The 110,968-nt window shown below is 46.9% G+C and overlaps 4 protein-coding genes across 13 annotated transcripts; 2 read left to right on the top strand and 2 right to left on the bottom strand.

Moving 5' to 3' along the window:
* The first annotated feature begins 892 nt into the window (after window positions 1-892).
* Window positions 893-28,088, top strand: Cdip1 (cell death inducing p53 target 1). Of its 6 annotated transcripts, none has more exons than XM_045130193.1 (7): window positions 893-1,001; window positions 23,700-23,743; window positions 24,960-25,008; window positions 25,470-25,574; window positions 25,705-25,860; window positions 26,449-26,722; window positions 26,809-28,088. In XM_045130193.1, the coding sequence occupies exons 4-7, from the start codon at window positions 25,490-25,492 to the stop codon at window positions 26,918-26,920; spliced, it is 627 nt and encodes a 208-aa protein (XP_044986128.1). In that variant the 5' UTR covers window positions 893-1,001; window positions 23,700-23,743; window positions 24,960-25,008; window positions 25,470-25,489; the 3' UTR covers window positions 26,921-28,088. The 6 variants fall into 6 exon arrangements, with proteins under 6 accessions (XP_044986128.1, XP_044986129.1, XP_004652285.1 ...); XM_045130190.1 differs by lacking the exon at window positions 893-1,001 and adding an exon at window positions 1,228-1,333; XM_045130194.1 differs by lacking the exon at window positions 23,700-23,743 and having other exon boundaries at window positions 896-1,001.
* A 1,408-nt stretch (window positions 28,089-29,496) lies between these two features.
* Window positions 29,497-65,775, bottom strand: Hmox2 (heme oxygenase 2). 3 transcript variants are annotated; one of them, XM_004652227.3, is made up of 6 exons: window positions 65,677-65,775; window positions 33,436-33,557; window positions 31,842-31,959; window positions 30,532-31,023; window positions 29,852-29,978; window positions 29,497-29,769 (listed from the first exon to the last, which is right to left on the bottom strand). In XM_004652227.3, exons 2-6 carry the CDS (start codon window positions 33,519-33,521, stop codon window positions 29,642-29,644), a joined length of 951 nt encoding a protein of 316 aa, XP_004652284.1. In that variant the 5' UTR covers window positions 33,522-33,557; window positions 65,677-65,775; the 3' UTR covers window positions 29,497-29,641. The 3 variants fall into 3 exon arrangements, with proteins under 3 accessions (XP_004652284.1, XP_045017608.1, XP_045017609.1); XM_045161673.1 differs by lacking the exon at window positions 65,677-65,775 and adding an exon at window positions 51,701-51,826; XM_045161674.1 differs by lacking the exon at window positions 65,677-65,775 and adding an exon at window positions 34,237-34,290.
* A 6,842-nt stretch (window positions 65,776-72,617) lies between these two features.
* Window positions 72,618-83,729, top strand: Nmral1 (NmrA like redox sensor 1). 2 transcript variants are annotated; one of them, XM_004652226.2, is made up of 5 exons: window positions 72,626-72,931; window positions 73,976-74,214; window positions 78,500-78,749; window positions 80,423-80,613; window positions 83,446-83,729. In XM_004652226.2, the coding sequence occupies exons 1-5, from the start codon at window positions 72,892-72,894 to the stop codon at window positions 83,623-83,625; spliced, it is 900 nt and encodes a 299-aa protein (XP_004652283.1). In that variant the 5' UTR covers window positions 72,626-72,891; the 3' UTR covers window positions 83,626-83,729. The 2 variants fall into 2 exon arrangements, with proteins under 2 accessions (XP_045017676.1, XP_004652283.1); XM_045161741.1 differs by lacking the exon at window positions 80,423-80,613 and having other exon boundaries at window positions 72,618-72,931; window positions 83,446-83,588.
* Window positions 83,730-85,744: 2,015 nt separating this feature from the next.
* Dnaja3 (DnaJ heat shock protein family (Hsp40) member A3) lies at window positions 85,745-110,759 on the bottom strand. 2 transcript variants are annotated; one of them, XM_004652223.2, is made up of 12 exons: window positions 110,544-110,759; window positions 106,119-106,252; window positions 104,767-104,850; window positions 103,756-103,956; window positions 102,040-102,192; window positions 98,190-98,337; window positions 97,430-97,494; window positions 95,302-95,430; window positions 92,504-92,619; window positions 92,069-92,166; window positions 87,461-87,582; window positions 85,745-86,887 (listed from the first exon to the last, which is right to left on the bottom strand). In XM_004652223.2, exons 1-11 carry the CDS (start codon window positions 110,755-110,757, stop codon window positions 87,479-87,481), a joined length of 1,446 nt encoding a protein of 481 aa, XP_004652280.1. In that variant the 5' UTR covers window positions 110,758-110,759; the 3' UTR covers window positions 85,745-86,887; window positions 87,461-87,478. The 2 variants fall into 2 exon arrangements, with proteins under 2 accessions (XP_004652280.1, XP_004652281.1); XM_004652224.2 differs by lacking the exon at window positions 87,461-87,582.
* Window positions 110,760-110,968: the final 209 nt, after the last annotated feature.

Here is a 110,968-nt window from a genome sequence, read left to right on the forward strand (position 1 = left end):
AAAAACCAAAAAAAAAAAAAAAAAAAAAAAAAACCATTATGGGCAGAGGACGTTGCTTGTGTAGCATACACAAAGCCCTGGGTTTAATCCCTAGCATTGAATAAACCGGGCGTAGCGGTGGTGGTACATGCCTGTGAATAATAAAGATTACTTGTAATTCTAATCTTTGCTTGTTTTCGAGGTAGGGGTCTCCCTCTGGCCCAGGCTGACCCGGAATTCACTCGGTAGTCTCAGGGTGGCCTTGAACTCACGTGATTGTAAGGCTTAAGTGTTCAAGATATGGTGGTCCACTCACTGCCAGTAGTGCCAGCGGTTGGGAAGCTGAGGTAGGAGGATGGGCAAAAGTTTGAAGGCAGTGTGAATTCCTTGGCTGTATACTGAGACCCTGTCTCAACAGTCCCCCCAAAGAAAAGAAAAACCCCACAGTCTTCAAGGGCTTTATTACACCTTTATAAATTCGAAACTCTTTCAGTGGCTCAGTGACTCGGATCCGGCCAACGTGCCAGCAATCCTCACCTTGCTGACCACTGGTTTCCAGTCCTTTCTCACCAAGACGATCCCTTTCTTTCTACTTCTGGTCTCCGTGCCACTAGCATCCAATGTCCCCGTTCCGCGGCCCCGGGCACAGCTCTCGGTTGGGACGCCCTGCCTCGTGGCCTCGGGCGTGCCGGGTCTTTCTGGTTAGACGCTCGGTCAGAAACGAAGCTGTCTGAATGAAGGGACACGTCCGCAGCTGGACCGGGCAAGGACGGTCACTCGCGCGGGGCTCGGCGGGGGCGCGCCCACGACGCCCACAGGCCCCGTCCCCTCGCGCGCCCGCGCCCGCTGACGTCAACCGGGCTCGTTACGCGTCGCGCGAGGCCCCGCCCCTCGCCGCGACGCCGGCAGCCTGGGCTTTCCTGCGGGGCCTGCCGCGTTTCTTCCTGACGGGGCGCGACGGCCAGCTGCCGAAGCCGCGGTCCCTGCTACTGCGCCCGTACCGCTGAGAGGCAGCGGGGACGGTGAGTCACCTCGGCGCTTTCGAGGGTGGGTTTCGGCCGAACACCCCTTTTCCCCGCCGACGCGGGGGCTGGGCTTCGCCAACCTCGGGTCCGTGTGACCTCGGCCGCGGAGCCCCGCCCTCGCCCCAGGCGCCGCGCGGTCCTTGTCGGGATCCGTAGGCCCCCTACCTTAGGGAGCGTTGCAGGCGCGCAGACGGACTACAACTCCCAGGAGCCTTTGGGCGCGGGGGCGGTGTGCGGGCCGAGCCGGAGTGTCGGGGGCTCAGCCAAGCGCCGGACTAGACCCTCGGCTCTCTCCCTATACTGCCGACCTCGGACACCAGGATTGGGAGGTAATGGGGATCAAGAGTAGCGTGATGGGGTCCGTCCCCCCACTTTAAGACGTTGTCGAGAACCGGGGAGCCTGAGGGATTCGGTGGTGGTTGCAGCCTTGGAAATGCGGTGGGCAGCTTTTCGGGGCCGTAAGCGGCTGGGCCCAGTCCCGGAGGTTATCAACCCGGAGGGCCTGGCCGCTAGCAGGGTCCCTCTCACCACCCCTGCCTACGGTTTCCGTAAGGGAACGCTGTGCCGCTTCTTCCCAGGAGATGGGGAGGGAGGAGCGGGGCTTCTGTCGCGAGAAAACTCTACCGGCAGACTAGCCCACTGAGACCCGCAGAGTGACCTTGGCGGTCCGGGAGGAAGCCGCCGCGTTCTCCCTCCCCCACCCGGCTTGCCAGCGCGTGCCGATCGGGACGTGGCTACCTCTGCGTGGCGCTCCCGCAGGGCGCTGGGAAAGGCTGCGGGCTGGTCAAACTCCACGCCGTTCAGAACCTTGGTGGATTTGGCTTCCCTGGGGCCTCAACAGGTGTCCGGGGAGATGGAATAAATGGCCTAGATCCATTGCCTGCGAGTGACCTGGCGTTTCCTCAGCGCCCCCCCCCCCAAGTTTCTGATTGAGTAGTTAAGGGGTGCATCCCAGAAATCTGTATTTTATGAGCTCCCCAGATAATTCTCATGCACATGGGACTGAGGCCTTTAGTGTCAGCGTGATGATCAAGGGTCCTGTGCAAGCAACATCCTGTAGCTTTTACGTCAGCATTGTATTTTACTCTGGGCAGCGCCCTGCCTGGATATGCAAGATCGCTCTCCTTGCTACTATGCTCATTCTTTTGGGGTTGACAGATGGGTGGGAAGAGGCGTGCCAGCTCTGCTTGCCCTCTGCTTATAACAGAAAAGATATTCTCAGTCACCCACTGTCTCAAAAGAACCTTCTGTCCCAACTGAGAAAGTTGAATTTCACAGTGCATACCCATGAACCACCACCCAGAATTACAGTTGACATTGTGCCTCATCACTCGCACACACTCATTTGTGTATGTATGTCAGATACGTTGAAGATGAGCCGGGCATGGTGGCGCACAACTTTAATCCCAGCACTCAAGAGGCAGAGGTAGGAGGATCTCCGTGAATTATAGGCCAGTCTTGAGACAACATACTTAATTCCAGGTCAGCCTGAGCTGCAGCAAGACCCTACTTCAAAAAGAAAAAAAAATGTTGAAGATAGCAGTATATTTCCTTTCCAAATGGTTAAGCGTGCACATCATTAAGTCTTAGGATTTGTGGTTTTTTGTTTTTTTTTTTTTGACAGTGTCTCCCTCTAGTCCAAGCTGACCTGGAATTCACTTGTAGTTTCAGGGTGGCCTCAAACTCTCGGTGATCCTCCTTTGTATGTCTCCCAAGTGCTGGGATCAAAGGCGTGCTCACCATGTCCAGCTGATTTTTTTTTTTTTTTTTTTTTTTTGAGGTAAGCCCAACAGAACTCACAGTGATCCTCCTACCTCTGCCTCCCAAGTGCTGGGGTTAAAGGCATGTGCCACCATGCCTGACTAGCTTTTTTTTGTTGCTGTTGTTATTGTTTTGTTTTTCAAGGTAGGGTCTCACTCTAGCCCAGGCTGACCTGGAATTCATTCTGTAGTCTCAGGCTGGCCTTGAACTCAACAGCCATTCCAACCACTGCCTTCCAAGTGCTGGGCTTAAAAGCATGTGCCACCATACCTAGCTTGATTTTTTTTTTTTTTTTTAAATCAACACAGACCCTGGATATGTGGAAGCCTGTCTTGTGCCTCCCAGTACTGAAAGTCCAGAAGAAAATTAGAGTTGTTTTTTTTTTTTTTTTTTTTTTCATAGGATGGGGTTTCTGGAACCAGTGAAGACCTTTATAAGGATTTTTTTCTTTCATTTGTTCATTCATTCTTTCTTTTGTTGTTGTTGTTGTTGTTTAGTTTTGTTTTTGTTTTTTCGAGGTAGGGTCTCACTGTAGGTCAGGCTGGAATTCACTCTGTATTCTTGGGGTGGCCTCAAACTCACAGTGATTCTCCTACTTCTGTCTCCTGAGTGCTGGGATTAAAGGAGTGTGCCACCACAGCCAGCTCATGTTCCCTATTTCTGCTCTTAGAAAGATTCTAGAACCACAGCTATTTTCAAATTTTATATAAAGCCCCTATAGTCAGGCATGGTGGCTTTTTAATCCTACATAATTAATTCCAGGTCAGCCTGGACCAGAGTGAGACCCTACCTCAAAACCAAGAAACAAAAACAAAAACAAAAAAATTAGGGAATATGTAATGAGTACTTCAGGGAACAAAAACTGTTTGTGAGGAAAGAATGGAATGTGTCCCAGAGGCCAGGTTGTCCCAGTAGATTATGCTGCCAATAATTAAAGTGAATTGTCTGCTTGCTCAGCCCCTGGCCTTGTACTCTTGGCTCATTTTGTACATTATATATTTGCCCAGTTGGAACTTGCTGATTTAGTGGGTGTTTTCTAAGCTCTAGGGGAACAGAATTGGTATGTGCATTTGACAATCTCTTGGTGCTTATGAATTAGGGGTCACCCTTAGGCCCCCGTGCTTGGTTCCGTAGCCACAAACACTAAACTGTCATGTACTGTGGCCATTTGAGATGGTGAGAAGGACATCCTGTGAAAATTCATCTGTTTTCAGAAACACTGTTCAAGAGTCAAGGCATAGTTTTTACTCCAAAGAGCACACAAAGTTCAGTTCAAGTCTTGGCATTCTGTCTTCGTCCTGTAAGTGGAGGATGTGCTGGTGAGGAGGCAGTGTGCTGCTGGAGCTCTGCAAAGGGCATTGGCCTTTACTGGGATGACAGGAGGAGAGCCTGGCTGGCGGTGATGACGGTAGGCTTCTTGTCTCATGAAAGAATTGAAAGTACATTGCACAAAATTTTTAGAGCCACACAAAAGTTTGTTTTATCCATCTCCATCCAGGATTCTCCCAAACACTTTTCTTTTTCAAATATTTTATTATTTGAAAGAGAGAGAGAGAGGGAGGGAGAGGGAGAGAGGAAAGAAAGAGGCAGAAATAGAGAATAGGCTGGGCGTGGTGGCGCACGCCTTTAATCCCAGCACTAGGCAGGCAGAGGTAGGAGGATTGCATTGAGTTCGAGGCCACCCTGAAATGACATAGTGAATTCCAGGTCAGCTTGGGCTAGAGCAAGACCTTACCTTGAAAACAAAACAAAACAAAACACAAAGAACCCAAACAGAAACAGAGAATAGGTGCACCAGGGCCTGAACCACTACAAACAGATTCCAGATGCATGTACCACCTTGTGCATCTGTTGATACTGGGCAATCAAACCTAGGTCCTTTGGCTTTGCAGTCAAGTGCCTTAACTGCTAATCCATCCCTCCAGCCCTCAAACACTTTATTTCTTTGTTGGGTGGCGTGTGGGAAAGCTGCATGTGATGGAGTGCTGTAAAGGGGAGTGTGAGCAAAGCCTTGGGCCTGCCAGAGTCCGCAGCTCCTCCAGACGCTGAGCCTGTGGCCAGCTGGGTCTGCCAGGTGCCTCTTAAGTCAGCAGGCAGTGCTCTGGTGATCATGATGGGATCCTGGGACCAGCATGACCTAGACTTGGAGACAGTAGACCACATTGAAGGCTTCTGACCGTGAAGCTGTGTGACAGGCCATTTCCTTTCCCAGAAGCTTTATTTGCTACATTTAGGTCAGGACCAACACAAAGGCCAGATGCAGGAGACCTGTGTCTACTGCAAGTGCTAAAAATAAATAAATAAATAAATAAATAAACTGGATTCCATCATGTCAGACAAAAGAACGACAACATGAGGCTTTATATATAATGTCAAGATGTCCGACATATGGCTACACTCGTGCTCGCCTTGTAGTCCCAGCTACTCTGGGGGCTAAGGTGTAAGGACCGTTTGAGTCCAGTAGTTTGAGTCAAACCTGAGAAACATAGCAAGCCTCTGCTTCCAGAGGGGGAAGGGAAGTCCAACCTTCTTGCCCAGAAACCAGGTGTTATGCATTGATGCATTTTTGTAACATTGGGTCTTCCTTCCTTCCGTCTGTCCATCCATCTGTCCTTCCTTCCTTAGGTAGAGTCCTGCTTTAGCCCAGGCTGACCTGGAATTCATTTATGTAGTCTCAGGGTGGCCTTGAAGTCATGGCGATCCTCCTACCTGTACCGCCTGAGTGCTTAGACTAAAGGTGTGCACCACCATGTCGCTGGGTCTTTTTTTTTTATTGACAACTTCCATAATTATAGACAATAAACCATGGCAATTCCCTCTCCCCCCACTTTCCCCTTTGTACCTGCACTCTCCATTGTTCCCCTTCCCCCTAGCTGGGTCTTTTTTAAAGATTTTTTTTATTTATTTATTTGATTATTTGAGAGTGACAGAGAGAGAAAGAGGCAGATAGAGAGTGAGAGAGAGAATGGGCGCGCCAGGGCTTCCAGCCACTGCAAACGAACTCCAGACGCGTGCGCCCCCTTGTGCATCTGGCTAACGTGGGACCTGGGGAACCGAGCCTCGAACCGGGGTCCTTAGGCTTCACAGGCAAGCGCTTAACCGCTATGCCATCTCTCCAGCCCTGGGTCTTTTTTAAATGTTTAATTTTTGTTTGTTTCCCTTTCCCCTTCTTTTTCTTTCACCTTTAGCCCTCCTTCCTTATGCCCTCCCCCAACTTAGCTTTTTTTTTCTGCTTTCATTAAGTTAACCAGACTGGTCTTATTTATTTATTTTTGAGAGAGAAGAGAGGGAGAAAATGGGTGCGCCAGGACCTTCAGTTGTTGCGAATAACTCCAGATGTGTACCCCCTTGTGAGCATGTGTGACACTGCGCACTTGTGTCACTGTGTGTCTGGCTTATGTGGGACCTGGAGAATTGGACATGAGTTCTTAGGCTTTGCTGTAAAGTGCCTTAACCACCAAGCCACCTCTCCAGCCTCACATTGGTCTTGAATTTATTCTGTAGGCCATGCAGACCTTGAACATGTAATAAATATTCTTGCCTTAGCCTCCCAGATAGCTAGGATTGCAGGCCTATGTCACCAGGCCTCCTCCTCCCTGTTTTCATTCCTACACATGTTTCCTGTGTCCTCTCCCTCCCTTCCTCTTTCTCTCCCTCTTTTATTTATTTTTTGGTTTTCAAGGTAGGGTCTCACTCTAGCTCAGGCTGACCTGGAATTTACTATGTAGTCTCAAGGTGGCTTTGAACTCAGCGATCCTCCTACCCTTGCCTCCCAAGTTCTGGGATTAAAGGTGTGTACCACCATGCCCGCCTCTTTTTGTTTTTTTGTGGTAGGGTCTAGCTGTAGCCCAGGCTAACTTGGAACTCACTCTGTAGTCCCAGGCCAGCTTAGAACTCACAGGGATCCTCCTACCTCAGCCTCCACCTCATGCACCACCGTGCCCCACCCACGTCCTTTTCTCTCTTTATCACCTTGTGTTCCTCTCTCCTTTACTCTTGTGTGAATCATAGCTCATACTCAGACTTATGTCCCCTTATTTGCATACATACATAACGCAGTGGTACACGTCTTTAATTATAGCACTTGGGAGGCTGAGGTAGGAGAATCGCTGTGAGTTCAAGGCCACCTTGGAACTACAGAGTGAATTCTATCCAGGTTAGCCTGGGCTAGAGTAAGACCCTACTGAACAAAAAAAAGAAAAGTTAGGATCCACATATGAAAGACAACTTGCAGTTTTTGTCTTTCTGGGCTTGGCTTATCTCAATTAGTAAGTTTTTCCAATTCTACTCATTTTCCTGCAGATTTCGTGGCTTCAGTTTTCTGTACAGCTGAGTATAACTCCATTGTATATATGTGCCACATTTTCATTATCAAGCCATCAATTGATGGACACTGAGGTTGATTCCATTTCCTACTGATTGTGAGTAGACCAGCAGTCAACGTGGACGTGCAAGTATCTCTGAAGTAACATTGGATCTTTACAGAAAACATTCCTGTCAGCTTTTCAGTGCTTCTGATTTATGAATGCTGTGAATACCTGAATGGTCTGTTCATTGGGTAAACCAACACTATCAGTTCTTGTACAACCATTATGTAAATCAATATGGAGGTGTCACCTAAGAACACCTGTTCAAATCTTCATAGCTAGACACATGGTGATGTAAGCACATGATGCTGTACATATGCACAAGGGGGCACATGTGTCTGGAATTTTTCACAGGAGCTGAGGCCCTAGTGCGTCCATTCACACACTCTCTCTCTCAAAATAAAAAAAAATAAATGGAATAAAAGAAAAAAAAAAAAGGCTGGGCATGGTGGTGTATGCCTTTAATTCCAGCACTTGGGAGTCAGAGGTAGCAGGATTTCCATGAGTTCAAGGCCAACCTGAGACTACATAGTAAATTCCATGTCAGCCTGGGCTAGAGTGAGACCCTATCTTGAAAAACCAAAACCAAGGAAAAATTTTTTTAAATATATTTTATTTATTTGAGAGAAAGGGGCGGGGGGGGGGAGGGAAGGAGGGAGGGGGAGGGAGAATATGGGCATATCAGGGCCTCCTGCCACTGCAGACAGACTCCAGATGCATGTACCACCTTGTGCATCTGGTTTATGTGGGTCCTGGAGAATTGAACTGGGATCCTTTGGCTTTGCAGGCAAACACCTTAAACACTAAGCCATTTCTCCAGACCCCCCCCCCCAAATTTAAAAAAAAAATTATTTGTAAGGAGAGAGAGACATAGATAGACTCTGAATTTCTTGCGGTTGCAAACAAACTCCAGATGCATGCACTACTTTGTGCATCTGGCTTTATATGGGTACTTAGGAATTGAACCCTGGGCTGGCTGGCTTTGCAGGTAAGCACCTTTAACTCCTAAGCCATCTTCCCAGCCCTCTGGGTTGCATTTGAGAATTCTGTCCCCTTGCTGCTTCATGAGGAGATTTCACAGTTGAATAACATTAAGTACAACTGCCTTAACAAACTGGGGAAGTGTAATGAGATTTGAACGCAGTTTGGGGCTCTTTGTGCACTATTTCTCATTGCTTGTTCTCACATATCATCCTGTGAGAAGTAGCCTGGGCACAACTCTTCCATTTGAGGAGGCAGCTAGTTTCCAAGTGGTAAGAAAGCAGGGCTGGGGAAATGGCTTAGCAGTTAAGGCACTTGCCTGCAAAGCCTAAGGACCCAGGTTTGATTCCTAGGACCCATATAAACCAAATGCACAAGGGGGCGCATGTGTCTGGAATTGGTTTGCAGTGGCTGAAGGCCCTGGTGCATCCATTCTCTTTCTATCTGCCTCTCTCTTTCAAATAAGTAAATTAATAATTAAAAATAATAAGAGCAGGGGTAAACACCCAACTCTCTTGAAACAAGGAAGGACAGGGAAATGTGGATTTTCCTGGCTCCACTGAGTTGTGTTGCAGAGTTGATTATGATTCAAGAAGTGATACTCTTCCTGTTTTGAACTTTGGTCCTAAACAAAGGCGATTTCAGGAGGAAGCCAGCAGAATGTACCCTTCGCTGTGGCTGTGCTCTGGCCCCAGCACTGTAGGCAACGGCCATTTGGATTAGAAATAGCATAGGGTGTCCATTGAGAATGATCTCAAACCTCATGGGCTCATTAACTGCACAAACATGAAAGGTGGTTCAGAGAATGCAGAGCACGTTATGCTGGGGCTGAAATAGACTGATAGGTTTGGAATATGAGGCAGAACCTAGACTTTTCCCCTTGAACCTTGACAATCAGATTAAATAGTGTAGTGATTTTTAAATCATGGAGTTAAAAAAGACGTGTGTTTGTGTGTGTGTGTGTGTGTGTGTGTGTGTGTGTGTGTAGTTTGAATTTTTGGAAACTTAGTTGTGCTCTCAACTTTACCATGTTGAATTGGCATTGTACAGAAATTAATAGCCATATTGACCTAGAAATGTTAAACTCAATTTTTTGTCCATTTGAACAGGGGTAATGCACTGTATTAAATATTTAAGGTCATATCTATGTGGGTTTGATTACAGAAACTCAAGCATTTTTTTTTTTCGAGGTAGGGTCTCACTCTAGCCCAGGCTGACCTGGAATTCACTATGGAGTCTCAGGGTGGCCTCGAACTCATGGCAGTCCTCCTACCTCTGCCTCCCAAGTGCTGGGATTAAAGGTGTGCGCCACCACGCCCGGCTCTGAAATTTAAGCATTTTATAAATTAAAAAAAAAAAAAAAAAAGGCTAGGTCATGCTTAAAGAGAAAAGTATGGAACCCCCTTTAAGCTATCCACATTGGTGACGGAGGTGGGGCAAAATAAATAGGGCCCTTGGGAGTGCCAGCCAGGCTCTGATCCTATGGAGAAGCTGCTCCCTAGCACCATCTATGCCTTCTAGGATCGGCAAGCCTGGCTGGCAGACCAGCCCTTGAGTACAATTTTCAGATTCCCCTGCTGTGAGTGATGCTGCCCTGAGGTTTGAGCTCTCCACCTGCCATCCTGAAGGGTCCCAACCTACAGCACTCTAGAGTGGCTACAGCACTTACTGGGCTTGCTTCTTCTGTGAACTCTTTCTATTTTATTTACTTATTTATTGTTTTGGTTTTTCGACGTAGGGTCTCACTCTAGTTCAGGCTGACCTGAAATTCAGTATGTAGTCTCAGGGTGGCCTCGAACTCACAGCCATCCTCCTACCTCTGCCTCCTGAGTGCTGGGATGGAAGGTGTGAGTGATCACGCCCGGCTTCATGTGGAGTCTTCTCAAGAGGTCACTAGTTTTCCAGGTACATCTGAAGCTCCCTAAGGGCTGGTGCGGTGGTGAGCTGAATGTTCTTGTTAGAGGGTCCAGTGAAATGTTGGCTGAATTAAGGAGTTAAGGGTTTTGATTCTTCAAATACATAGTCAAAGGAAAAGAAACTTGACTAATGATGTCTTTGCTGAATAAAACTGCCTCATACTTGAATTTGAAGAACCCTTCCTTGTTCAGGGGAGAAGGCCTCAAGTGACCACCCCAGCTTGTCACAGTCTTGACGTGCTCCGTATTTGTTGTACAGGCTCCCCATCCATTAAGATAGATAACCCCCAACTTGATTGCATAGGAAAATGCCTGACACATAGTAGGTGTTCAGTTGAATTGGTTGAAGAAAATAAGGTTACTGTCTCTATCTCTGTTGTCTTGTCTTCCTCTTAGCTTTTGAGGTATAGGACCATGGTGTTTGGGCTGTGCCCTTTCCTGAAGTGCTGGTGATACCTTGTTTGGGGGGAGAGTTCAAGGTAGGGTCTCACTCTATCCCAGACTGACCTGTAATTCACTGTGTAGTTTCAAGGTGGCCTCAGACCCAATGGTGATCCTCCTACCACTGCCTCCTGAGTATACCACCATGCCTGGCTTTAGTGATACCTTTTTTTTAAAAAACTTTATTTTTATCTATTTGAGAGTGACAGAGAGAGAAAGAGGGGGAGAGAGAAAAAGAGAGGGAGAAAAGGGGGAGGGAGAATGAATGGGTGCGCCAGTGCCTCTAGCCACTGCAAACGAACTCCAGACACATGTGCCCCCTTGTGCATCTGGCTAGCGTGGGTCCTTGGGAATCAAGCCTCGAACCGGGGTCCTTAGGTTTCACAGGCAAGCACTTAACTACTAAGCCATCTCTCCAGCCCGGTGATACCTTTTTAAATAGAGCTTGAGTTTTCAAGTGTACAGTCATTGCATTAGGTTCAGAAGTCAATGGTAACTGCCTTTACTTGCTTTTTTTTTTTTTTTTTTCTGAGGTAGGGTCTCACTTCTAGCCCAGGCTGACCTGGAATTCACTGTGTAGTCTCATCTTGGCCTCAAACTCACAGCAATCCTCCTACCTCTGCCTCCTGAGCAATGGGATTAAAGGCGTGTGCCACCAAATCTGGCCTTCTTTTGAAATTTTTTTATTTTTATTTTATTTTTAAAGATCTTATTTTTATTTATTTATTTGAAACAGAGAGAAGGAGAGAGAGAGGGAGAGAATGGGCTTGCCAGGGCCTCTAGCCGCTGCAAATGAACTCCAGACACATGCGCCCCCTTGTGCATCTGGCTAACGTGGGACCTGGAGAATTGAACCAGGGTCCTTAGGCTTCACAGGCATGTGCCTTAACCGCTAGGCCATCTCTCCAGCCCTTATTTTATTTTTTTGAGGTAGTGTCTCACTCTGGTCCAGGCTAGACCTGGACCTGGACTTGGATTTCACTATGTAGTCTCAGGCTGGCTTCAAACTCATGGTGATCCTCCTACCTCTGCCTCCTGAGTGCTGGGAATAAAGATGTACGCCACCATGCCCGGCCTCTTTTTAAATTTTTATTTATTTATTTGCAAGCAGAGAGAGAAGAGAGACAAGAGAATTGACACGCCAGGGCCTGTAGACACTGCAAATGAATTCCAGATGCTTGTTCCCCTTGTGCATCTGGCTTACATGGGCCCTGGGGAATCAAACCTGGGTCCTTTAGCTTTTCAGGCAAATGCCTTAACCACTAAGCAATCTCTCCAGCCCGAAACTGCTTTTTAATGTCCTGAAATAGCCTCTGAGCAGCACAGAAGGACCACTGCTCGAGGAAGAGTTTGTTTCATGTCCCATTTTCTTCTTTTTTTAAATTTATTTATTTATTTATTTGAGAGAGAGAATGGGCACACCAGGGCCTCCAGCTACTGCAAACGAACTCTAGATGCATGTGCCACCTTGAACATCTGGTTTATGTGGGTCCTGGGGAATTGAACCAAGGTCCTTTGGCTTTGCAGGCAGGCAGGCACCTTAACCGTTAAGCCATCTCTCCAGCCCCTACTTTCATTATAAAAATATATATTTTTTAAATAAATAAATATGTATATATATTAATTATTCATTTATTAGAGACAGAGGGAGGAAGAGAGAGGTAGACTGAGTACAAGAGAGAATGGGTGTACCAGGGCCCTCAGCCACTGCCAATGAATTCCAGATGTATGTGCCACCTTGTGCATCTGGCTTATGTGGGACCTGGAGAATTGAACCTAGGTCCTTAGGCTTCACAGACAAGCACTTAACCACTAAGCAGTCTCGCTAGTCCACAGTTCCATTATTTTTAAATTTTTTTTGTTTATTTGAGAGTGACAGAGAGAGAAAGAGGGAGAGAGAGAGAGAGAATGGGCGCTCCAGGGCTTCCAGCCATTGCAAACGAACTCCAGATGCGTGCGCCCCCTTGTGCATCTGGCTAACGTGGGTCCTGGGGAATCGAGCCCCGAACCAGGGTCCTTAGGCTTCACAGGCAAGCACTTAACCGCTAAGCCATCTCTCCAGCCCTCATTATTTTTAATTTTCAAATTTTTTTCAAGATAGGGTCTTGCTCTATAGGCTGGCCTGGAATTTACTATGTAGTCTCAGGATGGCCTTGAACTCATGGCAGTCCTCCTCCCTCTGCCTCCCAAGTGTTGGGATTAATGGCGTATTCTCCTGCCTCTGCCTTTATGCGCTGGGGTTATAGGCATGGGCCACCATATCTGGTTTCAGATGTATTGTGAACAACATTTTGGAGATTATGACAGAAGAATTGAGAGTATTGTAGGAGCATTGAGTGTATGTCAGGAGAGCTGAGTCCTGGCTTGGCTCTGGCATCTCTGAGTAGCCAGGATAAATCCACATCACTCCTCAGCCCACTCCCTAGTCTGTTGCTCCTTGTCTTGCCCACTATAATCTCCAGCAGAAAACACAGTGCCTACCTTTGGGTGCTTAGTCAATGTTTGACACCAGTTGGATGTCAGCTGATAGTTTAGATTTAGTTATCTCTGATGGCTTTTCAAGCTAGAAGCGTGGTCTCAAGATGACTAAGTCATAGAGAGGTCTATATATGGCCAAATGTGGCAACCCTAAACACTCCCGTTTTCCCAAAGAGGAAATCCAGAACAGCTCTCCCATTCTAGACAGTGTGAGTGAACCATCCTAGGGCCCCTTGTCAACTTCGAATATTAGGAATTTAGTTACCCTTGTTAAATTTGCTTCCTGCTCCGAGTTCCCAAAGCACTGCTTTTTGTTGTTTGTTTTTGGAGGTATGGTCTCACTCTGTCTCAGGCTGACCAGAGATCCTTCTACCTCTGCCTTCTGAGTGCTGGGATTAAAGGTGTGCGCCACCACACCCAGCTTCCCTTAGCACTTCTTTGCCACACTTCCTGTGTGCGTTTGCAGGCATGGCTGTCTGGATCCATTATGCCACAGAGCAGGCTGTTGGTGAAGGCTGTGCCCCTGGATAGATCAGTGTACCCAGGAGCAGGTGCGTTTTCTTGAGCCCTCTTGGAAAGACTGTTCATGCACATGGAAGAGTGCCATAGTTTTATCATTGCCGTCCATGTCTGCCACTTTTCCCCCTGAGGTAGGCTCTTGCTTTAGCTCAGACTCATCTGGAATTCACTCAATAAGTTGTCTCAGGCTGGCCTCAAACTTTCAAGTGATCCTCTTACCTTGGCCTCCTGAGTGCTGGGATTAAGGGCGTGCACCACCGTGTCTAGCTAGGGCTCTGGTTTGCTGGTTTAGAAGGGATCGTGGTGTTTCTAAAACGAGCTCTCAGCTCCCATGGCTTGCCTGAGGAACAGGTGCTGATGGCTTGTTTATCCGCAGCTGGTTGTCCATCCTCATTTCCTCGCCTTGTGCATTTCCATCGTTTTCTGTGCCTGTAGCAGACACACAGAAACAAGCTCCTGAGCGCCGAGCCACCTGGGTGGCGGGAGGGCCTTGGGTGAGGAAGGAGCCTGGCCTCTATCCCTGGCTCTGCTCCAGCCGTGGCCTTGGGCAGCCCTGATAACCTCCTCATGTGAGTGTATCTGGTGTCCCCTGGGGATCTGCTTACTTGCCCTTCTCTGTCACATCACCTGCTGGCTCTCCAGGCAAAGCCTCCATGGCTAGCTGACTCTGTGGTTAGAGAGAAGTGGGAGGTGAGAGACCCAGTAACGGTCCTTGCCCCCACCCCCATTTGCAGAAGTCAGTGGTCTAAGGTACCTTTCTGTATTGAGGAGGAATAATACAAATTTAATGGTTTTGAACACTTCGAGGAAAGAATCACTTTAAAGGCACTACTCATCATAGAAAAACTAGAAACTACACATCAGTAAAAAGCTTCTAGCCAGGCGTGGTGGCATATGCCTTTAACCCCAGCACTGAGGCAGAGATAGGAGGATTGTTGTGAGTTGAGGCCAGCCTGAGACTGAGAGTGAATTCTAGATCAGCCTGGGCTAGAGCAAGACCCTGTATCAGAAAAGAAAAAAAAAAAATCTACATTTGTATTTACCTATTAGCAAATGGTCCAGAATTTTACTATGTATGGAAAAGAACTAAGGGAGAATTACACTGTTTACACTGTCCCCCCTTTAATATTTATTTATTTGAGAGAGAAAGAGAAAATGGGTGTGTCAGGGCCTTTGGCTGCTGCAAACAAACCCCAGACATGTGCACCCCTTGTACATCTGGCTTACGTGCGTCCTGGCTTATGTGGGTAATTGAACCTGGGTCCTTTGGAATTGCAGGCAAGTGCCTTAACCACTAAGCCATATCTCCAGCCCATTTTTCCCCACCTTATTTGCAAGCAGGGAGAGACAGAGAATGGGTGCATCAGGCCACTGCAAAAACACCAGATGTATGCACCACTTTGTGCATCTGGCTTTACATGGTTACTAGGGAATCAAACTCAGGTCATTAGGGTTTGCAGGCAAGCTAACTCTGAGGTATCTCCAGCTCCCTGGTTACATTTTTTTATTTTGTTTTTTGAAGTAAGGTCTTGCTTTAGCCCAGGCTGACCTGGAGTTCACTATGTAGTCTCAGGGTGGGCTTGAACTCACAACAGTCCTCCTACCTCTGCCTGCCAAGTGCTGGGATTAAAGGCGTGTGCCACCACGCCTCGTCTACTTTGCTTTCTTTTTTACTCTTGTTTGTTCATGTTCATTCCATTTTTCCAGGTCAATGAAAATAGCTGTCAGGCTGGGGAGTCACCCCAGTGGGTAAAGTGCAAGGGCGAGGGCCAGGGAGAGTTTAGATTCCAGCACTATGTAAATGTTGGGAGGAGGGTAGTGGCCCACGTGTAATCCTAGGGTTTGGGAGATGAAGGAAGGATTATTGGAGCAAAGCTTGCTAGCTGGAGGAGCAGAATCAGTGAGAGACCCTGCCTCTCTGTCAGTGAGGTGGAAAATCATTGAGGAAAACACCCACCATCCTCCTCTGGCCTCTACATACAAACACTCATGTGCGCCTGCCTGTACATTGTACCCATATGTTACGAACAGGCACACACAAGAGTCAGTCTGGGGCTAGAGAGATGGCTCAGTGGTTAAGCGCTTGCCTGTGAAGCCTAAGGATCCCGGTTCGAGGCTCGATTCCCCAGGACCCACGTTAGCCAGATGTACAAGGGGGCACACGCGTCTGGAGTTCGTTTGCAGTGGCTGGAGACCCTGGTGCGCCTATTCTCTCTCTCTCTCTCTCTCTCTCTATCTGCCTCTTTCTCTCTCTGTCTGTCACTCTCAAATAAATAAAATAAACAACAAAATTTTTTTTTTTAAAGTCAGTCTGTGTCATTTTCAGGCATGAGTGCAGTTACCCTTTGCAGGGTGGGGTTGCCATCCTTTGGGCTGAACACAACATAGTGATGCATGTAGACTCCTTTGCTTAAGAGTTGCTGCCCATGTGTCCATTATGTCTCTGGGTAAGTACCTTGACATGGAATCCATGGATCCAAAGAACGAGCAGGAAGCACAGCTGTCCTCCAGAGAACTAGAACTGTCCTGTTGCCGTGCTTTGACACTGTGTCGCAGGAAAGGACAGGGTACAGCATGATTGTCAGTTATGGTTGTCATAGTTCCTAGAAGTCTTACTACTATTTAGCATATAACTGCTAATCCTAGCTGCTTTTGATTATGCTTCCCAAAGTGTTTTTTTTTTCCCCCCAACTTCTTTCTTATGCTCTGCGTGTGTCTACATAGATACAAATTACAAGATCGCTTGCATTGTTTTTTGCATACTGAGAGGCAGGCTGTGAACTGTGTGTTCCTCACACATGAACTTTTGTGCCTCAAAACTGGGTCAATAAGAAAACACTCCACTGGGCATGTTGATTGAGGCAGAAGGATTAAGAGTTCAGGGGCAGCCTGGGCAGCATAGTAAAATCCTGTCGCAAAAAAACAAAAGCAAAAGAAGAAAAAAATTAAATGGTTCAGGGTTCAAGTGATGGCATCTGAGAAAAAGCACAGCATGCCCTTCTTAATCTGCCTCCATAGAAACATTGGAAGACGTGTCCCAGACCCGCTCGTGCTAAGGACATGTCTCTGACATGCGTTGAGGGGCTCATTGGTGATCCTTCTTCCTGTTGTAGGAGTCCAGCCTTCACCAGGGCTGCTGAGATGGAGGTGGACCTGTAGAGGATGTGCCGTTTCCTGCCTGGTATTTTGGAAGTAGTGTCTCTCTGGTCAGCCAAAGGGAGTCCTAGCCTGGGCGCCCTAACAGATGCCTAAATTAACTGTAGATCTGTGCAGGACTTGGTGGAGAGCAAGATGGTGAAGGCTCAGGGCACTGGAGCCGTTTCCGCAGCATGTTTATAGGGGAGCTCCTGTGTTGACTTGCAGCACTTTCTGTGTGTCTCCATGAAAGAAGCCTGTCAGGATGGTACATGTTGGTGATTCCTCATAGGGACACAGTAAATGCTCCAAGTGAACACCTCTATTCAGTCAGGCATGGTTGCTGGAGCTACTGTAACCATACTCCATGTTCCAGCCAGCAGGAAAGAGAAAGGGCCAGACTGAGTGGCCTTCCCGGAGCCCAGGCACTATGACCTACAAGTCCTTGGCGAGAGCTTAGTCAGATGGCACAGCGAACTGCAAGAAGGGCTGGAATAGCTAGCTAATTCACTGCTGCCATAGGCTAGAAGTATGGGGAATGGGCTGGAGAGATGGCTTAAAGAACAAAGCACTTGCCACGCAACTCAAGTTCAGATCCCCACCTACCTATGTAAAAAGCCACAAGCTGCTGCAGTCTTCTGTAGTCCCAGCACTTCCATGGTGAGCAGGGAGGTGGAGTAAGGAGGATTTTCCAGAAGCTCTGGGATTCAGCTATCCTTCTGAACACAGTGGTCAACGAGATCCTGCCTCAAATGAGTTGGAAGGTTCAGACTGACCAAAAGTTGTCCTCTGCCACATACATGCTCTATCTCTCTTATACACACATATCAAATTTAAAAGAAATGAGAATCTGGAAGAATGAGGCTGAGTGTTGTTCCTCACGGGTCTTGTGACTGTGCCCTGTGACACAGGATTGCAGCCTCGATTCGAGGCTGCGGAGATGATTCACTGGTTAAAGGCACTTGATTGCAAAGCTTGGCATCCTGAGTTTGATTCCCCAGTGTCACGTAACAATCAGATGCACAAAGTGATGCGTGCACCTGGAGTTTGTTTATAGTGGCAAGTGGCTCTGGGAACCCCTCCCTTGCTGTCTCTGCTTATAAATAAATAATATTTTATTTTTAACTAGGCATGGTGGCACACACCTTTAGTCCCAGCACTCGGGAGACAGAGGTAGGTGGATCACCGGGAGTTCATGGCCACCCTGAGACTACATAATGAATTCCAGGTCAGCCCTGGCTAGAGTGAGACTCTACCTTGAAAAACAAAAACAAACAAAAAAAAAATTTATTTGAGAGAGAAAAGGGGAAAGAACAGATATATAGAGAGAATGGGTACACCAGAGCCTATAGCAGATGCAAACGAACTCCAAACACATGCACCACCTTATGCATCTGGTTTACTTGGGTACTGGGTAATCGAACCTGGGTCCTTTGGCTTTGCAGGCAAGCAAGCACCTTAACTGCTAAGCCATCTCTCCAGCCCATAAATAATATTTTAAAAGTTCCTGGGCTTAGCAGTTAAGGCGCTTGCAAACCTAAGCGCCCACATAGAGCACAAGTGGTGCGTACGTGTGGAATTTGTTTGCAGCAGCAGGAAGCTCTGGCGTGCCCATTCTTTCTTTCTCTCTGCCTCTGTCTTTCAAATAAATGAATAAGAATATTTAAGTGGTCTATTCCATCCCAACCTCACATACTGATCATATTCTAAAAATAAATAAAAAGATTTTTCGTAGATGGCATGGCCTCTGCTGGGCTAGGAACAGACTCCACAGGTCAGAACTGGTGGGGTCATACTGGCTTCAGGACTGAGGCATTGGTGCCAGTTGAAACTCATTCATAATAATGACGACATTAATAACAAAAATGAATAATGATCATGACAGGTTCTGCTTACTCAGTGTTCTTGCGGCCAGGCCCTGTTCTCTTGCAGTAGTCGTTTTGTACATCCTCTATTAAAATTTGCTCCCACTCTGAGAGCAAAGCCAAGAATGAAACAGGCTCTGATGCACAGCTGGGAAATGGTAAAGCTGGATTCAGTGTGGTGGGCGCAGAGCAGCAGGTGCTTCCCTGGGGTGCAGTCTTCCCAGAGGGGACCCAACATCCACAGGCCACATGAGCTCCCTTTGGCAGTGGTGCCTTGATCTTGCCTTCAGACACTAGACACACTCATTCTTTTTTTTTTTCTTCAAGGTAGGGTTTCACTCTAGTCGAGGCTGACCTTGAATTCACTATGTAATCTCAGGGTGGCCTTGAACTCACAGTGATCCTCCTACCTCTGCCTCCCAAGTGCTGGGATTAAAGGCATGAGCCACCATGCCCGGCCACACACACTCATTCTTACTGGCTTCCTCCAGTACAGGGGATTTTGAAATGTGATCCTTAAGGGCTGGGGAGACGGTTCAGTGGTTTGGGGAGATGGTTTAGTGGTTAAAGATGCCTGCTTTTACCAAGCACCCACATAAAGCCAGATGCACAAAGATGTGAGTGTGTCAATTTGTAGAAGCAAGAGGCCCTGGTGTGTGCCTCTCTCCCTCAAGTAAATAACTAAAAAGAAATATGATACACACCTTTAATCCCAGCACTTGGGAAGCTAAAGTAGGAGGATCACTGTGACTTGAGACTACATACTGAATTTCAGATCAGTCTGAAATTTGAGGGAGACCCTACCTCGAAAAACCAAAAGAATAAAAAAGAAATATGATTCTTAGTCTTGTTAGTAGCACAGAGAGTATTAGTTACCTTGCCTTTTTGTATTGTACTGGCATTTGCGGAGGTGGTGCAGAACCAAGCAGGTGTTGGGGCCTAGCCGGTCAAGGCAGAGGTGCAAACCTGTGCTATATACACAGCACACACTAGCAAGGCAGGGGCAGATGAAAAACAGTATTAAAGGTTAGCTGGGCTGTTTGGTTTTTTTTTTTAAGATTTATTTTATTTATTTGAGAGTGACAAGGAGGCAGAGAAAATGGGTACACCAGGGCCTCCAGCCACTGCAAATGAACTTCAGATGCATGCGCCACCTTGTGCATCTGGCTTATGTGAGTCCTGGGGAATTGAGCCTTGAACCCGAGTCCTTAGGCTTCACAGGCAAGCGCTTAACTGGTAAGTCATCTCTCCAGCCCATTTTTTTTTAACCAAAAGTTACTAACAAATTAAAATAATTAGGACCGAGCCTTTTACACTCTTAAGTTTCTCCCAAGAAAATGGCCAGTGCAACAAAACTAAACATAATTGTGTCCTCAAGCCTGTGGCTGTGGCCTAAGAAACATGCATGCCCACCCCCTCCAAGGTCCCTGCAGCCGTGAGCAGGGCTGCCTTCGCTAGCCTGGCTTTGGGTCAGTTGCATTGCTTTCCACAGTGCATACTGAATAGTTGTGAGCTGCCAGGGGTGCCAGGGCACTGAGACCTTGTACTTGGAACTCCTCTAGGGAATAGGAGGCCCAGAGGAGAGCAATTGAACCCAGCACACCCAGGGGTCTCATTCCTTCCCCATCTACCACCCTGGCAAAAGCTGTCCTTCAGTGACTTGTTTAGAATTAGATTCTTTTCAAAGTCTATCATTTTGGCTAAGGCTGGATTGTATACACAACAGGGGTCCCATAAGATTATGTGATATCATAGCCGTCTTAGTTTGCATAAGTATATTCTGTGATGCGTACGTGACAGGAAATCACCTAGCAGCTTTTTTCTTTTTTTTTAATTAAGTTAATTTTTATTACAACTTCCAAGATTGTAAACAATATCCCATGGTAATGCTCTCCCTCCTCCCACTTTCCCCTTTGAAATTCCACTCTCCATCATATCCCCTCCCCCTCCCAATCAGTCTCTCTTTTATTTTGATATCATCATCTTTTCCTCCTCTTATGATGGTCTTGTGTAGGTAGTGTCAGGCATTGTGGGGTCATGGATATCCAGGCCATGTTGTGTCCTAGTAGCTTATTTCTTAGAATGAATCCACATTGTTGTGTAGTTTGGTGATTTCAGTATGTTCACAACGTGCAGCCATCACCCTTGTAATCCTAGACCATCTATGTCCCCTCGATAGGCAGCACACCCCTTCCTCTGGAGGTACCCCTTCCTCCGGAGGCACCTCTTCCTCCGGAGACCGGGCTTGCAGGCCTGGAAGGGGGCAGTCCACGGAGAGAGGGGAAGGTTGCATGATGGGTCCAAGGCCTTGCACTTTGGGCAGGTTTAGTTTTGTGCTGTCCATTCTCACTGTTTGCCTGACTTAAAGCTAACCTTTTCCCCTCTGTGAGTGGAAGAGTTGAGGTTCTGGCGCTCCACTTTACATGACAGTGTTTTCTCCCTGGAGCAGAATCACATTTCACATGGCCTGAGATGGGGGAGGGGGCACTGAGGCAGTTTTGCTGGGTTCAGTGAACCCTGCAAGCATCCCAGGATGTCACTTCCATCCTGGGAAAATCCCCAGCTGGCAGCTCCCAGAGGAGCTAGAGCCTCTGCACAGGCTTTGTAAGCAGGCCAGGCACGCTGCCCAGCCGGGGGCTGGATGGCCGAGCAAGGGAATCAAATGTACGCTCCCTGGAGGGGCTCCACCCCTAGAGGACCCTACATTTGACCCTTGCACTAAGTGGGCCCCAGAGCACCCTTTGCTGCTGAGCAGCCTGAAAGGCGGATGGCAGTTCAGATTCAGACATCCTCAGTCAGTTGGGAATGTGGGATGGCAAGGCTGGGGAGAGGTACCAAAAAGTGGCTCTGTGCCCAAAAGTGGTGGGCAGGCTAGGAAAACTGGGCCTGTCCTGGGAATGAAGCTGTTGGGGTGGGGGATAATAGGCACAGACAGGTAGGGCAGAGTGACCTGCTCTCAGGTGGTTTGAGTAACTTCCCGCAGGACATGGCGATGCTAGGTTGTGCTGGTCATGGGTGGGGGGCCAGTCTGGACTACCTATGCTGGTTTTATCCCATCAGACCAGGAGAAGGTGTCGCCCAGTCTCACTCACTCGGATGCCTCACCCCTTCCTTTCCTGGGACTTAAGTCTGCCCCCCACTCCTGCTAGCCTCGTTTCCCAAGGTTTCCTTGTTGATAGCCTCAGTGATCAGATTTCTGATGAGCAGCTCAGGGAAGGTGTAGGCTCATGCCTGTGTCAGAGCCTCAGTTCCTGCTGTTTCTGCCCCATGCCTTTTCCAGGCTGGAGCCTTGTAATTTGTCAGGACCATTGCTGACTGGCTAGGCCTCCACCTGAAAAAAATGCCGTGGAAGGGACATTGAACTCTTTGGTCAGTATTTGCAAAGCCCTGTAACAGGGACACCTAGTAACCCAGGCTTTCCCTGCACACATTTCTGGATACTGTTCAGTTCCTGTTCCTATGTTGAATTCTGGAAAGTACCCCTGCCCCTTGAGGGCCAATGGGTTCTACATTAGGTGGGTTCTACTGCACAGGCCTGAGTGTGGTACTCTTAACATCCTCAGTGCTGTGGCTACAAATGGGAAAAGGGAATTTAAGGCTCTGAGGAAATCCTTGAAGACCCCTGGCATGTGACTGAAGACTGTAACCCTGGGGACATCACGGCTTGCTTGCCTTCTCTGTACACTACAGACAGGACAGGGCTGTCCTGCAGCGGGGCTGAGGCAGAGGTGAAACTTGGAGCTCCAGGAACGTACCTGACTGAGAATATCAGAGTTGTTTTTGCTTTACTGGGAAAGAGAGCTGTCATGCTTGCGCCGGTACTACGCTGTGCCTCTGACGGTGAGCCTGCAGGCCCCTCCTAGCTGTGTATGAGCACACTGGGCAGCTCCTGGGCTCGAGAGATCTTATGAAAGATGTTCATCCAGGAATGGTGGCCCACAGCTGTAATCCTAGCACTTGGGAGTAAAAGCAGGAAGACTCGGCCATAAGACCTGGTCTCAAAACAAGTAAGCAGTGTTTTAACAGTGAAGGCGCTGGCCTGCAAAGCCTGAGCATCCAGGTCCCAAGTAAGCCAGATGCACATGTGTCTGGAGTTCATTTGCAGTGGCTGGAGGACCTAGCGTGCCCATTCTCTCTCACTCACTCTCTCGCTCTGTTGCTAATAAATAAATAAGAAGAAAAAATAAGGTTGATAATGGACTTATGCCTTTTTTTTTGTTTGTTCATTTTTGTTGTTTCAAGGTAAGGTTTCACTCTAGCTGAGACTGAACCTGAAATTCACTATGTACTCTCAGAGTGGTCTTGGTCCTCCTACCTCTGCCTCCCAAGTGTTGGGATTAAAGGCGTGTGCTACTATGCCCAGCTCTTTAAAAAAAATTTTTTTTTAATATTTATTTGTTTGAGAGAAAAAGAGGCAGATAATACAGAATGGGCATACCAGGGCCTCCAGTCACTATAATTGAACTGCAGACACATGCATCACCTTGTGCATCTGGTTTTATGTGGGTACTAAGGAATTGAACCTGGGTGCTTTGGCTTAGCTGGCAAGTGCCTTAACCACTAAGCCATCCCTCCAGCCCCTTAAATATTTTTTGTTTTATTTTTTTTAAATTTTATTTATTTACTTACTTGACAGAAAGAAAGGGAGGGGGGAGAGAAAGAGAGAGAGAATATGAGCACGTCAGGGCTGCCAACCACTGCAAACTCCAGACACATGCGCCACCTTGTGCATCTGGCTAACTTGGACCCTGGGGAATCAAACCAAGGTCCTTTGGTTTTGCAGGCAAATGCCTTAACCGCTATGATTCCTCCACCCGGTAAGTTTTATTTTTTATTAGAGAAAGAATGGGTGCCCCAGAGCCTTGAGCCACTGCAAATGAACTCATGTGCCACCTTGTGTATCTGCCTTGTATGGGTCCTGAAGAATCAAACCTGAGTTCTTTGGCTTTGCAAGCAAGTGCCTTAAGCACTAAGCAATCTCTCTGGCCCATTATGCTTATTTTTTTTCCAAGAATTTAATCTATGATTCATTTTCTTCCATTTCTCAGAAAGTACCAATAGTTGAACTCAAGGTTTAGAGTTGGCTCCCCTGGCCTTGCCACTGATTTTCCTTTTTTCTGGGGGTGGGGGTTTGAAGTCGGGTCTCACTCTATCTCAGGTTGACCTGGGACTCACTCTGTAGCCCCTGGCTTGCCTTGAACTCACAGTGATCGTTCTACCTCTGCCTCCCAGGTGCTTGGACTAAAGGCCTGCACCACTATGCCTGGCCATTAAGTGTAAGTGATTTTTTTATACTTAATACTTATATTTATGAAGCAAAGTATGATGCTATGTATGCTATGTAATCCCAGCATTTGGGAGGCTAAGGCAGGAGGATGAAGAATTAGATACTATTATATATATAGTGAAACCCTTTCTTCCTAGAAGTGAGGGAAGGACCACCACCACCATCAGACCTTTTAACCCCAGGCTCCCTGGCCCTGGCAGAATTACTTGATGCCCCTGTGGTTGGACTATAAGGACGATAGGCTCTGGGTCAGGCTCTGCTGGGAGAGTCATTTTCACTTTGCACGCACTGTTGCGTTTTGTGTTTCACATTACTGCTTTCAGATAGTAAAAGGTACTACCAATCCAAAATCCTATTAATGGCTACCCTAATATATATATAATTTGTTTGAGAGAGAGGAAGAGAAATAGAGGAAGAGAATAGGAATGCCAGGGTCTCCAGCCACTGCAAAACAAACTCCAGATTCATGTGCACCCTTGTGCATCTGGCTTACATGGGTCCTGGGGAATTGAACCTGGGTCCTTTGGCTTTGCAGGCAAAAAAAACAAACAAACAAAAAAAAAAAAACAAAAAACCTTAGCCACTAAGCAATCTCTCCAGCCCATGGTTACTTTTTTTTTTTTTTTTTTTTTTTTTTGGTTTTCTGAGGTAGGGTCTCACTCTGTCTCAGGCTGACCTGGATTTAACTACGTAGTCTCAGGGTGGCCTCGAACTCACAGCGATCCTCCTACCTCTGCCTCCCGAGTGCTGGGATTAAAGGTGTGCGCCACCACGCCCGGCTTCCATGGTTACTTTTTTTGTTGTTTTTTTTTCCAAGATAGGGTCTCACTCTAGCTCAGGCTGACCTTGAACTCACAGTCACAGAGATCCTCCTACTTCTGCCTCCCAAGTCTGGGATTAAAGGCATGTGCCCTTATGCATGGCTCAATGGTTACTCTTATCTAAGCTTCTCTTGTTCTTCACTAGTACCTAACAGTAAATGTTTGGGAATTTTGTGAGGGAAAAAATGAGGCAAAGGGTTTCACTTGACTGACCACTCCTTCCTGTCCCTGACCCCCAGGCTAGAGTCAACACCAAGGCTCTCTCTGTATTGTGATCTGTGGGGTCTGTTGGAAGGGCGGGTATCCACAGCTGAGGGATGACACCTGAGAGGGCCATGTGGAAGCCTGAAGGCTGAGGGAGCTGCTTTCCTTTTCCTCCCACAGCTCCTCAGAGCCCTGTCCCAGCGAGCAGCTGAAGTGCCAGGAGCCCAAGGTGAGGTCCCCTCTGCCCTGCTGCCTCCCTGCCTCAGAGGTAGAGGAAGTGGCCTGAGTGCCAAACTGGTTCTGGTGAGCTTTGGCCGCGGTTCCCAACTGGGATTGCTGGGACAGTATCTTACATCACTAGGCCTTGTCCTCAGGGTCCTGTCCCTACCGTCCAGCTTGCAAAGAAGTGGCCTATACCCAAGTGTAGGTGGTGATGGTGGTCCTCTGGGGAAGGTGGGGCATCCCCAGTGCCAGCTCAGAGGTCACTGATGCTCCCATGGGAATCAGTCTTGGTCCACCAGCCGTGACCCTCTCCAGGCAAGGAGCTCCTGTGGGAGGATCCACAGGAGGCTTTGTGTGTTTGGGCTCAGTGGGTTCCTGAGGACGGCCACATACCTTGTGTGGTCGTCCTTGCTGTGTCCCGAGCCTGAGTGAAAGCTGAGAGCTGAGTTCAGGTTGTTTTCCCTCCAGGTCCAAGAACAGCTGTGACGATGTCTAATGAACCACCCCCTCCTTACCCTGGGGGCCCCACAGCTCCCCTACTGGAGGAGAAAAGTGGAGCCCCATCTACCCCAGGTAGGTAAGGTCACCCCTTGGGGTCCCTGCTGAGCTCTCCCTCCACTCTCCAGGTAGAACAGTTCCTGCTTCATGATCACCTTGTGTATGGAAAGCAGCTGAGCCTCTCTCTCTCTGCCCCTCTGACCAGGTCGCACCTCCCCAGCGGTGATGCAGCCCCCACCAGGCATGCCACTGCCTCCTGCTGACATTGGCCCCCCACCCTATGAACCACCTGGCCACACAATGCCCCAGCCTGGCTTTGTGCCCCCTCATATGAGTGCAGATGGCACCTACATGCCTCCAGGTGGGTTAGGAAGGGAACTGAAGGCGCCATGGGGCAGCTGTCATCAGCATTTGCTGTGGAAAGTCATCACTCGTGCTGTGTACATAGGAAAGGGTGGCACAGACAGGACTTGTCATGCCAGAGGATGCCCACTCAGGAAAGGGCTCTCAGTTACAGTGGGTGTTGGGGGGCATTTCCCTGGCAAGGACATGACCTCCAGTGGAAGTGGAGGTCTCAGCATCTGCTCGTGAGTGGCCTTTCTGGGGTTACCACTCAGATCCTAGGCCTGTGTTACTGGCTGGGTCAGACTGGGCTGGTCCTCGCTGTATTAGACATGACATGCAAGAGAAATGGAAGGAAGCAAGGGGGAAAGCTGGGCCACTTGGTGTCACGAGGTAGGGATCCAGGACTGGGTCGTTATGAATGGCCAGCTTGAGTGAAGGCCCCCACCAAGGCCTCCTCCCACTGGTGCTCTAGTCCTCACCTGGAGAGGAGCAGGAAGCACCGGGCTGGGCCCTGAGCACTGGGGCCTCAGGTTTTGTGTTCCTCCCTCATGGGGACAAGTGGTCAGCCAGTGATTGCTCTGCTCTGTCTTCTGTGCTGTTCCAGGTTTCTACCCTCCTCCAGGCCCTCACCCACCCATGGGCTACTATCCAGCAGGACCCTACCCGCCAGGGCCCTACCCTGGCCCTGGAGGCCACACAGCAACAGTCTTGGTGCCATCGGGGGCTGCCACCACAGTAACCGTACTGCAGGGAGAGATCTTTGAAGGTGCGCCTGTGCAGACAGTGTGCCCCCACTGCCAGCAGGCCATCACCACCAAGATCTCCTACGAGATAGGCCTGATGAACTTTGTGCTGGGTTTCTTCTGCTGCTTCATGGGGTAGGTGAAGTGTTGGCAGGGTGGGCACTTGTATACACCACCTCTGACCCTTCTCTTCCTTAGCTTGGCCCTCCTGTCTGTTTCAGGTGTGATCTGGGTTGCTGTTTGATCCCCTGCCTCATCAATGACTTCAAGGATGTGACGCACACATGCCCCAGCTGCAAGGCCTACATCTATACGTACAAGCGCTTGTGCTGACGGACCCAGACTCGGACTCCTCCACCTGTCAGTTTGGCCCCCTGTGCTTTGCTCCCCGTGCTCAGTGGTTGCTTCCCCCACACACCCTCCTCCCTCTACTTGGGGCTGGAAGATGTGCCACTGTTCCCTGGAAAGTTCAGTCCTGCCCTCACCTTGCCTTACCCCGAGTATCTGACTCTTCCAGCAAAACTTCTGTTGGATATAAGGCCAAGGACCAGGGGATGGCCCTGAGCTTCTGTTGTGGATTTGCTTGTGTGCAATCCAGAAAATGGAAAGGGTCTTCTATTGGGGTCCTCATTCCTCCATGTCTGTCCAAGGTCCAGGCTCAGCTCAGTTCCTGGCTTTCCCTGGGACCAAAAGCAGCCAAGAGCAGTAACAGTTCCTGGGGGTGGGGGGTGCTGAACCTGAACCAGTTGTTTATGACCTGCTGGGTCAAGCAAGGTGTTGTGCCAGGATCTAAGCAGGACAGGGTCTTAGAGCCTGGGTTTGTTGTGGGGTATGTTGCCTCTGAGGTGCCAAAGGCAGGGCAATACAGAAGTAATGACTGCCAGTCTTGGCCCTCAGAACTCTCAGGTATGGAAACCCAGACTTCTACTCCCTGTCCAGGTACCCAAGAGCTGCCTGGTATAAGATGGACATGCCAGCTCTTACCTAGCTTCCTGTGAGTTTGTGTGCACACCTTTCTGGCCACACCTCTGTGAATCCCTGTTATTTTCTTGGGCCAGAATGAACACCCAATGAGCCTAACCTGTCCTGTCCTACCCCATGTCCTCACTGTGTGAGTGCAACCTCTGGTGGCTTTCTGGATCCCAGATGGCATACTGATGGTTGTAGGTTCACTGGATCTCTAGGGTGCTCTCTCTGTATTGGTCTCTTTGAAGTAAATGCTGGATCCTTTGCCTCAACTGACTTGGCTGCCATGCCCAATTTCACATCGGGGTGTTCCATCAAGGACAGCTGGGGACCAGGAAGAAACCAGGCGGGGACATGAGTCCTTAACAAGAGTGCAAACTCAAACCTATTTGCTGACTGGTTTGTGAACATGCCTGTGTGGACGCTGTATCCTGCTACTGTCCTGGAAACGCACTCCCACTGCATGGCCTCCTGTCACTGTGAACTGTGGCCTGCTCTTGGTTTGTAGTTTCATTAAATTGGCCCTTTCACTCCAGTGCCCTGGGCCTCTGCTATTGCCTGGCGTCCTTCTTTTCTGAGGGACAGGGTGGGGCTACAGATTGTCCACAAGTAGGCAGTGGGCTGAGCCTGGGAACACATTCACGTCAATTATCCTGCCCTGGGGGAACCCAGCTGTGATTGGCCAGGGCTGGTTGCAGCACCCTTTGTTTCCAGCCATCTAAATACTACTCTGGAACCCAGCCTGTCATAGCTGCAAGCTAGAGCCCTATCCCCAGCTTGGGCTTCTTAAGTGAAGAGGGAGCTACTGGGATGAGGCTTATGGAATGAAGGTTAATGATTCAGTCTGAGCATCTGAACTGTGATGGTGGTGGGCTCAGCCTCCAGTTAAGTTTCTTATTTTACCCTTTTTCAAATAAAATTTTTATAGGTAATAGATTCCTACTAATAAAGTACTTCACACTTTTATTTTAGACCCTGAATTGTTTAAATACAAATATGTACTTTATCTTTATTTTTTTTCTTGAGGCAGGGTAGCCCAGGGTGACCTGGAATTCACTATGTAGTACGAAAGTGGCCTTGAACTCATGATGATCCTCCTACCTCTGCCTCCCAAGTGCCACCTACCTGGCCAAATTTTTTTTTCTGATTTATTTATTAGAGACAGAGTGCCGCTGCAAAGGAACTCCAGATGCCTATGCCACCATGTGCATCTGGCTTACATGGGACCTGGAGAATTGAACCTGGGTTCCTTAGGCTTCACAGGAAAGCACCTTAACCGCTAGGCCATCTCTCCAGCTCCAAATATGTACTCTTAAGTAGAAACTTCCAAAGCACTTTTGAGTTGGGAAAACTACAGGGCGAAGTGCACACTGAAGATGTTTGTGATGTGGTCAGTGCAGACAAGGTGCTGGGGGAGGCCAGGAGTGAAGAGTAGCGCAAGAGGGCAGGATGGAGCTGGGGGGCATTATCAAAAGGGACGCCATTGGTATACAAGATGCCCTTGCTCCTGTGACACTCCTTCCCATTGAGATCCAGGTGGTGGCTCAATCCACCCTATGCCAGTAAAGAGGAAATGTGGAGAGTCTACTTTTACACCAGCCAGAGGGGACAGCTGAGCTAACAGACTTCTTGGGGAGTCCTGATGAGAAAGTTCTGAGGACCTCTATGACAGACAGGAAAGCCTGGCTTGGGCCCAGAGAACCCCAAAGAGGCCCAGAAAATTGAGCACCACCTGGCAATGCCCCCTTCCCAGTGTCTGGAGTACTAGCAGCTCACATAAAGGAGGGCAATGACGACCCCAAAGCGAAGAATGGAGGGAAAGCACCTAAAGCTCAGAGGAGCACAAGCCCTGGAAAGGAGCTGGGCCAGAGGCCAAGGGCCACCATGCTACTAGGGTGACTGACTATGTCTGGCCCACAGAGTAAGACACTGTCAGGCAGAGGCACTAGTGTCTAGCTTTTATTGGTTGCTTTTGTCAAACCCAGCATTAAAAAAAGTCACCTGAGGTGGTAGTTTAGTCAGGAGCAGAGATGGAAGAGGAACAGGATCACTTGGGAGTTGGGGAAGATGCACGACATGACAGGTCCTTCACATGTAGTACCAGGCTATGAGTCCAGCAAACAGAGCCACACTTGCGGCCAGAATGAACTGGAGGCTGGGCTTCCTCAGCACAGCCATGGCTGTCCGGAAGGGGCAGCTGCTGCCCTCCAGCGAACCTGTGTGCAGTACAACAGGAGACATGGCATCAGTGGGAGCACTGACAGAGCCCAGAAGCGGAGCTCAGGACTTACAGCCTACCTTTGTCTTGCTGAGCAGCATAAAAGGGGCATTTGCGCACATCTCCCTTCCCGTCATGAATGGGGAGCCCATCCTCCAAGGTTTCTCTGGCCAGCATGGAACCAGCCTGGTCCAGTTCACTGAATATCTGAGGAGCAGAAACGAACTGATCCATCCTTGAGCTCTGCAGTCTGCTTTCAGAACCGATCCTGTCCCCCACTCCCACAGCACTGCTGCTGGTGTGGACCTCCATCTCGGGACAGAAGCAGCCTCTGGCACACTTGGCCCCATCTAAAGGCTACCTGTACAGTTACTCTTTTCACTCCTTGGAACAGTGGCTCTACTGAATTTACCAAGCAGTACTTTTCATGCCAGTCCTTGCTACAAAAGGAGAAAATGACCCATCCACCAATTCCCAACATCCTGTGGAGACAGAGTGAGACAGCTCATCTCTGACTCCTCTGCACGCAGGCCTTTACCCTGCTCCGATCATGCCACATGCCTCAGGCCAGGCTTCCACAGTGGACGCCATCCACTGGCCCAAGCCCTCTGACCAATTGCCTCACCTCTCTCTCTAGGGTGTGCTGTCCTCATGCCAGCAATGCCCTCCCCAAGGAAACTGGATTTGCTCTCACTGCCAAACGTTCCCTGTGCAGCCTAGGTGCCCAGCATAGCTGGGTCCATGGGTCAGTATCAGGTACCTGCATGTTGAATTCAAAGGCCTTATTGGCCTCCTCCACAATCCTCTCTTTGGTCTTCAGGTTCAGATCCAAGGCGTTCATCCTGGCCCGATACAACTGCTTGAACTGCTGGGCATTGTCCACATTTTCAAATAGGTAGAACTGGGTCCCTTCTCCAGTACTGGGGAGTTTCAGTGCCCGCTGGGCTACCTTCTTCAGCACCTGGCCCCCTGAGAGGTCCCCCATGTAGCGAGTGTAAGCATGGGCGACCAGCAGCTCTGGCTCATTCTGCCCTATGTAATGGATCCGTTCCACGTACTTCTGGGCAGCCTCGGAGCACTTCACCTGCTCCTCCCAGTTTTCACCAAAGAAATACTCCATGTCCTTGGTCAGTGCCTCCTTCCGGTGTAGCTCCACAGGGAAGTACAAGGGAGCAAAGGCTGGGTGGTCCTTGTTGCGGTCCATTTCCTCCTCAAGGGCGGAGTATGTGAAGTAAAGTGCAGTAGTGGCCAGCTGTGGGGGTGATGGGAGACTGGGAAACCCACAGGCCAGGCCAACAACTCCAGAAACCACCATATTGGAGCAGCTGGAGACAAAAGCTCAAACCTGTCCAGTCCCAATAACCCAACCTGACACCAATTTTTCTATAGCGAATTACATAACATATATGGGAAACTTCAATACTTTAAAGAAATAACGTGGGGGCTGGAGAGATGGCTTAGCGGTTAAGGTATTTGCCTGCAAAGCCAAAGGATCTCAGTTTGATTCCCTAGGACTCATGTAAGCCAGATGGCACATGCATCTGGAGTTTGCAGTGGTTGGGGGCCCTGGCACACCCATTCTCTCTCTTTCTCTGCCTCTTTCTCAAATAAAATTAAAAAAAAAAAAAAACATCGTAAAATTTTCTGAACAGTAATGTTTTATGTCACTGTTATTTCCTTTAGGCCACAAGAGCCACAGCAAGGGCGGGTGGGGTGAGGAGCCTGTGACTGGATATGGTAGAACACGCCTGTAATCCCAAGCACTCTGGGAGCTAAGGCAAGGATTGGAGGCCAGCTATATAGCCTGGCCCTGTCTCCAAAATGAAAATTGGTACTAGAGGTGGTAGGGCATGCCTTTAGGTTAAGCACTCCTAACACTCGGGAAGCAGAGGTAGGGTTGCTGTGAGTTCAGCACCAGCCTGGGCTAGAGTGAGACCCTATGTTAGAAAAACAAAGGAAAAAAAAACTGGCGAAAGGGCTCAGCTTCTCCACAACTTCTTCAGAGAACTAAGACTGTCCCACCCATATGAAAGTTCTGGAAACCAACCTTATCTGACTGAGGGCACAAACCTTAAATAGCTCCTTCTTAATGTTGCCTTTCAAGAAGTCCTTGACAAACTGAGTATTTTCTGCTCGGTCATGTGCTTCCTTGGTCCCTTCCTTCAGGAGCTCAGAGAGGTCTGCCATTCTGTGGAGATGGGTTTTGTGTGTGAGTTAGTCCTTTCTAGCTCCCCAGAAAGGACTACAGGGCAAAAGACAGTTCTGACTTGCTGGATTGGAGGTAGTGTCTGCTCAAACACTTCAACCTACTGTAACAGCTGGGCCTTCTTAGGGAGCACAGGGCAAGCAGCTATGACCGTCTGCCACAAAGACTCAAGGGACATATGAAGGACTGTGGCTTCTTCAAGAATATCTGAGGGGCTGGAGAGGTGGCTTAGTGGCTAAGCACTTGCCTGTGAAGCCTAAGGACCCTGGTTTGAGGCTCAATTCCCCAGGACCCATGTTAGCCAGATGCACAAGGGGGCGCATGTCTGGAGTTGTTTACAGTGGCTGGAGGCCCTGGCGAGCCCTCTCTCTCTCTCTCTCTCTCTCTCTCTCTGCCTCTTTCTTTGTCGCTCTCAAATAAATAAAAGAGTACAAAATAATAATAATAAAAGTAAAGAGTATCTGAGTACATGTGTCCACATTAGTTGGAAGACACCCAAATAAATGAGGCTTTGCTTCTGTGGCCACCTAGTGGCTAAAGAGACACATCTCTAATCCAACCCAGAGAGGACTGCCTGGATCCCCCTGCTGCCCTGCGCCCACGGTAGCTGTAGTCCAACAGGACCACATGTGGCTGGGCAGGGCGGTGCACGCCAGGGAGCCTGATGAGGTAGGAGGATCATTTTAAAGTTGGGGCCAGCCTGAGACTACACTTACCTCGAGAGGAAAAACAACAAAAACTCTATGTGGCTATGTGTGAGAGGATGAGGAGATAACTTGAGACAGCGACAAGGGTCTTAGTTTTGTACTTCTTAAAACCACACAGGGTAAGATTCACTGATAGATGTACAAGATAGAAAACTAGAATCCTTAGGATGATGGCACTGGGCAGGGCTTGTGTGTGTACATACAGTCAATCTATTAGAAAAATCTAAAGCCAGGTATCATGGTGCACACCTTTAGTCCCAGCATTCAGGAGGCTGAGGTAGGAGGATTTCAGTGACTTCCAAGTCAGCCTGGGCTAGGGTAAAACCCTACCTCAAAAAACAACAAAAAAGATATAAAATAAATTAGCCAATGACAGAGCTCTAATGAGAGGCAAGTAATGTTGAGCAGACCCCAGTCAGTAATTTGAGTCTGGGAAGGGCCTGCTCTAAGGTAAAGCTCAGGTTCCACTTATGGAGGGGAGTACAACACTGGACAGAGCCAGACCAGTGAAAAACCACTTGAAAAGAGCAATGATTACCTTGAAACCAACCCTATCAGCAGCACCTGTCCTGCCTCCTCCCATAAGGGCAGATAATAGTAAACTAAAAGGCAGAGCGCAGCCCAGGAAGCTGGATGGGGCCTGTAGTACCGGAGGCACCACCGGTTTCCAGGCTCATCAGCAGACTAAACCAGCTGCATTGGGCAACTGCTGTGCCTTCCTGAGGAAACACAGCCTGCCCCCATCACTCACTTGGTAAAGTTTTCCTTTTCTAGGACCACGGAGTTCTTTTTCTCTGACTCGTCTACCCCCTCAGAGGTCTCCACTTCTGCTGACATTGTTGCCACGTGGTTCTTGCTGCCCTCACTCTTGTCCTGTGGAGACACAAACAGCTGGAGATTTAGCACCTTTTAGTAGTCACTTACCCAAGTGACTGTCCATTCTGCTCTCCTTTGAGCTGCCCCTGCACTCCAAGTTTGTTCCATCACAATAAATCCACACCCATCTCTGCCCTTACTAGGACCATCCCAGAATATAGGCAAATCTGAATCTAGACATTGATTTTTCTTTTATTTTTATTTATTTATTTAACAGACAAAGAGGGAGAGAGAATGAATGGGCAGGCCAAGGCCTCCAGGCACTGCAAACGAACTCTAGATGGTGCGCCCCCTTGTGCATCTGGCTAGCGTGGATCCTGGGGAATCGAACCTGGGTCCTTTGGCTTTGCAGGCAAATGCCTTAACAGCTAAGCCATCCCTCCAGCCCTGAATCTAGACATTGCGATAACAGTACCACACTGATGTTGAATTTGTTCTTAGGAAACACACTGCAGAAGTAAATGGCTATGCGGCCTGCAACTTCCGGTCAATACTTCAGAAGTATGTGTGGACATGCATCTACATGCAGTGGAAGCAAGACAGCAAATATACAAAAGTTCTTTGTACTATTCTTACAATTATTTTACCATCTGTAATTATACCCAAATAAGCTACCAAAAAAAAAAAAAAAAGGAAAACTATATAAAAAGAAAAAAAGCTGGGTGATGGCTCGCACCTTTAATTCCAGCACTTGGGGAATCAGAGGTAGGAGTTTGAGGCCAGCCCAAGACTACATGATTCAGCCTGGACTAGAGCCAGACCCTACCTGAAAAACAGAAAGCAAACAAAAAAAATCAAAGGACTGGAGAGATGGCTGAGCTTGCTTGCAAAGCCTAATAGCCAGAGTCCAATTCCCCATTACCCACATAAAGCCAGATGCATAAAGTGGTGCATGCATCTGGAGCTCATTTGCAGTGGTTAGAGGCCCTGACAAACCCATTCATATTCTTTCTCTTTTCCTCCCTCTCTTCATAAATAAATAAATCAAAATAAGCCAGGCATGGTGGGCACACACCTTTAATCCCAGCACTTGAGAGGCAGAGGTAGGATGACCACCATAAATTTGAGGCCAGACTAGAACTACAGAGTGAGTTTCAAGTCAGCCTGGGCTAGAGTAAAATCAATCAAAAGCACAGCTTAGTAAGCAACCCAAAGCTTCTATTCACCACATAGGCACTCTACCTCTTGGCACGGAAAGTCTTGTGCAGAAAGAAGAGAAGCCGGGTGTGGTGGCGCACACCTTTAATCTACTCAGGTGGCAGAGGTAGGAGGATCGCTGTGAGTTCGAGGCCACCCTGAGAATAGAGAGTTAATTCCAGGTCAGCCTGAACTAGAGTGAGACCCTACCTTGAAACCCCTCCCCCACAAAAAAAAGGAGAGGAGCACTGCTGGTTGGCATTTAGTTAGGCCAGGCTTTGCCTAGTGGCTCCACTGTACTGCAGAGTAACTCACAAGGAGCCCAACAAGCCTGTGTCAGCTCTAAATGAGTCACCTAGCAAACAAACTGTCCCCAGCCTACTCAAGACACAGCTGGGCTGCCCAAAATAATCCGATAGCCAATCAAGTCCCATCACCTGCTGCAAGGGCTGAGCCTTTGTCAGCCAGGGAAATATAGTCCCACAACACAAGCTCATTCTCTATCCCTGGAGGTATTTGTAAGGGACAGCTTGCTTAGAGAACTTTCCAGAGGAACCAATTTATACAACAGCACCAACCAATAGTGTCACAAGACAGAACTGCTAACGCTGGAGCCAGGCCAGATTGGGCTGAAGAAAGCAGAAACCTTAGCTTTCTCCCTGTCTGCTGAGCCTAGTCTGCATATCCATTCAAAAACAGGCATCAAGGGGAGGAGCTAAAGAAATGGCCCTTGAGCTAGACCTGCACTGTTTCATCCCACGGATTCATGTATGGTACAGCAGCCCCTGGCTTGCGCCTCCAGGGACCTACTACAACCTGTTTATCTTTGGGGCCATGATGGGTGGGTGGGGGTATGTGTGTGCATGCATGTGCACGCATTGTGCTCAGCACAGTAGATCCTTTTGTGTGTGTGTGAGGGGAAACATTTTGGAAACAAGGTCTCATGCTGTAGCCCAAGCTAGCCTCAAACCTGTGGGAATCCTCTTGCCTTTTGGGATTACAGGTGTGCACCATCATACTAGGTCTTGTACTTGCATTTTGACTGTTTAGTGACATCTGACAATGCTCAAAACATAAATAGCAGAGGACAAGACAGAACCTTCTCTCTCTCTTTTTTCACTTTTTAAATGTGCATTTCTTTAATTTTTAAAAATATACACAGGAGAAGTCATGTATTTTACATAAGAACACACACATTAACAAAGCATTTCTTATAGTTGTCCAAAATCCTATTATGTCAGTCCAAAATGTATAAATTAAATATATCAGAACTTTTAAAGTTAAAATGAAGTCCCTGAAACTACTGGATATGCTAGACTTTTTCCAAATTCTAATGAGCAGAGTATGAGAATGATTTAGTAAATACAGTTTACTGTTAGGTTCATTGCCTATAATTCTATAAGATGCAACGTTATTGTGCCTTGCAAACGGGATACATCTCTTAAAAAAGTGATCAAAATTTTCCATACATATAGCTCTATCTGATAGACTACAGTGCAACACTATCATAATTCTAGAAATACTACAGAACCCAAGAGCACGGGGTAAACAGCAAAAGAAGTACAATCCTGAGCTATCTGAATGCGATTTGATGAATCCTTTAGTGTGAGTTTAGAACACGTGGAGGAAAAAAGTGCATGCACACTGCAGTCGTGAATAAACAACATGCAACACCTGTCACTGCTAGATATAAGGGAAGGTGACAGTGAATTTCTGACCCAATATGACACCCACTCACACTTTCATTTCCTTTCCCTGCTTCTCTCCCATCCCCCAAACATTCACTCTGGCCCCTTCCCCAGAGAAAAGCTCAGGCACTGCCTCCTAGAGAACACCCCACCTGTGCGGCTGGGGTTAAGATTTTGAAGAGAAAGAGGTGGTCCTCCTACAGAACATGAAATAAAGCACGTGCCAAGTGTCAATTCCAGCTGCTTCTGCCTCTTTGGAAGCCAATGATGCACATGCTCACTACTTTAAAACTGTCATTTGAAAATGTCTTAAAAACAAAACTTTGTTACACCTGGAAATAAAACCAATGGTGGAAAAATTCACTCTAAAACTAATAGCCTCTTCTGTTATTAAAATACATCTGCCAATCTATTTTTGGTATCTATTCAATAAGAATTTGATATGCAAAGTTCAAGAAGCTTGTACCTACCTATGGTAAACACTATGGGCTGGAGAGATGGCTTAGCGGTTAAGCGCTTGCCTGTGAAGCCTAAGGACCCCGGTTCAAGGCTCGGTTCCCCAGGTCCCACGTTAGCCAGATGCACAAGGGGGCACAAGCGTCTGGAGTTCGTTTGCAGAGGCTGGAAGCCCTGGCGCGCCCATTCTCTCTCTCTCCCTCTATCTGTCTTTCTCCCTGTGTCTGTCGCTCTCAAATAAATAAATAAATAAATGAACAACAAAAAATATTTTAAAAAAAACACTATGACACCTCATATGACCTGCCACAGGCTTATAAACACCAAGCCTCCTTTGTATGTGATCCCTGCTGTGTGTTCCCCAAGACCTCACTCAGCACTCTAGTGTTACCAAAGACGACGTAGGTAGAGTGAAACTGTGAAAAGTATTTGGTTTGTCTTCGCCTTACACATCCTGGTAATGAAATAACCAAATCATGCTGCCACACCTTCCCTGAAGATAACCTGAGTGCTGACTAGGCAGACCGGCCAGCATGGCTGTCAGTCACTTTATCAGAGGTTGAGCTGGAAAACCTGAGGGCCCATGTAGTCTACCAGCAGCCAGAACCTTCTCTTGACTCCAAAGCAGACTTGACTTTTCTTTTTCTTTCTTTCTCTATCATTTCTCTCTCTTCTTTCTTTCTCTTTCTTCTTAAGAAAGTGAGCGAGCGAGTGAGAGAATTTGCACACTAGGGCCTCAGCCAGTGCAATCAAAGTCTAGACTATTGTGCCGCCTACTGGGCATGTGTGACCTTGTGCTTGCCTCACCTTTGTGCACCTCGCTTATGTAGGATCTGGAGAGTGGAACAACCTGGAATTCACTATGTAGTCCCAGGGTGGCCTCAAACTCATGGTGCTCCTCCTACCTCTGCCTCCCAAGTGCTGGGATTAAAGGTGTATGCCACCACACCCAGCTAAAAGCAGGCTTTTCTACACAATGCTAATGAACTATCTGATACACAAGAATAATTCAGAGCAATGTGAAAGCAGTGGTCATCAAGTGGGGAGAATGGAATGCAGATGCTTCCTAGAGAAGGACCCTCAATAACAGAAAGGACTCAGGGTTCAGGGAGAGGGCTTGCAGATCAAAGAAATAATATAGAAGAGACAGGAATGGGAGGTTGCACAGAGCTAATAGGAAGCTGCCTAGAGATGTTTCCTCTCACTAAGGGGCTGAAGCAAGCTTTGCCAGTTGTAGACAAACAACAATGGGACCCTGCCAAAACCTGAAAGTTGTTCTCTGACCTCCATAGGTGTACTATGGCATCTCGTGCAGCTACATTCATATGAATACCCACAAAAATAAAATACATACATTTTAAAAAACAGAGGGGCTGGAGAGATGGCTCAGTGGTTAAGCACTTGCCTGTGAAGTCTAAGGACCCCAGTTCAAGGCTCGATTCCCCAGTACCCACATAAGCCAGCTGCACAAGGTGGCACATGCATCTGGAGTTTGTTTGCAGTGGCTAGAGGCCCTGATGTGCCCATTCTCTCTTTCCTTGTCTGTCTGTGGCTCTCAAATAAATATAAACAAAAAAATTTAAAAAAAAAAAGAGTTCTATAAACATTGTTAAAGAAAGAGTTAAAAAAAGAGAAAGAAACAGAAGATGAGGCAGTGTGAAGAAGTGTAATTTCCAAGGTGAGATATGTGACTACCACAGGCTAGAATGTCCACACTGCAGGTTCCAGTCAATGCTGACTTAGCTAGATGCTGGAGGTGGCAGACAGCTGAATCAGCAATAACCCAGCAAGGCATTTGATAACAGGGGACCCTCAGCACCCCAGAAAACCATATTATCTAGTCAACTAACTTCTGAGTTTCCAGAATAAATGGCCTTTGGTCTCTGAACTCTGGCAGTCAGTCCTCAGAAAATCTTATACACAAGCCTTGCCCCTTTTACCATTCTTATTGCTGTGGAAATCCAATCTCACAGTTCATTCAATGGATGACGTCTACCTCTTGATAACAGCAAGATCAGACAGGAAATCCTGCAAAAATAGTGGCTCCAGGGACAAAAAACACTACTGTCAGATTTCTTAAACAGCCTTATACATCTGAGTAAGAAACAAGAAGGAAAGAGGGCTAGAGGGTAGCCCAGTGGAAAGGCATTTTCTAAGTAAGCATATTTGAGGTTCTAGGACCCACCCCTAGCATTGGGGGTTAAAAAAAACAATGAGGTAACCCAGGGGCCAGAAAGCCAAAGGTTGCATAGTCTCTCTCATATGTGGATCCTAAACTTCTGTGTGAGCAGGAATAAAACTCAGTAGCAGAGGCCAGTAAGCTAGAAAAGAAATATAAAGGGAATAGAAAGGGAGGGTGTGATTTAATAGGATGGTATTGTATATATTAAGTAGAAGAACAGATTAACGGGGGTGAAAAGGCCTAAGTAAGGTCAGGGGAAAGAGACTGAGTAAAAGAAAGGTGGAGGGAGGGCTAATCAAAATCTAAGAGGATATATAACTAAGTCATATAGAAACCTATTTTTTTGGACAATGGAACACCCAGAAGCCACAGATTGTTACTAGAAAATTTTCAGTGCTAGGGATGGGATACCTTCCAGTGAGTTGCTGGCCAGGGAGGTCCCTGATGCCATTACTGAGGCCCTTGGTTTCCCACCAGGAATAGATGGTAAGATCCTATTACTGAAGACTCCACATACTTGGGCTGCAAGGTCACTGAGAAATCCTGCTGGAACTGAGCTGAAAACCTCCTCCATGTAGACCAGCTGACACAAAGCTGGGAAAAGCCATGCTGTGTGCAGTTCCATGGGAGAGAGAGAAGTCACCAGTGAAGATACTCAACAGTGGACTCTGCAAGCCTTAAATTTGGCAAGCCAGGCCAAGTGAGCCAACGGGTGCAATAATGGCATGTCTGTTATGGGGGAAAACAACCGCCCTCTAATTTGACTGGAGGCCTGCTCCATGGGAGGGAATACATCCCTGATACTGAAAACCTACAACAGGGGTAGTCATGAGCCCTAGGGGTGTAACATATGCTGCTGTCTGGCTAAAAGTGTATACTATGCTCACCAAACTGCCCAGTAAGCACTTCTCTTAATGTTCATATCCATATATTAATGCTATTCTCTCTTTTGGTTAGAGAACCTTCTTTTCTCAGATGGCAGTGACCTTGGGATGACTCTCAAGAAGGCACCATGGGGGCTGGAGAGATGGCTTAGCAGTTAAGTGCTTGCCTGTGAAGCCTAAGGACCCCGGTTCCCCAGGTCCCATGTTAGCCAGATGCACAAGGGGGCGCACGCGTCTGGAGTTCATTTGCAGTGGCTGGAAGCCCTGGCTCGCCCATTCTCTCTCTCTCCTTCTATCTGTCTTTCTCTCTGTGGCTATCACTCTCAAATAAATAAATAAATAAATAAATAAATAAATAAATAAATAAATAAACAAAAAAAAAAAAAAGAAGGACGGTACCATGGTGCTGAGAAGTGATAGAGGAGTGCTCAGCACTGAAATATCTCTATCACACCTTCCAAGGCTCAGAGTCCATTGTGGAAGAGGTGGTAGAAAGAATGTAAGAGCCAAAGGAAGGGTAGGGCTCTTTACAACGTGCTCCTCCAGACACAAAATGGCCTGGATATCCATGACCTCACAGTGCCTGACACTATCTATAAAAGACCATCATAATAGAAGAAAAAGATCATGTCATCAAAATAAAAGAAAGAGAGCTGGAGAGATGGCTTAGTGGTTGCCTACAAAGCCAAAGGAACCAGGTTCAATTCCCCAGGACCCACGTGAGCCAGATGCACAAGGGGCACATGTGCCTGGAGTTCATATGTAGTGTCTATAGGCCCTGGTGTGCCCATTCTCTCCTGTCTGTCTCTCTTCTCTGTCTCTCCTCTCTCTGCGCTTGCAAATAAATAAAAATTAAAAAAAAAATAAAAGAGGGACTGATTGAGAGGGGGAAGAGATATGATGGAGACTGGAGTTTCAAAGGGGGAAGGTTGGGGGGAAGGAGGGAATTACCATGGGATATTGTTTATAATCATGGAAGTTGTCAAAAAAAAAAAAAAAAAAAACAAACTGTGGTTGTGGTAGGGTATGCCTGTCTTTAGTTTCAGACACAGGAGGCTGAAATGGGAAAATCACAAGTTTAAAGCAGCCCGAGGAACACTGTAAGACCCTGTCTCAAGGAAAAAACAACAACAAAGCAATCTAAAGGCACTAGCCTCTCACTGGTATCAGCTCAGCCAGTCCAGGAATTCTTGTGCAACCAGCCTGTTCTGTGCTCATCTCTAACATGTACAAATACAAATGTGAAAGCAGTCAAAATAGATACCAAGATGGAACCCTGAATAGAGCTAATAGAAGGGTCTGGAATTGATTTAATAGCACAGAGAATGGGTAAAGCTCTGGGGAAGAGGGAGAGGGAGGGAGGGAGGGCTGACAAAGCCTTGCTACAACAAATAAAACCAACAGAAGACTCATCTTCCTTAAAGGGGCTTGCTTGGAAAGCTTGACAACCCAGGTTCAACTCACCAGTACCCACATAAAGCCAGATGCACAAAGTAATACATGTATCTGGAGTGTATTTGCAGTGGCGGGAAGTTCCGGTACCCCCCCTCCCCCACACACATACACACTCTCTCTCTGCTGCTGCTCTCTCTCAAAACAAAACAAAACAAAACAAAACAAAACAAAAGACTCTCCTCCTATTTCTGGACTATCGCTTCACAGTGTATGATATGAACAGGGTCTAGGCTAAAAAGAGAAAGACTGATACCATAAAATACATAGGACATGTGGGTTGTGCCCTGGCTGGATTGTAAAATGATTTGAGCAGGACTACTGTTTTACAGTTGTTTTATTTTGTTTATGAGGTAACGCCTCATTCTAGCACAGGTGGACCTAGAACTCAAATAAGTGGTCCACCTCAATCAACCTCATGAGCGCCTAGATTATATATAGCAAGTACCAACACACCTGGCTTTTTTAACTTTTTAATTCTTTTACATGTGTATGTGCATATATGCATTCATACATGTATGTGCACACATGCACAACCCAGAGGAAAACCATGGGTATCATCCTCAGAAACTTGACCCACCTTTAAAAACTTTTTTTTTTTTTTTTGAGGTAGGGTCTCACTCTGGTCCAGGCTGACCTCGAACACACTGCAATCCTCCTACCTTTGCCTCCCGAGTGCTGGGATTAAAGGAGTGTGCCACCACGCCTGGCCCTAAAAATTGTTTTCTCTCTCTCTCTCTCTCAATCTGTGTGTGTGTGTGTGTGTGTGTATGTGTACGTACAAGCATGTCAGGGCTTCTTCCTACTGCAAAAGAACACCACTTTTTGGGTCTAACTTACATGGGTGTCTTGGGAACTGGCAGTCTTTCCAAACAAGTATTTAACCACTGACAAATCTTCCCAGCCCTGCTCACCATATATATATACATATATATGTATGTATGTATGTGTGTGTATATCTTATATAATATATAAATACATAAATATATAATTATATATATTTATTTAAATGAAGAGACAGAGGGGAGGATGGGCGCACCAGGACCTCTATCCACTGCAAACGAACTCCAGATACTTTGCAGGCAAGCACCTTAACCAATAAGCCATCTCTCCAGCCCCTTGCCCACCTTTTAAAAGAAAGGGTCTCTCTGCACAACGTGATGCATGTACAAGGTCACACATGAGGACAAGATGGTGCATGCATCTGGAGTTCGAATGCAATGGATGGAGGCTTTGACACACCAATTCTCACACTCTCTCATAAGTAAATAAGTAAATATAAAAGACAGGGTCTCATTGGCCTGGAGCTTACCAGTTGGGCTCCACTGGTGGGCTAGTGAGCCCTAGTGATCTACCTACCTGTCTCCTCCTCCCCAGTGTTGGGATGACAAACATACCCAACATTTTTTTTCCCACAGACGGCTTAGTTAATTTGAAGACAATCAAAAGTATACCCAACATTTTATGTGGGTACTGTGGCAAATACTACCGAGTTATATTCATATCTGTTTAATTTTAAGAAGAGCAAAGCTTAGTACTAGCTTTTCTAAAAAGACTGCTTCAAACACTGTAAATGCTGAAGAAACTTTGAATCTTACCTAGATAACCACAAAGTTCTTCCAACTTTACAAAAGCTTGGAATGATTTTCTTACACTCGGACACAAACACAGTCACCTGTAGATTCAGCGTCTCCGGCCAAAGAGATGGCTTAGCGGCTAAGGCACTTGCCTGTGAAGCCTAAGGACCCCAGTTCAAGGCTTGATTCTCCAGGACCCACGTTAGCCATATGCACAAGGAGGCGCACGCATCTGGAGTTCGTTTGCAGTGGCTGGAAGCCCTGGTGCTCTCTCTCTCTCTCTCTGTCTGCCTCTTTCTCTCTCTGTTGCTCTCAAATAAATAAATAAATAAATAAATAAATGAAAAAAAATTAGCAAAAAAAAAAAAAAAGGCACTGAGCCAGGGCATGGTGGCGCATACCTTTAATCCCAGCACTCAGGAGGCAGAGATAGGAGGATCACCATGAGTTCAAGGCCAGCTCAAGACCACATAATTAAATCCAGGTCACCCTGGCCAAGAGTGAGACCCTACTTCAAAACAACAACAAGAAAAAGGATTGTGACTAAGCTCACTCAGAGTGTTGTCAAGATGGAGATAAACCTGAGCCATTCTGAATACAAGGTTTCTTCCTATGTCCCCAATAAATAATCCTCACTGGCTCATGCATGTAAGATTAGTGTGGTATCACCAAAGACATAGAAACTGAGGCTACACTGCATTTATTTCCACAGTGCAACAATTAAACTATGGCATGAGGTTTGTTGTTTCAGTATGAAAAGTAAGCATCACCTTATTACTACTACTTCTTATTATTGTTATTTTTGAATCTAGCACCGGCTGACCTAGAACTCACTCTGTAGTCCCAGAGTGGCCTGGAACTCATAGTGATCCTCCCACCTCTGCTTCCTGAGTGCTGGGATTGAAGTCGTGTCCTACCATGACTGGCTTTACCCTATTAATCTGAGAAACAATGCTTAAGTTTCCACTTAAAGACTCACAGCTGCTGCTGTTCCTAAAGCACTTACCTTGGCTCACTCAGGTTACAGGACAACCGCACATAAATGTTCCTTGGTTACATCTACTTTTTGTTAACTAACAGAGCAGCTCAGGCTGGTCCAAAGGGGATGATGGCACATCACAACACTTGGTACCTGGAGAGCAGTAACCAGACCTAGCAGACCTTGATGGACATGGATGATGAAGGGGCTCAAAGGCATCCCCACACCAAGGGGAGGTCACAATAGGGTGTGCATATCTCTATAGCACCCACTGCCATAGTTACTACAGAGAAATAGAAGATCTGGTTTCAAAAATCAAGTGCATATGGAGTGTTTAAACTGTTATGCCCAGATCACGAAATCCCCAAAGACCACCAGGGAGCTGATCACATATGCAACAGCAAAGAGCGTTTATTTTCCAGCTTAAGCTTGGGCTCCCACACTTTACCAGCACAGTGGATTCGACCCAATACCCCAAATGGCGGCAAGGAGAGGTTTTGATTGAGGTTTGGGTGGCGAGGGGGTGGGGGGATTCCCAAGGTAGCAGTTACATGATTGGCTGGTTTGAACAGTAACTGCATTTTTTTTTGGTTTTTCGAGGTAGGGTCTCATTGTGGCTCAGGCTCACCTGGAATTCACTATGTAGTCTCAGAATGGCCTCGAACTTACAGTGATCCTCCTACCTCTGCCTCCTGAGTGCTGGGATTAAAGGCGTGTGCTACCATGCCCGGCTGTACTTGTATTCTTTTGACTGATTGTTTGGTCCTAAGATGTCAGTGGGCAAAGTGGGTGGCAGAGGCTAAGGGAATTCCAGGTAGATTGGGTAACCTCCATTGTGACTGGCTAAGCAAGCAGCAGTAACATTTGTATGCTTCTGATTGGCTGGGGCAGAAACAGCAGAAGGGACAAGTCTTGGGCAAGTCTCAGGCATGACTTGGGCCCTTGGGCAGGTATCTTTTCTGCACCATAGGTCAGGGCGGTGGCCCTCTGCTTAAGCAGGAACTTGAAACTTAGGCCTAGCCAGGGCAGCACCCTACGAAGCCTGTCATGGCAGTGCTCTGGCTCCCTCTTTCCCCCCTCTGCTTGTGACTAAGACGGACCCAATCATGGGTCCTTAATTTACGGAAGAGGCTCTAAGGGGTGGTATTGGGACCTGAGTACCATGAGTTGGACCGTGTTAATCCGTTCCCTGATAAGTGAGACTAGTCTATTTACAATACAGGGCCCAAGGGTCAAGAATAGTAAAACCAGAATCAGGGTCCAGCCAGCTAGAGCTGAGAGGACAGTGGTTAGCCAAGGGGACCAATTAAGTAAGTTTTCATAACAATTAAGACTGTTCTTGGATTCTCTGTCCTTGATTCTTTTTCTCAATATGGCCATTAGTCACAAATGACTCCTGAGTAGTTAACATAAAAACAACATTCTTCTCTGCAGGCAGCACAGAGGCCACCTTGTTGCATGAAGAGAAGATTTAGATCTCATCTATTCTGTAGGGAGGGCTACCTCAGCCAGTCAGTCTAGGGATCTTTCTAGTTTACCAATTGAGTCCTCAACTCAGGCCGAATCTGAATTAGTTGCTTCCTGTAGGGTTTTATAATTTTTATCTTGGAGAATCAGGGCAGATGTCCCTATACCTGTGTGGCACCAGCAAAGCCCAGCCCAACAAGAGAGTAATATGGTGGCTGCTCCTATGGCCCTTTTCTGTCTAGTTGGAAGAGATAGGGCCAGTTCCATTTGAGTTTCTTCACAGTATCTTATTCTGGGGAAGAGTTGTACCCTAACATAAAACCCTCCTCTTAAATTTAGAACTATACTGTGAACGCATGGGGTCAATCCAGTGCTGCAGGCCCACCATCCAGAAGGGACAGCATAATGGTTATCATTCTGCACAGCGGCCCCCAGTGACCACCAAGGAGAACCACACATGTATGCAAAAGCAAAGAGCTTTATTTTGGGCTTAAGCTCGGTCTCTTGACTTCACCAACACAGTGGAACCCCACAAGACCCCCAAGTAGCAGGAGGGTAAGGTTTTTATAGGGATTTGAACAAAGAAAAAGGGGGTTTCCAGCTGGGCAGTTACATGATTCGTTGGTTTGAACAATAACTATACTTGTATTCTTTTGATTGGCCTTAAAATGTTGGACAGTAGAGGTTAGGGGAATTCCAGGCAGATTAGGTAACCTTCATTGTGATTGGCTAAGCAAGCAACAGTAATATTTGTATGTTTTTTTGTTGTTGTTGTTTTGTTTTTTAGGTAGGGTTTCACTCTAGTTCAGGCTGACCTGGAATTTACTATGTAAACTCAGGGTGGCCTGGAACTCATAGCAATCCTCCTACCTCTGCTTCCCAAGTCCTGGGATTAAAGGTGTGTGCCACCACATTTGTATGCTTTTGATTGGCTGGGGAAGAGAGGCAGAAGGGACAAGTCTTGGGCAAGTCTCTGGCATGTCCTGGACATGTCTAGGGGCTGACTCAGGCCCTTGGGCAGGTATCTTTCCTGACCATATGTCGGGGCAGTTGCCCTCTGCTTAAGCAGGAACTTTAAACTTAGGCCTAGCCAGGACAGTGCACTACTGAAGCCTGTCATGGCGTCACTCTGGTCCTTGGGTCCTTCAATAGCCCGACATGAGTTTGTGCCTCAGGGGCAGTCACACAGTTTCCAGTCCCCTTTATTTGGTGGAGGGACAGTTCACTTAGTTGTCCCCAGGGGCAGGAGTCCTGTGAGACATTGGTTAAAATTCCCATAACAATAGACATTCCAATATAAAAAGGGGCTGAGAATTTAAGCATTCTTTACTCAGGTCAGGTTTACAGGCATTGATTACTTGGAAAGTTTTGAAGACAAGATCCCATATAGGGTGTTGAGAATATGAGAACCCTATGTCTCAGGCAGCTTGAGGGGGTTTAGTTAGTGGGATCCAGCCCTGAGTCCCCAGCATGGTGGATTGAGTCTGGGGACTGGGTACCAACACTGGATTGGGACCTATAACCTATGGCTATAGGTGGGGTCCCAGGTATAAGGGTGGTCTTTTTTAATTGAACTGTAAATAAGCCCCCCGGGTGGTGATTATATGTCCGTAGGCCCCAAGTCTTTCTTACCTCCCAGCTAGAATCTTTTTTCCCTTGCTCTGTAAAGCGGATCAGAAAGGGGTTGCAGCTGTTTCTAGTGTGTCCACGACACACATGTGGCTAACCTTTTGGCCTCGGAATTGGACATCTGGAATATCATTGCAACTGACCTGAATAAGATGTGTCTTGACAGGGATGGTTCAATAGATGTCCCCAGTACTTACACAAGACCAGAACCAGCAAAAGAACTCATTTGACCTCCCCACATTGCTTCCTCCAAGCCTTATCTGTCTGTCTTTCACCTGGGCACACATAGAAATAGCTATGTAGAAATCCCCAGGGACTCTGATCAGGGAGCAGGTCTAACAAATCAAAACCTAAATCAGGGAACCAAGTGTTAGTTGGTGCTATTTTGGATGTCTGAGCCAAGATGTGCCTGGTGGAGACATCTGTGACCACCCAGGTGAGTTTAGATGGCTGATGAGGGCTAGGAGTACATACAGTTAGCAGGGCAGACAAGATTAAGAGCACTTGGGTTTGAGTCTAACAGGGAACTGCGTTCTTGGTCAATTTTCCATTGTGGCTTGTAGTCTTCTGGCTGAGTGTGGGGATCAGTGAGACGAACGTGGGTGTGGTGGATCCACTATGCGATGCCGTTGAACTTAACAGCCGGGGGAGTAGTCAGGATCATGATGTAGGGTCCCTTCTAACTGGGATTGAGGGTCTCATGTCGGAGTCGGCAGTGTCGGTGTGTGAAGGCCCAGTCCCCTGGTTGGTAGCTGTGAGGTGTCAGTGGTGGTGCAGTTTCATATATAGCTCTCAGATGCAGCCAGACATCCCTGTGAGCTTTGGCTAGCATTTCAAGGGAATCAAGCAAATGTTTATTATCAAATTCTGCAATTAGCTCTGTTCTTAAATTAAGCAGTATGGGAGGAGGTCTGCCAAACATTATTTTATAGGGTGTAAGCCCCATAACATAGGGTGAGTTGCACATCCTATAAAGGACGAAGGGGAGGAGAGTCACCCAGTCCATGCCAGTCTCCATGGTTAATCTAGTAAGGGTCTCTTTTAGGGTTCTACCCATTCTTTCTACCTCCCCTGAACTCTGGGGTCTATAGGCACACTGTAATTTCCAATCTGCTCCCAACATCTTGACTATCTCTTGTGTTACCTGTGAAATGAAGGCTGATCCACTGCCTGAACTCAAAAGTGCTGGCATGCCATACCTGGGGAAGATGTCTTCCAGTATCTTGTTAGTCACCACCTGTGCTGTTTCATGCTTGGTTGGGAAGGCCTCAGTCTATCTGAAAAAGTATCTATAAAAACTAAAAGGTTCCTGTATCCATTATTTTCCTGGTATTACCTCAAGTGAAGTCCATTTCCCAGTGGGCCCCCGATTTGGAGCCCCTCAGCTGCATTCCGCGTTCTTTGGGTTTGTGGTCAGCATTGGTGAGTTTACAACTCAGACATTTACTTGCAATTTCCTCAATTTGTGGTCTTAAGTTGAACACTTTAAAGATGGGTGTGTCTGAGCAAATCTTCAGTCTTCCAGACTCCCAGAGTTGACTGGTGGATGTAGCCGAGGAGTTCCTCAGCCAACTGTCCTGGTAAGATTAATCTACAGTCCCCAGTTTCCCATCAGGTTCTTATCTTTTGGGTCATGGGAGTCTATGGATTAACTGTAAATCCTCTTGCGTATAGATGGAGATTCCAGGCAATGTTGAGGGTCCTGTGTCAGGCAGCAGAGCTAGCACCAGTTCAGGCTCCAAGGCAGCCTTTTTGGCAGTCTCATCAGCCCCCTGGTTTCCTCTAGCCACTGGAGTGTCTAGCCTTTGAGAACCAGACAGTGAATTATGGCCAATTTGGAGGGCAGCCACAAGGCAGCCAGGAGGTCCAAGATTTCTTGTTTAATAGTCTTTCCTTCAGCCATAAGGAGGCCTCTTTCTTGGTAGATAGCCCCATGCATGTCAGCAGTGGCAAATGCATAGTGGCTATCTGTATAAACATTCAGTCTTTTCCCTTTGCCCAATTTTAAGGCCGCAGTCAGGGCAATGAGTTCTGCCATCTGGGTTGACGTTTCCTTTGGTGGGGCAGCAGCCCATATGGTCCCAGTCTCAGTCACTACTTCCACCCCCCAAATACCTCTGAATCCCTAATGAAGCTGCTGCCATCCATGTACCATGTGGCTTCAGCATCCGGCAATGATCGGTCATCAGGTCTCCTCTGATGCTGTGGACCGGACTCAGCATCTCAGTACAGTCATGGAGGGGCACCTCTAGGTTCAGGTTGAGCAGCAAGGTGGCCAGTTTTAGGGCCATGCTTGGGAGGAATTGGACTCATGGAGGATTTGAAAGCAAACTTTGATAATGAGTTATGCGGGCATTGCTCATCCATGGGTCAGGAGGTTGTCTGAGGACCCCCTCTATGGCACGGGGAGTAATGACGTGAAGTTCTTGCCCCAGGGTCAATTTATTTGCATCCTTGACTAATTGGGCAGTGGTTGTCACAATCCGGAGATATGGTGGCCAGCCAGCTGCCACTGGGTCTAATTTCTTGGACGAGTAGGCCACTGGCTGGTTCCAAGGTCCCAAGGTCTGAGTCAAAACCCTCTTTGCAACACCCTTTTTCTCATCCACATAAAGGTGGAAGGGCTTGTTAATGTCTGACCGCCCTAAGGTGGGGGCTGTCAGGAGGGCCTATTTAATTTTCTTGAAGGCTTGATCCTGGGCCTGGGATCACTGGAAGGGGTCACCCTCCTTGGTTAGTTCATATAAGGGCCTTGCTAATTCAGCAAATCCTGGGATCCAGAGGTAGCAAATACCTGCCAATCCCAGAAATTCACATACTGCCCTTTGAGTGGTAGGGGTTGGTATACTCAACATAGTTTCTTCCCTAGCTTCTGATAACCATCTCTGTCCATCCTTAAGAACATATCCCAAGTAGGTCACCTCTTTTAGGCATATTTGGGCCTGCATTGCAGAAGCATGGTAGCCTGAATCTCCCAGAGTGGCCAACAGATCTTCTGTTCCAGCATGGCAAGCCGTTGCTGTGTCTGCTGCTATTAAGATGTCATCCACATATTGTAACAGGGTGAGGTGAGGTGAGGATGCGCTTGGTGGTACTCACCCAGGTAGGGCCTTGTCAAACAGCATAGGTAAATTTTTGAATTCCCGGGGCAGCCTCGTCCAGGTAAATTGTCCACTAAATCCTTTTACTGAATCATGCCATTCAAAGGCAAAGAACAGCTAACTTTGGGTAGCCAATGACAGGCTGAAGAAAGCTTTTTTTAATCTAGAACTATACACCATGTTTGAGAGGGGACAGAAAGCTCAAGAGAGTGTATGGGTTAGGCACAGTAGGGTATATGTCCAATACTCATTTGTTGACTTCCCTTAGGTCCTGAACTGACCTGTAGTTGCCTGTGTGAGATTTCTTCATGGGGAGGAGGGGTGTGTTCCAGGGTGAGTGGCAGAAGATTAGTATTTCCAGGTCTTGGAGGCACCTAATATGGGGAGTGATTCCCATATGGGCTTCTTGAAACATAAGGTACTGTTTTACTTGTATGGGGGCTATTCCAGATTTTAGTTCCACCCAGATGGGTGTACTATGTGAGGCCAGTCCCATTCCTCCAGTTTCAGCCCAGGCCATGGGGAACTTTTGTAGCCAGTTGGCAATATCCACCAATGGGCCAGGTTGTTGGTGGAGCCTGTATTCATCTTCCAATTTCACAGCCAAAACCTGTGTAGGTTGTCCCCGCTTGTCAGCAACATGAGGCCCATCAGAGTCAAAGAAAATTGGAGCTCTGATTTTAATGAGCAGGTCTTTGCCTAGCAGGGCACATGGGCACTCTGGTATGACCATGAAGGAGTGGGATACCCAGCCCAAGCCAAGGCCCACTGTTCTTCAGGTAGTTCATGGACATTGGCTCACACCAGTAGCTCTCTGTACCTAAGACCTTTTGTTGGACAATTTACCTTGGGGCTCTGTTAGCACTGAGTGTTGTACACCTGTGTCCACTAGAAAGTTTATTGGTGTCCCCTCCAGACTTAGGGTTACCCTGGGCTCGGGGACGGGGTCCGAACCTGGTCTCCCCTAGTCATTGAGTTCCTCTAGGTCTATGACCCAGACATGCTCCATGTTCCTCTATCTCTGAGGGTTTTTTTCAGGACAGTCCTTAACCCAGTGACCCATCTTTTTGCAATATGCGCATTGGTTACATTGCATTCTAGGCCATTCGTCCTGGGGCCCCTTTTTACTTTGTTTAGTTGTAAGCTTTCTGAGCTGTCTGTTTTGTTCTCCTGAGGACTCAGCTGTTGCAGCTAAAAGGATCTTGGCCAGATTATGAGTATTTTTCTCATTAGCTGAGGCTATGGCATGAGCCTGACGTTCTTCTGGGCTTCCTCCATTATTGTAGACTCGCACCACCAAGGCAACCAGCTCCTTATCAGCTACCCTATCTAATTTTTGTATTTTCCGTCTTATGTCTGGTGCCTCTTGGTTAACAAAGATAAGTATGACTGCAGTTTTATTTTCAGGTCTCTCTGGGTCCATAGGCATATATGTATGACATGCTTCGATGAGCCTCTCTAAGAAGGTGGTGGGCGATTCATCCTTCCTTTGTTGTACATCACTAACTTTGGCCAGATTAGTGGGCCGCCTAGCGGCTGCCTGGAAACCCCCATTAGAGTCTGGCAGTAGACCCTGAGTGTCTCCTACCTTCTTCAGTGTTGAAATCCCAGTCAGGTCCAGCCAATAGGAAGCTTGCATCTATTATAGCCTGGTTGTTGGTCAGGTTACCATCTGTATGCAGAACCAACTTTTGGGTTTCTGTATGGATTCTCTCTTTCCTCTATAGTGAAGAGAATCTGTAAGAGTTGTTGACAGTCATCCCAAGTTGGCAAGTGGGTAAAAATATATAGTCTAATAAGTCTATTAGACCCCTTGGCTTTACAGAGAACTTTGGGGTCTGCATTTTCCAATTATAGAGATCACTTGTGGCAAATAGCCAGTAGTGATGTGGCTGGTTGCCAGGATCACTAGGGGGTCCTGTGACCTTCAGAGGGAGTGCCAGGGAGTCAGCCTGTTAGCTCCACTGAGCCCTTCCTCTGGTATAGGGAGGGCCTGCTACAAAGTTGAATGGAAGAGAAACACAAAACAGACACTTAACCAGCCAGCAGTCTGGATCAATGTGTCAGGGGTCCTAGAGGGTCTTGGGCAATCCCAGACAAGACCCCAAATGTTATGCCCAGATCACAAAATCCCTGAAGACCACCAGGGAGCCGATCACGTATACAACAACACAGAGCATTTATTTTGGGGGCTTAAGCTTGGGCTCCCAAACTTTACCTGCACAGTGGATTCACCCGAAAGCCCCGAATGGCGGCAAGGAGAGGTTTTTATTGAGGTTTGGGCAGGGAAAAAGGGAATTCCTAATGTAGCAGTTACACAATTGGTTGGTTTAAACAGTAACTGTACTTGTATTCTTTTTTTTTTATTAATTTTTTTTGTTCATTATTTATTTATTTATTTGAGAGCGACAGACAGAGAGAGAAAGACAGATGGAGGGAGAGACAGAGAAAGAATGGGCGCGCCAGGGCCTCCAGCCACTGCAAACGAACTCCAGACGCGTGCGGCCCCTTGTGCATCTGGCTAACGTGGGACCTGGGGAACTGAGCCTCGAACCGGGGTCCTTAGGCTTCACAGGCAAGCGCTTAACCGCTAAGCCATCTCTCCAGCCCTGTACTTGTATTCTTTAGATTGGTTGTAAGATGTTGGTGGGCAAAGTTGGTGGCAGAGGCTATGGGAATTCTAGGCAGATTAGGTAACCTCCATTGTGATTGGCTAAGCAAGCAGCAGTAACATTTGTATGCTTCTCATTGGCTGGAGCAGAAAAGGCAGAAGGGACAAGACTTGGGCAAGTCTCAAGCATGTCCTGGGTACAGCTAGGGCCAGGGGCTGACTCATGCGCTTGGGCAGATATCTTTTCTGATCATATGTCGCCCTCTGCTTAAAAGCAGGTGCAATAGTGGCATGTCTGTCATGGTGGAAACCAACTGCCCTCTAATTGGACTAGAGGCCCGCTCCATAGGGGAAAACACATCCCTGATAGTGAAAACTTAAAAACAGGGGTAGTCATGAGCCCTAGGGGTGTAACATCTGCTGCTGTCTGGCTAAATGTATATACTATGATTATCAAACTGCCCAGTAAGCACTTCTCTTAATGTTCATACCCTTATATTAATGCTACTCTCACTTTTGGTAGAGAATCTTCTCCTTTCAGATGGCAGTGTCCTTGGGATGACTCAGAAGGTATCATGGTGCTGGAAAGAAGTGGCCACAGTGCTCAGTACTGCAATATCTCGATCACACCTTCCAAGGCTCAGGATTTAATGTGGAAGAGGTGGCAGAAAGAATGTAAGAGCCAAAGGAAGGGTAGGACTCCTTACAACGTGCTTCCTCCAGACACAAAATGGCCTGAATATCCATGACCTCATAGTGCCTGACATTACCTACACAAAACCATCATAAGAGGAGGAAAAGATCATGGCATCAAAATAAAAGAGAGACTGATTGAGAGGAGGAGGGGATATGATGGAGAATGGAGTTTCAAAGGGGAAAGTGGGAGGAGGGAGGGTATTACCATGGGATATTTTTTATAACCGTGGAAGTTAATAAAAATTTGAAAAAAATTAAATAATAAGAAATCAAAGCCGGGCGTGGTGGCGCATGCCTTTAATCCCAGCACTTGGGAGGCAGAGGTAGGAGGATCGTCGTGAGTTCAAGGCCACCCTGAGAATACAGAGTTAATTCCAGGTCAGCCTGGACCAGAGTGAGACCCTACCTTGAAAAACCAAAAAAAAAAAAAAAAGAAAGAAATCAAACAAGCCAATTAAAAAATGGGCTATGGAACTAAATAGTTCTCAAGAGAAGAAATACAGATGGCATATAAGCATCTAAAAAAATGTTCTACATCCCTAGTCATCAGGGAAATGTAGATTAAAACTACATTGAGATTCCATCTCACTCCTGTCTGATGGCTACCATCATGAAAACAAATGACCACAAATGCTGGTGAAGATGTTGTAAAGAGGAACCCTTCTACACTGTTAGTGGGAATACAAACTGGACCAGCCATTGTGAAAATCAGTGTGGAGGTTCTTAAGACAGCTAAAATTAGATCTACCATATGACTCAGCTATAGCACACTCCTAGGCATATATCCTAAGGACTCATCTCATTACCTTAAAGATACTTGTCAACCATTTTATTGCCACTCAATTCACAATAGCTGGAAAATGAAACCTCAACTGATGAGTGGATAATGAAGAGATGGCTCATTTATACAACTGAGTTCTACTCAGCAGTAACGAAAAATGAAGGTATGAAATTTGCAGGAAAATGGATGGATCTGGAAAGGATTATACTTAGTGAGGTAACCCAGGCCCAGAAAACCAAATGTTGCAAGTTCTCTCTCATATGTGGATCCTAGCTACAGGTGACTAGACTTCTGTGTGAGTAGGAAGAAAACTCAGTAGTAGATTGAGTAAAGGAAAGGTGGAGGGAGGGCTAATCAAAATCTAAGAGGATATAAATAAATCATATGGAGCTGGGCGTGGTGGCGCACACCTTTAATCCCAGCACTCAGGAGGCAGAGGTAGAAGGATCACCGTGAGTTTGAGGCTACCCTGAGACTACATAGTGAATTCCAGCCTCTAGCCGCTGCAAATGAACTCCACATGCATGTACCCCTTTGTGTCTGGCTTTATGTGGATATGGGGGAGTTGATCCCAGGTGGTTAGCTTTGCAGGCAAGCGCCTTAACTGCTGAGCCATCTCCCCAGCCCTCATGCCTCATATTTCTAATAATCCAACAGCTTCCTGAAAGCTTCATAAGACTTTCTGATTTGTCTTCAACTCACTCCATCTTCAACATTTGTACTTAGCACTAACCCTGTGTGATGGACTATAAGGGCCCTGAGGACAGACCTGAGCCTTAAACACCTCCTCCTCATCCAAATTAGCCAAGGAGGTGTTGTGACCTCAGGCAGTGTGCCCTTCTCCTGAGAACCAGATCAGATCACTCTGTAACTGTGGGAACGCAGTGTTCTTTGGAGAAGCACTCAGGCAAGTCTCATGACAGTCCTACGAAAAGCTGTTTGTTTACAAAGGAATGTCCTTGGGTGTGTCTCTTTCACCCAAATACCTCCTCTTCTGAAGATACACTATTGAACACTTCTGAATACTGGGGTGGGGGGATTATTTTCCAACAATCTTCCAACATTTTGGTTGCAAATCCCTTTGAAAATCAAAGGCTTATGATTCTTTCTCTAGGACAATCACACATTTAAAAAAATTGCTGGCCAGTGCGGGGGTGGGAGGTATTACCATGAGATGCTTTTTATAATTATGGAAAATGTTAATAAAAATTGTGAAAATAAATAAAATAAACAGAAAAAAAAAATTTAAGAAGCTGGCCAGATGTGCTGGTGCACACCTTTGATCCCAGCATCCAGCACTTGGAAGGCAGAGGTATGAGGATTGCCCTGAGTTCGAGGCCACCGTGAGACTACATAATGAATTCCAAGTCAGATTGGGCTAAAGTAAAACCCTACAGGGAAAAAAATAATACAAGTAGGGTGACTGATGAGATGACTCAGAGGTTAAAGGCACACGTGTGTGCGTGCCAAGCCTGATGACCCTGGTTTGATTCTCCAGTACCCAGTACATAAAGCCAGATGCACAAAGTGGAGCATGTGTCTGGAGTTCCTGCAGTGGCAGAAGAACTTGGGCCACCCATACTCACTCCCTTTCTGTCTCTCTCTCTCTCTCAAAACAAAAGGGGGGGGGCTGTGCCACCACCCACACATTTAATCCCAGAACTCAGGAGACAGAGATAGTAGGATCACCCTGAGACTACATAGTGAGTTCCAGGTCAGCCTGGAATAGAGTGAAACCGCACCTTGAAAACAAACAAAAAAAAAAGAAAGAAAGAAAGAAAGAAAGGCTGAGTGTGGGGGTGCATGCCTTTAAGTAGGAGGATTGCAGTGAGTTTGAGGCCACCCTGAAACTACATAGTGAATTCCAGGTCAGCCTGGGCTACAGGGGACCATATCTTAAAAAAACACAAATAATTTTTTTAAAAATGCTTAGGGATAGAGTCATTTGCAGTGGGTAGAGGTCCTGGTGCATCCACTCTTTCACTTTCTCTCAAATAAATTAATTAAATTAAAAGATAAAGAAGGTTGAGGAAGGAGAATTACCACAAATTTGAGGCCAGCCTGGACTACACAGTGTTGAGACTAGCTAAGCTTACACAGCAAGACTCCATCTCAAAAAAAAAAAAAAAGTAATTAGATACAAAGTTGGGCTGGAGAGAATTAGTGGCTGTGGAGGTTTGATTCAGGTGTTCCCCATAAACTAAGGTGTTCTAAACAGTGGGTTCCCTAGCTGATAGCAATTTGAAATTAAAGCCTTCTGGAGGTGATGTATTGTTGAAGACGGGCTTATGGGTATTTCAGCCAGTTTCCCCATGCCAGGGTTTGGCACACTCTCCTGTTGCTATACTCTCCTGTTGCTATGGTCCACCTTATGTTGGCCGGGGGTGATGTCCACCCTCCGCTCAAGTCATCATTTTCCCCTGCCACCATGGAGCTTCCACCTTGAGCCTACAAGCCAAAATAAACCTCTTTATTCCCACAAGCTGCTCTTCGTTGGTTGATTTCTACCAGCAATGCGAACCTGACTGCAACAGTGGCTAAGGTGCTTGCCTGCAAAGCCAAAGGACTCAGGTTCAATTCCCCAGGACCCACATAAGCCAGATGCACAAGGTGGTACATGCATCTGGAGTTCATTCATAGCAGCTGGAGGCCCTGGCATGCCCATTTTCTCTCTCTGCCTCTCTCTCTCAAATAAATAAAAATATTCTATTAAAAAAAAAAAAAACAGGGCTGGAGAGATGCTTAGCGGTTAAGCACTTGCCTGTGAAGCCTAAGGACCCCGGTTCGAGGCTCGGTTCCCCAGGTCCCACGTTAGCCAGATGCACAAGGGGGCGCACACGTCTGGAGTTCGTTTGCAGTGGCTGGAAGCCCTGGCGCGCCCATTCTCTCTCTCTCCCTCTATCTGTCTTTCACTCTGTGTCTGTTGCTCTCAAATAAATAAATTAATTAATTAAAAATAAAAAAAAAAACAACAACACAAAATTGGGCTGGAGAAATGGCTTAGTGGTTAAGGCATTTGCCTGCAAAGCCAAAGGTAAATTCCCCATAACCCAAGTTAGCCAGATGCACAAGGAGGCGCAAGTATCTTAAGTTCATCTACAGTGGCTGGAAGCCCTGGCACACCCATTATCTCTCTCTCTCCCTCTTTCTCTGTCAAATAAATAAATAAAATTTTAAAAAAAATATATTTTTAAAACATGGGGCTGAGCCAGGCATAGTGGCGCATGCCTTTAATTCCATCACTCAGGATACAGAGATAAATGGATCACTATAAGTTCAAGGCCACTGGGACCACACAGTGAATTCTAGGACAGCTTGGACTAGAGCAACACACTACCTCAAAAAAAAAAAAAAAGTGGCCTAGGGAGATGGTTCAGTGGTTAAGGCACTTGCCTGCAATGCCTAATGACTAGAGTTTAATTCCCCACGTAAAGCCAGATGCACAAAGTGGTGCATGCATCAGGAGTCCATTTGCAGTAGCTGGAGGCCCTGGCACACCCATTCTCTCTGTCTCTCTTTTTCTGCTTGTAAATAAATAAAAAATATATTTTTTTTAAAAATGTGGATGGCATACTTGGGTTGCAAGGTCACTGAGAAACCCTGCTGGAGTTGAGCTGAAAACCTCCTCCATGTTGACCAGCTGACAGAAAGCTGGAAAAAAAGCCATGGAACACACAGTTAAATGAGAGAGAGAGAAATCACCAATGAAGGTACTCAACAGTGGACACTGCAAGCCTTATATTTGGCCAGTCAGGCAAAATGAGCTAATGGGTGCAATAGTGGCATGTCTGTTATGGGGGAAACCAATAGCCTTCTAATTCAACTGGAGGCCCGCTCAATGGGAGGGAATACATCCCTGATACTGAAAACCTACAACAGGGGTAGTCATGAGCCCTAGGGGTGTAATGTCTGCTACTCTCTGGCTAAAAGTATATACTATGCTCACCAAACTGCCCAGTAAGCACTTCTCTTAATGTTTATACCCATATATTAATGCTACTCTCACTTTTGATTAGAGAAACTTCTCATTTCAGATGGCAGTGACCTTGGGATGACTCAGGAGGCAACATGGTGCTGAGAAGAAGTAACAGAAGAGTGCTCAGCACTGAAATATCTCTTATCACACCTTCCATGGCTCAGGGGTCCATTACAAGAGCCAAAGGAAGGGTAGCACTCCTTACAATGTGCTCCCTCCAGACACAAAATGGCCTGGATATCCATAACCTCATAGTGCCTGACACTACCTACACAAGACCATCATAATAGGAGGAAAAGAGCATGACATAAAAATAAAAGAGAAACTGATTGAGACGGGGAGGGGATATATTGGAGAGTGGAGTTTCAAAGGGGAAAGTGGGGGTAGGGAGGGAATTACCATGGGATATTGTTTATAAGTATAGAAGTTGTCAATAAAAAATTATTAATAAAATAAAATAAAAATAAATGTGGATGACACCCAAGGTTTTCCTCTGGCCTCCACATGCACATGTACACCTTCACACATGTACACACAATGTGCAAATATAAGTATGAACATGCATATAAAAACATGGAAGCTGGCGTGGTGGCACACACCTTTAATCCCAGCACTCAGGAGGCAGAGACAGGAGGATTGCCATGAGTTCAAGGCCACCCTGAGATGACAGAGTTAATTCCAGGTCAGCCTGGACCAGAGTGAGACCCTACCTCAAAAAAACAAAAAACAAAAACAAACAAACAAACAAAAACATGGAAAATAGGAGGTGGAGAGATGGTTTAGTTGTTAAAGTGTTTGCCTGTAAAGCCTAAGGACCCACGTTTGATTCCCCAACACCCAAGTAAGCCAGATGCACAAGGTGTTACATGCATTGAGTTCATTTGCAGTGGCCAGATGCCCTGGTGTGCCCATTCTCCTTCTCTTTCTCTCTCTCTCCTCTAATAAATTAAAACTTAAAAAAAAAAAATGCCAGGTGTGGTGGCACACAGCTTTAATCCTAGCACTTGGGAGGCAGAGGCAGGAGGATCACCGTGAGTTCGAGGCCACCCTGAGACTACATAGAGGATTCCAGGTCAGCCTGAGCTAAAGTGAGATCCTATCTCAAAAAAATAATAAAATAAAATAGATAATAAAAATAAACATGCAAAATAAAACGTTTTCACGCTCTTTCCCAATAAAAATGATCATGTACATAAAAATTTAAGAAAATCTTTGAGAGATCTGAAGACTGTGCAGTGTAGTCCAAAGCACATGTTTGAAAAGGCTGCAGGCCCATGCAACGAGAATCATTAGCATGCCCCTCCCACTACACATACCTGCAAATAAACTCTACATAATTGATAGTGGTACAATTTATTTTATTTTATTTTATTTATTTATTTTTGGTTTTCAAGGTAGGGTCTCACTCTAGCTCAGGCTGACCTGGATTCACTATGTAGTCTCATGACAATCCTCCTACCTCTGCCTCCTGAGTGCTGGGATTAAAGGTGTGCACCCCCCCCCCAACCATAATGGTGCAATTCTCAACAGTACAAAAATAGACTAAAATTACTCAGATCACCACAAAACATGCAAAGCCTTCATCTTTTGTTTGTGGAACATAAGCCTACTAAATTTTTTTGGGGGGGGGGAGGGTTTGGTGGTAGGATCTCACCTGAAATTCACTACGTGTAGTCTCAGGGTGGCCTTGAACTCATAGGAAACCTCCTATTTCTGCTTCCAAAATGCTAGAAATAAAGGTTTGCAATACCATGACCAGATAGATTTTTTAAAAAAATATTTCAGGGATGGAGAGATTGCTTAGTGGTTAGTGTGTTTGACTGTGAAGCCTAAGAACCCAGGTTTGATTCCCCAGGACCCATGTTAGCCAGATGCACAAGGAGGTGCATGCATCTGGAGTTCATTTGCAGTGGCTGGAGGCCCTGATGCACCCATTCTCTCTCTCTCTCCCTTTCTCTCGCTGTCGCTCTCAAATAAATAAATAAACAAACAAACACAGCCAGGCATGGTGACACACACCTTTAATCTCAGCACTCGGGAGGCAGAGGTAGAAGGATCGTTGGGAGTTCGAGGCCACACTGAGACTATATAGTGAATTCCAGGTCAGCCTGGGCTAGAGTGAAATCCTACTTTGAAAAACCAAATCAAAACAAAAAAAAAAAAGAGAGAGACAGAGAGGAGAGAATAGAGAGTGAATAAGCATGCCAGGGCCTCCTGCTACTGTAAACAAACTCCAGACGCATGCACCCCCTTGTGCATCTGGCTTTATGTGGTTACTGGGAAATTGAACCAGGGTCATCAGGCTCTGCAAACAAGTCCAAGTCCCTTTAACTAATAAGCCACCTCTTTAGCCTCAATTAAAATTACTAGATTTAGTAAATTAAATAGCAAACTGTCATGTGACCCAGAACCCATTCCCCTACCTCCAGCACAGACAGGGATGGAACCCAGGGCTCTGGGCATGCTAGGTAAGTATTCTATCACTGCACTACATCCCCAGCCCAGAATTATTATTTTTCTTTTTTTCCTCCTCTCTTCGAATCAGAGTCTCACTATGTAGCTCCGGCTAGCCTCAAATTCACAACCTCCCTGCATCAGCCTCCCAAGTGCTGGGATTACAGGCACACATCAATGTGTTTATGCTTGACTTAACTACGGTCAGTACCTTACAGACAGGTAATTTAGAGCTAGAGAGTTGGCTTAGCAGTTAAGACGCTTGCCTACAAAGCCAAAAGACCAAGGTTCGGCTCTCCACAACCCAAGTAAGCCAGATGCAAAAAGAGGTAATTTATAGTTCAAAGGTTTTTGTGTGTTTGCTTGGTTTTGTTTACAAAGAGTGATAAGCTGAATTCTAAATTTTACATTGAAATATACAATTCCCATTTCTAAAAGATCTATCTCTTGGAAGAGTGATATTCCAGGTTTTGGTTCAATCCTGATGCAAATTCCCGCTGTCCTATAGAGTCATCTAATGTTGGTCAGGGAGACTCATAAGGCCCCCCGAACAATGCAGGCATTTGTCATAACACTTGATTAATTACCTGCCAGAGCTAAAAGGTAAGTTTCTATTGCTGAAGACACCACAGGTTGAGGTCACAGGACACTGAAATGCCACGCTGGAACAGTGAGGAAAATCAATTCTCTCCTGGCCAGCCCTCACAGTGTTGGAAAATGCTAAGGGAGTTGCTAGGGGACAATGGTCGCCAATAGCGTGAATAAGCAGGGGACCCTGCAAAGCTACAAAGTCAACCAGCTGCACAAGAACTACACACCTGTGCAACAGTGGCACACAGCCTTTGTGAGTAACCAAGTGTTCTCTGATTGGACATGAGGTCTGCTCAGAGGGGAGCACTCACATTTGGTACTGGAAACCAAGTCAGAATCCCATGACCAGGAAACTCGTAAGACTCCGGAGAGAAACACAACTGCTTTCTGAGTAAGAGTAGGCTCACACACCAGAAACTCACAAATAAGTATACTCCCTTTCCAGACTGCTCTCACTCTAGGATGGAGATTTTTTTTATTTTACAGATGTCAGAAAAAAAAACTCAGGAGATTCAGGATCCATCAACAAGAAAAGATAGCCAAGTGCCTACCAAAGACATGCCACCTCTACCACATCTACCAGAGCCCAGGAGAAATTGCAGAGGAGGGCTGGAGAGATGGCTTAGTGGTTAAGATGCTTGCCTGCAAAAACCATACATACACACACACACACACACACACACACACACACACCCCAAGAAACAAAAACCAAACAAACATAAAAAAAAAAAAAATGAATCGGAAACCCAGAGGCTACAGAGAAGGCAACACTAAACCAGATTGCTAACAGACCCATCAAGGCTTAGCGACCACTGTGGAAGAGGGGACAGGAAGATTTTAAGAGCTATGGGGTGGGTAGAAATATAATCCCCCCACCTGTTTACCTAACAGTGAACACCAATAACCCTACAGTGGAGAGCCCTCAGGGAAAATGGGAGGGAGGATAAAAGACTACAACCATTGTAAAAAAGGAAAACAGGGCTGGAGAAATGGCTTAGCAGTTAAGGCATTTGCCTACAAAGCCAAACAACCACTGTTAAATTCCCCAGGACCCATGAAAGCCAGATGCACAAGGTGGCACATATGCATCTGGAGTTCATTTGCAGAGGCTGGATGCTCTGGCATGCCCATTTTCTCTCTCTCTCTCAAATAAATAAATAAATAAACATAAAACCAGAAATGTTAAAAAGATGAAAATAGATAAATTTAAAATTAAAAAAGGGGGCTGAAGAGTTGACTTAGCAGTTAAGGCGTTTGCCTGCGAAGCCTAAAGGATCTCAGTTCAACTCCAAGACCCATGTAAGCCAGATGCGCAAGGGGGTGCACACATCTGGAGTTTGTTTGCAGTGGCTGGAGGCCCTGGCGTGTCCATTCTCTCTCCCTCTCAAAAATAAATAAATAAACAAATAAAATATATATATAAATTAATGTCCTGAGATTTGCCCTATCCTTAAAATAAGTAAATTAATTAAATAAATAAGAGTCAGCTGTGCTGGAGAGATGGCTTAGCAGTTAAGGTGCTTGCCTGCAAAGCCTAAGGATTCATGTTCTACTCTCCAGGTCCCACATAAGCCAGGTGCACAAAGTGATGCAAGTGTAAGGTTGCACATGCGCACAAGGGGCACACGTCTGGAGTTCAACTGTAGTGGCATGCCAATTCTCTCTCTCTCACTCTCTTGCATTAAAAAAGAGGGCTGTCCCAGCACTCGGGAGGCAGAGGTAGGAGGATCGCCGTGAGTTCAAGGCCACCCTGAGACTACAGAGTTAATTCCAGGTCAGCCTGGACCAGAGTGAGACCCTACCTCAAAAAACCAAAAAAAAAAGAAAAAAAGAAAAAAGAGGGCTGGAGAGATGGCTTAGCAGTTAAGCGCTCGCCTGTGAAGCCTAAGGATCCCGGTTCGAGGCTCGGTTCCCCAGGTCCTACGTTAGCCAGATGCACAAGGGGGCGCACGCGTCTGGAGTTCGTTTGCAGAGGCTGGAAGCCCTGGCGCACCCATTCTCTTTCTCTCTATCTGTCTTTCTCTCTGTGTCTGTCGCTCTCAAAAAAAAAAAAAAAAAAAAAAAGGAGTCTGTTGGGCTTGCCTCAAAAAAAAAAAAATAAATAAAATGATTCAGCTATTAAAATAGAATTTGGAAAGAAAATAATATTCTGTAAGTTTTCAACAGACTTACTGAGGAATAAGTTGAAGACAACACTTCACTCTCTGTAACTCACTGGCCGTGTCATTCTAGAGTGCTCATTCTTCCTGACTCTGGTCACTCAACAGCATCTCAATTTTTTTTTTTTTTTTTTTTTTTTTGGTTTTTCGAGGTAGGGTCTCACTCTAGCCCAGGCTGACCTGGAATTCACTATGGAGTCTCAGGGTAGCCTTGAACACATGGCAATCCTCCTACCTCTGCCTCCCGAGTGCTGGTATTAAAGGCATGCGCCACCACGCCCGGCTTTCAATATTGTTTTAAATAAAGGAAAGAAGGAAATCAAGTCAGACAATGAAGGAATCACAGGATTTCCTCTTCACATCCCAGTTGGATTAGGTCATTCAATAAGTATGCAACTTTCCAAGACCCACAAATTCCCACACCATCACACCAGTGCTTTGGCTCAGGTACTGAATTTGAAAACAACTTCCAATGTTATCAAGTTAACTTACAAATGTCCTATTAGACCATGAACCACAGTAAGTAAATATTATGCCTTGAGATAAGCCTTTAAAAAAAAAGGTACAATTTCCCCCTTCTCAAAGAAACTGAAAGTTGTTTTAATAAAGTTACTGTAACCAAAACATTGACTAAGCTAGATGTTTGGTAGCTCCCAGCACTTGGGAGGCAGAGGTAGGAGGATCTCAATTTCAAGCCAGCCTGGGCTACACTTAACAGGAAGATCCCTTCTCAACAAAATATTGATTAGGGCCGAGGATTTGGTGGTAAGTGTGTGTTCAACATGCATGAAGCCAGTTCCATCACCACCACCAAGATAGGACATGAACTAAGATAGAATTTTAAAATTTGATTAGTGGGGCTGGAGAGATGGCTTAGCAGTTAAGGCACTTGGCTTGCAAAGTCAAAGGACCCAGGTTCAATCCCCCAGGTCCTACATAAGCCAGATGCACAAGGTGACACATGCATCTGGAGTTCATTTGCAGTGGCTGAAGGTCCTGCTGTATGCATTCTCTTTGTGTCTCTATCTACCAATCTCTCTCAAAATTAATGAATAAATTAAAAAAAAAACTGATAGATGATCTCCATATCAGAAATTCAAAAAAATCACTAAACCATTAAAATCATTTCCTTCCACTTGAATGGACTGTTTAAGGGGGAAAGGGTCTCATGGATCCCCAGGCTGGCCTCAAACTCACTATATAGGATGACCTTGAGTTTCTGATCCTCTTGCCTCCACTTCTGGTATGCTGGGATTACAGGTGTGTACCACCACACCAGGTGTATGGGATCGTGGGGATGGAGCCCACGGCTTTCTACCATCTCAGTTACATCCCAACTCCACATAATCCATTTCCAATCTCTGTAACTTCACTTAAAGAGTACAGGATCTTGAGACAGGCCACTAGATTTAAGATCATCTTCTTGCCTGTGGGATGTAAAACTTCATTTTACAAACGGGAAAACTACCAACTCAGAAGGATCTGGGAAGAGCTTAGAGAAAGTGGACTTCCTCAACTGTGGGGAACAGTATACGATAATTATCCCTGACATTCACACTCCCCCTTCTCTGGTTTATGGCGCCATCAATAATATATAACACAGTAGGGAATGAAAAGCCACAGGCCACAGCTACCTTCCCAACTAACTTAAAAAGCATGACATAGGCAAACCCTTGTGCAAAGACTGTCCAAGGCGGTCCTGGCAGCTTTTACAGGGCAATTAGGAAATCTAGCACACTGTGCTTACGAAGAGACAGGTGGACACTCCGCCCACACCAGGGCTGCGGTACCTCAAGCCGACTCCTCCTAGCTCGGCACCCAGCACCAGAGGTCACACACAGCGATTCCGAGGGATTTCCCCACCGACGTGACCGTCACGAGGGGGGTGGACAGAGCGGCAGGCGACGCTGACCGACAGTGAGGCCACACCACAGCAGGCTGCAATGCCGGGCTGCGGGCGCAGAATGCACCGCGGGTCACCTCGCCGAGGGCATCCCTGACGCGGGGAGGGACCGGGCCCCAGCGGACCCCACCAGGAGCCGCTCAGGCTCCCGGGCCCCGGCGGGAGCGTCCGCTGGACAGCGGCATGCCGGCTCCCGGGCTCACCTGACACCCCCAGAGGCCCGTGGGGCGTCCCGGGTCTCTGGCTCCCCCGGCCTCACCCCACTTCCGGCCGTCCCCCGCCCGGATGTCCCCTCCAGCCGGCCGCGGCCAGGCCTGACAGCCCCATGGCCGCCCACGGCGCGGCCCGAGGACCCCCCCCGGAAGAAGGCCGGGAACCGCGAGGGCCTCTCACCGCAACCGGTCGGGCGGGCAGGTCGGTCCGTCCACGTCCTCCTCAGCGACTCCCCGCGCCCGGCCACAGCCGCGCAGCAGCGAGGAGGCGGGCGCGACGTGCGCACGCAGCGCTGGGCGGGGCCTGCGCGGGACACGCCCCCAGCCGGGAAAGCCGCGGCCGGCACGCGCCTCGTCACGTGGCCGTCAGGTGACGCCCGGCTTCCAGCGCCAGCGGCCTCTTCCGTCGCCTGGCACGGCTGGGGCGCGTCAGACTGAGCGCTAGAATCGTGGGGAGGGAATGGGTGCCGACAACAGAGAACGCAGACTAGACGTGGTATAGCGTGTGCTCGGACTCCCAGCTCTCAGGCACAGGTAAAAGGATTGCCATTAGTTCAAGAACAGCCTGGGGCTGGAGACATGGCGCAGTGGTTAAGGTGCTTGCCTTCAAAGCCTAAGGCCCCGTGTTCTATTCTCCAGATCCCATGTTAGCCAGACACACAAAGGTGATGCAACCTCAAGGTCGCACGTGCCCACCAGGCAGTGCAAGCGTTTGGAGTTCAGTATCAGTGGCTGAGGCCCTAGCATGTTAATTCTCTCTCTGCATCTCTCTCTCTCTAAAATAAGTAAATGTATAAATATAAATAAGTATGTATGTATGTATGTATATATGTATGTGTATATAAATATATATATACACACACACACACACATATATATATATATATATATATATATATTTTTTTTTTAATCCCAGCATGAGCCAAGTATGAGTCAGGCATGGTAGCTCACCCCTTCAATCCCAGCACTCTGGAGCCTGAGGTAAGAGGATCCTTATGAGTTCAAGACCAGCATGGGCTACAAAGTGAGTTCCAGGTCAGCCTGGACTAGAGTGAGACCTTGCCTCAAAATAAATTAATTAATAAAATAAAATAAAGAATAATTTCAAAAAGCCATGTGTGGGTTTCAGGATGTGCCTCAACTGGTAGAGTGCTTCCCTAGCATATGTGAGACCCTAAATCCTGAGTTTGATCCCTAGCTCTACACACACACACACACACACACACACACACACACACGCAGAGCTGGGTTTCATGGCATATGACTATAATTTTAGCACTCAGGAAGGAAACTGGACTGAGACTTTGTCTCAGAAAGGCAAGGTCAGCTAGCCCAGTATGATGGCTCATATCTTTAATCCCAGCACTTGGGAGGCAGAGGTAGGATGGTTACCATAAATTCAAGGTCACCCTGAGACTACATAGTTCCAGGTCAGCCTGGGCCTAGGGTGAGGCCCTAACTGGAAAAAACAACAAAGTCAAGGTCTGAAGATGTATGTATAGGTTGAGTGCTTATCTAACACATGCAAGACCCTGGTTTGATCCCAGTACCACACACACATGAAGTCCATAGCCAGAGAATTAGACCTCACGTTTAAAAGGAGGGTAGGGGGCTGGAGAGGTGTCTTAGCAGTTAAGGCTTGCCTGGGAAGCCTAAGGACCCCGGTTAGAGGCTGGATTCCCCAGGACCCACATTAGCCAGATGCACAAGGGGGGTCATGTGTCTGGAGTTCGTTTGCAGTGGCTGGAGGCCCTGGCTGCCCATTCTCCCCCCCCACCTCTCCCTGTCTCTCTCTCTCTCTCTCTCTCTCTCTCTCTCTCTCTTTCTCTCTCTCTCTCTCTGCCTTGTTCTTTCTCCGTCTGTCACTCTCAAATAAATAAATAAAACAGAAAAAAATTTAAAGAAATAAAAGGAGGGTAGGGAGCTAAAGCGATGGCTTAGCAGTTAAAGCTATTTTCTACAAAACCTAAGGGCCCAGGTTCAATTCCCCAGTACCCATGTAAGACAGATGCACGGTGGTGCATGAGTCTGGAGTTCATTTGCAGTGGCGGGAGACCCTGGCAAGTCCATTCTCATTCTTTTTCTCTGTCTCTCTCTCTCTCTCAAATAAATAAATAAAAATAAAGACACCATCCCCCTGAACAGCTCTAGCCCAGGCTGACTTGGAATTCACTATGTAGTCTCAGGGTGGTCTTGAACTCATGGCATTCCTCTGCCTCTGCTGGGATTAAAGGCACGTGCCACCATACCTGGCTTTTGGGGGCTTGGATTTTTAGTAGGACTGAAGAGGTGTTGCTTGCAAGCTACTACCAGAACTTTCTGGGGGTCTTAGGGAGCAGAGGAGGATAGGATGCAGCCCTGGAGATTCAGCCCAGGGACTCCAGCATGCCAGACAAGGGTTGTACCACCAAATTACACCCCTAGCTTCTCATCAGAGCTTTTCATGGTGAAGACAAATTTCCAGGAACCAGAGTCACCCTCTTTTCTTCCCTAGTTTGTTTATGGCTGGCTCTCTTGTGACAGCAAGTGACTTGTTGCCATGATAATGAAATTCTAATGAGTTTAAGGCCTTCTGGAGTGACAATATGGCTTTTGAACCAGGTAGGGCCAGTGCAGTGTTCTCTTCATTAGGGCACTTGATGGGAACCATCTGGGAGTGAGAGAGATGAAAGGGACCCATCTCTTCTTGGTGCACTGGGCAGGTGTTAAGTAAAGCACTATTGTCGTGTTAATGATATGTTCTCTTTTTTTCCTTTTCTTAATTTTTTTTTTTCTTTCAGGGTAGGGTATTGCTCTCTAGCCCAGGCTGACCTGGAATTCACTAGGTAGTCTCAGAGTGGCCTCAGACTCTTATCAATCTTCCTACTTCTCCTTCCTGAGTGCTGGGATTAAAGTCATGCACAACCACACCCAGCTTTAAACATATATATACACATATATATACATATATTGTCCCTTATAATAGGGCTTAAAAGATATTTTATTCAATGATTGAGATGGGGAGGTAATATGATGGAGAATGGTATTTCAAAGGGGAAAGTGGGGGGGGGAAGGGAGGGAATTACCATGGGGTATTTTTTTATAATCATGGAAAATGCTAATAAAAATTTTTTAAAAAGTTAAAATTTAAAAATAAATAAATAAATAAATAAAGATATTTTATTATTTATTTGACAGAGGAAGAGGAGAAAGAGAGAATGGGCACCCCAGGGCCTTCAGCCACTGCAAACGAACTCCAGTGCACCACTTGTGCATTTGGCTAAAGTGGGTCCTGGGGAATCGAACCTGGGTCTTTTGGCTTTGCAGGCAAATGCCTTATCCACTAAGCCATCCCTCAGAAACTTTAAAAAAAAATCTTATTTTATTTTATTTTTTTCTCAATTTTTAAAAACATTTTCCATGATTATAAAAAATATCCCATGGTAATACCCTCCCTTCCCCCACTTTCCCCTTTGAAATTCCATTCTCCGTCATATCCCCACCCCATCTCAATAAGACTCTTTTATTTTGATGTGATCTTTCCCTCCCCTTATGATGGTCTTGTGTAGGTAGTGTCAGGCACTATGAGGTCATGGATATTGAGGCCATTTTATGTCTGGAGGGAGCACGTTGTAAGGAGTCCAACCCTTCTTTGGCTCTTACATTCCTTCCGCCACCTCTTCCGCCTTAGACCCTGAGCCTTGAAAGGTGTGATGGAGATGTTACTCGGTAGTCTAGTCACTTCTTTCCAACACCATGATACCTTCTGAGTCATCCCCAAGGTCACTGTCATCTGAAAAGAGAAGATTCTCTACCCAAAATGAGAGTAGCATTAATATAAGGGTATGAACATTAAGAGAAGTGCTTACTGGGCAGTTTGATAAGCAAAGTATATACACTTATCCAGACATCAGCAGATGTTACACTCCTAGGGCTCATGACTACCCCTGTTTTAAGTTTTCAGTATCAGGGATGTATTCCCTCCCTTGGAGTGGGCCTCCAGTCCAATTGGAGGGCAGTTGGTTTCCACCATGACAGACATGCCACTATTGCACCGTTTGGCTCATTTGGCCTGGCTGGCCCATTCTAAGTCTTGCAGTGACCACTGTTGAGTATCTTCACTGGTGGTATCTCTTTGTCCCATTGAATGGCATGTAGAATGGCTTCTTGCAGCTTTCTGTCAGCTGGTCTACATGGAGGAGGTTATCAGCTCAGTTCCAGCAGGATTTCTCAGTGGCCTTGCAGCCCAAGTATGTGGAGTCTTCAGTAATAGGGTTTTACCATCGATTCCTGGTGGGAAATTTAGGGCCTTGGCAATCGTCTATAATGTTTTTGGGGGCATCAGGGACCTCCCTGGCCAACAACTCACTGGAAGGTATCCCATCTCTGGTACTGAAAATTTTCTGGCAATGATCTATGGCTCCTGAGTGTTCCATTGTCCAAAATTGGAGAATTCCATATGATTTATTTTTCTTTTTTTATAATTTTTTTACTCATTTTTATTTATTTATTTGAGAGTGACAGAGACAGAAAGAGGCAGAGAGAGAGAGAGAGAGAGAGAGAGAGAAAGAGAGAGAGAGAGAATATGGCTTCCAGCCACTGTAAATGAACTCCAGACATCTGTGCCCCCTTGTGCATCTGGCTAACGTGGGTCCTGGAGAATTGAGCCTCAAACCTGGGTACTTAGGCTTCATAGGCAAGCGCTTAACCGCTAAGCCATCTCTCCAGCCCCTCCATATGATTTATTTATATCCTTTTAGATTTTGATTAGCCTTCCCTCCACCTTTCCTTTACTCAATCTCCTCCCCTGACCTCACTTTGGGCCTTTTTACCCCAATTAATCTATTCTTCTAGTTACTTATATACAATATCAACCTATTAAGTACCCTCCTCCCTTCCTTTCTCTTCCCTTTGTATCTCTTTTTTAGTTTACTGGCCTCTGCTACTGAGATTGTTTTTCTTTCTCACATAGAAGCCCAATCATCTGTAGCTAGGATCCACATATGAGAGAGAACATGTGGCACTTGGCTTTCTGGGCCTGGGTTACCTCACTTAGTATAATCCTTTCCAGATCCATCCATTTTCCTGAAATTTTCATAACTTTATTTTTCTTTATCACTGAGTAGAACTCCATTGTATAAATGTGCCATATCTTTGTTATCCACTCATCAGTTGAGGGACATCTAGGGTGGTTCCATTTCCCAGCTATTATAAATTGAGCAGCAGTAAACATGGTTGAGCACGTACTTCTAAGAAAATGAGATGAGTCCTTAGGATATATGCCTAGGAGTACTATAGCTGAATCCCTCAGAACTTTTAAAAAGCCATTGGCGTTGGATGGGAGTGGGTATCTCATAACCCTGCCTGCAGGTTTCAAACACAGCCAGGGTCCGCCTTTTTCCCCTCCCCAAGGCTTGTGCTAAGCAAAAAGTTTGGTACAAGCTGGGCGTGGTGGTGCGTACCTGTAATCCCAGCACTTGGGATGCAGAGGTAGAACAATTACTGTGAATTCAAGGCCACCCTGAGACTACATAGTGAATTCCATTCCAGGTCAGCCTGGACTAGAGCAAAACCCTACCAAAAAAAAAAAAAAGAAGAAGGAAAAAAAAAAGTTTGTTACAAACTGTTTCACACATCCCTGACTGAGTTTGAGCCTTGAAGAGTCCAATGATCATTGCATAGCTTTCTCAAGGTGTCGGTGGAATGTTCCAGATGGCTGTTGCTGGCACAAGGACAGTCTAGCAGGTTGCTTGACAGTTCTTTTGCCCAAGGCACCCAGGGCCTTAAGGGAGAGTCCAGCATCTGCCAAGTAGGGTGTCACATTGCCCCATCCTCAGTGTCTTTGCTTGTTTACAGATAAATGAACATCATTAAGGAGTTTACAATAAAAAACCTAAAGGAGCCAGGTGTGGTGGCACACACCTTTAATCCCAGCACTCGGGAGGCAGAGGTAGGAGGATTGCTGTGAATTTGAGGCCACCCTGAGACTCCATAGTGAATTCCAGATCAGCCTGGGCTCCAGTGAGACCCTATCCAGAAAAACAAAACAAAACAAAAAGTTAAAAAAATTAAAAAAATAAAAAACTTAAAGGGAGGGCTGGAGAAATGACTTAGCGGTTAAGTGCTTGCCTGTGAAGCGTAAGGACCCCAGTTCGAGGCTTGATTTCCCCAGGACCCAGGTAAGGCAGATGCATAAGGGGAAGCATGCGTCTGGAGTTTCTTTGCAAGCTGGAGGTGAGCCCATTCTCGCGCTCTCTCTCTGCCTCTTTCTTTCTGTTAAAAAAAAAAAAAAAAAGATGGGCTGGAGAGATGGCTTAGCGATTAAACGCTTGCCTGTAAAACCTAAGGACCCCGGTTCAAGGCTCAATTCCCCAGAACCCACGTTAGCCAGATGCACAAGGGGGCGCACGCATCTGGAGTTCATTTGCAGTGTCTGGAAGCCCTGGTGCGCCCATTCTCTCTCTCTCTCTCTCTTTCTTTCCATCCATCCATCCATCTTATCTATCTGTCTGTCTATCTCTCTCTCTCTCTCTCTCTCTCTCTCTCTGCGTCTTTCTCTGTCGCTCTCAAATAAATAAATAAAAATAAAAATAAATGAAAAAAAAAACTTAAAGGGAGCCAAGCGTGTTGGCTCACCCTTCAATCCCAGCACTTGGGAGGCAGAGATGGGAGGATTGTCATGAGATCAAGGCCACCCGCGACTACATAGTGAGTTCCAGGTCAGTCTGGGCTAGAGTGAGACCCCGACCTCCAAAAACAAAAACAAAAAAGGCCAGTCTGTTGGGCTTGCCTTAAAAAAAAAAAAAAAAAAAAGGCGCCGGGGTATAAGATCCATGGGCATTTAATAATAACGGTGTTCATGCGAGTCAAAGACGTTATTCTATTTATTTATTTATTTGCCAGTTTACTTATTTTTTGGCTTCTCGGGGCATCCACCCGGTCCCGTGGCAACAAAGCCAGGAGCACTGAGGCCAAATCCGAAGGGCACTAGGATTGGCGCTTGCAAGGGCGAGCAAATCTGAACCTCGCGTGCCGGGACGAACCATCTAGGGCAGCAAAGGGGGGACGGGCAGCTGAGCGCGGGTCCGGGCTGGGCTCCCCCTGGCACTTGGGAGCGGACCACAGGACCAGCCTCTCGCCCGCGCGGGCGGGCTTTGCGGGCGCGGGCTGGCGCTGCGGCTCCCGCGTTCCGTGGGCTCCTCGACAGGCGAGCGGGCTCGCCCCAAGCCCCCGAGTCTTTCCCTTCCGGGAACAGGGGAGTCCCGCGGCAATTTCGGATCCCCACCCGAGTCGCCGGGAATCCAGGCCCCTGGGCGTGGCGAGATCTGGGCGTGCGCAGGCTCGGGCGGCCCCCCCTGCCCATCCCCAGCCCTGCGACCCGCCGCCTCTCGGACGCGCTCGTTAGGCCGTGGTCCTCATGGCCGACAAGAAGCTCGTGGTGGTTTTTGGAGCCACAGGTGAGCAGTTTGGGCCTGGTGTGGTTCTGCCGTCTGCCCTGGGTCTGCCTGCACCGAGGTCAGTAGGACCCGCCGGGGCGGGTCATGGGCAGGATTCCATGTGAACTCCAGACGCCTGCACTACCTTGTGCATCTGGCTTACACGGGTACTGGGGAATCGAACTTAGGTCCTTAAGCTTCGTAGGCAAGCGCCTTAACAGCTAAGCCCTTTCTTTTTTTCTGCCCCCCCCCCATTCTAGTCCAGGCTAACCTGGAATTCACTATGGAGTCTCAGGGTGGCCTCGAACTCATGGCGATCCTCCTACTTCTACCTCCCGAGTGCTGGGATTAAAGGCATGTACCACCACGTCCGGCTAAATAAATATTTTATTTTATTTTATTTATTTGCTTTTGTTTTTGAGATAGGGTCTCACGGTAGTCCAGGCTGACCTGGAATTCACTCTGTATTCTCAGGATGGCCTCCAACTTATGGCGATCCTCCTACCTCTGCCTCGGCTTAAATAAATAAAATAAGAAAAAAAAAATAGCCTGTTGTGGTGGCACATGCCTTTAATTCCAGCATAGGTAGGATGCTATGAGTCCAAGGCCACCCTGAAACTACAGAGTGAATTCCAGGTCAGCCTGCGCTCAAGCGAGACCCTACCTCAATCCCAACACTTGGCAGGCTGTGAGTTTGAGGCCAGCCTGTGACTAATTCCAGATCAGCCTGGGCTAGAGTGAGACACGATCTTGAAAAATCAATAATAATAATGATAAAATAAAAATAATTTGTTGTGGTGCTATGGATTGAATTTAGAGCCTCATGCATGCTAAGCAAACACTACCACTAAACTATACCCTTTAGGAGGCGGAGGCAGGAGAATCAACAGTTCAAGGCTAGCCTAGGCTACCTAATGAGACCCTGTCTAAAACGAAAACCTAGAGGTGATTTAATGTGAGAATGCATGTTTCCTGGATGTGTTTTGCTTCCATGGAGCAACCCTGTACTCCGCTTTTGCCTGGACTCTAGCAGCTGTGATCACAGAGGTCTTCCTGACTTCACAGGTGCCCAAGGGGGCTCGGTGGCCCGCACACTGCTGGAAGATGGGACGTTCAGGGTTCGAGTGGTGACACGAAACCCTGAGCAGAGGGCAGCAAAGGAGCTGAAGCAGCAAGGAGCTGAGGTAGTGCAAGGAGACCAGAATGACAAGGCGAGCATGGAGCTGGCCCTGACTGGGGCTTACGCCGCCTTCATTGTGACCAACTACTGGGAGAACTGCAGCCAGGAGCAGGAGGTGAAGCAGGTGAGAGCCTTGGGTAGGTGCGAGGAAGCCTGGCTCAGTGCCGTGTGACCAGGTGAGCCCCTGGTGCCCCCGCTGCTTCAGGAAGGCAACTCTGACTTGCCAGGAAAATTCTGAGCACTGCTGTCTTGTCTTTACGCCGAGCTCAGATAGAGGACATGTGGGCATGCTTTTTTTTTTTTTTTTTTTCAAGGTAGGGTCTCACTGTAGTCCAGGCTGACCTGGATTTCACTATGTAGTCTCAGGCTGGCCTCCTGAGAGCTGGGATTAAAGACGTGCAAGGACATACCTTCTAACCCTTGAATCCTTAGGGTTTAAACCGCATCCAAACCATAGCAAACAGTGGACAAATATCTGATTAAAATAGATCTTGGCCAGGTGTGGTGGCACATGCCGTTAATCCCAGCACTTGGGAGACAGAGGTAGGAGGATAACCATGAGTTCGAGGCCACCCTGAGACTATATAGTGAATTCCAGGTCAGCCTGAGCTAGAGTGAGATCGGGAAACAAAACAAAACAAAAAACAAAACAAAACAGATATTGTCTCCCCAATCTTGGCAACCTTGTATGAGCTTCTTTGTTACAGGTAACTGAGTCACACAGAGTTGACACCAGAGCAGAGATAGAGAATCAGAATTTATTCATGTCGACATGGACTCAGGAGAATAACTCCCAAAGCCTGAGTCCTGAGCTCTGATAGCTGGGAGTTTTATAGACAATATGGCAGGCAGCTTGGCATCATCTTGAATTCATTATGCGATTGATGGGTTACAAGTTTCTAAGGTTACATGATTTGGGGGCACCAACAGAAAACTCCTTAGCAGTAAGTCAGTGATAAGAAAGTACAGAGGCAGGACAGAAGGCTGTTTGTTTGGGGGTATTTGTGTCTTTGGCTACACTAGGCAGACAACATACAAGCAGGGTACAGCTGCGTACACAGGGAGGGGACTTGGGTCACTTTGTCTCCCTAGTAAAGCTTTAGAGTATCATCCAGGCCTGGTTTCTTTTGATTTGTTTTGGTTTTGGTTTTCTAGGCAGGGTATCGCTCTAGCATAGGCTGACCTGGAATTCATTGTGTAGTGTCAGGATGGCCTCAAGCTCATGGTGATTCTCCTACCTCTGTTTCCTGAGTGCTGGGATTAAAGGCATGTACCACCCCTTCCCGGGCTTGGGCCTGGTTTCTTTGTTAAATTTCTTCTGTCACATCTTTGGGACTACTGTAACAAAAGACCATTAAATGGTTTAAAACCACAGACATTGGCTGGGGAGATAGCTCAATCGGTAAAGTGCTTGCCACAAAAGCACAAGGACCTGAGTTCAGACCCTTAGCATGCACGTAAAAGCTTAATGTGGTGATGCATGTCTGTAATCCCAGTGCTGGGGAGGCAGAGACAGGAGGATCCCTGGGGTTTGCTGACTAGCTGGTCTAGCTGAATGGATGAGCTATGGGTTCAGCAAGAGATACTCTCAAAGAATAAGGTGAGCCAGGTGTGGTAACACAAGCCTTTAATCCCAGCACTTGGGAGGCAGAGGTAGGAAAATTGCTGAGAGTTCAAAGCCATCCTGAAGACTACATACTGAATTCCAGGTCAGCCTGGGCTAGAGCAATGCTACCTTGGAAAACAAAACAAACAAAAAGGTGGAAAGCAGTGGAGGAATATGGTCAGTTTTTGGCCTCTTGACCCATACATGCATATATGCAACACGTATACCCATGCGTGCACACTATATGCATACATGTGCAAAGAGAGAGCAAGAGATTGATTGATTCACAGTTCTGGAAGCTAGAAGTCTAAAATCAAGGCATCAGCAAGGTCACTGCCTCCTATGACTGTGGACATCTCTGACAGCTGCATGTCAGTCTGTCTTCTCATGGCCTTCTCCTTCTCTTCTGACTTTTCTTTTGCAGGGGAAGAGGGTGGAGGTTGTGGAGAGGAGGTTGAGACTAGGTCTGCCTTTGTAAGTCCAAGTTGGCCTTGCAAGTACCGGGATGAGTGCTAGAATTATAGGCGTATGCTGTCATACTTGGCTTCCTTTTTTTACTACTATGTAGTTAAGGTTGGCCTTCAACTCCCGACCCTCCTGTCCCCACCTTTCAAGTGATGTATTAACAGAGGTGCAGTACTTGTCTGGCTATCTTCTCACCCTCAGGGTGCTTGTCACTGGACTTAGGGTTCACCTGGTTAGTTTAAGACGATCACATCTCAGGACCCTTAATGATACCTGCAAAGACCATGTCCCTGAATAAAGTCACAATCCCAGGTTTCCAGAGGGAAGAGCTTTTTGGGAACTGCCATTTGACCTCCTGAATACAACTTTAACAGCAGGGGTCAACGTTCATCGTTCATCGCAGTTAAGCGATGGAGTCACGTGGTGCACAGTAGAACCGGAGCGGTCCGAGAGGTCTAACCACTGCGATGTAGCCTTCATAGTTTACTCTGAGCTCCACGGGTAGGGTGCGCCCAGCCCAGCAGAGATGGGGTGTGGGAATTGGATGAGCTTCCATGGCCCCCCAGGTTGTAGTTCACTCCCTCACCCCACTTTTTAAAACATATATTTATTAAGCAGGTGTGGTGGTGAGCACACTTTTAATCCCAGCACTCAGGAGGGAGAGGTAGGAGGATTGCTGTGAGTTCGAGACCACCCTGAGAATACAGAGTGAATTCCAGGTCAGCCTGGGCCAGAGTGAGACCCTGCCTCAAAAAAAAACAAAACAAACAAACAAACAAACAAACAAAATATATACGCGCACACACACACACACACACACACACACACACACACATTTATTTATTTATTTATTTATTTATTTATTTATTTATTTATTTATTTAAGATGGAGAGAGGCAGATAGAGATAATGAGCACACCAGGGCCTCTGTCCACTGCAAGTGAACTCCAGAAGCTTTCACGGCCTTGTACATCTGGTATTAGTGGGTACTGAGGAATTGAACTCAGGTCCTTATGCTTTGCAGGCAGTTGCCTTAACTGCTGAGTTAATCTCTCCAGCCTCTTACACATTTTTTGAGACAGTGTGTTAGGCAGGACCATGCTCAGAATAAAGGGCCTAATATGACGGCAGTGCCCTCCAATAACCCCACCACCCACATTCCTGGGCATGATCAGGAGACCAGCAGTTTCAAGACTCCCCTGCCAGCCAAAGGCTGGTCCCTCTCCCTAGTTGGAATCTTATAAGGAGACCTCTATTCCCTCCCATCCTTGAAATAGTTACTTTCCTCAGCCTGCCTCTGGTTCCTAGCTAGCATGTCATCTTCCCCCTGCCCTCCCCTTTTAAAAGACCTCCATCTTAGGTCCCGGATGCAATTTCTCTGTCCTCACATCTTGGGACCAGTGAACCTTGCCCGAGAGCTGTGCCAATAAATCTGCACCAGCTTTACTGATCTGCTTCCTCACGTCAGTCAAGCCTTTCAGGTTGTCATGTAGCCAAGGCTGGCCTTGAATTTCTGGTCCTGCTTCTACCTCTGACCTTACTTTCCCTCAATATGTATAGTGGGCTGTAGTTGAGAACAAACTATGTGCTATTAAAGGAAGGTTGAGGGCCAGAGAAATGACTCAGCACTTAAAGGCTCTTGCTTGCAAAGCCCACAGGTTTGGGTTTGGTGCCCCAGTATTCACCCAAAGCCAGACACACAAAGTGGCGCATGCATCTGGAGTTCATTTGCAGCTGCAAGAGGCCATGGCACTCCACCATTCACTATGCCCATTGTGGTGATTTGATTCAGGTGTCTTCTCCCATAAACTTAGGTGTTCGGAATGCTAGGTTGCCAGCTGATGGAGATTTGGGAATTAACGCCTCCTGGAGGGAGTGTATTCTTGGGGGCAGGCTTATGGGTGTTATAGCCAGCTTCCCCATGCCAGTATTTAGCACACTCCTGTTCCTGATGTCCACCTTATGTTGGCCAGGAGGTGATGTCCACCCTCTGCTCATGCCATCATTTTCCCCTGCTACCGTGGAGCTTCCCCTCGAACCTGTAAACCAAAATAAATCTCTTTTTCCCAGAAGCTGCTCTTGGTTGGGTGATTTTCTACCAGCAATGCGAACCATACTGCAACACCCATTCTCATTCTCTCTCTCAAATAAATGTGGAAGGAAGGCTGAAGGCTTACGGTTCTGCACAGGTGTGGCACCACACACAAGTGTCATGCCGCCTGGCTCTCGACTCCCAGCTGTGGCAGTTACACTGTCAGTTAGAATGCCACAAAGGGGCCGAGATTGGGGACACGCATCCTTCCTCTTTAGCCTCATGATCTCGCCTTTCCTGCACACAGGGCAAGTTGCTGGCAGATCTAGCCAAGCGCCTGGGCCTTCACTACGTGGTCTACAGTGGCCTGGAGAATATCAGGAAGCTGACAGCGGGCAGGTTGGCAGCGGGCCACTTTGATGGCAAAGGGGAGGTGGAGGAGTATTTCCGAGACATTGGCGTTCCCATGACCAGTGTACGGCTGCCCTGCTATTTCGAGAACCTCCTTTCCTACTTCCTGCCTCAGAAAGCTCCAGATGGAAAGAGCTACTTGCTGGGTGAGTGTCCCCACCCCACGCACTGAAGCCGTGTTCTTGCCATGTGACATTTCCTGTGTATCCGAAAAGTGGGGTTATTGTCAGATAATTCTGGACCCAAGCAATGACTCCTTTACATTATGCTGGAGCAAGTCCTCTAACCTTGCTAGTCCCTCGATTTCACATCCTGTGAAATGGGTTTAATATAACAGTCCCTGGTGGCAGTGAGGAAACCTCCCAGAGTGAGAAGAGCAGTTAATACTGGTCTAAAACAAAGAGCAGGGGGTCTGGATGGTGGGGTTCAGTTGTAGATTTCAAGTAGAAAAAAATCTTGCTCTTCTTCACGCTTGCCAGATAGTCTATAAACAGGCTGGAGACACCGGCCTGGCCTGGATGGAGCCTCAGCCAGCCGGAATCCTACCAGTTGGCAATTAGAGGAGGATGAACTGGAGGCAAAGCGAGAGTGGCAAGTGGCTTCTAGCCACTCCTTTGCTCTGTCACCTTTTTTTTTGGGGGGGGGGGGACAGGAGGTTGATGTAAAAGCAGAAAAACTAACAAAAATAGATTATATGGCTGGGCGTGGTGGCGCACGTCTTTAATCCCAGCAGTAGGGAGGTAGAGGTAGGAGGATTGCCGTGAGTTTAAGGCCACCCAGAGACTCCGCAATGAATTCTAGATCAGCCTGGGCCAGAATGAGATCCTACCTTGAAAAACAAAACAAACAAACAAACAAAAAATATATATATAACAAAAAATGGATTTTAGTCACCATCAGAGCTCTAATGAGAAGTTAATTATAGGGTTTGATCATTAGACAGGAGGCCCTGCCTCCCACCCCTTACTTGGGTGCAGCCACGTGGCTCCATGATTGGGCCACTCACCTTTTTGTGAGGATGCAGGTGCTTTCAGGGAGCCCAGGAGCCCGGCCCACTTAGTGAGTGGTATCTGGTACCCATGGCAGCTCAGTGACCTGGCTCTTTATACCTGCAGAGCTGTGGTTAGGAATATCACATCCTGCTCTGAATTGGGTTTCTTCCTCTTGGGTCCTGAGAGGTCTGAATGGGCAGCTAGGTAAGAAAGAGAACAAGCCAGATGTGGTGGCACATGCCTTTAATCCCAGCACTCAGGAGTCAGAGGTAGGAGGGCGGCTGTGAGTTCAAGGCTAGCCTGAGACTCCATAGTGAATTCCAGGTCAGTCTGGGCTAGAGCAAGACCCTATCTGAAAAAAAAGGAAAGGGAATAGGACACAGTACATGCCTGGACAGTAGCCAGGGCTATGATATGTAAGTATTGTCAGTTTGACTGGACCTAGCATCACCTAGGAAACGAGCCCTTGGGCATGCCTGTGAGGGATTATCTTGATTAGGTAAATAGAGGTAGAAGGTCCTGCCTTACCTGGGCAGCTGAGACGAGATAAAACAAGTGTGCTCTCCCTTGCTCTGGTAGACTCCAGCTCCCGCTGCCGTACGTTTCCTGCCTACATGCCTGTGACTGTTCCTGCTCAGCCGACATAAACTGTTCCTGACTCAGGCTGCTTCTTTGTTGGGTACTTGGTACAGAAACTAGAAACTAGGTGATACAAGGGCTGATGTGTGCAGGTGCCCAGAAAACTGGCTGCTGGTAAAACCAGCTGCAATGCTCCTGCCCCCTTGAGAAACTTAGTCCCTGCCAGCATGTTTCTCGGCCCCCCACAGATCTGCCTATGGGTGATGTTCCCATGGACGGCATTGCTGTGAGTGACCTGGGGCCCGTGGTGCTCAGCCTACTGAAGAAACCAGAAGAGTATGTCGGGCAGAACATTGGGCTCAGCACCTGCAGGCACACCGCCGAGGAGTATGCCGCCCTGCTCACCAGGCACACTGGCAAGACTGTGCACCATGCCAAGGTGGGCTTCTCCTTTCCCCCAGGCCGTGAGGTCCCAGCTTCCACCAGGCCCTTCTGAACCCCAATGGGGGCTTGTTTTTATTGAGGTGGGGTCTTGCTGTAGCCCAGGCTGACTTGGAATTCACTATCTATCTACTCTCAGGCTGGCATCAATAAAGCACAGTGTTCCTCCTGCCTCAGCCTCCTGAGTGCAGGGATTAAAGGCATAGCCACCACGCCTGGCCTGAAGGGGCCTTTCTGGCTGTTGGAAAGGAGTATCTAGGGTGTCCTTGACTCAAGTGAAAATCGAAGTTCATTGTCACAGTGATCATTTATGCCATGCTGTTTCTGGGGACTTAGCATGCAAGGTTGAAATTTCTGACTTAGATACGACCAAGGGGACAGAAGTTAGCAGGAAGAGTGGGCAGTAGGCTAGTCAAGGAAGGCTGGAAAAGCGGTCTCTCGGTTTCTGTGCAACACGAGTGCGGAAGGCCGGCCGGACAGGCCTCACCTCTGTGCCTCCGGCCCAGATGGGTCGGCCCGAGACCTCCTGTCCTTTCTCTCAGACGACACTCAGGCTTCCTGTTCAAACCCTTGAGTGCCTTCTTTCTAATATCTATTACTCCCATCAGGAATGTAAATTTGCCCATTTATAGAAAATCTGGGAACCAGTGGGTTAAAAGGCAGAAGTCACCTGTAGAGATCCCACCCAGACCCAAGCAAAGCAGCATGGAGGAGCTTCTGCACTCAGATCTTTTAAAAAAAATTTTTTTTAAATATTTTATTTATATGTAAGAAGAGAGAAATTGCTGGGCGTAGTGGCGCACACCTTTAATCCCAGCACTCAGGAGGCAGAGGTAGGAGAATCACCACCAGCTTGAGGCTACCCTGCGACTACATAGTGAATTCCAGGTCAGCCTGAGCTAGAGTGAAACCCTACCTTGAAAAAAAAAAAGAGAGAGAGAGAGAACAAGAGAGAGACTAAATGAATGGGTGTGCCAGGGCCTCCTGCCACTGCACATGAACTCCAGATGTATGCACCACTTTGCATTTGGCTTTATGGGTCCTGGTGAATGGAACCCCAGCCAGAAGGCTTTGCAGGCAAGAACCTTTAACAGCTGAACCATCTCTGCAGGCCCTGCATTCATATCTTGCTTCCATCCAGTCCTTTAGGTCACCAGCACGTGGCTCTTCTCTTCCTCATCTAACAGTGCATTAATAGTGTCCACCCTCATGCAATTGAAATAACTGGCAGTACAGCTTTCTTAGTGCAATGCCTAGTGCCTACGAAATGCACTAGAGGGCTGGAGAGATGGCTCAGTGGTTAAAATGCTTGCCTGCACCGCCTAAGAACCTGGGTTTGATTCCCTAGTACCCACACAAAACCAGACACACAGTGGAACACACATTTGTAGCTTTTCTGCAGCAGCTGGAGGCCCTGGTATGCCCATTCTCTCTCTCTCTGTGTCTCTGCTTGCAAATAAATAAAATACTTTTTAAAAATGCATTAAGCTGCCAGGCGTGGTGGTGCATGCCTTTAATCCCAGCACTCAGGAGGCAGAGGTAGTAAGATCACCATGAGAATGAGGCCACCCTGAGACTACATAGTGAATTTCAGGTCAGTCTGGGCTAGAGCAATGCACTAAGCAGTCATATCTTATGAATAGGGACATGCCAGGCGTGGTGGTGCATGCCTTCCATCTCAGCACTCAGGAGGCAGAGTAAGAGGATCACTTGAGTTTGAGGCCAGCCAGAGACTACATAGTAAAGTTCAGGTCAGCCTGGACTAGAGCAAGACCCTACCTTGAAAACCAAAATAAATAAATAAATAAGATTCATTTGGGGATAGGGAACGGCTTTAGGGTTTTAAAAATTTTTTTAACATTAAATTAATTAATTTATTTGAGAGAGAGAGGCAGAGATAGAGAAAGAGCGAGGAAGGAAGAGAATAGGCACGTCAGGGCCTCAAACAACTGCAAATGAACTCCAGACGCATGTGCCCCCTTGGGCATCTGGTTTATTTGGGTCCTGAGGAGTCAAACTATGGTCCTTTGGCTTTGCAGGCAGGCACTTTAAGCACTAAACCATCTCTCCAGCCCCAGCTTTTTTTATTTTATTTTATTTTTTTGTTTTTCGACGTAGGGTTTCACTCTAGCCCAGGCTGACCTGGAATTCACTATGGAGTCTCAGGGTGGCCTTGAACTCTCGCTGATCCTCCCACCTCTGCCTCCCAAGTGCTGGGATTAAAGGCGTGTGCTACCACGCCCGGCTTCCTAGCTTTTTTTTTAAAAAAAGTATTTATTTATTTGAAAGAGTGGGCGTGCCAGCGCCTCCCGCCACTGCAAATAAACTCCAGATGCATGCACCCCCTTGTGCATCTGGCTTACATGGTTCCTGGAGAATTGAACTGGGATCCTTTGGCTTTTCAGACAAATACCTTAGTCACTAAGCCATCTCTTCAGCCCCCAGGTTTGGTTTTTGAGCAACAAGGTGATGTTGTAGATATCTGCTTTGGAAGGGACTGAAGGCTTTCATATCATGGTCTTGAAAGAACCTTTAACGAGTGTCAGGTAGCTGTTAAAAGGAGCTATGGTTTCCAAATTTTGGCTTTCTTTTTTTTTCTTTATTTGGTTTTTCAAGGTGGGTCTTACTCTAGTCCAAGATGACCTGAATTCTGTGTAGTCTCAGGCTGGCCTCGAACTCATAGTGATCCTCTTACCTCCTACCATGAGTGCTGGGATTAAAGGTGTGCACCACCATGCCTGGCACTTTTGGCTTTCTAAAAGCCAAACCCACCTGGCTTTCCCATGGTTCTGGAGGTGACAGACATGGGTGCTGGGCTTTCTATTTTCAGACAACTCCTGAGGACTACGAGAAGCATGGCTTCCCTGGGGCCCGTGACCTGGCCAACATGTTTCGTTTCTACGCCCTGAATCCTGAGCGCAACATTGAGCTGACCCTGCGGCTCAACCCCAAGGCCCGGACACTGGATCAGTGGCTGCAGCAACACAAAGGGGAGTTTGCCCAACTGTGACCTCAAAACCCCCAGCTAGAAGTGAGACAGAGACAAAAGCCGTCCTTCCCTGCGTACAAAAAGTATTTTGTTTTGTTTTCAAATAAAGCTGTTATTTTCACAGATGGCTTCTCAAAGAAAAGGACTCGTTTCTGGGATGTGGTTTGGTGTGACACTTGCATGAAAGGCACTGACAGCGTCACACCAGCAGGAGGATCAGCTGGCCTTAACCGATCGTTTGGTTTGGTTTGTTTAGGGTTTGGTTAAATGGATGTAGAGGGTGTAAGAGTGTAGTTCTTTGTTTTTTGGGTTTTCGAGGTAGGGTCTCACTAGCCCAGGCTGTCCTGGAGTTCACTATGTAGTCTCAGGGTGGCTTCGAACTCATGGTGATCCTCCTACCTCTGCCTCCCAAGTGCTGGTATTAAAGGCATGTGCCGCCATGCCTGGCTTTATATGTGTGTGTGTGTGTGTGTGAGAGAGAGAGAGAGAGAGCGAGAGAATATATATGAGAGAGGCACACCAGGGCCTCCAACCATTGTAAATGAACTCTAGATGCATGTGCCACCTTGTGCATCTGGCTTTATGTGAGTACTGGGGAATCGAACTTGGGTCATTTGGCTTTGCTGGCAAGCATCTTAACTGCTAAGCTCTCTCTCCAACCCCCACCTTTTTAAAAAAATGTATTTTATTTATTTGAGAAAGAAAAGAGAATGGGCATGCCAGGGCCTTCCAGTCACTGTATACGAACCCCAGATGTATGTGCATCTGGCTTATGTGGATCCTGGAGAGTCAAACTGGGATCCTTTGGCTTTGCAGGCAAATACCTTAACTGCTAAACCATCTCTCCAGCCTCAAACCTTTTTATTTCATTTTGTTTTTTCTAGGTAGGATCTCCTTCTAGCCCAGGCTGGCCCGAAATTCACTGTGTAGTCTCAGGGTGGCCTCAAACTCACAGCAATCCTCCTACCTCTACGTCCCAAGTACTCAGATTAAAAGTGTGTGCTTGTCATGCCTGTCGTCACCCCCCCCCTTTTGTTTTTTTTTTTTTTCAAGGTAGGGTCTCACTCTTGCTCAGGCTGACCTGGAATTCACTATGTAGTCTCACGGTGGCCTCAAACTCGTGGTGATCCTCCTACCTCTGCCTTTAGAGTGCTGGGATTAAAGGTGTGTGCCACCATACCCGGCTCCCCCCCCCTTTTTTAATGTTTATTTTTTTTATTAGCATTTTCCATGATTATAAGAAAATATCCCATGTTAATCCCCCCACACTCCCCCTCTTTTTTGAATCTTTTTTTTATTTTTTAGTATTTTGAGGTAGAGTCTTGCTCTAGCCAAGGTTGACCTGGAATTCACTACGTAGTGTCAGTGGCCTTGAACTCACGGTAATCCTACCTCTGCCTCCCAAGTGCTGGGATGAAAGGTTTGTTCCACCACACCTGGCTTGAACCTTTTTGTTCAATATTTTTTCTACCCAACCCAGCAAACACTTTCGTGCCCCTCCCTGCTCATCCCAGAAGGCATCAGGGGTCTGCTGGAAATCCCACACTAAAATATAATCAGAAAAACTTTTAATATAGAAATATGCAGCTAGTGATATATCTCAGAAGTAGAACCCTTGCCTAGCATGTGTGAAGCCCCAGTTTGTTCCCCAGAAACACAAAAGAAAAAAATTTTTTTTTGATTGTGGGTTGGGGATGTGGCTCAGTGGTAGAACTCCTGCCTAGGGGTTCAATCCCCAGTAGGAAGGAAGGCAGGGAGGGAGAGAGGGAAGCAAGGAGGGCAGAGAGACAAAGCAGATCTGCAGAGCTGGACATGGTGGTGCACCCTTGTAATCCCAGCACTGGGAGGTGGGGACAGAAGGTCAGGAGTTCAAAGACTAGGCTACATGCAAAATGAAGGCAGAAAATACTGGAGAGAAAACGAAAAATCAACAAAGGATTCAAAGTGAGCATGTGCCCATCTCTCAGCCTGGCACTCGTTCAGCCTGGTTTTGGAGCAGCGGCTCCCACCAGAGCCAGGTGTCCCGGCAGGCGCACTGCTGAGGCGGGCAGCGGGCTCGCACTGTTAGTGGGCACTCCAGCTGGCGCCCTGCTGTGCTCCCTGCAGAAGGTGGTTTGAACTCAAAGAAGAAATGACACAGTTTAAGCTTAAATATCTTTTGTAGCAGATCATCTTATTTACATTGATACAGAATCATTTTACATTCTTAAGTCAGACACTAATAAATGTTTTCCTCTTGTAAATTGTAAAGGAAAAGGAAGAAACTACTGAGAAAGTGTTCTTTAGCCTGTCTTACGCTAGCGAGCTTGAGGACTTGGAACACACGGAAACCGCAACATGCTACCAGCACAGGCTGGGGACAGGGTTTGCTCTGGGGCACAGTGGGGCGCCTTCATCAGCTTAACACTGCTTTCTCCTCATGAACATTTACACAGGAAAAGACAATGATTCTTAGCACTGAGTAATTTAACCACACTTTGGAAAACAGATGCTAATAATGTTGAATGGGGAAAATCAAGCCCTAGCTGGCAAACGTCTGGATTCCCACAGAGGCTAAAATCTGCCCCACATGGCCATGGTGGCTCCAGCTTAGAAGAGGTCAGGACTCTCACCCCCTACACCATAGCCAGCTGTACTTAGCAGTCGGGCAAACAGCCATCTGAGGTGAGGAGAGAAGGACTGTGTTCCACAGGTATGCCGCACTAGGTCTTAGCACCCACTTTCCAGCTGCTCAGTACCTTCAGGAATCCAAACAAACTCCAGAGAAATGACTGTTGCCTCAGCAGAGGCTGTGGGGAAGGCGGTGTTGGTGGGGTGTGTAGTCACTGGCTGCTGGCGGAGACCACCTTAAGAAGGATGTAATGCAGAATCTTTGGGAGATTTTCTGAGAAGGAAATTAATCACTTCACAACCCGATGTGTCTTAAGGCTTCACTTTTAAGCTATAAGCGTGACTTTTAATTCTTTTAAGATCTCCACCATAGTTAATTCCAAATTGCTTTTAGTGCTGCAAGAAGAGTCCGAATTTCTTACCCTGCCTGAGCCAAAAGAGGTGTCTTCTGGTGGTGGACAAGAAATTTCCACCAGTCCTTGGGGGCTACATGTCACTGCCCAGAGGCTGTCCACCATGGCTGTCCCTACAGAGAAGTGTCATTACACGGTTCTGCTGTTGCTAGGCAGTGCAGGGCTCTGCAGGCGGGCTCAGGGCTGCTCCAGGACCCTCCAGCTCTGAGGTCCAAGAGGAGGGCTGCTGTTCCTGGCCTAGTTTCCAGTGGACCGTTTTCCTAAGCCAAGGAGACAAACAGTCACATTCACATGTCAGCAGGAGAGGCTCTATTAACCCCTGGAATATGGCTATGCCAAGAGGGTCCAGAGCCCATGGATAGAGGAAAAGCACAATGTTGCGTCCTGAGACAAGTGCAAGCCCTAGTCAGGCCCCAGGTCTGCACAGCACTGTGCTGCCCCGCCAGACAGGATACTAAAAAACAGGTGGGAGAGGGAGAAGATCTGAGTTCTAGGCCTGGCTCTGCCACAATTTGCCCTCTGTGACTGTGAGCAAGCTGGTCCCACCACTGTGGGCCAGAGCGCCCCTAGGAGCTGACGAAAGAAGAGCTGTGAGGCAACCCCAAACCCAGCCTCCCTGGAAACTAGTCTCAATTGTGCCCTCAGCCCTGAACTGGCTGTGTGCCCCACGCTTGGCTCCCATTGGCTGAGAGGATGCCACATTCACCACACTTCTAGCTGACATCTTTCTCAACTCCTGGGGTAAGGTAGGAAGGGTACCAATGTTGGTTAAAATAAGAAAAACAAGATTATTTCAGAGAGAAATAGGGAAAAAAGCTCACAGGTTTTCCTACCTCAGCTGGGAGGGATTATCAGGAGATAAACATTTTCTTAAGTTTGGAAAGGAATCCCTCCTTCTCCTCCCCAGCCTCACGCCTATCCTTGCTTCCTGTGGAGCTATCCATGGTCCTGCCACCTGGGCACAAACAGCAGAAAGAACCAGGGTCAGGGGCACACACCTCCACGTACCACATCAGCCCCACCTACCCACACCTTAAGGGCCAGTATTCAATGTGTGGCCAAGCACCAACCCAGGAATGCAGGGGCTATTCTCAGGCTGGCAAGGGCTGCCTCAGAGTCTTAGAGAATCCCAACTCCTTTGGAACCACAGGTTCAGAACAGAGCACAGTGACTAGCTCTCTCTAATCTGAACAGGAACAACAAAGACACAAATGCCACAAATCACCCAGGCCAAGCCACATAGCCAACCCACATCAGCCCTTTAGCTTAGGATATCTTACAGGTACATTTCACAATTGTTAAGAAGCAAGGTGGACAGAGTTTAGGACAGGGTCCTAAAGCCAGCCAGCACAAGAAGAACTGAGCTCAACCCAAACAGCCCGAGTCCATGGTCCCAGCTCTCTCTCTTTTCCCCAAGGTAGGGTCTCTCTCTAGCCCAGGATGGTCGAGGCTCTTAACTGCCATGTTATTTGTTATAAAACAGGAATGGTAGCTGGACGTGGTGGTGCACGCCTTTAATCCCAGCACTCGGGAGGCAGAGGTAGGAGGCTTGCTGTGAGTTTGAGGCCACCCTGAGACTACATAGTGAATTCCAGGTCAGCCTGAACTAGAGTGAGACCCTACCTCAAAAAACAAGGACTGGAGAGATGGCTTAGCAGTTAAATGTTTGCCTGTGAAGCCTGAGAACCTCAGTTGGAGGGTCGATTCCCCAGGACCCACGTTAGCCAGATGTACAAGGGGGCGCAAGCATCTGGAGGTCGTTTGCAGTGGCTGGAGGCCCTGGCGCATCCATTCTCTCTCTCTCTCTCTCTGCCTCTTTCTCTCTCTGTTGCTCTCAACTAAATAAATAAAAATGAACAAAAAAATATAAAAAACAAAAAACAGGAATGGGCTCCAACCCCTCCCCCATGTCCAGGTCCTCTGACAAATTCCACACAGGATCCTGTTGAGTGTACCTTGTCTATCACAATGTAAGCGGCACATAACCCTGACTGCATGGTTATTTCACATACGGAAGTGCAGATACTGGTTTTATTATTTTTCTAAGATTTATTTATTTATTAGAGAGCGAGAGAGGGAGAATGGGTATGCCAGGGCCTCTAGCCACTGCAAATGAACTCCATACACGTGTCCCCTTGTACATCTGGCTTATATGGGACCTGGAAAATTGAACCTGGGACCTTAGGCTTCGCAGGCAAGTGCCTTAACCGCTAAGCCATCACTTCCAGACCCCTAGTTTTTGTTTCTTTTGGTCAGGTTTTTTTGTTTATTTTTGAGGTAGGGTCTTGCTCTAGCCCAGGCTGACCTGGAATTCACAGAGATCCTTTTACATTTCCTCCCTAGGTCTGAGATTAAGGCATGTGCTACCAGGCCTGGCCTGCTGCTGGTGTTTTTAAAACACAATAGTTTAGCCAGGCATGGTGGCACACGCATTTAGTCCCAGCACTTGGGAGGCAGAGATAGGATTGCCACCCTGAGACTACAGAGTGATTTCCAGGTCAGCCTGAGCTAGAGTGAAACCCTACCTCGAAAAAGCAAAAACAGACAAAAAAAAAGTAAAACAACAACAAAAAACCCAATAGTTTATTATTTATTTGCAAGCAGAGAGACACAAAGAGAGAGAATGGACACACCACCAGGGCCTCCTGCCACTGAAAACAAACTCCAGATGTATGTGTCACCCTGTGCATCTGGTTTTACAAAGATACTAGGGAATCAAACCCAGGTCTTCAGGCTTTGCAAGCAAGTAAGCACCTTTAACCACTAAATGGTCTCTCCAGCCCCATGCTGTTGGTTTTTAGGCCTAAATCAAGGCTATCTAAGGAACTCTACAGCACAAGATTTGCCAGCCATGAGCAATGGAAGGTCAACCTTTGCTACGAGTTAAGAGTATATACCAACATTTGTTTTCAGGTAAGGTCTCACTTTAGCCCAAACTGACCTGGCATTCACTATGTAGTTTCAAGGTGTCCTTGAACTCATGGCAATCCTCCTACCTCTGCATCCTGAGTGATGGGATTAAAGGTGTGCACCACCATGCCTGGCTATTTATTTATTTAAAATATCTATTTCTAAGGTGAGAGAGATGGTAATGGACATGCCAGGACCTCTTGTTGCTGCAAATAAACTCTAGATGCATGTGCCTCTTTGTGCATCTGGATAATTTACATGGGTATTGGGAAATCAAAACTGTGCCATCAGGCTTTGCAAAGCAATGCCTTCTTTAACTTCTGAACTATCTCTCCAGCCTATGCAGGGCTTTTTGCTTTTTTTTTTTTCTTTCTTTTTTGAGGTAGGGTCTCGCTCTAGTCCAGGATGACCTGAAATTCATTATGTAGTCTGAAGATGGCCTTGAACTTATGGCAATCCTCTTACCTCTGCCTCCCTGGTGCTGGGATTAAAGGCATACAGTGCCATGACCAGCCCAGGGCATTTTTAATTTTCTTATATAAAAGCTTAGGTAACATAAAAGATTCACTCTTCTAATACAACAAACCCATAAATGTTAAGTTTTCCATTCCTCCCAGGCTTCCTAAGAGAGGGAGAACAAACTGGGTGTGGAAGCACATGCCTTTAATCCCAATACTAGGGAGACAGAGGTAGGAGGATCACTGTGAGTTCGAGGCTACCCTGAGACTACATAGTGAAATCTGGGTCAGGCTAGGCTACAGTGAGACCCTGCCTTGAAAAACAAACAAAAAATGAGATATATAGGAAGATCAAGAGTTTTTGAATTTCATTATGTCTTTGGTAAGTAGATGGCAAACTTAATGTGTCACACTGAGCTATTGCTAAGGGTGTGCTAACATGTGCTAGCCAGTTGCACAAGGTGGCACATGTGCCTGGAGTTCATTTGCAGTGGCTAGAGGCCCTGGAATGCCCACTCGATCTGCCTCTCTCTTGAATAAATAAAATGTTTAAAAAAAATTTTTTTAAAAAAGGAAGAGCTAATAAAATGTCTAGTATACAGGAGGCTCCTTATAAATCCTTCTTCTTTGTTGTTTTTTTTTGGGGGTGGGTCAGGGTCTTCTAGCCCAGGTTGACCTGGAATTCACTTTGTAGTAGTACCAGGCTGGCCTTGAACTCACAGCAATCCTTCTACCTCAGCCTCCCAAGTGTTGGGATTAAAGGCATGTGCCACCATGCCCAGCCATAAATCCTTTCTCAATGAGAAAATCAGACACTGGGACAAAGAGCCACAAAAATAACAGTGGTTCCAAGGACACTTGAAAACTGTTATTTTAGTGAGCACCTTAAAACAGCTGTGCTGAAGCCGGATAATCCCAGCACTTGGGAGGCAGAGGTAGGACTGCTTGAGTTTGAGGTCACTTTGAGACCACATAGTGAATTCCAGGTCAGCTTGGGCTAGAATGAGATGCTACCCCAAAAACAAATAAATAGTTTTGTGGAATAACTAGTCTCACTTCTTTTTTTTCTTTAAATTCAAGTAACAATAGGAACAGAGAGAAAAATACATGAAGAACCATTAAAATAAGTGCTACTCAGTGCTCAATCTACAGAGGGATTTGTGACACACGCTTTTTCATAATGGACTCCAGGCCCCTGTCCTCAACAACCACTCGATAAAGTTCCACAAAAGACTGCTGGGCCTTTGGCTCTTTCCTGTCTCCACCTCCACCTCTAGGGACTCCAAGACCAGACCTTTCAATGGGCTGGAAAAATGTGCCTAAAGACCTCCTGTGAATTACCACACACTAATCTGAGAACTCCTTCCAGGTCTGACAAAAACAAAATGATGCAATGAGGTAGAAACATGCAATCTGAGCCATGGATTCCATGGGCACAGCCTGTCTGGACCTGATCAGGGTCCTGAGCAACAGAGGTCAACACTTCCAAGGGAAGGGCAAACACAGCCACAGAGGTCATTGCAAAGCTCCAGCCAGCAGATACCAAATCACCAGTGTTCAAGTACAGTCTTTCCACAGAGCATGACAGCTGAGCTAGAGTAACGACTGTTCACTGAAGGATGAAGTCAAAGCTATCATGTTCAAAGAGGCTAAATTCTCCAGTAGGGTTTTTACACTGTGGCTCCACTGTTCACAAGATGCTCTGAATCCTGGTGAAGTGTTTGGGAACAGAAAGGCACAAATCTGCCCACTCAATCTTCTTAAGCTGTTACAAGGAGCTCTCAGGGAGGGAAGTGCCCTAGTCACAAGGCAAGTGGCAGAACTAAGGCTAGAACTCAGAACGGCAGCACTGAGACGCACAGAGCTGCTGGGGCAAAGAGGTTCTGGCATGTTCCTCAATACATGCACAGTGAAAAGGGGCCACATCTCCACTCCCACAATTCCCCCTCTCCGCCAACATTTTGTAGGTGTTTCATGAACACCAGAGTAGAAACCCAACACGATGCTCTGAATTATTTATAATTCAGGGGCTCAGAGGCTCCCTCATGCCTCCACTTCACCTAGATCCCTTACCAGTGCTTGTATGGGTAACACCGTTCACTGTCCCCTCCATATCTGTCTCATCTTCTGCGTAGCTCAGTATCAAGCTCTGCTGTCGACTGGTTAGTCTCCTGTGGAGGATCACAATTAGTGGCTGAATGCTTCCTCCAGGCAGCTCTTCAAAGGACACACGTGCAGTCAAGCCTCTGACCCAGAGGCAATTCTCTGAGTCAGTGAGGAGTATCTGACGGCCACACCCCAAAGCACCTACAAAACCCTGAGTTGTTTACACAGCCTGTGCTGTGGCTATACAGATACACTGGGGAGGCAAGAAGCTAATCTCACAGGAAAGGAAGTAAGAACTGGATAGCAGATGCCAACATGCTGCCCAAAGCACCACCAAGAGCTCTCCGTGTCATTCATTTTGCTCCCCGTGACTCAGCAAGGCCTTGTCCACATGCGACTTACTTTGGAACTCTAATCTTGATGTGAATGTAGTGATCACCATAGCCGTAGCTATTAATCCGGGGAATTCCTTTTCCAGCCAAGCGGATCTTCTGGTCTGTCTGAATCCCAGCTGGGATCTATGGAGAAAGTAAACCACTTCACAAATATGATCTTGAATCCTAAAAAAAAAAAAGGGGGGGGGAGAGCCAGGTATGGTGGTACCCGCTTTAATCCCAGCACTTGGGAGGCAGAAGTAGGAGGATCACCATTGAATTCAAAGCCACCTTGAGACTACATAATGAATTCTAGGTCAGCCTGAAGACCCTACCCTGACAAACCAAAAAAAGGGGGGGGACAGTGTGGTGGCTCATGCACTGAGAAGCCTGGGGGAGGAAGAAGGGGCTGGGCGGGAAGCTCAGTGGGTACAGCACTTGCTACACAGCATGAGAGCCTGAGTTCCAGCAGCATGCCTACAGCGAGATGGGAGGTGGAGACAGAACAGTCCCTGGCAGGTGCAGTAAGGGTCAAGCATAAGATGTGGGAGCAGAGACAACCGGCACGAGGCTAAGCTTGTCCCATGCCCCCCCAATGAGCTGCACACTGTGGACCCTGGGCAAGCTTTAGATGCCCCCCCCGGTGGAGGTGGCAGTGATTTCTAGGCCCAAATTACCCACACCTAGCGGCTGGAGAAGGCCCCAGGGCAAAAGCCACTGTGGAGACAAGAGGTACCGGTGGGCACAGGAAGCCATCTGCTGCAGCTGTAACTAAAGCCGGAGGTGGCTGAGGGAGCAGCACACAGCTGAGGTGCACATCCATCTTGTGCAGTGACGAACTTGCATGACCAGTTCCCAGGACCCCAGCATGCAGGAAAGCAAGCACAATGCAGGCGCTGCTTTCCATGGGGTCACAGCAAAGGCCAGAGTTGCATTCTTACTAGCTCCTGGTGCCACCTGAACCACCCCTCTTCTCTTAGAAACCCCAACAGGCTGGGGGCCCACAGGTTTTAGGGTCACTTCAACTATTTCTCATTTCAGAAAAGAATGCACGTACTGACGATGGCAACATATATGTGTAATCCCAGCACTTGGGAGGCTGAGGCAGGAAGACCCCAAGTTCAAGACCAGCCTAGAGTATATAACAAGTCCTAGTCTAAGAGCAGAAAACAAAGAACAAAAGCACCAACACAGCTAGGGAGATTGCTCAGTGGTTAGAGGCCTTTACTTGTAAAGCCTGTCACCCTGGGTTCAATTCCCCAGAACACATGTAAAGCCAGATGGAAAATAATATATGTGTATGGAGTTGATTTGCAAAGGACAAGTGACCCTAGCATACAAACACACACATGCACACACATACAGGCAAATAGAATTTAAAAAGAAGCCAGGGGCCAGGCATGGAGGTACATGCCTTTAATCCCAGCACTCAGGAAGCAGAGGTAGAACGAGTTTGAGGCCATCCTGAGACTACACAGTGAATTCTAGGTCAGCCTGAGCTAGAGTGAGACCCTACCTCAAAAAAGCAAAAACCAAGAAAAAGAAGCCAGTGGCTGGAGAGATGGGTTAGTGGTTAACGTGCTTGCCTGTAAAGCCTAAAGACACATGTTCTACTCTCCAGATCCCATGTAAGCCAGATGCACAAAGGTAAGGCAAGCACAAGGTCACACATGCCCACTAGGTGGCACTAAGTATCTGGAGTTCGATGCGGGGTTGAGGCTGGAGTGTACCAATTCTTTGTCTCTCTCTCTTAAAAAAAAAAAAAAGCCAGGCATGATGGAGCATGCCTTTTGTCTCAGTACTCAGAAGACAGAGGTAAGAGGATTGCTGTGAGTTCAAAGCTAGCCTGAGACTACATAGTGAATTCCAAGTCCACCTGAGCTAGAGCAAGACCCTACCTTGAAAAAACTAGGGGAAAAATTATTATTATTTTTTTTAAAAGAACAGGCTGGAGAAATAGCTGAACAGTTAATAAAATTCCCTGTGTAAGCACGAGGGTCTGAAGAGGACTGAGGGATGGCTGAAGTTCAATCTCCAGCACCCATGTGAACACCTGAACACAGCCACACACACCTGTAACCCCATTCCTGTAAGGGAGCAGACATTTGAAAACTGTTGGAGCTTACGAGAAAACCAGTAAGCTCTGGGACCATTAAGACATTGGCTCTAAAAAGAATGGTGTAAAAGGGCTGGAGGGATGGTTTAGTGATTAAGGCATTTGCCTGCAAAGCCAAAGCACCCAGGTTCAATTCCCAGAACCCACGTTAGCCAGATACACAAGGGGGCGCATGCATCTGGAGTTCGTTTGCAGTGCCTGGAGGCCCTGGCACGCCCATTCTCTCCCCCCCCTTTCTGTCAAATAAATAAATAAATAAAAATAAAATATTAAAAACTAATAGAATGGTGTTAGAGGGCTGGAGAGATGGCTTAGTGGTTAGGGTAACTGCTTGAAAAGTCAAAAGGATCCAGGCTCAATTTCACAGTACCCACGTAAAGCCAGGTGCACAAGGGGGTGCATGGGTCTGGAGTTCGCTGTAATGGCTAGAGGCCTTGGTGTGCCCATTCTCTCTGTCGCTTTCTCTCTAATAAATAAAAACATGGGCAGTTGGGAGACAGAGGTAGGAGGGTCACTGTAAATTTGAGGCCACCTGCCTGAGACTACAAAGTGAATTTCAGGTCAACATGGGCTAGAGTGTGATTCTACCTTGGGGAAAAAAAAATAGTAATAGGGCTATAGAGATGGCTCAGCGATTAAAAGCACTTGCAAAACAAGCAAAAGAAAAAAATACCAGGGTGACAAAGATGGCTGTCCTTATGCCCTCTTACCGTCACATTGATCGTCTCATACAGGCCTTGGGCTCTGGCTGTCCCACCAAGAAGAGCCTGTGCTATTGAAATAAAGAGATCAGAGTGGATGTCTGCACCGTCCCTCCGGAACAAAGGGCTTTTCTGCACCTAAGACCAAACAGAGGATGAGAGTGAACACCAGAGGAACTCTGTATGAGGCTAGACGTCAGCCAAGTATCTTTAAAGGCTTGTGATTGAGGCCTGACACTCCGTAACACCTTCTGTGGTTAAAGCATGACACAGAGAAAAAGACCTACCCATCATCAATGACAAGCAGCACCACAGCACCCCATGGCTTATACACCACACAGTGGAAGAATGCCTAGACTTCCTAAGCCTCCAACAAAATCTTTCAATTATGTGTTGGAGAGATGGCATAGTGGTTAAGGTACTTGCCTACAAAGCCTAAGGACCCAGGTTCGATTCTCCAGTTCCCACCAAGCCAGATGCACAAGGTGGTGGATGTGTCTGTAGTTCGTCTACAGTGGCTAGAGGCCCTGATGTACCTATTCTCTCTCAGTCAAAAAAAAAAAAAAAAAATCTTCCAATTGTGAAAGGAAAACGAATGTAAATTTGCTTTTTGAAGCTGGGTGTGGTGGCACACACCTTTAATCATGGTACTCGGGAGGTACAGGTAGGAGAATTGCCATGACTTCAAGTCTGTCCTGAGACAATATAGTGATTTCCAGGTAAGCCTGGATTAGGGGGTGACTCCACCCCCCCCCAAAACCCTCAGGGTCAACTACAGAAGAGGTGGCAGAAAGAATGTTAAGAGTCAAAGGAAGGGGAAGAGGAAGAGTGTTGACAATGCCATCTTCCAGACACAAACTAGTCTTGATATTCATGACCTCAGAGTGGCTGACACTACTTACACAAGGCCTCCATAATAGGACAGCAAACAAAAACAACAATGACATCAAAATAGGAGACAGACTAATTGGAAAGAAGGAATTCAGTGGAGGGGGATATGGAAGTCATGGGATAGGACTATGATCATAGCATACTGCCTATAATTATGGATGTTTTCAATAAAAAGTTGTGCTGGGCCTGGAGGCACGCCACCTATAATCCTACCACTCAGGAGATCAAACAGGCCAAACTGAGCTACACAGTAAGACCCTGTCACAAAACAAAGAAAAAAGTTATAAATACTACTTCCTTTGGGCTTCTCAATCACTACCGTGAACTTGGAATCTATCATTCCTAGAAGCATGTTTTTATTTTGGTTGTGTTATTCCATGTCCCTAATTAACATAAAATCAAATCTCACATGCTGGACAACTTCTGTAGATAGTTTCTTGCGCTCAGCAACCTCTTGTGAATTGCTTTCCTTCTCTTGTGGGTGATAATAAAGTGTCTCATGCTCACACTCGTGCTCCTTTCCCTCAGCTGAACTGGCAGCAGTCTGCTGACTTTCCTTACAGCAGGCTCTCCCCAGTGTCTTGCTTTTATAGATAGGGCTGTCCTACTCAGCCCGGTACCTGCCATATACTAGACTTACCTGGGCTTTTCTCAGACAAAAATCTAAGAGTGGCTGGGCATGGTGGCACACGCCTTTAATCCCACTACTTGGGAAGGACAGGTAGGAGGATCGCCATGAGTTTGAGGCCACCCTGAGACTACACAGTGAAATCCAGGTCAGCCTGAGCTAGAGTGAGACCCTACCTCAGAAAAAAGAAAATAAAAGAAAATGTTGTTCCTATTAACAATTTATACATAAGTAACAAAACAGATGATGTATGATTTTGGTGTCCCATATTTCTAACTTGTCACTATCAATTATGTTTATTTTTTTCAAGGTAGGATCTCACCCTTAACGCAGGCTGACCTGGATGGAATTAACTACGTAGTCCCAGGCTGGTCTTGAATTCACAGCAATCCTTTACCTCTGCCTCCCTAGTGCTGAGATTAAAGGTGTGAGCCACCATGCCCAGCAACTTTATTCTTTTCACACCAAGTAGACCCTCAATTAAAAGAAGAAATCAGAAACCACGACAAGGTCTTTCCTTCCCTTTGCAACACCACTGCTTGTGTCCGTGACCTCCTGTCTGAGCTGCACCTGCACTGAGAGCAAGGATCTGACAGACGCTTACAAGCAAGCACCTACCCTGAACGTGACAAAAATCTCGCGTTTCCCCACAGGCATCCTCACAGTCTGGCCATCCTCAACTCCTAGAAGAACAAAAGTCAAAGAACAGTTACAGAGAACCCTCCCACAGCTCTCTACCCTTAAGACACAGCTAACCAGACTTCCTTGCTCATTCTTTTTTCTTGGATCGCTGTACTTGTTATAGGTCTATTTAAGTGGTTGATCTAAAACATCTTGATTTAATTTTGGTAGGTCATATTTTGTTTGGTTTTTCAAGGTAGGGTCTTACTTTAGCCCAGGCTGATCTGGAACCCACTATATACTCTCAGGCTAGCTTTGAACTCACAACGATCCTACCTCTGCCTCCTAAGTACTAGGTTAAAGGCCTGTGCCTCCACGCTGGGCTCCTTTTTCTTCTTTTCTTTTGAGACATGATCTCACTGTGGAGGCCAGGCTGACCTGACTTCACAGTCCTCCTGCCAAAGCTTCCCCAAAGCTTGAATTAACGGGTGTGTGCTGCCACAACAACCTATTAACGCCACCCTCCCCAGATGAAGACAGAAGAACAGAAGAAAGGAAATCCTGAGACCAAAAACTCTCTAGGCAGGAGCACAGCAGGCACTTTTTAAAGCAACTGGTACAAAGAAAGATTAAGGAAGATTCTAGTTCCTTCTCCAACATGGAGATCCAGGATCTGAAGCTTAACTCTGCAGACTGCCAGACCACACAGGACACAGTAGCGCCAGCCACTTTCCTGGATATGGGCACCAGGACTCACCTGCAGGCACAGGGATCATCACTCGCTTCTTCTGCTTGGCTTGTCCTGCTCCTCTGCAGATCACACAAGGATTTGTGATGATGGAGCCTCGGCCACTACATCGCCGACACGTGGAACGCATCACAAAAGGGCCCGTGTTGATGGTTTCCTAAAGAAAAGAATGGAAAGTACTGAGGTACACTGATGATGCCTTAGAAAAAGGTTGCATTCAAGGCCAGTAATCCAGGTGAGGTGGCACATGTGCAATCCCAGCATTTTATGCAAAAACTCCATTTACCTGGAAGCCTGCTCCGTGGGAAGGAATACATCCCTGATACTGAAAACCTTCAACAGGGGTCATGAGCCCCAGGAGTGTAACGTCTGCTGCTGTCTGGCTAAATGTGCATACATCACACTGCCCAGTAAGCACTTCTCTTAACGTCCATACACACATATTAATGCTACTCACACTTGGTTAGAGAACCTTCTCTTTTCAGATAGCAGTGACCTTGGGATGACTCAGAAGACACTATGGTGCTGAGAAGAAGTGACAGAGGAGTGCTCAGCACTGCAATATCTCTATCACACCTTCCAAGGCTCAGGGTCCACTGCAGAAGAGGTGGCAGAAAAAATCTAAGAGCCAAAGGAAGGGTAGGACTCCTTACAACGTGCTCCCCCCAGACACAAAATGGCCTGGATATCCATAGCCTCGCAGTGCACGACACTACCTATATAAGACCATCATAATAGGAGGAAAAGATCATGACATCAAAATAAAAGAGAGACTGATTGAGAGGGGGAGGGCATATGATGGAGACTGGAGTTTCAAAGTTGGTAAGTATGTGTAAAAGGAACGAGGAAATTGGTTCATTATTTACTATCTTGTAAATTTGCAGAATATCAACAGGAGTTGGGACGCACCTCCATGGTACAGTACCTGTGTATCACAGCCAAGGTTTTCAGTTCAATTCTCATCACCCCACCCCCCAACCACCACACATACAAAGTATCAGAAAGCAACAGAAGGTAGGTGTGGTGGTGCACACCTTGAATCCTAGCACTTGGGAGGCAGAGGTAGGAAGACTGCAGAGTTTGTGGCCACTCTGAGACTACACAGTGAATTCCAGGTCAGCTTGGACTACAGAGACCAAAGGTGGCACATGCATCTGGCATTCATTTGCAGTGACCCTGGCATGCCCATTCTCTCTACCTGCCTCTCGCTCTCTTAAATAAAAATAATAAAAAAAATAAAGAAAGCCAAGCGTCACATGTACTCTCTCATATGTGGATCCTAGCTACAAATGTATAGACGTGTGTGTGAGCTGGAACCAAAAATCTGTAGCAGAGGCCAGTAAGCTAGAAAAAGGCTATGAGGGAGGGAGAAGAGGGAGGACTTAAGGGAAGGGTCTTATATACATGTAGGAAGAAGAACAGATTATAAGGAAGGGAAAGGCCTAAGTGAGGCCAGTGGAAGAGATTGTGTAAAAGGGTGGGGACAGATCAATCAAAATTCAAGATATTCTGAATAAAACTTATGAAAACCTACCTTTTTTATTTTTAATAATGGTACATCCAGAAGCCAAAGATTGTTCCTAGAAAATTTTCAGTGCCAGAGATGGGATACCTTCCAGTGAGTTGTTGGCCAGGGAGGTCCCTGTTGCCTCCAAAACATTACAGATTATTGCCAAGGCCCTTGGTTTCCCTTGAGAAACAGATGGTAAGACCCTATTGCTAAAGAATTCATGTTCCTGAACAGCAAAGTCACTGAGAAGTCAAGCTGGTGCTGAGCAGAAAACCTTCTTCCTGTAGACCAGCCAACCGTAAGCTGGAAAAAAGCTGCCCTGCATGCAGCTCTATGTGAGACAGAAGTCATCAACGGTGAAAACAGTGGACACTGGAAGCCTAAAGTTTGGCCAGACAGGCCAGATGACCAAACAGGTGCAATAGTGGCATGTCTGCTCTGGGGGAAACCAACTGCTCTAATTGGACTGGAGGCCCACTTTATGAGAGGGAATACATGCCCGGTACTGAAAATCTAATCAAAAGCCTAAGGCAGGGAGGTCAAGAACCTTAGGGGTATAAAGCCTACACTTGTCTGGATAAATGTATATATTTTTCTCACTGCCCTGAAAGTACTATACTTAATGTTCATATTCATATATTAATGCTACTCTCACTTCTGGTTAGAGAAGCTTCTCTTTTTACATGGCAATAACCACTAAGATGACCCAAAAGGCAACATAGTATTGAGAAGAAGTGACAGAGGAACGTCCAGCACTTAAACAACAACTCTATCACACCCTCCAAAGCTCAGGATCCATTGCGGAAGAGGGGCAAAAGAATGTAACAGCCAAAGGAAGGGTACCACTCCTTACAATGCAACTATCCAAACAGAAATCTGCCTCAATATCCATGACCTCACAATGCCCTCATAATAGGAGAAAAAGATGATGACATCAAATTAAAAGAGAGACTAATGGTAAGAGGGAGGGGATATGATGGAGAGCAGAGTTGTGAAGGGGAAAGTGGGAGAGGGGAGGAAAATACCATGGTTTATTGTAAGTATAAAAGTTGTCAATAAAAAAATAAAACTTTAGGGCTGGAGAGATGGCTTAGCGGCTAAGCGCTTGCCTGTGAAGCCTAATGACCCCAGTTCGAGGCTTGATTCTCCAGGACCCACGTTAGCCAGATGCACAAGGGGGTGCACACATCTGGAGTTCATTTGCAGTGGCCAGAGGCCCTGGCGTGCTCATGCTCTTTCTCTCTCTGTATCTGCCTCTTTCTCTCTCTCTGTCCATTGCTTTCAAATAAGTAAATAAAAGTATGCAAAAAAATTAAAAGATAAAAATAAAAATTTAAATAAAAAGATATGAAACAGAAAAAAAACAAAACGGCCGGGCCAGGTATGGTGGCACACACCTTTAATCCCAGCACTCCAGAGGCAGAGGTAGGAGGATTGCTGTGAGTTCAAGGCCACCCTAAGACTCCATAGTGAATTCCAGGTCAGCCTGGACTAGAGTGAGACCCTAATTACAGAAAAAAAAAATCATCTGTAGCTAGGATTGCTCAGTACTGCAATAACTCTATCACACCTTCCAAAGCTCAGGCTCTATTGTGGAAGAGGTGACAGAAAGAATGTAAGAGCCAAAGGAAGAGTAGGACTCCTTACACCATGCTCCCCACAGACACAAAATGGTCTGACATCCATGACCTCACAGTGCCTGACACTACCTATACATGACCATCATAATAAGAGGAAAAGATCACGACATCAAAATAAAAGAGAGACTTCTGAGCGGGAGGGCACGTGACAGACAGTGAAGCTTCAAGGGGAAAGTCAGGGGGAAGGGAATTACCATGGGATTTTTTTTTTATAATCATGGAAAATGCTAATAAAAATTAAAAAAAATATAAAATAAATGAAAAAAAAAAGTTTTGGAAAAAAAAAAAAAGATCTAGGTTTGACTCCACAGAACCCAGATGCATATGGTGGCACATGTGTCTGGAGTTCATTTGCAGCATCTGGAGACCCTGATATGCCCATTCTCTCTAATAAATAAATTTAAATATATTTAAAGAAAAAAAATTAGACTGTTTAGACTTTAAACATAATCTGAGTCCTTCCACTGATTTTCAAATTATCTAAGTAGGCATAGTTTCCTTGCCTTGTCTGTACCACTGACCAGGACTGAGCAACAACTAGAGAAAGGCAGAAGGTTCTAGATTGAATAGTCCACCTAGCTATAAACTATCAAAGCCCTAGAAGTACCTGAATAAAATATGCACCGGATTATAGAAAAATGGAATAGATGGAGCAGCATGATAGGTAGGCAAGAGGGTAAGAAGTCGCCAGGGAGATAAGGACGCTTACCATGCCAGAGCCACCACAGTAGTGGCAATGCTGCACCTTGGTTCCTGGCTCGTTCCCTTTGCCATCGCAGCGCTCACAGGTGTCCATGATGTTCACGGTGAACTCCTTGTTGACGCCCTTGGCTGCTTGATTGAATGTCAGTTCCATGATGTACTACAGAGATGGAGACATGGCCTGTCTGGTCTGCTATCCCGTGGCCACAGTGATACCTCACTTCAGCACCTCTCTTCCCTCCTTAACTACCATACAGATATGCTTTGACAGGTAAGAATGGGTTGGACTCTAGCCAAGCATGGGGGCACACCCTTTAATCCCAGCACTCGGGAGGCAGAGGTAGGAGGATTGCCATGAGTTTGAGGCCACACTGAGACTTGCCTGATCCTATCCTACTTCTGGGGATTCTTACTTTTCAACAAGCTGAAGATGTACATGGGTAATACCTGAATGTAATACTTGTTACAGTCTGAATCAAGAATGCTAAAGCAGGCCTGGTCTACAGTGAAACCCAATCTCAGGAAAAAAAAAAAAAAAAAAAAGGACAGCTGGGTAGGGTGGCACATGCCCTTAATCCCAGCACTCAGGAGGCAGAGGTAGGAGGATCACCGTGAGTTTGAGGCCACCCTGAGACTACATAGTGAATTCCAGGTCAGCCTGGACTAGAATAAGACCCTACCTCAGGGAAGAAAAAAAAAAAAGCTGGGCATGGTGGCACACACATGCCTTCAAGCCTAGCATTCAGGAGGCAGAGGTAGGAGGATTGCAGTGAGTTTGAGGCAACCCTAAGACAACACAGTGAATTACAAGTCAGCCTAGGCTAGAGTGAGACTCAACCTCAAAAAAGAAAAAACAAAAATGCCTTCAAGACCTGAATTTTTCTCCAATTTAGTGCTACTGGGAAGTGGTGGGCCTTGAAGAGGTAGAGACTGGTGAAAGATTTTACTTCACTGGGGATGACCTCCAAGGAGAATCTGGTTGCTCGTTTTTTTTTTTTTTTTTTTTTTGAGGTAGGGTCTCACTGTAGCCCCAGCTGACCTGGATTCACTATGTAGTCTCAGGGTGGCCTCCAACTCACGGCAATCCTCCTACCTCTGCCTCCTGAGTGCTGGGATTAAAGGCATGAGCCACCACACCAGTGCTTTTATTTTTCTTTTACTTTCCAATCATGATTAAATAAGCAACTCTGCTCTACTATCTGCTTGCCACAGGCCCCCAAACAATGGAGCCAACAGACCATAGACTGAAATCATAAGCCAAAATGAAATTTCCATCTTTTTAGTTCTGAAGTATTTTCCTATAGCAACAAGAAGCAAACTAGCATAGCACTTACAATAACCTGAATTATCCACTATCTTAAGTTAGATCACAAAACATTTCTCTCAAGTCTGAACACAGCTCGTTATGACAGAAGTATGGAATTGAGGCTCAGCGGTATCTTCCTGCTACCCTGAGCCCTCCTAGAATAATGTGGCAAGTCTGGGCAAATCACTCATGTGAGTTATGGTCTCTGAGGGCCTTAGGTGCTGTCTGATAAGCAACTGTTATAATCAAAATATATTCATTACTACCTCCAGGATTTTGAAATGCTAGATTTTTTCTGACAATTGGCTGCCCACAAATCAGGTCACTTAGGCTGCTTTGCCTTTCTGAGACATGGACACTAAAACAACTCTGCATCAGACTTAAAGTGTGTATAATTCGTTAAAATAAGAAACTTACTTCCTGAGGCTGATCAAACACACTCTGGAAATCTCCAAAAGATGAGGATGAGAACTCCCCGAAAATCTTCCTGAAGAGTTCCTCAGGGTCCACAGAAGGGCCTCCCCTCCAGTAGCTCTGCCCAGAGCTGCTGGCCCCAGGGTCAAAGCCAGCAGAGCCATAGGCATCATACTGCTTCCTCTTTACTTCATCACTCAACACCTACAATGAAGGACAGAGCAGAGCAATCAGACAGTTCTGTGTCTTCCAAGGACTAGGAACACAGGCAAGAGCTCACATCAGCAAGACCATCATGTTTATAAAGGGGTCCCATGTGCAAAAATATTCTATGAAAGCTAAGCATGGTACCATAGGCCTATGAAGCCAGCACTTGGGAGGATCACAAGTCTGGGAAATACTGCATTAGATACTGAGACCCTGTCACAACAAACAAATTACATTAGAGCTGAATAAATAAAAATAAAATTTAAAAAATAAGAAATTTAGCTGGGTGTGGTGGCACATGCCTTTAATGCCAGCACTCAGGAGGCAGAGGTAGGAGGATCACCATGAGTTCAAGGCCACCCTGGAACTACATAATGAATTCCAGGTCACCTGGGCTACAGTGAGACCCTACCTCATAAAACCAAAAAAAAAAAAAAAAAAATTAAATTAAATTAAAATAAACAAAAAATTTAAGTTTCAGAGTTGTTTACAAGCACATGGGTGAGGAGCTACTTACAGGAGTTGAGGCTTTTCTTTGGGGGGGGGGGTGAGGTAGGGTCTCACTCTAGTCCAGGCTGGCCTAGAATTCACTCTGTAATCTAAGGGTGGCCTTGAACTCATGGCAATCCTCCCACCTCTGCCTCCCAAGTGTTGGGACTAAAGGCATGAGCCACCACGCCCGGACCCTTGCTTCTTTCTTTTTTAAAAAAGGTGATTTGGTGCAGGGACATGACACACTGGACCACATGACATGCTGAGCTGTCAGGGAAGCACATTGTTGTAGTGACCACTCACAATTCCCATTACCTCATATGCTTCTGCCAGCTGGGAGAACTTCTCCTTGGCTTTAGGATCATCTTTATTTGTGTCAGGGTGATATTTCTTGGCAAGCTAAGGGGAAAAAGAAAAAGTAATGTAAATTACTATAGACACAAGACATTACTGAAACAGAACCCAGTAGCTCATCATAATTATAAAACTTCTTTATCTCATTCAGCTTCCCCCCCCCCTTTTCTTTTTTAGAGAGACAGAGAGAAAAGATAGAGAATTGGCCCACCAGGAGAAAGAGAGAGGAGAGTGAGAACTGGCCCACTAGGGCCTCAGCCAGCACAATCAAACTCTAGACACTTGCACACCAAGCGGGTATGCACAACATTGTGCTTGCCTTACCTTTGTGAATCTGGCTTATGTGGGATCTGGAGACTAGAACATGGGTCCTTATGCTTCACACCTTAACTGCTAAGCCATCTCTCCAGCCCATATCATTCAACTTTCTACTCTTTTGTTGTTGCTGTTGTTTTTGAGGTAGGGTCTCACTCTAGCCCGGGTTGGCCTGGAATTCACTACGTAAAGTCATTTAACTTTCTTAAGAGAGAGAAAGAAAACAGCATTTTAAAGTTTTAAAAGAAATATTTTATTCGTCAGAACATGATGGTGTATGTCTTTAAACACTTGGGACTACATAGTGAGGTCCAGATTAGCCTGTGTTAGAGCGAGTCCTTACCTGGAAAAAAAAAAAAGCCAGGTGTGGTGGCACATGCCTTTAATCCCAACACTTGGGAGGCAGAGGTAGGAGGATTGCTCTGACTTTGACGCCATCCTGAGATTACATTGTGTATTCCAGGTTAGTCTGGGCTAGAGCAAAACCCTTCCTTGGAAAAAAAAGAAGAAGAAGAAGAAGAAGAAAGGAGGAAGGAGGGAAGAGGAAGAAAGGAAGAAGGAGCGAGGAGGAGGAGAACTAGAGTATCCTTGTGGAAGCAAAGTGTAAAACTGCCTGTCTGCTTTGCTTTATTTGTACTCTAGTTCTGAACAAGGAAAATGTGGTACCCATTCAAAACCAAGTATAGCTGGGCATGACAGTTCACACTTACAATACCTGCTGAGGCTGAGGCAGAAGGATTGCCATGAGTTTAAGGCCAGTATGGGCTATAAACTGAGTTCCAAGTCAGCTTGGAGAGTGAGACACAGCTTCAAAGAACAAAAAAGGGGAAGAGAGATGGCTTAGCAGTTGGGGTGTTTGCCAGCAAAGCCAAAGGACCCAGGTTTGATTCCCTAGTACCATGTACTGCATGCTACATACAACATAGCTATAGTCAGGACTAGACAGTCAACAGCATTTCTTCTACATTCTTGTCACAAAATCTGATTCCAATGCACACCTGGTAATAGGCTTTCTTGATATCTTTCTGGCTGGCATTTCGGGGTACTCCTAATATCTGGTAATAGTCATCTTTGTCCAAAGAGGCACTCGTGTGGAAGGGTGCAGCACATACAGAAGGGTATTGTTTTGCTCCTGGAAAGGAATCAAGAAAGAAAACTACATTGGGAATATGCTCAATTAAAGCAAATTATGAATATATGTCCAGAAAGGGACTACTTAAGATAGGTCTTCACTATAGGACCTACTCCTACCCAAACACAATGTTCAAAAGTGACCAAAGACTACAAAGGTAACTCAGTTTAGCATGAGCCCTAGGTTCAGTCCCCAGAACCACATTAAACTGGGTGGAGGTGGTGCATGCCTGTAATCTCGCCACTCAGCAGGATCACATATTCAAGGTCATTCTTAGTACCACAGCAGATTGGATAAGAGTCCCCAATGGGAACATAAAGAAATTGTCACAAGCCCAGTGTGATGGTGCATACTTTTAATCCCAGCACTCAGGAGGCAGAGATAGGAGGATCGCTGCAAGTTTGAGGTCAGCCTGAGACTACATAGTGAATTCCAAGTCAGGCTAGGCTACAGCAAGACCCTAGATAACCTTCTTTATAAATGTATACATAGGGCTAACACAGCAGTTAAGGTATCTGCCTGCAAAGCCAAATGACCTTGGTTCAATCCCCCAGGACCTACACAAGACAGATACACAAGGTGGTGCATGTGTCTGGAGTTCGTATGCAGTGGCTGGAGGCCCTGGCACGCCCATTATTTTGCTCTCTCTCTCTCAAATAAATAAAAACATAAAATATATAAATGTATTGATAGCTTAAATATCATTGCTAACCTGGGTGTGGTGGTGCATGCCGTTAATCCCAGCACTTGGGAGGCAGAGGTAGGAGGATGGCTGCGAATGTGAAGCTAGCCTGAGACAACATAGTAAATTCCAGGTCAGCCTGGGTTACAGCAAGATAGAGGAAAAAAAGTGTAATTGTACTATCAGCTTTGAGAGAAGACTAAAGTCTGAGAGGTGAGTTGATGACTTTAAATGTGGTAACAGAGGACATTTTAAAGGATACCACTTCTCACAGATATTCATCACCTGATATAAAACATGCCCAGTGAAGCTTATGAGCTGACTTGGGAAAAAGGGCAGTAATGGCCATACATATTATTTTTATTTATTTGGTGTGTGCATGTCTGTGTGTCCTCATACAGGTTTAATCCTCAATACCCATCATCGTGCCTATTGCACAGAGATATAATTATAAAACAATGTTCCAGGGAATGCATGAGGCCACAGACTTGAGCCTCAGCACCACCAATAAACAAATAAATAAAGTTCTACATGTGGATGGCGATGTGTCTTAGTGGTAGAACACTTACCTAGCCTGCACAAACTAAAAACTCCCAACACGACAATCAAAAGAAGAATCCACACAGATTTAGAATAATAAGCCAGGCGTGGAGGCATACATCTATAACCCCAGTTCAAATCCAATCCGACTACATAATGAATTGCTCGTCAGTTCCAGTTATATTACGATGAGACAATGTCTCAAACAACAACAAAATAGCTTAAGAAGTAGTATTACCTAGAGAACTAATAGTTTAACAGGAAAATGTAGCCAATCCCTACCACATGATGACATTTCTCCCAGTAATCTGGAAGAATACTGGTGGCAGGAACAAAAGCTTGTTTGTTTGTTTTTTGTTGTTTTTTCCAAGGTAGAGTCAAACTCAAACTCAGGCTGACCTGGAATTCACTATATAGTTTCAGGGTGGCCTCGAACTCATGGCAATCCTACCTCTGCCTCCCAAATGTTGGGATTAAAGGCGTGTACCACCATGCCCAGTAAAAGTGGGTTTTTTTGTTGTTTTTTACCATTCATTTGAGAGGGAGAGTGGGGGTGAAGAGATGGCTCAGTGATTAAGGTGTTTGCCTACAAAGCCTATCAACCCAGGTTCAATTCCCCAGTACCCAAGTAAAGGCAGATGGACAAAGTGGCACATGCACCTGGGGTTTGTTTGCAGTAGCTGGAGGCCCTGGCATGCCTATTCTGTGTGTGCATGTGTGTCTGTGCAAACAAAGAGAGTGAAAGTAAGATGGGTGTGCCGGGGCCTCCTGCTGCTGCAAATTCCAAATACATACTCCGCTTATGTATCCAGATTTACATGGGAACTGGGGAATCAAACACAGGCAATCAGGCTTTGCAACCAAGCAGTTAAACACCTTTAACCAGTGAGCCATCTCTCCAGCCCAGGAAGAAAAATTTTAGGGCTGACAAGATGGCTTAGCGATTAAGGTCTCAGGACCCAGGTTTGGTTCCCGAGAACCCATATAAACCAGATGCACATGGTGGTGCATGTGTCTGCAGTTCCTTTGCCATGGCTAGAGGCTCTGGTGTGCCCATTCTCTCTCTGTGTCTGTCTGTCTCTCTAGTAAATAAAATAAAAAATATTTAAAAGAAAAAATTTAAGTGTGTTCACAGGACCACATCCAATAAGTTTTATGCTGAGTCCCCAAGTTTGAGAATGAGGGCTTGTTCAGGAAGGGCCTCAATGCCACAGATAGCAGTTCAAAGGCCAGGTATGATGGCACATGCCTTTAATTCCAGCACTTGAGAGGCAGAGGTAGGAGGATGGCACCAAGTTTGAGGCCACCCTGAGAGACTACATAGTGAATTCCAGGTGAGCCTGAGCTAGAGTGAGACCCTACCTCAAAAAAAAAAAAAAGGGCTGGAGAGATGGCTTAGCAGCTAAGCGCTTGCCTGTGAAGCCTAAGGACCCCTGTTTGAGGCTCGATTCCACTGCGTCTGGAGTACGTTTGCAGTGGCTGGAAGCCCTGGCACACCCATTCTCTCTCTGCCTCTTTCTGTCTGTGGCTCTCAAATAAATAAATTAAAAAACAAAGCCAGATGTGGTGGCACACGCCATTAATCCCAGTACTTATGTGGATGGCTGAGGTAGGAGGACTGCCCTGAGTTCAAGGCCACCCTGAGACTACAGAGTGAATTACAGGTCAGCCTGGGCTAAAGCAAGACCCTACCTCAAAAAAAATTCATTTGCACAAATTCTAAGGTATAGCTGGGTGCACACCTTCAATCCTAGCACTAGGGAGCCTGAGGTAGGAGCACCCCCATGAGTATGAGACCAACCTGGTATACAGAATGAATTCCAGGTATTCTGGGCTAGAGTGAGACGTTGCTTCAAGGCTCCAGCCACCCCCCAAAAGTAAATAAAAATTTTTAAAAAATTGCAGGACACTAAACTAGAATTCACAAACACAGGAAGTTATTCATTATCTCCATCCTTCTCATTAAAACTGGGCTCATCCAGCCAGGTGTGGTGGCGCTCGCCTTTAATCCCAGCACAAAGGCAGAGGTAGGAGGATCGCCATGAGTTTGACACCCTGAGAATACAGAGTGAATTTCAGGTCAGCTAGGGCCAGAGTGAGACTCTTCTTCAAAAAACCAAAAAAATACATAAACATGAGGTCATCCAACACAGCATGAGAAAGCATCGTGGCTAAACACCTCAAGGCTTAGTGCATATGAAACTGCTGTCTCTTGCATCTAGTTATTGAAAACTGAAGAATCACATATGACTGTCAAAAAAAGTACTTGTCTGTATTGTCACTGAGGATACTCTTAAAAATAAAGAAAAAATAAATTTTCACCTCTGGTAATAAGGCAGCAGCTTTCATAACAAGGCTCTGCCGCCTTTTACTTTTGTGACTTACTACAAGTTGTTTAATATCGAAGCCTGTTTCCCTTCATAAACAGAAATGATAAGTGTGTCTATCACATGGAAATGTGGTCTAAGGAGGTAGATGAAACGCACCCGTTATACGAGTAAGCACTCGATGAGTGTTAAGACCGTTTATTACAGTGTCTGATTTAAGGGTTCTAGGAAACACTGACATGGTGGCGGCAAGCCTTTAATCCCAGCACTCGGGAGGCAGAGGTAGGAGGATCGCAGTGAGTTCAAGGCCACCCTGAGAACACAGAGTGACTTCCAGGTCAGCCTGGGCTAAAGGGAGAGACTCTACCTTCAAAAACAAAATAAATAAAGACTGGTAAGGATATAAGCAACGAAAGGACAACGCCTAAGGGTGACTGCGTGCCATCTTGGTGGAGCTGAGGGTGCCTAGGTCCTTCCCTTCCAGGGCAAGCTAAAAGCCGGGAGCTGGGCAAGGAAGCGGCAAGGGAGCAGCGGCCCCCGGTGAAGGTTCACGGCCATCGAGCGTCTCACCAGCCCGAAGCTCTTCCCTCTGGGTAGCCACCTTGGCCTCTGTGCCCCGGGCTTGCCAGCGTGCCCTTGCAACTCCGTACATGGAGCTTAGAAGACCCCTGCACCCCGCCACCCCGGGGTCGGAGCGAGGCGAAGTCACACGGCCTCTCCCCGGCCCCGAGCCCGCCCTCACCTGCGAGGCTGACGCTCGGTCTCAATGTCAGCAGCCCCCGGGGGCCACGAGCACCCGGCGAGAGCGAAAAGGCCGCGACGGTCAGCTTGCGACCCAGTGACGCCCCCACTACGGACCCCCGGAGCAGCCGGACCGCTCTCCCCGCTGCAGCCGGCAGCCTGGGGGTCCCGCCGGCCGCCGCTAGCAACCAGCGTGAGGAACACCGCGCAGCCATTTTGGCCCGGGGGACACTGCGCCTGCGCGGCCCGGCTTCGGGAGGCTTCTCCAGGAAGACGCCTCTTCCGGGGGGGGCGTGGCCTCCGCGCGCACGCGCAGCCCTCCACCTGGCGAGGGGCGCTTGAACGTCCTACGCGGGCTGAGGTTTCCTTTGAGGCTGTCCGCCTTGGGGGCTCGCCTGACGTGAGAGCGGCAAGCCTGGCTGTAGC

The sequence above is a fragment of the Jaculus jaculus genome, chromosome 11 (assembly GCF_020740685.1).
Source record: "Jaculus jaculus isolate mJacJac1 chromosome 11, mJacJac1.mat.Y.cur, whole genome shotgun sequence".
Lineage (NCBI taxonomy): Eukaryota > Metazoa > Chordata > Mammalia > Rodentia > Dipodidae > Jaculus > Jaculus jaculus.

What these genes read in the sequence shown, in the direction of transcription:
- Dnaja3 (XM_004652223.2), bottom strand. Translation starts at nt 110,757, where the DNA reads ATGGCTGCGCGGTGTTCCTCACGCTGGTTGCTAGCGGCGGCCGGCGGG. An exon ending in ATCAAGATTAGAGTTCCAAA is followed by an intron (nt 92,167 to 92,503) that starts GTAAGTCGCATG and finishes GATCCTCCACAG; the next exon opens with GAGACTAACCAGTCGACAGC. An exon ending in TGTTACCCATACAAGCACTG is followed by an intron (nt 87,583 to 92,068) that starts GTAAGGGATCTA and finishes GTTTGTGCCCAG; the next exon opens with GTGGCAGGACCATGGATAGC.
- Cdip1 (XM_045130193.1), top strand. Translation starts at nt 25,490, where the DNA reads ATGTCTAATGAACCACCCCCTCCTTACCCTGGGGGCCCCACAGCTCCC. An exon ending in TGGAGCCCCATCTACCCCAG is followed by an intron (nt 25,575 to 25,704) that starts GTAGGTAAGGTC and finishes CCCTCTGACCAG; the next exon opens with GTCGCACCTCCCCAGCGGTG. An exon ending in TTCTTCTGCTGCTTCATGGG is followed by an intron (nt 26,723 to 26,808) that starts GTAGGTGAAGTG and finishes TGTCTGTTTCAG; the next exon opens with GTGTGATCTGGGTTGCTGTT.
- Hmox2 (XM_045161673.1), bottom strand. Translation starts at nt 51,751, where the DNA reads ATGCAAGCTTCCTATTGGCTGGACCTGACTGGGATTTCAACACTGAAG. An exon ending in CCTTTGAATTCAACATGCAG is followed by an intron (nt 29,979 to 30,531) that starts GTACCTGATACT and finishes TCTGCTCCTCAG; the next exon opens with ATATTCAGTGAACTGGACCA. An exon ending in TGCTGCTCAGCAAGACAAAG is followed by an intron (nt 29,770 to 29,851) that starts GTAGGCTGTAAG and finishes TACTGCACACAG; the next exon opens with GTTCGCTGGAGGGCAGCAGC.
- Nmral1 (XM_004652226.2), top strand. Translation starts at nt 72,892, where the DNA reads ATGGCCGACAAGAAGCTCGTGGTGGTTTTTGGAGCCACAG. An exon ending in GGTGGTTTTTGGAGCCACAG is followed by an intron (nt 72,932 to 73,975) that starts GTGAGCAGTTTG and finishes CTGACTTCACAG; the next exon opens with GTGCCCAAGGGGGCTCGGTG. An exon ending in AGACTGTGCACCATGCCAAG is followed by an intron (nt 80,614 to 83,445) that starts GTGGGCTTCTCC and finishes TTCTATTTTCAG; the next exon opens with ACAACTCCTGAGGACTACGA.